The sequence below is a fragment of the Budorcas taxicolor genome, chromosome 16, assembly GCF_023091745.1.
Source record: "Budorcas taxicolor isolate Tak-1 chromosome 16, Takin1.1, whole genome shotgun sequence".
NCBI classification, from domain to species: Eukaryota; Metazoa; Chordata; class Mammalia; order Artiodactyla; family Bovidae; genus Budorcas; species Budorcas taxicolor.
Window position 1 is genome coordinate 30,460,951 of NC_068925.1, and position 144,179 is coordinate 30,605,129.

The 144,179-nt window shown below is 48.4% G+C and overlaps 1 protein-coding gene across 1 annotated transcript; it reads left to right on the forward strand.

Annotated features, from left to right (window-relative positions):
* The first annotated feature begins 64,884 nt into the window (after positions 1–64,884).
* Positions 64,885–121,605, forward strand: STUM (stum, mechanosensory transduction mediator homolog). Its single transcript, XM_052654222.1, has 4 exons — positions 64,885–65,083; positions 116,274–116,453; positions 120,446–120,454; positions 121,571–121,605. Exons 1-4 carry the CDS (start codon positions 64,885–64,887, stop codon positions 121,603–121,605), a joined length of 423 nt encoding a protein of 140 aa, XP_052510182.1.
* Positions 121,606–144,179: the final 22,574 nt, after the last annotated feature.

Consider the following 144,179-nt stretch of genomic DNA (forward strand, 5'->3'; position numbering starts at 1 on the left):
TTGCTAAGTTGTGTCTGATTCTTTGTGACCCCGTGGATTGCAACACACCAGGCTCCCCTGTCCTCCACTGTCTCCCAGAGTTTGCTCAAATTCATGTCCATTGAGTTGATGATGCTATCTAAGACACAACCTGATTATGTTCTATCCGATTGAGGGCCTAATTGTGGAGGACACCAGTCTGCTGATGTCACTGGAAGAATGTCAGAGAAGGGGACAAAGGCCAACGACAAGCCTTGGAGAGGGGAAGGGAGAATGAAAGAAGCAGACAGAGATAGCCCAGACAGGGAAACAGGAGACTGAGCACGAGGTGTGGAATCTAAGGAAGAGGCATGTCAGGGAGAAGGAGGTGAGTGACGCCCATGGAAACTGGCATTTACTTAACACTTTCTGAAGGAGATCAGCCCTGGGACTTCTTTGGAAGGAATGATGCTAAAGCTGAAACTCCAGTACTTTGGCCACCTCATGTGAAGAGTTGACTCATTGGAAAAGACTCTGACGCTGGAAGGGATTGGGGGCAGGAGGAGAAAGGGACGACAGAGGATGAGATGGTTGGATGGCATCACTGACTCGATGGACGTGAGTCTGTGTGAACTCCAGGAGTTGGTGATGGACAGGGAGGCCTGGTGTGCTGCGATTCATGGGGTCGCAGAGAGTCGGACACGACTGAGCGACTGAACTGAACTGAACTGAACAACCCATGTTTGTGCTGAATGAGGTCAAAGTGAAGCCTGAGAAATGGCCGCTAGACTGTATAATGAGGAAACACTTGTAACCAACACAAGACATTTTAATAAAGTGGTAGATTTAGAAGCCAGATTCCAGTGAGTTGAGGGATGAATGGATCACTTTAAAAACTCAGTGTATAATGCTACAACACAGATGAAACTTGAAAACATGCTAAGTGAAAAATGTCAGTCATAAAAGACTGTAAATTGTATGATTGCATGTCTCTGTGAATATACCACTGAATTGTATACTTCAAATAGGTGAATGTATTGCATGTGAATTATATGTCAGCAGAGATGCTATTTTAAAACATGCTATGCTCACATAACTGAATATCAAAAAACAGAGCAAGCCAATCAAAAAATGGGCAGAAGACCTAAATAGACATTTTTCCAAAGAAGACATGCAGATGGCCAGTAGGCACATGAAAAGATGCTCAACATCACCATTAGAGAAATCAAAACTACAGTGAGATATTTTCACACTGATCAGAATGGCCATCATCAAAATGTCTACAAATAATAAATACTGGAAAGGGTGTGGAGATAAGGGAACCCTCCTACACTATCGGTGCAGCCACTACGGAAAACAGTACAGAGATTCCTTAAAAAACTTAAAATAGAGAGTTACCATATGATCCAGCATTCCCACTTCTGGGTCTGTATCTGGAGAAGATTCTACTTAGAAAGATACATGTACCTCAGTGTTCATATCAGCACTATTTACAACAGCCAAGAAGTGGAAGCAACCCACGTGTGTGAGAGGGTAACGGGCAGGAGGCTAGGGGGTCTCCAAAGGAAGGAAATAGGCCGCAAGTGTCAGACATTTTTTCTCTCTCCCTTAAGTGGCGGGAGGAAACAAACTACAATCGTCAGATTTTTTTTCCCTTCTCCATACAAAATTAAAAGGAGGTTTCTCTATGGACATGTTTTTCTTAAGCTATGTTAATGAAACTATGTATTTGCTTTGGAATTTGTCTTTCTTCAAAATGGTTCCACCTAAGACTAACTTTTTTTCTTTTCTCAAACCTTGGGCTGATAATAGCTCAACAAACCAGTATTCATATCAATTGTTTTATGGCTGGGGGATGACACACCTCGTGCCATCCTATCTCAAAAATTCATATTGTGGGAGAGGGGCCTGGTGAAACTCCATCAGCCTTGAGGTGTCTCTCTTATCTGATTAAAAGCTTTCCAACTGACATAAAACAGCTTGCTAAAGACTAGCAGGGAGGCACTCTCCATCCCCCTTCTGATGTCTATGTCAGAAGTTTTCTCTGTTCCTTTTCATACTTTAATAAAATTCTGCTACACAAAAGCTCTTAGTGACCAAGCCTGGTCCCTGGTCCCGAAGCTAAGTCTTCTTTGGAGATCACGAATCCAACATTGTTCACCATAAGGTATCATGTTCATCAATAGATGAATGGATAAAGAAGGTGTGATATATATATATATATATTTACATATGCCAGAAAAAATGAAATAATGCCAAATGCAGCAACATGGATGGATCTAGAGATTATCATACTAAGTAAAGCAACAAAGGTCCGTCTAGTCAAGGCTATGGTTTTTCCTGTGGTCATGTATGGATGTGAGAGTCGGACTGTGAAGAAGGCTGAGCGCTGAAGAATTGATGCTTTTGAACTGTGGTGTTGGAGAAGACTCTTGAGAGTCCCTTGGACTGCAAGGAGATCCAACCAGTCCATTCTAGAGGAGATCAGTCCTGGGTGTTCTTTGGAAGGAATGATGCTAAAGCTGAAACTCCAGTACTTTGGCCACCTCATGTGAAGAGCTGACTCATTGGAAAAGACTCTGATGCTGGGAGGGATTGGGGGCAGGAGGAGAAGGGGATGACAGAGGATGAGACGGCTGGATGGCATCACTGACTTGATGGACGTCAGTCTGAGTGAACTCCGGGAGCTGGTGATGGACAGGGAGGCCTGGCGTGCTGCGATTCATGGGGTCGCAAAGAGTTGGACACGACTGAGCGACTGAACTGAACTGAACTGAAAGTAAGTCAGGCAGAAAAAAACAAATATATGATCTCACTTACATGTGGAATCTAAAATATGATACAGATGAACCTATTTACAAAACAGAAACAGACTTACAGAGATAGAAAATAGATTTATGGTTGCCAAAGGGGAAAGGTGAGTGATTAAGAATCAGGAGTTTCGGATTAGCAGATACAACAAGGATCTACTGTGTAGCACAGGCAACTATATTCAATATCTTGTAATAAACTATAATGGAAAAGAATATATATATATCGATCACTTTGTTGTACACCTGAAACTAACACATCGTAAATCAACTATCTTCAATAAAAAATAAATAAAAATTTATTATGAAATATTTTTGCCTACATACCCTGTATTTCATTTACTCTTAGGCACCATTATCAGAAGTATCTTTTTTTTAAATTGATCATGCTGTGTCACATGCAGGATCTTAGTTCCCTGGACAGGATCTTAGTTCCCTGACCTGGGATTGAACCCATGCCCCCTGAAGTAGAAGCATGGAGTCTTAACCACTGGACATCCAGGGAAGTCCCAGAAGCATTATTGTTTCACACACCACAGAGAAAGATAACAGCGTACCACGTAAACTATGACACAAGGATATTTTTCTTACCACGTTGATTGTGAGATGTACTTCAATTTCAGAGAGGTCAAATTTTTTAAGATGTGTGCTTTAGAACCCGTGAAATAAGGTACATAGTATACATGTGTGGTTGCAGAGGAGGCAGGCATATATAGGCAATGTATATAGGTATATATAGGCAGGCTGGATATAGGCAATGTACTAAACAAGCGTAATTGTCTGAGTACCTGGTACTCACCCTTGGTACAGTTGCAGCCTTTTCTAGCCCTTTCTTTTCTCTCCTCCTGTAGTGGTCACCATCTTGTCTTTTGTTTTTTTGTTTTATAATGTGGTACAATATACGTAACATAGAAGTTTCCATTCTAATCATTTTTAAATGTGCAATTCAGTGGCATTAAGAACATTCACGTTTTTGTGCAGCTCTTACCAGTATCCGTCTCCAGAACTTTTTCATACTCCCAAACTAAAGTTAAATAAGCTGAGTTAAACAATACCCCTCATTCTTCTCTTCCCCAGCCCTGGTAACCACTGTTTTACTTTCTTTCTCTATAAATTTGGCTACTCTAGATATTTGACCTAAGTAGATTCATACAATGTTTGTCCTTCGGTGACTGGTTTACTTTTACTCAGCAAAATGTCATCCAGGTTCAATCTTGTTGTATCCTGTGTCATAATTTTCTACTTTTTAGAGGCTGAATAATATTCTATTGCATGTTTACATCACGTTTTAGTATTCATCCATTGATGGATGTCTGGGTTGTTTTCATCTTTTGTAAATAATGCTGTTATGAACACTAGTACACAGATAATTGAGTCTCTGCTTTTTGTGTTTATATACCCAGAACTGAGAATTGCTGGATTAAATGTTATTCTATGTTTAATGTTTTGAGGAATTGCTGTATGGTTTTCTGCAGTGGCTGCACTATTTTACATTTTCACCAGCAACACACAAGGGTCCCAGTTTCTCCACAGCCAACATTTGTTTTTCTCTGTGTGCTTGTTTTAACAGCCATTCTAACAGGTATGACTTCCATCCTCATTTTGAGTGCGCAATTCTTTGGCTCTTCTTTATCATCATAGTTAATACACATACCTCTAAATAATACATTGCTCAATTTTGCAAGTTTTAAAACTTTACTCCATTCTGGAAGAGTCAGGCGGGGTAGGATGTGCAGGCCCCAGCAGCAGTGATTCCTGCCTTTTTGCAGGGAACTTGGAGGGGTGGCTTTTGGGGGCACAAAGCAGAAGGTGGCCCTCAGGATTCTCAGGTGGGGGCCTGAGAATCCTGTGCTTATCAGATCTGCAGCCTCACTCCCAGAGGCCTTTGCGTGATCTCCTGGAACTCAGAAAAGGCAGACCGTGAATGAAGACGCTCAGCTGCAGTGGGCTGAGAGATGGAGGGGAAGGGAAGTGGCGGCGTCCACAGTCGGAGTCTCTCACCACTGTGAAACACGACAGAGAAGCCTCTCCACCCACGCGTGCCATCTGCCGCATGGTCACCCTTCCGCCTCGTTCTATTGATAGGCTTGGGGAGAGTGTTCCACCTCAGCACAAAACAAGTTGAGTCCAGTAAAAATCTGGACTCAAAAAATCTGGAGCTCAGTGTACTCAGTCTTACCGTCAGGGGAGGAGTTAGGGCCAGGGCTTCTCGGCCCTTCCAGTGTGCCCCAGAGCCTAAGGGGTGGAGCTACAAGGGAAGGTCAAAGGCATCTTGAGACAGGTGCTCAGAGGGAAAACGGCCCATGCAGTACGGCTCAGTGGAAAGACAAGTTCTCATCCTGACTCTTCCACTTACCTGCTGTGTGACCTGTGGGAAGTTACTTACCTTTTCTGAGCCTTGCTTGTTTCAGCTGTAAAGAGATTTCTATTCTATTTGCAGATCAATTTGAGGACTAAAAAAGATAACGTATGTGAATTCACTAGTACAGTTCCTGCTGTATGTTGTTGTTTAGTCACTAAGTTGTATCCAACTCTTTGCCACCCACATGGACTATAGCTGGCCAGGCTCCTCTGTCCATGGGATTCTCCAGGCAAGAATACTGGAGTGGGTTGCCATTTCCTTCTTCAGGGGATCTTCCTATCCCAGGGATGGAACCCCCATCTCCAGCTTTGGTAGGTGGATTCTTTACCGCTGAGCCAGCAGGGAAGCCCTCCTGGTGTATCAGTTCTGTTCAGTTCAGTGGCTCACTTGTGTCCAACTCTTTGCAACCCCATGAATCGCAGCACGCCAGGCCTTCCTGTCCATCACCAACTCCCGGAGTTCACTCAGATTCACATCCATCGAGTTAGTGATGCCATCCAGCCATCTCATCCTCTGTCGTCCCCTTCTCCTCCTGCCCCCAATCCCTCCCAGCATCAGAGCCTTTTCCAATGAGTCAGCTCTTCACATGAGGTGGCCAAAATATTGGAGTTTCAGCTTCAGCATCATTCCTTCCAAAGAAATCCCAGGGCTGATCTTCAGAATGGACTGGTTGGATCTCCTTGCAGTCCAAGGGACTCTCAAGAGTCTTCAACACCACAGTTCAAAAGCATTAATTCTTTAGGAATCACTTAATAAAAAATAATTACATTCCTGTAATGGAATGCCACTCAGTAATAAAAAGGTATGAACTACTGATACAAGCAGCAACCATACTTCCTGGGAGACGCTCCCCCAGTCCATCCATGATTCACGGGCAAGCTGCAGGGCACCGAGGGGTGTCACTCCACCCTTTAGATCTGGCAGTTTCAAGCAGGTGTGGGAGACCTCTGGACCTCCTTGCAGCTGTGCTTCACTTTTTTGTTTATGTTTTGATATACATGTCGTGACCACGGCCACCCTGCTTTCATAGTGATGGTCACTGCAGCCACGATTCTAAGGCAAGAGGGCATCAGAGAGGGTGGGAGGCAGAAGGGACCTATCTGATTCAAGCTTATTTTTGCTCGAGAGAGAAGAGGCCCAAGAAGTGGGGAGCCACTCATGGTCCATGGCTGGCTCCTTCTGCTCCCTTCACCAAGCAGAAGCTGAGCCCCCAGTGCGGTGTGCGAGCATGGACCCTGGGTGTCTTCCTTGAAGACTTCTGTGTGAACCCTTCTTTCCCTGGCTGGCCACTGTTCTCCCTGCACTGATCCTTGCCAGGTGAGGACAGCTGGCCCCTTGTTGGGCTCAAGGGCTCGTGTAAAGTCCCTGGAGTGCTTTCAGAGTCATGTGTGTGTGTGTGTGTGTGTGTGTGTGTGTGTGTGTGTGTGTAGGGGTGCAGGACACAAGGAGGTTTGGAAGACTGTCATAACCATGTTCCTAATCCCCAGAGGTCACAGGTTCCCTGGCACAGAGCTTCTGCCGCAATCTCCAGGGCTGAGCATGCAGGCCTGAGGGTGGCCCACGGACTGATTTCGTCTGGTCCATGCAGCCATTGGTTTTTGTTCTAACTGCATTAGTTGCCAAATGGAAAAAAGGAGAGATTTTTAACAAAACTCCAGATTTGCAGCTTTTTTGATAAACTGGTAAATCTAGCATCATCACATCTGCCTTGTTGAAGGACAGTGGTTGTCTGGGGTTGAGTCACAACTGCTTCTCTAATAATAGTGATAATAATGCTGATGATGATCTTAATAATAACAACAATAACTAACACTTGGGGAGCTCTGCTGATGTGCCAGGCATACTTTGCATGCAATTCATTTATCACATCCCCCAGGACCAACTTTGCCTATTTAGGGTTTTGGCCTGATGCCTACAAGCTTCAGTTTGCAGCCCTGTTCCAGAGGAAGAGGAAGAGCTTGGAGGGAGGAGCCTGAGGCTCTGGGGCATCTTTCAGGCTGCCACCCTGGGCTAACAGGAGAGTGTATCTCCTTACCGCTGCACCAGCCCCTTTCTGGGTCCATTTTAATCTCATTTCTGCCACTTTGCAGCAGCCATCACACTTCATACTACCTCGTCCCACTGCCCACTGTTGCTTCCAAATGCCAGCAACCTTTTGATTTGGTTCTCAGGAGGGTGGAGGAGCACCTTGATCAGGGCCATGTCAACTTGTTAGATATCACAGCACCAGAAGACTCAGGGAGGTTGGGGAGGGCTTGCTGGGTGTTGGTTTATTACTTCAGGGAGCCTCAGAAGGTAAAGTCCTGATGAAATTTCATGTTGGAATGTAGCCTTGATTTCTGCAAAGCATCTGATGAAATGCCTCAAGTCCTTACAGCCAAGCTGAAGAAATGTGGGCAAGTTGATGGTGAACTAAGTGGACTAAAAAAAATTTTTTTTAATTGGAATATAGTTGATTTACAATGTTGTGTTAGTTTCAGGTAGGTATACAGCAAAGTGAATCATACATATATTGCAGGCAGATTCTTTTTCATCTGAGCCATCAAGGAAGTCTATGTATATTTATATGCAGGAGACTGCCAGTAACTATCTCTCTGATGGAGATCAAGTTCACCATTGTGCATTGTTATGGAGAAATGAAGTACGAAGGCCAAGTGTTTTCCCCAGTTAAAACAGGCGTGTGCCCTTCTCACGGGCAAACACTAGACTCTGTTGTCTCCTGGGTCAAAGGGAGATGGCAGAAGGATCACAAGGTCTCAGACCCTCGTGGACACCCAGGGATTCGGCTGAAGCCAAGATAATCCCTGGATGAGGAGAAGAAAAGGAGAAACAATTGTGATGAAGGAAAACAAACTGGAGTTAGAAGAGGAAGGGGACAGGGGAAGGTGATGTTGACTATAAAGATGCAAAATGTGAGAGTTGCGAGCTCAGTTTTATTTGGGGCAAAATGAAGACTGCAGCCCGGGAGACAGCACCTCCGATAGCTCTGAGAGACTGCTCCAAAGAGGCAGTGGGGGAAGGTCAAAATATAAGATTTTGGTGAAGGGGAGTTCAGTGCACTCAATCGCTCGACAGAAGATTTCCTGCTAGTCACGAGGAGCTGATGTCACCATGAAGGGATGCAGCGCTCTTCTAGATATGAAGAGATGCAAGGATCAGGATCATGAAATCAGTTCCTGAAAATATCTATCTGAAGACCTGTTCTACCAGTTTCCCTAAAGCACAGAGTGCCTCACTCTCCACCCTGAGCTCCTTATGAGAATGTTGGAGTTCAACAGCTGCAGCAGCACAAGAATCAATCTCTGCAGAAGCAGACAGCAAATGCCCTTGGCAAGCACCAATCTGTAGCTGACAGTGAGGGGGAGGAAATGGGGGAGGCATGGAGGGTCTCCCTAGCCTTGCCCTTTTATGGGGAGGAGGATGTCCAGGGGGCTGGCAGTGTTCCAGAAGTGACTGCTGGGGCTGCAGAGGAAGGAGTGGGTGATTGTGACAAGGGAAGCTGTGGGCACTGCCCCTCACACCCACTGGAATGTAGAACTTTAACACCAAACAATTCCCAAGCTCCCGAGCGTGGAGGTGGCTGCTGCCGGTGTACTGCCTGCAGTCTGGGAGCAGCTGTGGCTCTGGCTGAAGGGGCTGGAAGCCTGTTTGTCTCCTGAGAGCTTGGGAGAACTGTGTGCCTGTTTACTCTCATATATTAAGAGGGGCGAGTGGAATATTTTGCCTGGAGTGAGAAGTGGAATTTTTCTCTGGAGCTCCAGTCTCTGGGTTCTTGGTATGCAGCAGATGCTCAACAAGTGCTGAGAAAGGAAAAGAATGAAGCCTGAGTGGGAGTGAGTACTAACAGCTCAGAGGGACTTAGAAGCCTGTTCTGAAGGTGGCGAGGGCAGGAGGAGCCTCCCGTGGAGCCAGCCTCACCCCTCGAACAAATCACACAGCCCTCTTACAGTTATCCACATAATATGTGCACATGGTTAAAAAGATCAAGTGGTACACAAGGCTTATCATGAGAGCAATAGATCCCTGCCCTTTCCTGTCCCACTCCCCACTCCCCAGAGGCAGCACTATAGTAAAATGACCTCCCCTCAGAGATCATTTTTCAAAATATTTAGGAGTCCCTTGGACTGCAAGGAGATCCAAGCAGTCCGAAAGGAAATCAGTCCTGAATATTCATTGAAAGGACTCATGTTGAAGCTGAAACTCTAATACTCTGGCCACCTGATGCAAAGAACTGACTCATTTGAAAAGCCCTGATGCTGGGAAAGATTGAAGGCAGGAGGAGAAGGGGACGACAGAGAATGAGATGGTTGGATGGCATCACCGACTCAGTGGACATGAGTCTGAGTGAACTCCGGGAGTTGGTGATGGACAGGGAGGCCTGACGTGCTGCGGTCCATGGGATCGCAAAGAGTCGGACACGACTGAGAGACTGAACTGAACTGAATCATTACTATTTTTTAATTAATTTTTGGCTGTGCTAGGTCTTTGTTACTGTGCTCGGGCTTTCTCTAGTCGCGATGCGGGGGCTTCTTCGTGCGGTGGCTTCTCTTATTGCCCAGCGAGGGCTCTAGAGTGCGCGGGCTTCAGCAGTTGTAGCACGGAGTCTCAGTAGTGGTGACACAAGAGCTCAGTTGCCCCTCAGCATGTGGGGTCTTCTCAGACCAGGGATTGAACCTGTGTCCCCTGTATTGGCAGGTGGATTCCTAGCCACTGAACCACCAGGGAAGTCCAGCCCTCAGAGATATTTATGGCAGCATTAGAAATATCTAACTTCACAATTGAAAAGCATTGGAAATGACCTAACCGTCCATCAAAGGGTCAATGAATGCTATACCACAGCAGAAAAAACAATGAAGAACCTCTTTATGTACTAATTTATAATGATCTCAGGATATATGAAGCATAAAAAGAGATACAGGTGTGTTTGTATAGCATGCTACCAGTTATGCAAAAAAGGGAAAAAAGATACATATGTATCATCATTTTTACAGAATGCTTAGGAAAGACATGGTACATTTGAGTAGAGAGCTGAGAGAGTGAGGAATAAAGTGTGCATGTGTGTATGTATTATATACACAGAATCATTTGTTAGGTTATGAGTGAAACTGGTTATATTTTTTGCCTCCCAGGGAAGAGATCGCGTTGGCTAGGAAATGGGTGGGAGGCATTCATTCATCCTCTTTTATGTAATTTATATGACTTACTTATCAAAAACCATTTAAGGACCTCTTTGTGGTGGATAGAATTTAAGGTGATCCCAACGGTCCCAGCCTGCTGGAGTTCACATCTGCCTCCCATGGCAAGGTGATGGGAGATTACTCCCATGATTATGTTGTGTTATAAAAGACTCTTTCTTGGCAGTCTGGAGTCAGAGTCTCTCTTTATGGGTTTGATAGAGTCAGTGGCCATGTTGGAGAAGCCCTCATGGTAAGGAACTGTGGCCTCTAGGGACTTTAGGTGGCCTAGAAGCCTGAGGATGACTGCCAGCTAAGAGCCAAGAAAAAGCAGGGGTTTTCGGTCATACAGCCACAAGGAAATTAATCCTGCCATCAACCTGAATGAGTTTGGAAGATGATTCTCTCTTAGTCAAGTTTCAGATAAAACACAATCCCAGCTGATGCCTTGATTTCAGCTTAGTGAGACTCTATAGAAGATTCATGCCCAGACTCCTGACCCAGGGGAATTGTGAGATAACAAACATGTTTTAAACTGTTAAGTTTATGGTGATTTGTTATGCAACAATAGAAAACAAATATACTCTTTGAGCTGTTTCTTCTGGTATTTATCTTCTTATATCTAAGTAATGTGCTTATATTTCTTTCCTTGATCTACCAAATTTAGAATTTATCCACTGATGTTCTGATATGGCAAAGATTTCTTCTCTTCTCATGCCCTTCCTTCCCCTTCCCCTTGCAGGATAATGGCTTTGATACTTTCAGTTAATATCAGTCGTCAGTGTTTAATTATTGTACTATGTAAATATTGTTTATAGCAGATCAAGTAATATGCATTGATTATATTTCTTATCTTCCTTTGTTTATCCTGGGATTAAAAATGATCTCATTTAAAATTTTTACCTAGTGCTTTTTTCGATGGAATGGCCGCTCCAGGCGCTACAGCAAGAAGTGCCTTGGCTTGGCAACTGCTCCGTGGGTTGGTTGGAGGTGAGAAACTATGTTTAATGGATATTCATTCATCATGGCTTAGACAGATGGAATGCTTTCAGGCCATTCTTATTGGAAAAGGACAGTGAACCTTTAAAGTCAAAAGTACAGACAATAGTTTCAGGTGGCACTACAGTTTTGCTTCATTCCCAAAGATGATTTGATGAAGCAAGGTTGTTAACGAAATTTAAAAGTATGTTTTTAAAAAGCAGCACAGTAAAATGTACAACCCTAACTCAGGAAAGCCCTGTTTCCTGTCACTGGCCTATATGGCCACACTTGGCTATAGTTAGCCCCTGAATATAGCTGCATTCTGCTAGCCCGAATCCTGCCATGGGGAGCAACTGAGATCTGTCCTTGGGACGCAAGGAGAGTTTGTTGATGTTGCTCTGTCGCTCAGTCATGTCTGATTCTCTGCGACACCATAGTCTGCAGCATGCCAGGTTTCCCTGTCAACTGCAGCACAGTTGGCTTCCCCGTGCTTCACTGTCTCCTGGAGTTTGCTCAGACTCACGCCCATTGAGTTGATGATGCCATCCAACCATTTCATCCTCTATCGCCCCCTTCTCTTCCTGCCCTCAGCCTTTCCTCGCATCAGGATAGTTTAGCATACACAAATTAATCAATGTAATATGCCATGTTAACAAACTGAAGAATAAAAAACATATGAACGTCTCAAGAGATGTACAAAAAGCTTTGACAAAATTAACATCGATTTATAATAAAAATTCTCAACAACATGCATACAGAGGGAACATACCTCAGCATAATAAAGTCTGTATAAGACAAACGCACAGTGACTACCATACTCAAAGGTGAAGAGCTGAAGGCATTTTCTTGAAGATCAGAAACAAGATACAGATGCCTGCTCTCATCGCTTTTATTTAACATCATATTGAAAGTCCTAGTCACAGCAATCAGACAGGAGAAAGAAATAAAAGGAATCTAAACTGGAAGGGAAGATGTAGAACTAACTGTCGCTGTTTGCAGGTGGCATGATATTATATACAGAAAATCCTAGAGACACCACCAAAAAACTACTAGAACGCCTCAATTAACGTGGTAAAGTTGCAGGATACAGAATTAATGTCCATAAATCTGTTGTAGTTCAATACTCTAACAATGAACTATCAGAAAGAGAAATTTAGAAAAAAAATCCCACTTATAAAATATTATATTATTAAAATAACTTTATTTTTGTAATTATATTTTGAAATCAAGAAATATGATTCCTCCTGCTGTAGTCTTCTTTCTGAATATCACATTGTGTGTTCTGGGTCTTCTATGGTTTTATATGAGTTTTAACATTCATTTTTTAATATCTGTAAAAATTGCCAGTATGATTTTTGATGGAGATGGTATTGAATCACTTTGGGCAGTATGGACATTTTAATAGTATGAAGTTTTTCAATGGCTGAACACAGAATGTGTTTTCCTTTATTTCTGTCTCCTTACATTGCAGGGGAGATTGAAGCTGTAATTCCAGGGGAAAAAAATCTGGCCTTTGAGGTGACATAAATCTTACTCAAATTCCAGCTCTACCAACTACTATTTGTCACTGAGTATTTGTCAGAGCTTGGGCCAATTCTCCTCTTAGTCGCAATTCTTCTTTTTGTGAAACAAGGATAATAATAACTAAAAAGGATTTAGAGGAATAAATTGAGATAATACTTGCCAATGCATGCAAAGTAGTGTAGTGCTTGACATACAGCAGGCAGTAGATATTATTATCATAGTTCAACAGATGTTTTTAATGCCATTTAGCTCTTTAGAAATACCTGCTACTCAAAGTATGACCCACAGACAGCAGCGTCCACCGGGGGACTTGTCTACAAAGTCCCCAAACTACTGAATCAGAGGCTACGTTTTATGCTAAATGTTTCATATGCATATTGAACTTGGATAAGCACTGGTCTAAACCACCTTAGATTACAAGTGGGGTTCCTGCTTATATATTTATCTTTTCCCTTATAACAAAATATTCATTTACCTTCTTTCTCCCATTCTGGACATGTAAATGCTTAGGACAATATTATCGAGTAAAAATGTTCATTTTGATGAAGAAGCATTCACCATGGCTGTGAAGAAACTTGAATCTGTGGAATGAAATTGGATGGAAAATGTATAAATTGAGTGTAAATTAGCTGTCTGCCTCTATTAAAACATACCTGCTTTATTATCCACCCCCTAAAAAAAATTCGCCTACTTTTCTGTGCACCTTGCTCCTTCGGTTCTGGCAAATGCTTAACAGCATAATTTCTGACTGGTGAGACCTATCATTTAATGATTCGATCCCGTTTTTCCCCTGGTGGTCTCCCTCCTGGAGCAACTCTTCCTCCTGCTCCAAACCATAAGCTTGCTCTCCAGCCTGCGGCACAGCTGTCATCCAGGGCCTTGCATTCATTGCTCTTCTCAGTCCCAGCTCTGCTGTTTCCCTGGGCCCACACCTTCTCTCTTGATTTACAGCCTAGTTTTGGTGGAGTACATACTCCAGCAGCTTCTTATGACAGGGTACATGGGAGACCAATTTGGTTGAGTCTGTTTACATCTGAAAAATCTTTTTTTCCTGCCTTCCCACTCCCTGAGAGTGGCTGAACATAGAATCCAGGTTGAAAATAATCTTTTCACCCTGAGGATGCTAAAGGCATTGTTTCCTTATCTCCTGATTTCTAGTGCTGCTGAGGAATGGGTGCCATTCTGATTCCCGTATCTCTTATTATTGTGTCCTATTTCAGCTTTCACGTCCAAACTTTTTGGATCTTCTCTTTATCTTTGGTGTTCTGACATTTCAAAATTGGTTGTAGGTATTTTTTTCACTTGTAATGGTAAACTCTCAGTTGGCCCTTTCAGTATGGAAATTCATGCCCTTCTGTTCTAGGAGTATTTGTATAGATATTTTAAAATTACTTCCTCCCACTTATCTTCTTTATCACTTCTTTGATTTTTAAAAAGTCTCATTTGTCCAATTTTCTCTCTTTGTCTTTTAGTTTTCTTTTCTGGAAAGTTTCCCTTCATTGAATTTTAATTTCAACTACTATGTATATTTTTAATCTCCAAGAATTCTTTCCTGTTTTCTGATTATTTCCTTTCCCATAAGGGCAATGTCTGCTCTTGCTTTTCAGAATTTTCACTAGAATTCGTTTTGAAATTGCCCTCTGGTCCTTGCCTCATCTCTCAGATGCTCTGATACGTACTCTAGCCTGCTTTTGTTTTGACCTCTTTTTCATGTTGGAGTCTTTCCTCAACTCTTTCCTCCACTAATCCTTGATTATCTGTTCATATTTCCAAAAGGCTCTAAAGTGGATTGAAAGTTCTAAATGCTTGGGTGGAGCGTGAAGACCAGCGGGGCTTTTTACATTGGAAATTGTCAAATGTCAGTATTTAGAGATCTTTTTCTCTGGGGTAGTTCAGCTACTCAGGAGGAGAATCCTCTAATCGCTTGCCTGGGAGCAGGATGTGTGTAGCAGGACCTGAAAATGGACCCGGAAACCCACTGTGCAGTGTTTAGACTGCAGTTCTGAGCCTCTCTCCACCCCTCGCTTTGCCTGGTCTGTCCAGATTTGGAAATTTCCCTCTGCTTCACCAGAGAACAAGGCTTGGACATCTTGCTCGGGTAGGGGTGAACAAATCATGTGACCTGCCCAGTTGTACGGGGCAAAGGAGGGTATCTGGAGAGTCTTGCTCAGTGTAGACGCCCACACCAACCTCCTCTTCCCAACCCCACTCTTGCCCACAGCTTTCAGTGCCTGTTTTTTCCATGTGCTAAGCATCCCCAGTTTTCTTCTGGGCAAATGTGTTCACTTCTCATCTGGAACCTCCTTTGCAGGCATCTCAGCTTCTACCTCCCTCTGCTAATTTTCCTTCTCCATCTGCTTTCTGTCTTCTAAACTTTGTCAAAAATCTGTCTATAATTGTCTCCTCTCGAATCCTCTAAGTCTTTGGGTTTATACTTTCAAAAAATGCATTTGCTTTCATTTCAGTGGGGTTTTCAGAGAAAGACAGGATAAATATTTGTAGTCGTGTTTGGGAGGAAACACATTCCTTGTTCCTTGGCCTGGGTTCCAGGGCTTCTCTGTCAACTCCTGGTAGCTGAGCTCTTGGGGGGGTCAGGATAGCTGCTGGCCCAGGACCAGAGTTGCCTTCTGGATGGTATCCTGTCTTTGGAGTCTCACGTCAGAAAGTTAGAACCTGGAAGAAATAAAATACCACCTCTGCTCCCACCCTGGGGCCATTGTGACATTGTTTAGCAGAAGCTAGAAGCCTTTCTCTGTCAGGGCCACCTTTAGGTACCCTTTTGTCCCATGGCAATGACAAGGTTGCTCAGGAATATCCTAGCCTGGGCTTAGGGTGGCAGGTGGCCCCGGACAGGGGAAGATGGCCCCAGAGCAGGTGATATGAGGGATCCTGGCAGCAGGTGGTAGTGAGGCTGGAGAGGCAGGAAGCTGATGGCCCCCAAACACTCAGCTGTCACAGGGAGATGGGGTCCCAGACAGCAAGCACTTGGTATTGAGTCAGGCACATACGGTAGCAGGCAGGGCTAGCCATTTGGGCTGACAAACAGTTGTTCCTGAGGAGGTTCAACCTCTGGGAACCAGCTTTAGCTAGAGGACTGAGGTTAGAGTTGGGTGAAGTGGGATGCCTGTTCCCAGGGGATGGCTCAAGGCATGGATGCTGAGGCAGATTGTGTTAACAGAGGGGACAACTCTTGAGACTGAAGTTATAGAAAGGGGAGGGACAAGGGGACAAGGGATGAGGGTCCTGGAATCCGAGCTGAAATAACAGCAAGTCAGACAATCAGGTCTCCTTGGGACAGACCATTCCTGGAATCCAAGCTGAAATAACAGCAAGTCAGACAATCAGGTCTCCTTGGGACAGACCATTCCTGAGCACATGTCTGTCACCCTGGAGGTGACGTCAGGTGGGCACAAGGCCATGGGAGCCAGTAATTACAGAGGAGTCTCATTCACCAGCAGGACCTGGATGCAATAGAATTTGCTCCTCGCAGTGGACCATTCTCCAAGTAGGAGCAGACTTTGCCTCTCACTAGCTCTGCAGCAGAGCAAACAGGTGGGAGATGCACCTTCCTCTGCCTGTCACCCCCTTGAGCAAGCTCCATGGGGCCCCCCTGGGGTGGGCTTGAGCCCTGCCCCTCCCCACTGCACCCCTGGGGGTGGTCCCACCCAGGTCCTGCCACCTACCAGCTGCCCCAGTTACGGGGCTGAGCCCAGCTGAGTTCCACTATCTCACTCTGTCTCCCTCTCCCCATAGACCCTTTCCTGTTACCACATGAGTCCTGGCGACACCCATGACTGCAGGACCCCCAAGCCATAATTTATAATCCCTTTCAGCAGGTTTCACTGCCCTTAGGACCTCAGAGCAACAGAAAAGTAAAAGGATGATCCCCTTCAGTGACACTTGGATGATGGGAGGGAGACCTGGGTTTCAGCTTTCCTGAGCTCAGTGGCCCTGAGAGCCTGGCCCTGGCCCAGCCCACCACGTCTCCTACCCATGGTGGGGGGGGGGTGGCAAATCGCCTCTGAAGCCCCGCCATGGGCACAAGCTGGGGGAGGAAGCCTCAAAGGGAAAGACTGAGAGGAACGTCGTCACCAGGCCCTGCTGGGCGCTTCAGTACATCCTGCAATTCGAGAACCAGACCGGCTCTGTTATTTCCTTTGATTAAACTTCTGTTTTCCCTCAGCCCACTGGATCCATCTTTCACTTATTTAATTCCAACTGTAATAAAAAATCTATTGAACTGCACACGAACACAATATGAGGCTGGGAGGCAAACAGCAGGCCTGGGAGGGTGGTAATGAGCAGAGAGGAATCCACAGGGCTTTGTCATCTTTATATGCTCTGGTGCAGAGCATGTGAAGTCTGGTCACACTTGGACTCAGAATGCGGGGATGGGAGACGCACTCAGTACAAGCTGGGGGCTTGGGGCGGGGGCAGGGGAGAAACCTTCGAGGACCTTGCTGATAGCAAAGTGTTGTCCTTTTCTTCGGTCACAGCTCCCCTTCTTACAGCTTGGCTTTCGTCCAGGTCCTGGGCCTCCACCCAGCCTGCAGGCCACATACCAGTGCCCTGCGAAACAGGCCTCAGGCCCCTTAAAATATTGATCTCTTTAGACTGAAATTACATGCTCTTGAGAGTCCCTTGGACAGCAAGGAGATCAAACCAGTCAATCTTAAAGGAAATCACCCCTGAATATTCATTGGAAGGACTGATGCTGAAGCTGAAACTCCAATACTTTGGCCACCTGATGTGAAGAGCAGACTGATTGGAAAAGACTCTGATACTGGGAAAGATTAAGGGGAGGAAGAGAAGCGGGTGACAGAGGAAGAGATGGTTGGATGTCATCACTGACTCAATGCACATGAGTCTGAGCCAACTCCAGGAGATAATGAAGGACAGGGAAGGCTGGCGTGCTGCGGTCCACAGGGTTCCAGAGTCAGACACGACTGAGCCACTGAATGACGCTGACAACAGCACGTGCTCTGACCCACCTCCCAAGCCTCTAACCAAATTGTCCTTCCTCTTCCAGCTTCTGTCTTTGAGGCTCGTTTCTCTGTCTGGCCTTGCTCCACACCCATAGACCCACACTCACATCTGATGCTCCAGCTTTGACTTCCTGAGTGTTTGGTCCCTTCTGGGCCACCATAGACTCCTTCCCTGGACGATTCTTCCAAACTTCCTGGTTCACCAGAATCCCGCAGTTGGTTCAGGCATGCTTGACTGTTGCCCAACCTGGTTATGGGGGTCTCTGAAGGAGCGATGGCTGCCTTGGTCAACTCTTTGCCTTGGGGGCCACCCTTCTGTGTTGGCAGAGCCTGACACCCCGCCATCCCCCACCAAATGCAGCTTCCCAGGGGGCCTGGGTAAGAAGGACTGTTTTATTCCAGGGGCCTAGGAGATGCTGGAGATGCCCTCTCAGACCAGCAGTTCCCATAAGAGGACAGAATCCAAAGGAGAATTCCCAAATGATGAAAAGTGGTATGCACAGGAATGGACTCAGCATTGACCAAGCCCCAGTCCTCCTCTGGAGTAGGACCTGGAGGCCCCACGCAGGGCCAGGCATTAACCCTGGGGTCATGGGATCAGGGGAAGCTCCCGGGTTCCCATAGGGGCTCCTGAACCATCAGGGTGTTGGGGCCCAGGCAGAAGACATCAGTGCAGAAGCTATTTGCCAACATGTGTGAATGTATTTCAACATTTTACCATCAGGTACAGCTGTACCGGTGCATACCAGCTGGTTAGCAGTCCTGGTTGGTTCTGCTGAATGACAGCTGGGTAGAAAAACAGGCCTCAATTATAAGACTCCTTTGTGGAGGCAGATGCTTTGTCTGAAGGCTCCCTTGGAGCCACATTCCCTCAAGGCTTCCCCAGGGAACGGTTATGTGGCTGACCTCATTTTTCTGGTCTTGCCCCTGTTTGTCTTTTCTGAGAGGGGTGGGGGTGTGAAGGGAGAGGTGCAGCAGAGTCAAAAACTCAGGTTCTGGGGTCAGACTATCCTGGGTTTGACAGCTATTCATAAGCTGTGTGACCTTGGGAAAGTTGCTTAACCCCTCTGAGTCTAAAACATGAGACTTAGAACACCCTCTCCCTAGTGGGTCCATAAGGGTTCATCATGTTAAAAGCTGGTATACAGTCAGTGCTTGATTAATGGTAACTGCTATTCTTTAAATTTTTTTTTATTTATTTCTGGCTGCAGTCTTTGTTGCTGTGTGCAAGTTTCTCTAGCTGCGGCGAGCAGGGGCTGCTCTCTGCTGTAGCATGGTGGTTTCTCACTGTAGTGGCTTCTCCTGTTGTGGAGCACGGGCTTAGTTGCCCCAAGGCACGTGAGATCTTCCCATACCAGGGACTGAACTCATGTCCTCTGCATTGGCAGGCCAATTCTTAACCACTGAACCACCAGGCAAGTCCAGTAACTAACACTATTGTTATTAATAGGACTCTGATGGATCAAGCTGACAGTTTACCCCTTGCCCACCTGATCAGGCCTATATTCAGGCCCAGCAACTCCTGGGAGCTTGCTACATGACACGCACTGTGCTAGATCCTAGGCTTCAGAAATGAACACTACAGGTTACATACTAAGTGCTCTGCGGAGCTTAAAGAAATGAACGAGGTACTGGCCATTCACCCCTGCCTCCCCTCACACCAACCCCACTGCTATCTTGTGTTGGAATACCCCTCCCTATTATGGTTTATGATCCTTGTTCCCACATAGAAGCCGAGAGGAAGGAGGGCCCCCGTCACACAGGGCTGGTGCCTACACGAAAAGGCAAGGGGCTGTTGGCACAGAGGGGGCTTTGACCCTCCTCGAAGGTGATCCATCCTTGGGGAGGGGGCTCTTCACGGCTGAGGCAGGGGGTGGTACAGCAGGGTTCCTGAGCACAAGCCAAGGACAGGCCACTAGTATTTGGGTAAGGTGGGGGTTAGCCTGGGGGTGGGGGTGAGCAGGCTCTCTCTGCCCTGAGGACAAGAGGTCTATGGTTCTTTGGGGGACAGCCAGACATTCACCTCGTGGAACAGGCTCTGTCCATGGGATTCTCCAGGCAAGAATACTGGAGTGGGTTGCCATTTACTCCTTCAGGAGATCTTCCCAAGCTGGGGATCAAACCGGTGTTTTCTGTGTCTCCTGCATTGCAGGCAGATTCTTTACCCGCTGAGTCATGGGGGAAGCTGTTTCAAACGGACTCTTACATTAGAGTTGACTTTTCTTTTTTTATAGAGTTTTTCAAATGCAGGCACTTTCGTGGACCATCTCATCCGTCTTCCTACCTACCTACCTATCTAAGGTTCAAGGAGGGATCGTGACTCAGATCTGGTCACCCTGATGAAACTGACAGGGTACTATCTGCCACATCTGAAAGAATAAAAACTATAAGGCTGGCAGCACTGCACTTATAAACTCAACGTTGTTGTTGGTAATAGGGATGAGAAGGCTTCTCGTACCTTTGAAATGGAGATAATTACTTGATTTTCTAACACTGATAACTTGTAAAACAATATTTGTACCCATTGCCTGAGGCTGATGTCACAAGTCGACACATCATTTTAGAGACGCCCTCATCACGGCCTGCCTGCCCACCTGTGTCCTCGGTGTGGTGCACCTGCAGGAAGGCAAGCAAGATGGTGCACGTGCACACAGAGCCGGCCTGCTTCCCCCATGAGGGATGTAAATAGATGAGGCTGCATTTTCTACTTGTCAAGCACTAAAGCTTAATTGGACCAGAAATACTCTCTTGGTTCTTGATTCTCGGAGACAGATCTCAGCCTTCACTAAGCATCTGTGGTGCCCGGAAGGGACGAGTGAAGTTCTGTGGGCTGGAGGCTTTGAGAAGGAGATTTTTACCTCTGCGCCAATTATGTGCATGGTGTTTGGTTTTCTTTGTCTGAACCATCACGTCTGAACCTCTCGCCCTGGGGCTGATATTCTGTGTACATCTTAGTCCCCAGCACTGCTGCTGCTGTGTCCCAAAGGGAAGCCAGTGATTGAAGCCTGGTCCTGCAGGCATTAGAGTGAAGGTGGGGCTCAGAGCTGGGGAGGCCTCCAGAGGCAGGTGAGGGGAGACCTGAAGGGGTGATGACCTTGGATCTTGCAGGGAAGTGGAGGCAACAGTGGAGCCATGAGCACTGAGGCACGGGGTTATCTGTGGAGGACTCTCTGTGTATTGCAATGGTCAGGATGGACCCTGATCCTGCCGTCTGAGAGGGGAGACAGGTGGATAGCAAACTCATAGACTTGGTGGTGTCTGGAGGTGAAGTGGGCTTTGAAGAAAAATAAAAGAAGGTAATGGGAGAGAGAGGGAGTAGGAAGCTGGTTTGGAGGTGGCAGAAACAGTGGCAGGCCTGAAGGGGGCTGCCAGACTAGCAAGGTGTTTGGAGGATGGGGGAGGGGGCGGTTAGCAGGCTGTAGTCCTGGGAATAGGATATAGGCTGGAGAGTTATGGGCTTGACAGGCAGTGTGGGGTCCTTACTGACGTTACCCACAGGCCAGGGAGGGTAATGCCAGGTGTTTGGATGAGCCCTCTACTCTGTGAAGGAACTGTTACTTTATTTCACCCAAACCCTCCAAGTCAGCCCAGAGGTGTCCATCTGTGACAGCATCCAATGAGCCCACCACTATTTAATGGAGGAGTGAACTGAACCCAGAGAAGGGAAGTGACTCACTCAAGGTCACTGGCTCAGAGAGCTGCCTTTGCCTCGGGGGTGGGAGGAAAGATGCTGCTGGCCTGGCTCATCTTAAGAAGGTGAGGAGGGAGGGAAGTGGTTGTCCTGGGGCCTGGGGACAGTTCTGGATGGGGGTACAGCTTGGCATTGCTTGGGGTGAGCTTCCCCATTGGACAAGAGGACCTTCCCTGGTTACCTGCCCTCTGCCCTTTGCCTTCCTTAATTCTTGCCTTTTCCTCTTCTCTCTAAAGCCGCTTCCTACATTTCCCACCTGAGGGCCCATGGGTATGGTATGGTGGGTCCAACATGTGACTGGATTCCTTTGACCCCTCTGTGAGGAAACTCCCAGATTCTTGGACTTTCTGAGGGGAAGTTCTGCCAGGAAACACCAGCCCCACCCTGGGCCAAGGAGGAGCCTGTCCCTGGTGAGTCTGCAGCCCTGCGTGAATGGTACAGAGTTCCAGGGGTGTGAATATTCCTGGCAGGTAGAGGATCGGACTTTTTCTCTTTATTAACTCCCACGGGGGCCATCAAACAGAGGACCGACTCTGGTAGAAACTGCCAGCGCCTTGAAGGGCCGAAGAATTGATGCTTTTGAACTGTGGTGCTGGAGGAGACTTTTGAGTCCCTTAGACTGAAAGGAGATCCAGCTGGTCCATCCTAAAGGAGATCAGCCCTGGGTGTTCTTTGGAAGGACTGATGCTGAAGCTGAAACTCCAATACTTTGGCCACCTCATGCGAAGAGTTGACTCTGATGCTGGGAGGGATTGGGGACAGGAGGAGAAGGGGATGACAGAGGCTGAGATGGCTGGATGGCATCACCGACTTGACGGACATGAGTTTGGGTGAACTTCGAGAGTTGGTGATGGACAGGGAGGCCTGGCATGCTGCGGCTCATGGGGTCGCAAAGAGTTGGGCACGAGTGAGCGACTGAACTGAGCTGAACTGAACTGAAGGGCCTTATTAATGCTGCCACAGGCCAAAGGCAGGCGGTCACTGGTGTCGTAGCTGCCCACTGGGGTGATCCTTCAATCCACACGAAAGTCGCAAAGCCTCTCCTTTGAGACATTCATTAGCCTTCCACTAATGTAAGATAGAAGCTCACCCTGGAGTGAGCAGGGTTCAGGCGATATCTGGAGCCTGTCCCTCACCCACATGTGAGGGGCCCAGCGAATCATGACAAGGTCACAGTCCTTCCTTATCAAAACAGCCAGACTTAAAGGGCCTTTGGAGGTTTGTTTACGTCTTAGGCCTGTCATTGGAGAGTCCCATCACCGTGGGCCCAGTCGCGCCTCCGGCTTTATCCCCACTCCTCATTGTGGCCTCACCCCAGCACGCAGACAGTCCTTGTGTGCAGCAGCTCAGGGCTTTAATTAGCAGCTCTGGAACTAATCAACGCAATGGAGATGGCAAAGTTTCCCTAAGAATTATCCTTAGCGGGTTGTACCAGGGTATCTGAGGCGAGCGGTGCTATTGCGGTGACCTCTCTGTCCCCAAGAAGAGGACCTTGCTGGCCAGTGCAGGCAGCTGGGGTGTGAGTGGGGAAGAGAAACCAAGATGTGGTTCCTAAGTGGGCTTCCGTTCACACCTCAGCAGCCCTGGGGTTGTGAGTGACTGGGGGACGAAACAATGAATCAAGTCGTTGTTGAGGAGGGCAGTCAGCCCTACTCATAAATGACATGGGGAGGCGGAGGCCGATGGCAGAGCCTCACGCCACCTCTGCTCTGGGAGGACAGGATGAAGTCGGCCAGCTCACTCAACCCTTCTTTCTCTTTATCTCACCCCAGGACTGTGCTTTCAGGACCCCGGTCTCCCGGGGTGCAGGGAAGAGGGAGCAGGAGCCCAAGGTTCTGTCTCCACTGTAGACAGATGTGCAGCTCATGTTCTTTCCCACCGGCTCCTGCCCCAGCAACCGAGACTGGAAGAGGCTATGGGGCAGGAACAGGGCAGGGCCTCTAAATACATTATTAGTTAAAGGCATAGAAGTGGGAATGGGAAAAAGGAAAAGGCCAGGACAATGAAAGGACAGGGTGTGTGTGAGACCACATCCTCCTACCCCGACTCACTAGCACTCCAACACGCACATGCATGCAGCTGTGCACACACTGCGTTACACGAGTGTGCACACGTGCACGTACTCAGATACAGAGAGGGCAAAGGGAGGAGTGCGAAGAAAGACAGGAGGAAGATGGAAGGCAGTATGACGAGATAAACACTCGTTCCTCAACAGTCACTCAGGCTCTAAAAACAGCAAATGTGGCCCCTTTATCAGTGCTTTTGAAATATGACGGTAGGTAGCAAACATCAAAGAGTCTTCTAGGCTGGCCTGCTAAGAGCTGGGTAAAAGAGAGCTGCCCTGAAGCCATTTGCAGTCTCTCTGGGGGAGAACTGGCCATGGAGAGCTGAAGTAAGCCCTTTACATTCGAACAAGTTCCCATCTGAGCCCAACTTGTTTGTAAGTCCAACAAAGTTACCTTAGATACCCAACTAACACAATCTACTATATAGTATGGTACTGTAATAGGTTGATAATCATTTTCACACAAATAATACATACAAACAAACATAAAAAATGAAGAAAACATTTAAAATTTTACAGCACAGCACCTTGAGAAGTACAGTACAGTACCAGTTACATCACTGATGCCTTTATGCTTGCTTCCAGACATCCTAGGCTTGAAATAAAGATACTGTACTCTATACAATACTGTAAAGTACACAAAAGCACAGCCACTTCTAGAGGATGCATATATGTGACAATGTATGCCAGACACGTGAACTAACTTACTTGATTGGACATGCATCTTTGAAAGTTCTCAAAGTTCAGCACTCAACATACAATAAACTTCCTATATACGAATACAGATTAACACATACATTTTAAATAAATGCAGATACATTTACAAATGTAATAAAAAACCCTAGTTAAAACTAGGGTTGGGACAAGTCTGTAGGGGACGCTCTCACGCCCCACCATGCATCCTCAGTTACTTCAAACAGGAAGAGATGTACACTTATATGTCACACAGGAAGGTCTTGCCTACTTCACTTTCTAGCAGAAAGAAGACAATTTGTCTTCACTGGAGGACAGTCAAGCCAATCAAAGAGTGCAACAGTCCAACCGATGAGAATCCTCCATACTTCGGACTCCTGGCTCCTCCAATGGACTCTTTGGTTCTTACAATCTCTTCTAAACTCTTTCTGGTTTCTGTATAAAAGCAAGCTCCCCTTCCTTGTTCTCTGGATTTGTCTATGGTCCGCCATAGTTTGCACATCCAAGTTGCAGTTCCTCTGGCTGTTTGTGAATAAGCTCATTTTTCCTGGTGAAATAACTGGCTACTGTATTATTAAATGGGACAAAAGCAATGCAACAACATTATTCTAATATGTATTCAATGACGTGTGTGTGTGTGTGTGTGTGTGTGTGAGAGAGAGAGAGAGAGAGAGAGAGAGAGAGTAATAGAAGATTTCATGTGTTTAGTTCAGTACTTTAACCCTCAGCTTAGGGGTCATTAGTCTCCTTCGCAGGCTCCTGTCATGCCCTACCCTCTGGGCTTGATCTGTCTTGTCCTGGGTTGGGGTGTGTCCAGAGCTTGGATGCCAGTGCAGGGACCCTCTCCAAATTGGATCCGGGTTCTGGAACATGCCCCTGCTGTTCCTGAGCTCAGGGGTCTCTTGTAAGGTGAGTTAGTAGTTAATTTTCATTATTGATGAAATTGTCTGATGACCTTGTTGTGTGGCAGTCCCAGGGCAGAAGACTTTCTGTTTGTTTTTTTTTTTAAACTAATTTATCTTTTAATTGAAGGTTAATTGCTTTACAGAATTTTATTGTTTTCTGTCAAACCTCAACATGAATCAGCCATAGGTATACATATGTCCCCTCACTTTTGAATGGGAGGAAGCCTTTCTCCACTATCCCCAGTCCCTTGTTTAGTCCTTAAACACCCCTCCTGCTCCCTCCTCAGTCCTGAGACCCTGTGGCCAGTGGAGGACAGGTTTCTTCCCTAAGGATGTCTGAATGTTGCCTTATCTCCTGGAGGCGACCCCATGCCTGTTCACCTACACTAATTTGCAGTGACATTATCTTCAGTTTTGGGGGATATGCCTGCCTGCCTGGGCTCTTCTCTGTGCTCAGCAGCTGAGCTGGGCTTCTTTTCTCTGCCTGTGCTTTGACCACTGGGCCTAGTCCAGTCCTCTTGGGTGGTACCTGATCCAGGTTTTGTGAGTCCTTCCTTCCTGGAGAATTAGATGCCACCTTCCTCATGCCTGAGTCTGCAACTCGGGTCTGATGATGATGACGATGGCAGCTACCACTGTGCATACATCGATTCGTTTTCCATTCTCTCATGAAAAAATTTTAAAAGAGAGAGACTAGTAACAAACGGCTGTGTGTCCATCACCTAACTTCAACAGTCATCAACTCATGGACAATCTTGTTTTTATTCTATTGACTTTGGTTGCTTCCTCATTTGTTTACTGGCATATTTTAAAACAAATCCTAGGTGTCATGACATTTCAGTCATAATTAATTTTAGTCATTTTGAACTGACTTTATTTTTGTTCAGACACCAAGTTGTGTCTAACTCTTGTGACCCCACGGACTGCAGCATGCCTGGCTTCCCTGTCCTCCACTATCTCCCACAGTTTGTTCAAATTCATGTCCATTGAGTCAGTGATGCTATCTAAACATCTCATCCTCTGCTGCCCCCTTCTCCTCCTGCCTTCAATCTTTCCCAGCATCAGAATCTTTTCCAATGAGTTGTCTCTTTGCATCAGGTGGCCAAAGTATTGGAGCTTCAGCTTCAGCATCAGTCCTTCCAATGAATATTTGAGGTTGATTTCCTTTAAGATTGACTGGATTGACCTCCTTGCAGTCCAAGGGACTCTCAAGAGTCTTCTCCAGCATGACAATTTGAAAGCATCAGTTCTTCAGTGCTCAGCTTTCCTTATGGTCTAATTCTTATATCTGTACATGACTACAGAAAAAGCATAGCTTTGACTATATGGACCTTTGTCAACAAAGTGATGTCTTTGCTTTTTAATGTGCTGTCTAGGTTTGTCATAGCTTTCCTCCCATAGCATCTTTTAATTTCATGGCTGCAGTCACCATCCAGTTATTTCAGAGCTCAAGAAAATAAAAGCTGTCGCTGCTTCCACTTTTTCTCTTTGCATTTGCCATGAAGTGATGGGACCGGATACCATGATCTTAGTTTTTTGAAAGAGATCATTATATATATGAGACTTTATATATACATATAAAAATATATCCATCATGTCCTTATCACAGCTAGCATAGTTAATTACCTTTCTACAATTATCTTTAACCAGTTGGTTTGTCCAAATCAGGAGCCGCATGGTCTGCATATCCGTTCATTTAGTGGAGTCTCCTTAGATGCCTCCATTCCTCCGTCTGTAACAACCCCCCTTCCCTCCCTTCCGTGCTTTTGGTTTGCTAGAGAACCTGGGTGATTTGTCGAGTAGAATGCTCCTTATTCTAGACGGGGATGAATGCTTCCTTATGATGTCATTTAATTTGTTCTGCTATATTCTGTATTTTCTGTAAACTGTTATTTATTCTAGAAACTTGATTCCTTTCAGGCAATGGTGTATGAAGGACAGAGAACCATTAGGAACAGACAGCTTGGAGGAAAGGGATATTTTATCACTGACATTGTTTCAGATTGCTGGTGTCTGGCAGTAACAAAAAGCAGACTGACTTTTAGTTGGTTTTATTATTGGTTTAAAATTCTCTTCAAAGTAACATTGCACACAGCTGGACACTTGCCTCTCCCAACCTCTTCTTTGACAGGCCACTGGATTCCTTTTTTGAGGCAAGAATATTTCAAAGGTGATGCTCTACACTTAAAATTGCATGACTGCATTAAGGCATTGGGTCTGGTTTGTTTCTTTCTGTTACCAAGTGTGTTCAAGTGGTGCAACCTGATTGTTGTAGCAGCTCAGATTCATTATTTGTAAGGGTTGTGAAGTAGTGACTTTTCAGTTTCATCATCTCTTCTGATTTATTATCCAATTATTACCTTCTATAATGAAGGATTTCTCTCCTTTCAGTCAGTTATCTGAGTAAGGAGTTGGTGCCTTGAAAGTGAAAGTGTTAGTGGCTTAGTTGTGTCTGACTCCTTGTGATCCCATGGACAGTAACCCGCCAGACTCCTCTGTGCATGGAATTCTCCAGGTCAGAATACTGGAGTGGGTAGCTCTTCCCTTTTCCAGGGGATCTTCCCAACCCAGAGATCAAACCCAGGTCTCCTGCATTGCAGGCGGATTCTTTACTATCTGAGCCACTAGGGAAGCCCAAGAACACTGGAGTGAGTAGCCATGCCCTTCTCCAGGGGTCTTCCCAACCCAGGGATTGAACCCGGGTTTCCTGCATTGCAGGCAGACTCTACCACCTGAGTCACCAGGGAAGTTCTGTGATGGATTAGAGAGGCAACAAATTCTTTGTTGCTCTCCCCCTTGAGAGATGAAGTGTCCTCCCACTCCCCTTGAACTTGAGTTGATCCTGTGACTGCCTTAACCAATAGAATACAGGGGAAGTGACCCTCTGCCAGTTCTAGGCCTATGAGGACTGGCAGCTTTCATTTCCTCTTTGGCACATTCACCCTTGGGATTTAGGATTCAGTTGCCAAAACAAAAGCCCAAGCCAGCCATGTGGAGATCAAGAAATCCAAGCCCCTCATCCATCCCGCCAACATGCCAGACATATGAGTGTGGGACATCTTGGACCATTCAGCTCAGCAGCATTTGACTGTGGCAGCAGGAGAGTCTACCTCCCGCCCCTCCACACCCCCTGCCCAGGAAAAAAATACAGAAGAATCACTCAGTGAACTCACAGATTCATGAGAGATAGTCTAATCTTTGTTGATGTGTTAAACCATTAAGTTTTGGGAGGCTTTGTTGTACATTAGTAGATAACCTCCTTGGAGGGAAAGTTATGACCGACCTAGACAGCATATTAAAAAGCAGAGACATTTCTTTGCCTACAAAGGTCTGTATAATCAAGGCTATGGTTTTTCCAGTGGTCATGTACGGATGTGAGAGTTGGACAATAAAGAAAGCTGAACGCTGAAGAACTGATACTTTTGAACTGTGGTGTTGGAGAAGACTGTTGAGAGTCCCTTGGACTGCAAGGAGATCCAACCAGTCCATCCTAAAGGAGATCAGTCCTGAGTGTTCATTGGAAGGACTGATGCTGAAGCTGAAACTCCAATACTTTGACCACCTGATGCGAAGAGCTGACTCATTTGAAAAGACCCTGATGCTGGGAAAGATTGAAGGCGGGAGGAGAAGGGGACAACGGAGGATGAGAAGGTTAGATAGCATCACCAACTCAATGGACATGAGTTTGGGTAAACTCTAGGAGTTGGTGATGGACAGGGAGGCCTGGTGTGTTGCAGTCTATGGGGTCGCAAAGAGGCAGACACGACTGAGTGACTGAATTGACTGAACAGAGTAGGTAACTAAAATATCTTTTTCACACAGAGGAAGCATTCTAGCTATGCTACTTCACACCTTGATTTAACCACTTACTGAATGCTGTGCATGCATGCTCAGTTGTTCAGCCGTGTCTGACTCTCTGATCCCCGTGGACTGTAGCCCACCAGGCTCCTCTGTCCATGGGACTTCCCAGGCAAGAATACTGGAGCGGGTTGCCATTCCCTTCTCCAGGGGATCTTCCCAACCCAGAGATCAATCCCGCCTCTCCTATACTGGCAGGTGGGTTCTTTACCACTGAGCCACCTGGGAAGCCCAGTGAATGCTAGATATCACTATGTATCAGTAACATTGATTCTTATCTTTGTGATGACTCAGCTTGTGTATGGAGATCTGAGGTTCCACAAGGGTGAATGACTTGCCCAAGGCTGTTCAGCTATTGTATTAGTTTGCTAAGGCTGCCATGACAAAATACCCACCAGCCTGGGTGACTAACCAACCAGCAATTTATTTTCTCACAGTTCCAGAGGCTGGAAGGTGAGTCTGAGGTGTCAGCAGGCTTGCTTTCTCCTGAGCACTCTCCCCTTGCCTTGCAGACGGCTGCTTTTCCCCATGGTCTTTCCTGTGCGTGGGCACCTCCCTGGTGTCGGTGTGTGTCCAAACCTCCTCTTCTTACAAAGGCATCAGTCATATTGGATTCGGGCTTAAACTAATGACCTCATTTTAACTGAATCACCGCTTTAACGGCCCTGCCTCCAACATAGTTACTTTCTGGGGAACTGGAGGTTAGGAATTCAACAGGTGAATTTTGGGGGGACATTAAAATCTGTCCAAGAATTTGTGACCATCTTCAGTCTGCCATGTTGGGTTTAGACTTGTACATTTGCATAATACCTGCTTTTTGTAAGGCTACTGGAGATATTAGAGAATGAAATTGTAATCTCTCAAAGTAATATGATTGTGATGGAAAAGAAGTCAATAACAAATAAAGAATTGATTTGGAAAGCATGGGAAGAGAGAGTGAGAGACTCTCCCCTCACCATATGATAATAGTTCAAGAGAATGAATTTCAGGGAACACTTAGCTGGGAGGTTAGAAGGACAGTTCTTTTACTGAGAATATCTCTATGTTGTGATACTTGCCATTTTACTTAACACCTATTTACCTCTATCCTCTTAAAGCAAAAGAAAGCAAAAGATGTTAAGTGGGGCATATGTGTTCCCCAAAATATTAATGTCACTTGTCTCTGAGCAGTCAAACTATGGGTAAATTCGGTCTTTTTAAAAACTTTCCTGTACTTTTCCATGCTTTCTCTGAGTATTTCCTTCTTTCATAAGGGAATAAAATAAACATCACAGATGTGTTTTTTGACTGACAGGACCATTCCCTTTCCCATTCTTTTGTGCTGATGAAGTCTGCTAAGAGAACCACAGATAGCACCTGGCCCACAGCGTATCATAAAACCCCAGAGCAAAGAGTGGCTGTGGTGACGGGGAATCTGGTCAGGAAACCAGGGTCGTGACGGATGCTTTCATGGAGGGAGCTAGTTGCGCTTATCCAGCACAAAGCAGCCTTGGCCATCCGAGGGAGGGTGTCCAGGGCCCCTTGCTTTGTGGCAGCTCAGGGCAGCCCGCAGTCAGGGCATGGCATGTCCACTGAGCTGCCAGACGTTAACTGGCTTTAACCCCCACAGCCAGCTTCCCTTCACCACCCTCGGAGCTGCCTCAGTTTCCTCAAACTACCCTGACACCTGAATCTACTTCCTGTTTTCATAGGAATTCAAGATGCAGGGTTTTATTTGTGTTAGGGACCAAACGATGGGCTTTAGGACCTGAGTCATGTTTACCAGAAAAAGACAGGACATGCGCTCATCCTGCCCGGCCAATCATGTAATGCCAGCTACTCCTGTAACTGAGACAAAGAACTGCCTGTATATAAGCCGCCATACTCCTTTGTTCGGGGCTCTTGTCGGATTCCACTGTGCTGGAAGAGACTTGGGCCCTAGCGCGCTAGAAATAAACTCCCTTCTTGCCTTTGCATTACTGTGGTGGACTTGTTCTCTCGGTCGGTTCAGAGATACGGGCTCGGTGCGTAACATTTGGGGGCTCGTCCGGGATCTCCGTCCCACCGGGGAGGACAACTCTACTGGTAGAAGGGAGTAACCTCGTTAGGAGATAAGAGCTCTGAGCACCGGTGCTAACGTTGCAGAAGCCCAGATTAAGTCCGGGGCCCAGTATCGTACTGGGGAGGCATCTGGGTGTAAAGTGCAGAGGCAAGTTTGGCGTAAGGCTGAGGCCCGGTATCGTGCTGGGGAGGCAGCTGGCTCTGGTGGCTAGATTAAGTCTGGCATAAGGCCGAGGCCCGGTTTCATGCTGGGGAGGCGGCTGGCTCTGGTTACTGGATTAAGCCCAGCATAAGGCCGAGGCCCGGTATCGTGCCGGGGAAGCGGCTGGCTCTGTGAACACCCTGCAGGTAAGATTGAGTGCATTGTCGGTGGCCACCTTGCGTTTGTTATCTGTTTGTCTATTTGTGGTGTCTGCGTTGCTCTTTGTGTGCTCTGTTGGCTCCCAGTGTACTTTTCTGTGATCATGGGACAAACAACTTCTACTCCTTTATCTCTTATGATTAACCACTTCTCTGATTTCAAGTCTAGAGCACAGAATCTATCATTGCTGGTGAAGAAAAGCAAGTTAGTAACTTTTTGTTCTGCTGAGTGGCCTGCTTTTGATGTCGGCTGGCCACAAGAAGGCACCTTCAGCCTGCCTACTATTTGAGTGGTCAGAGAGAAGGTGCTCGCCCCCTACCCTTCAGGACACCCAGACCAAACTCCATACATTTTGGTCTGGCAGGACCTGGTGGAAAACCCCCCAGCCTGGCTAAAACCTTTTGTTTTTCAGCCCCTCACTTCCCTTCCCTCTTCCCCATCCTCAGCTTCATTACGTCTACAGGTACTAGTCGTTGAAGCATCCAAAGAGAAAGAAGACAAAAAAAGCGCAGCAACCGGGTGAAACCGGTATTCTAGGAATCCTCACTATACCCCAATTTACTTGACCAGGAGACCGAACTCTCCCCGCCCCCCATGCGGATCCACTTCTGCCCCCGCAGGTTCCTCAGGTCTCTAATGGAGGGATACAAAGGGACACCGAGCCTTCGGCCCCAGCCAGGGAAGGAGGCCCCGCCCAAGGGACTCGGGGAAAAACCAGGGGCATCACCAATATAGCGGAAGAAAACAAACCGGAAGCCCCCTCCTCCACAGTCCAGGCATTTCCAGTTCGGGCGGGGCCTGCCCGAGCAGACAGAGAACGGACAAACCAGTACTGGCCCTTTTCCACCAGTGATCTTTACAATTGGAAAACTCAGACCCCTTCATTCTCTGAAAAACCTCAGGGCCTCATTGACCTTTTAGAATCTATCCTTTTCACCCATAACCCCACCTGGGATGACTGTCAACAGTCGTTACAAGTGCTTTTTACTACAGAGGAACATGAACGGATCTTGTCAGAAGCACGAGAAAAAAAAATGTGCCGGGGTAGATGGGAGACCCACTACGCAGCCTAACCTGATTGATGAGGGATTTCCCCTGACGCGGCCCTGCTGGGACTTCGAGTGCGCTGAAGGTAGGGAGCGGCTCCGAGTGTACCGCCAGACTCTCATGGCCGGCCTCCGAGCGGCCGCCAGGAAGCCAACTAATTTGGCCAAAATAAATTCAGTGAGGCAAGAGCCAAATGAGAGCCCAGCAGCCTTCCTTGAAAGGATAATGGAAGCTTTTAGACAGTGTACCCCTATGGACGCACAGGCAGATGAGTCACGAGCGGCAGTTATGTTAGCATTTGTAAATCAAGCAGCCCCCGGTACTAAAAGAAAGTTACAAAAGATAGAGAGGTTAAGTGAACAATCCTTGCAAGATCTAGTGAGGGCAGCCGAGAGAGTTTTTAATCATAGAGAGACCCCAGAAGAGAGAGAGGACCACATTAAAAAAAGAAAGAGAATTTAGAGCTAAAGAAAACCATAAAAATCAAAAAGAGCTGGCCCAGATATTTTTTGCTGGGGTTAAAAACAAAAACAGGTTCCAAAAGGGAAAAAATTGGACTCAAAAACTAAAGAAAAAACGACAAGGCATAAGCTTGAGAAAAACCAATGTGCGTTTTGTAAAGAGTTTGGACATTGAAAAGATAAATGCCCCAAGAAAAATCTAAAAGAGGGGCCCAAGAACCCCAAGAATGAGACTCCCTCTCCAGACAGTCATATCCTCTATGCAGGTGAGGATAGCGACTAGGGGGGTCAAGGGCTCGAAGCCCCTCCCCGAGTCCTGGGTAACTATAAATGTGGAGGGGAAACCGGTTGGCTTCATGGTGGACACGGGAGCCCAATACTCAGTCTTAAACCAAAAAGATGGACCCATGTCTAAAAAAAGTAGCTGGGTGCAGGGAGCAACTGGGACTAAATGATATGGATGGACTACAAAACGGCATGTGAACTTGGGGGCCCACCAGGTAACCCATTCTTTTCTGGTGATACCTGAGTGTCCAGCGCCCTTGTTGGGAAGGGATTTACTGTCTAAAGTGAATGCCCAAATTCATTTTGACCACGGACAAGTGTCGGTTTTAGGTGGGACCGGGCATCCTCTTCAGGTCCTGTCTCTGCCATTAAAGATAAATACAGACTCTACTTGCCAGAGGCCCCAGCGACAATAAGCCCCGAAGTACGACCATGGGTTCAAAGATACCCTCAGGCCTGGGCTGAAACAGCAGGAATGGGACTGGCCAAACAGAGGCCCCCTATCATTGTGGAACTGAAAGCCAGTGCTTCCCCGGTGAGGGTACAGCAGTATCCCATGAGTCAAGAGGCTCGACAAAGAATTACTCCTCATATACAATGCCTCATAGACGCTGGGGTCCTGAAGAGGTGCCGGTCCCCATGGAACACTCCCCTGTTGCCTGTAAAAAAGCCTGGGGGAACTGATTTTAGACTGGTTCCAGATCTACGAGAAGTCAACAAACGGGTGAGTGATATTCATCCTACGGTTCCTAACCCTTATACGTTGCTAAGCAACTTGCCTCCAAACTACATTTGGTATACTGTTTTAGATTTAAAGGATGCCTTTTTCAGTTTGCCTCTTGCCCCCACAAGCCAAGAGATCTTTGCCTTCGAATGGCAGTAAGACGGTGGTCAGACCTCTGTGCAGCTGACATGGACTCGCTTACCACAGGGTTTTAAAAATTCGCCCACATTATTTAATGAGGCCCTGGACGAAGACCTCCGTGAGTATCGGGTTGAACACCCTACCATTGTTTTATTACAATATGTTGATGACTTTATGCTGGCAGCGGCTACAGAGAAAGAGTGCCAAGAGGCAACAGGTGACCTTCTCCAAACCTTGGGGACTTTAGGTTACAGGGCCAGTGCCAAAAAGGCCCAGATTGCCAAGCAAGAGGTAACATACCTCGGTTATAAGATAAAACAGGGCCAGAGGTGGCTAACACAGGCTATGAAAAAACCATCCTCCAGATCCCTGAGCCGGCTAACCCTAGACAAGTGAGAGAATTTCTGGGAACTGTGGGATATTGCCGGTTATGGATCTTGGGGTTTGCAGAAAAGGCCAGGCCCCTATATGAAGGGACCAAAGAAAACAAGGACTGGAAATGGACTGAGCCAATGAAAGAGGCCTTCCAAGAGCTCAGGCGAGCCTTGCTAGAAGCTCCTGCCCTTGCCCTCCCTGATCCATCTAAGCCTTTCCAATTATTCGTAGATGAAAAGCAGGGGATAGGAAAAGGGGTACTAACACAGAGATGGGGACCATGGAAGCGACCTGTAGCTTACCTTTCCAAGAGACTGGACCCAGTGGCAGCCGGATGGCCACCTTGCCTCTGTATCATCGCGGCCACCGCGCTCTTAGTCCACGATGCTGATAAACTGACTTATGGACAGAGACTCTTGGTCTACACTCCTCATGCCATAGAGAGAGTTTTAAAGCAACCCCCAGGTAAATGGATTTCTAATGCCCGCTTGATGCACTACCAGGCCTTGCTACTTGACGCCCCACGGATTCATTTCCAAACGCCCTGCACTCTAAATCCGGCCACTCTTTGGCCCAATCCGGAGGAAAATAGCCCCCTCCGTGATTGTGATGAGATACTGGCTGGGGTAACAGCAATACGAAAGGACTTAACCGATACTCCACTGGATAACAGTGAGCTAAAATGGTTCACAGATGGCAGCAGTTATGTAAAAGATGGACAGAGACGGGCGGGAGCCACAGTAGTAGATGACTCGACAGACGATATGGGCAGAGGCCCTTCCCCTGGATACCTCAGCACAAAAGGCAGAGTTAATTGCCCTGATTCAAGCATTAGAGAGAGCCAAAGGAAAAAGAATAACAATTTTCACTGACAGTCGCTATGCTTTTGGCATGGTACACATCCAGGGCCCGATATATCAAGAACGGGGGTTTTTGACAGCTGAAGAAAAATTAAAAATTTGCCTGAAATCCGTAGACTTTTAGAGGCTGTACAGATGCCTCGGGCTGTGTCAATAGTACACGTACCTGGACATCAGAAGGGTGACAGCCCCACAGCACGAGGGAATCGTGCCGCAGACCTGGCAGCTCGAAAAGTAGCTGATGAAGATTTCATCACCCCTGTGTTGGCGATCAGACTTCCACCTCCAGGTGAAGATGGATGGTACCGAGACTCAGATGGCTACTGATACTCCCTGCTCAGTTGGGACGGCAACTATGTGAGCATTTACACTTGTCTACTCATCTGGGAGAAAAGACTCTGATGCTCTTTCAAACTGCGCGCCTGCGATTTCCCCGGCACCAGGCAACTGTAAAGAACATAGTGCATGCTTGTAAGGCGTGTCAACAGATGAGGCCAGGAAAAAGACAACATGCAGGACTGAGGTATCGGGGAGAAGGACCAGGGCAACACTGGGAAATAGATTTCACCGAGGTGAGGCCAGGCAAGTATGGTTACCGGTACTTGTTAGTGTGGGTGGATACCTTCTCAGGGTGGATGGAGGCTTTTCCTACAAAGGGAGAGACCGCGATGATAGTGGCGAAAAAGATTTTAAAAGAAATAGTTCCCAGTGACCATTGGCTCTGATAATGGACCTGCTTTTGTGAGTCAAATAGTTCAGAGCCTTGCCCTAGCCCTGGGGACTAAATGGAAGTTACATTGTGAATACAGTCCACAGAGCTCAGGGCAAGTAAAAAAAAAGAATCGGACCCTAAAAGAAACTTTAACTAAATTGGCTATAGAGACTGGTGGGGACTGGGTGACCCTCCTTCCCTTCGCCCTCTTCCGTGCGCGTAATACTCCTTATCAACTTAATCTGACCCCATTTGAAATTCTGTATGGGAGACCTCCCCCTGTATGTCCAATATTTGAAGGGAAGAAACTACCGCCTCCCACGTTGGGACAATTCCAAGAGGCCTTGATGGCCTTAAGCAAGGTGCACTCTCGTGTCTGGAAACTGCTCCGGGAAATACATGTGGGTCAAAATAAGAGAACTATTCCCTCACGTGACATTGGCCCAGGAGATTGGGTATGGGTCAAAAGGCACAAAACCAAGGCACTAGAACCCAAATGGAAGGGTCCTTATGTTGTTCTTCTTACCACCCCAACTGCCCTAAAGGTCAACGGTATCGGACCTTGGGTGCATTGCAACCACGTATGCCCAGCTACTTCAGCAGAGCAGGAAGACGCTAAAAAAAAAATGGGAAGCGTCTCTGCACCCGTCCAACCCCCTGAGGCTGAAGCTCCGGCGTTGTCAACAGGACCAAGACAACTCGTCTGGACCATCTTATAGATGACCATGTTACTCTGCTCCGAAGCTGCCAGCATGAACCTGCACCAACCTGTCAGAATCACCTGGAAACTGCAAAATGGACTAACACGTGAGATGCTTAACTCCACCACTGCAATACATCCACCAAATACTTGGTGGCCAGACTTATACTTTGACCTTAAGCCGGTGGTGAATGTACCGTGGAAGAGGGGCAAGCTCTGAAATCATGCATTCTGGGCATGTCCAGGTGCGCCCAGCCATAACTGGAAGATCTGTGGGGGGATACAGGGGGGACTCTGTGCTGCCCTAGGAGAAGAGTGTTGTTTTTACGCTGATCACACAGAAATAGTTAAAAAATCTGTGGCCAAAGTAAGAGAGGGACTAGCCCAACATAAACGAGAACATGAGGCTCAACAAGGATGGTTTGAGTCTTGGTTTCAACAATCCCCTTGGTTGACCACCCTAATCTCCACCTTGCTGGGACCCCTGCTAGTACTTCTACTGATGCTTACCTTTGGCCCATGTATTATCAATAGACTTGTAGCCTTTGTAAAGGAACGCATAAATACAGTACAGCTGTTTGTGCTTCGGCAACAATATCAAACTGTGTCTCAGGACCAAGAGGAAGATTCTTCTATATGATCTGAGGACAGGGGGGAATGTTAAGGACCAAACGATGGGCTCTAGGACCTGAGTCATGTTTACCAGAAAAAGACAGGACATGCGCTCATCCTGCCCGGCCAATCATGTAATGCCAGCTACTCCTGTAACTGAGACAAAGAACTGCCTGTATATAAGCCGCCATACTCCTTTGTTCGGGGCTCTTGTCGGATTCCACTGTGCTGGAAGAGACTTGGGCCCTAGCGCGCTAGAAATAAACTCCCTTCTTGCCTTTGCATTACTGTGGTGGACTTGCTCTCTCGGTCGGTTCGGCGATACGGGCTCGGTGCATAACAATTTGCTTGACGTTTTCTCCCTCCCTTCTTTCTTTCCTTCCCTCTTTCCCCTGTTCCCACTTCCCTTTCTCCCTTTCTCCTTTTTTTCTAGTGGGGAAGGAGGGAAGGAGGGAAAGAGAATGGGCAAGCGGACAAAGCACGCACCCTTTCTCTGTAGGGAACTGGCCACCTAACCTTACGATCTCTCTGACCCGGTGCTCAGACATCCCTTAGGATCTTGTCGAGACAGCTTCCCTGTGTTTAATCCAGAGCAGGGCCTGGCTGGCCTGTCCAGCAGAAGGGGCCTCCGTGACTTTCCACGTGGGAGCCAAGAGGGGCCCCATGTGATGGCGAGGCAGCTTGTCCGGCTCAGGCCTGTGCAGCCAGAATAGGAAAGGAGCAAAGGCAGGGACGCTGTGGTGGGAGGCACCAGGCGCACAGGATTTCTTACTTTTGAACTTTGCAGCTGGACCTCACTCTGCCCCAAGGGGCTCCTAGAGCCCACCTGCTCACTGCCAGGAGCAATGGAGGAGCTGGGCTGGGAGGATGAGCAGAGCTGATGGAGGCGAGGCCCTGCCGGAGGGGAAAGCTGGCCATGAGATGCTCCTGCCAGCCGTGACAGTGATGCCTTGCTCCTGAGTGGTGCTGCCTGGCCGCCAAGGGCTCTCACATTGGGCTGCCTGCCCAGAAGCAAATCTAGAAAGTTCTGTTTCAATGACAACATGAGTGCACTCACCAGGAGTCCACAACTCATGATGTCTTTGATGTAAACATTTTCTAAGAAACTTGGGAGCCTCTCGGGCTGTGCAGAAAGCACGTGTCACACACCTGCTGGCTCGGGCCTCTCGGGAGCCACATCCTGGGTTGTGAGGCGAGGTCATGGCAACACAGGTGTGCTGGGGGCACCATGGTTCAGGTCGTGAGGCAGAGTTGCAGGAGCACAGGTGTGCTGGGGGCACTGTGGTCCATGGACTCTGAGGAATGAGAGCAAGCAGGGAAGGTGCTGGAGGAGTGGAGCTGGGCAAAGCCATCCAGCTCTTTTTAAAGGGAAAAAGATGGATTTTAACATCTACATTGAATACGATGTCAAGCCACAAGAAAATGCTACCAAATATTGCTAAGTTAGTTGATTTTTTTTTAAGTACTTAGTGGGTAAAAATCAGTCCTCTCTAAGTACCACTAATTAATAAAAATAAGCTTTCAAAGACTTCTGTGTAAATATATTAAAGCCAGATTATAGCATCTTCTTTTTCCAAAACTGATACCAAAACCAAAGATTTTATCAGGAATGAAAATCATGGGCCCAGTTCACTCATGAATACAGATATGAGAACACTAAACAAAATATTGACAAATAAAATACCAGTAGGGCATTAAAAAATGCCACATTTAGTTGGGTATAATCCCAGATGTTAGGGATGTCTTTTTTACTAGAACATGGCATATACAATTTATCATATTAACAGATTAAAAGAGAAAAACCATCTAATCATCTCAAGAGGTGCAATAGATTTAGTTTTGATGAATTTGAGCACTTTCATGTTAAAAACTGTTTCTAAAGTAAAGACAATTTTTTTCCTGGAAATAAATATCCATGAAAACTAAACAGATGAAATCCTAATATAGGAAATATAAGAAGCACTTCCTTTTAAATTGAAGTACTGCTGATTCATAACGTATTAATTTTGGCTGTATAGCAAAGTCACTGAGTTCACTTCTTAACATCTCTCAGAGCTGCCCTTCCCAGCTTCGCCCCCTTGCACCTCCTACTCAGGGCCGTATCATCTTTTACCTGGATTGTTGCATGATCCCTTACCAGACTTCCCGGCCTCTAGTTTCTGCCTTTACACTCTCTCCCCTGCATTGCCATCTGAACTTTAAAAAATTTTATTTTATTTTATTTACTTACTTGGCTCCATTAGGTCTTAGTTGCAGTCCGTGGGGTCCTGCTGCATCATCTCAGCTCTTTTGTTGTGGTACATGGACTCTCCAGTTGTGGTATGCAGGCTGAGTTGCTTTGAGGCACGTGGAATCTTTCCAGACCAGGGATCCAACTCTCATCCTCTGCCTAACAAGGTGGATTCTTAACCATTGGACTATGAGAGAAGTCCCACCATCTGAATTTTTTAAAAATGTGCATCTGGTTAAGGACCATCTGCATCTATGGAGTGGGGATGCATTTTCCCTAAAAGGGACAGGGAAACATGCTGGGAAAACACTACAGTTCACAGCAGAAGCAAAGAGTCCTGTATAAAATGGAATATTACTCAACCATAAAAAAGAATGAAATAATGCTACTTGCAGTAACATGAGTGGACCTAGAGATTATCACATTAAGTGAAGTGAGTTAGACAGAGAAAGACAAAAATCATACGATATCATTTACATGTGGAATTTTTAAAAATGGTACTGAAAAATGGTATACTTACAGAACAGAAATAGATTCACAGAGAAGACAAACTTATGGTTGCTAAAGGGAAAATGGGGCAGGGAGGGATAAATTAGGAGTTCGGGACTAGCAGATACACACTATATAGTAGATAAACCACAAGGACCTACTGTAAAGCACAGGGAATTATACTCACTATCTTGTGCTAGCCTATAATGAGAAAAACAGACATACAGAGATCGTCAATAGGGAGCTCTCAGAGACTGGAGACTCACGTGAAGGTAGGAAAGTCAAGGAGAAGCTTCCTGTCTTGCTTGAGAAGTTCAGAGAATGACCTATGGTTTTATAGCCCTTTCTTTTCTACCTCCCTCTTTGCTATTTCCATCGGCTTCCCTGATGGCTCATCACATAAAGAATTTGCCTGCAATGCAGGAGATACAGGAGATGTGGGTTTGATCCCTGGGTCAGGAAGGTCCCCCTGGAGAAGGAGATGGAAACCCACTCCAGTATTCTTGCCTGGAAAATCCCAAGGACAGAGGAGCCTGGTGGGCTACAGCCCAAAGGGTCTGAAAGAGTCGAACATGACTAAGCTTGCAGGCACGTCTTTGCTGTTTGTTTCTGAGACATTCAGTTCTAGCTCACCTTTCTGCTGGGTGAAGGGAAAGTGAGAAAAATGGTGGGGGGAAGAAAAGAATTGAGTTAATTAAGATTAGTTAACTAGGATAGCCATCATTAGAGGGGCTTTAGAAGAGTTGCTGTAGTGGCTATCTCTGGATGTGGAAAGCTGGAGGGTTCCAGTCCCAGCTTTGCTGTGGACTCTGTGGCCATCAGATGCAAAGAGGCCACTTGTTGGAAAAGACCCTGATGCTGGGAAAGATTGAAGGCAAAAGGAGGAGTTGGCAGAGGATAAGCTGGTTAGATAGCATCACTGACTCAATGGACATGAATTTGACCAAACTCTGGGAGATGGCGGAGAGAGGAGCCTGGCATGCTGCAGTCCATGGGGTCGCAAAGAGTCAGACAAGACTTAGCAACTGAACAACTACAACTGTGGTCTTACGAGGGTGCTCATCTACTCCTATGTCCCCTCAGATACTTGGCCCTTCCTTGCATCATCAGTGAGTCCATGAGAAATGAGCATAGATGGCTGTTACAGTTTTCCTGTGAGGATGTTTTTGAAGCTTTACTTTCAAAAGCAAAGCACTTGGAAAAAAAAATTTGACTGTTATTTTTTTAGTAAAAATATCATAACATGCCTGGGTCTGGGACTCAGAACAGAGAGTGACTTGCAGTTGCTCACAGGGATCTTTTCCAGGTAAGGACAATGACCTAAAATCCAGTCGTGGTGACAGTTGCACAATTGTTACTCAAAGCCACTGAATACAGTGTAAATAATACTTCTACAGAGCAGTTAAAAGTGATGACAAAACTCTGGAAACATCTACCCTAAATAACCTGGTTGCCTTACAGATGAGGCAGTTTGTGGCAGGCGTTCTGGGCAGGCAGTGCGAGCAGACTGTGAAAGAGCTGGTCAGTTATCCCGGGAAGGAAGGGGGCATGAATTGCTCGGGGGCATGAAGCATGTGGCTACATGGGACCAAAGAGGTGAAAATCAGGAAGAGGGCCTTTAGGAGGTTTTGATGGGATATGGGATCCAAATGCAGACAAGAATGCCAGGCTCATCATGTGAGGGGCTGGAGACAGAAAAAGGAGGACGGTGCAGGTCACACACAGCCCATGGAGAATCAGGAACGGCAGGGCTGGGGGACACATGTGTGGGTTAGATAGTCCCTCCTCCTCAGCACCTGGTGACCCAGCTGGAACAGATAGGCCCCAGGTGGCCACGGGGAGGTCACACAGTCACTGGCCATTTGGAGTGCCTGCAAGGCTGGGCTTCAAAACAGGACGGACCGACACAGCATGCCTATGTGCTGAGTTGCTTCAGTCGTGTCCAACTCTGCAACCCCATGGACTGTAGCCCACCAGGCTCCTCTGCCTATGGGAATCTCCAGGCTAGAATACTGGAGTGGGTTGCCATGCCCTCCTCCAGAGGATCATCCCAACCCAGGGATCGAACCCACATCTGTTATGTCTCCTTCATTGGCAGGCGGGTTCTTTACCACTAGCAGCACCTGGGAAGCCCAACCAATGTAACATTTTAAAGCAATTACCTTCCAACTTAAAAAAAAAACAACTGGGGAGGATGCAGTTTTGTCACTTACTCACTAGCTGCTGCTGCTGCTAAGTCGCTTCAACTTAGCAGTCCAACTCTGTGCGACCCCATAGACGGCAGCCCACCAGGCTCTGCCGTCCCTGGGATTCTCCAGGCAAGAACACTGGAGTGGGTTGCCACCCCCTTCTCCAATGCATGAAAGTGAAAAGTGAAAGTGAAGTCGCTCAGTCGTGTCTGACTCTTAGCGACCCCATGGACTGCAGCCTACCAGGCTCCTCCGTCCATGGGGTTTTCCAGGCAAGAGTACTGGAGTGGGTCGCCATTGCCTTCTCTGTACTCACTAGCTAGTAAGTGGCAAATCAAGATTTGGATTCTAGAGGTATGGTTCTCGCCCTTGGCCTTCAACCTCAATCCTGTGTTGTCTGTCTTACTAGACAGGAGACCAAAGCTCAGAGTGGCTGATTGAGCTGCCCAAGGTCACACAGTAGAAAGTGGTAGCACTGAGATCGAAACCCAAGTCCTCCAGTCCCATTGCTGAGGTTGATCCCACTAGTCCCATCTTTCCTGTGCCAAGGCGGACACGAGGACTTGGCTCTTCCTGCTTTCCTCCTGGCAGGACGCTGGCTGCCTGAGGGGGACCATGGCGCTGAGGGGGAGGGTCATTCTTCCAGCTGCAGTCAGGGAGCTGGGGAGGGGGTGAAGAAACCCTTGTCAACATGGCTCTCTAGAAAGAGCAGACTTAAATCCCCTTTAAATATCCCTTTTGGCGTGCTAGTCATTCCTCCAGCAGGAAACGGCTTGACAGGTGCCTGTTCAGCATCTGAAAAGACTGCCAGCCGCCTGACCAAGGAGAGCGCCTAGGCTAGCTCAACCAGGGAAAAGCCTTCAATTTCCCTCCTGCAGGCTGTCCTTTCTCTTATTTACTTGAAGAATTCTCATTCCCTTATTTAGCGTGACGACACACACTGACTACATTCTAGAGTCAGTGTTCAGCCATGGCTCGATGTTCAGACTCAGCCTGGAACTGGCGAGGGTTCCCAGCCAAGCGTATCAGTGTTGGGCACAGCACTCCCCTCTCCTGGGTGATCTGGGGAGACAAATGGGGCAGTGTGTGAGGAAGGCCTCGGACGAGCCCACAGGGATCCAGAGAGCGGTGTTGTTATCGCCCCCGCTTCATATGAGGGTCACAATTTGTCCCTTGCTCATCCTCATGTCCCTGGCACCTGACGCAGAACACCTGGAACCTCTATGAGTGAAGCAGAGTGGCCAGTGGGAGAGGCTGGTTCAGGGAGATGCCCCCACCTCGTTCATACTCCAGAGCAGCTCAGTGGCTGTCTCCTGGGCTACATACGCTGCTCAGCTGGCACCAAAGCAGAGAAAATTCATCCCTGCTCTCTGCATTCTAAAATCCTATGTTGGGAGATAAAACTCAAAATGCAGGCCATTCAGTCCTTTACAGGGAAGTTTCCATGGTGACGGCAGTCCTTGCTGAGTCGGGGCAGCCTGCCTCCCTGGAGCAGGCCTGAGTCCCACCTGTGATAACAAGGGCCCCCCGTCCTCTCTCCACTAGGGCAGGTGTTCACATGTTTCCAAGGCTCTTTTCTCCTACTCCACACACTGAACAGCAGTTAAGACCGTGAACTTCCCTCCAGAGTCGAGAGCCTGGGAAAGGGTGGCACTAACCTGGAGAGAGAGGCTTGCCTCCATACACCCTAGACTCCTGGGCTCTTGCTCCAGCGCCACCTTCAACACCATGTGACCCGGGTGGAGCCAGGGGTCGTTCAGCCTTTTCTTCTGTGATGTGATCGCAGGGAGATGTGTCAACATAATTTTCACACGTTTCTCACTCTAGCCAACCCCTCTGGGACACACGTGAGCTCTGTGGATAAGAACTGGCCCTTTGGGGTCTGAATGGTCTCATCTGGACCCTGAAAGTGTCAGATGCAATGTTAGTAAATCGCAATTACACTGTATTTCCATGTCTGCCAGCTCTCTCTCTACCTCCCTTCCTCCCCACCCTCCTCTCTCCTCTTTACTCTCCCCACTTCCCCATGCCCAACCTTCCTTCCCATCTCCCTTTCCTATCCTACTGGCTCCAGGTGGCCCAGACCTTCCAGTTCTGCCCACTGACCTCCCAGTCTCTCAGGAGTGAGATCCTGGGAGTCTCTTCGTCTTTCTCCTGGGTGTTTGGCCCTAGTCCGTCCTCAAATGAAGAAGAGGGTAAGGGAGGACAGTGAACAGACCAGGCTGGTACCTGGCTATGGTGCCCACCAAATTATACAGAAATCTCTCAAGGTGCCCGCCCCTTAATCCCAACTCAATTACGCCTCTTTCTCTTGACTTTCCCCACCATCTCCTGTCACAACGTGCCCCGCCTGCAGGCTCTCTTGCTGGCCATTAATTCTGCAGGGGCCAGCTAAGCACCCCTCTCTCAGGGATGTTTGTCCTGTGAGTCTGGTTGCTTGCAGTTCCTGCCTTATGTGGTCTAAGAAGATTAGATGCAATGTTGCTTATTGGGTGCCAGCTCAGGGCTAGGGAACGGAGCCTGGCACTCAGTGGACAGGAGTTCTCACTATTTGGCATCCTCTTTACAGGTGGGTTTAAAGCTTTGGTGGAAGAGCACGTCTCAGGCCACCCTGCCCCCCTGCCCCCCCACCTCCCACCCACCAAGGGCCAGGAAGCCCCCCTTGAAGACCGCTTTGGGGATGGAGGCTGAAAGAGAAGCGAAGGGCCATGGGGCTGGGGGACAGGGGCAAAGGCGGGGACAGGGGGCAAAGGCAGACACAGCCAGGATGCCCGAGATGGACTTGAGCTGCTCTATCTCACCATGGCTCTGTGTGACCTCTGAGCACTGTATCTTCTTCCTCTGTAGAAAAAGCAGATAATACCTACTTCACAATGTTGTCTAGACAGAGACTTAACAAGATGACAGTGAGAAAGCACCAGGCATAAAACCAATGTCTGAAGCCCAGCTTTTAAACTTCTTCTTCGAGGGGAAGATTTCAGAGAAGACATGAGCCAGGGGACACCCTCAGGTGCTAGCAGTTTCTCCAGCCCCAGGGGCTCCCCCAGCCCACGTGGAGACCCCACACAAGAGACAGTGGCAAAGCAAAGGCCAGTGGCCCTGGTGAGGACCAGGGTGGCCCCCAACTTGGAAACTCACGGCCTCCCTCTCACGTCATGACTGCTCAGCTGTCTCTTGTTCAGGTCTTGTCCACTCTGTAATGATTGACGGCTCCAGCCTCTCCCACTATTATATTCCATTTCGCAGCTGAGCAAAAACTGAGGCACAGAGAAACTAAGTAACTGCAACTAGTAATTGGCAGAGCTGGGATTCAACCAAGGCTGTCTGATTTCAGCACTGACGATCTTAACTGCTATGATATTTTGCCTCTGCTTAAAAAAAAAAAAGGCTAAAAAGAAATTCCCTTTTCCTGGCTTCATCCTCTAGTCACCTTTCCTTCTCTGACTTACCTGCTGGTTCTCTCAGCAGAAGCTGGCTGAACTTCCCTTACTCCAAGCTTTGCAGTTTGGGGATAACCCATGACCTCTGGAGAAGTATATGGCAACCCACTCCAGTATTCTTGCCTGGAGAATCCCAGGGACGGCGGAGCCTGGTGGGCTGCTGTCTACAGGGTCGCACAGATTCGGACACGACTGAAGCGACTTAGCAGCAGCAGCATGACCTCTGGAGAAGTATACGGCAACCCACTCCAGTATTCTTGTCTGGATAATCCCATGGACAGAGGAGCCTTGCAGGCTACAGTCTGGGGTCGCAAAGAATCAGACACGATCGAATAACTGACAACCAGCAACCAAGGTGACTTTCCTGAATTAACTCCCTTGAAAGATATTCAAAGTCTTTTAAAGTCTGCAAACTGCAAAACCCAATGGTTTTGCTCAGCTTTCATCCTTCCCAAGGAAGTGGCATCTTCTTTGCCTCACCCAGCATTGTATAAAAGATCTTGTTGGACTCTGAGAACATGCCCACATGCTTTCTGGAATATTCTTGCTGCTATCCTCTCCCATGCATCCCGCACTCTCTTCAGCATGGTGTTTTCTCTGGAGGACTATATCCTAAGAAGCCCTGCTTGCTCTGGCCCGCAGAGACCCCCCAGCTGACCAGCAAGGACAGTATAATTTGTGGTTCCCAGTGCCGGAGTGGAAAACTGCTGCTTTTCCTGTTTCCATGACATCAGAGTCATCACAGACTAAACTCCTTCTCCTCTTCATCCCCCCCCTCCTCCTCCTCTTTCTTCTTTAGCATCCTGGGATATATTTACTCAGAACAGGGTGGTTTCTTTCTATTCTCATCTCCTCCTTGAGCTTTCCCTTTTGTTTGTCAGTTTCAAAATAATGAATTAGTTTATTAGCATCCTCAGTGGATAGCCAATGAGTTTCTCTTTTTAAAAAGATATCACTACAGACTTGAAGACTTAAATATATTTTACCTGTTTCAGTCTCTCAAGGTCACTATCCTGACTGACACACACTGTTGTGTCTCTGGCCAGGGACAGCCTTTCAGCCTGGCTTCCAAGTCCTTCAGCCCTGGCTCTTGTGGTCTTTGTTGCTCAAGGCTGCATCATTTTCAGGGGCCTCTTCTGCCAGTGATGGTGGGAGGCGCCTAATTGAGTTTTCAAAAGAGTTCCTTACAGCATTCTTTTCCCCGGGGGGCAGGGAGAAGGGATTGAAAGGTGGGAAGAAAATCTCTTTTGTGATTGAAATTTACTCAGGAGATTCAAGCTGAGTTCCTTTGGGTTGGAGGAGGGGCCAGAGCTGATGTTAGGAGGGGTTGGTACAGAAGCAGGTGAGCAAGGCCTGCTCCCCTTGGAGTCTGGGCACTGTCAACCTCTGCAGGGGAGGCTCATGGTTGCAAGAGGCTGTTGACAGTGAGCTGTGGACCTAGGCTTCTCCATGAGCATCCTTGTTCCCAGGCTTTGCTGGGCAGAGATGAAGCTGGCCATGGACCATGCCAGCCTGGCAGTGGGCATCTCAGATGCCCTCAACGGAAGGCTAGAGTTCTTGCTGGTTTCCTGCAAGTTCTGTTCTCTAATTTTTTTTTTCCCTCCTTTGGGAAAGGGAGGCAAAAGGGGCTCAGAGCTACATTGAATGCAGCTTAAAAGTCATGAAGGCAGTCATCTATGTCCAGGTCTCCAGCTCTGAGACACACTCTTTGACTTAGGACATTTTGTTTCTGAGAAATGGAACATTTCCTGCCATATCAGAAAACAAAGGATGTCACATGCGTTCATGCTAAGTTGCTTTAGTCATGACTGATTCTTTGTGACCCTAAGGGTGCATCAAAATTGCAGCCACCACAGAAGGTGAGCTGGTGAGCCCTGGGGGGAACTCAGGAAGGAAAGAAGCCCTGTTATCTAGCAGCCATCACACTGCAGCCATTCCCCACGGCAAGCCCCGAGGAAGCTCAGAATGTGAAAATCATAGGATACTGGCTCCAAATAGCAGAGGTGCACATCAAAGGGATGATTTCAGTGAGTCCAGACTCTTGCATCTTCCATATCTGTTAGGACTTGTGATGCTGCAACAAACCCAATAAGTAGTTTGAATTTGGCATTTATTTCTCTTGCATGTGAAAGAAAGTGCATGGGAGGCTTCACGGAAGGTTCTCCAGGACTGGCCCAGCTGCCTCACAGTTGTCAGTGGCCCAGACCCCTTTTAACTTTCCATTCTACCATTCTCAGCAGCTGTTTTCATCCTGAAGTTTGACTGATGGTAAAAAAATGGCTGCTAGGATTCCAGCCATCAGGTACATGTTCTAGGCAGGTCCTAAGTGAGACAGAATTCCCTCTGAGAATCTGTATAAACTTCCATTTATATCTCATTATTCATCACTAGTGACAAGGGAGTGTTTTAGCTGGACATGTTGCACGCCATGACAAGGTGATAGTCTAATCATAGGACGTTACAGATGGATATTGGGCAGGAACTAGTAATCTTTGCCCCTCAATATTCTTTCTTTTTGTTCAGCTATTCTATCGACCCTTTGTTCTCAGCTTAGGTAGAGCTTCTTTAGGAGTCAGCCTTCTTCTTCTTCCCTAACCCCAACTCGCCTGTTATCACACCACGTTGCATCTGCTGGTTCACCTGTCAGTCTTTCCCCAAACAGCTCTGGGAAGGCAGTGACTATGGATGCTCAAATAAGGCTTATGGAGTGAATGCATGGAGGTTGAGGAAGCGTTCATTCTAGAACATTTTACACTGATTTCCCCTATTCAGAATGCTGTTATAGTCCCCTATTGATCTTGCTGTTTTTTATACTTCTAAGTCATTACCACACCGTGTACCCAAATTGCTTTTTTGGAAAGAGAAGGCATTTCTTCCCAAACCACTGGGGATGGCACATGATTTGCACCTTCACAGCTTTGGAAAGAAACTGGCGTATCCAAAACAACATTCAAGCCTGGCTGGCTGGCGGTTTGGAGGGTAATAAAATGAAAAGCAATTTATAAGTGGCAAAGAATTTGAGCCGAAACATAATTCCATTTTGCGCAGAAAGCCAAGCTGTTCTGCATAATTTGTCATCCAGCCAGGTCTCTCTGACTTGCTCAAACCAAAGGCTCCTACTTCCTCCCCTCCTCTGACCGGTTCCTTCTAATTTAATTCCAAGTGGCAGGACTCCCAGTATTCCCAGTGAAGACGCTTGTTATCTCGTAGCTGAGCCAGCTGGTCTCTGTTCTTTGTAAATGTCTGACCTGGGATGAAGAATCTTGGCTATTTTATCTCAGAAACTTACTCCCAGAAAAAGCCTATTGGTGGTTTTCAGTTACCTCTCACTGCATAACTGCTCCGAAAAGTAGTGGCTGAAAGGAATGATTTATTATCTCTCATGGTTCCATGGGTTGGCTAAGCTCATTTAGGCAGTGCTGCTCCACGCGTACTGTTTAGGTCACTCATGTGGTGGCACTTAGCTGGACGCCCACCGATGGCTGGAACATCCAAAGTGGTGTCCTGTCTTCCAGAACTTCTATCCTCATGGCCTTGCGTCATTCAATAACCTAGCTTGTGCTTCTGTCAGCGTGGCAGCTGGCTTCTAAGAAGGAACTTTGTAAGAAGGCAAGCCCCAATTTGCAAGCACTAATCAAACTTTATGTGGCTAATATCTCAACTGGTCAAAGCAAGTCACATGGCCAATCTGAGAGTCAGTGAGGCAAGATATACAGGGCACGGATACTGGGAGACGTGGTTCCTTGGGCCGCCAATGCACCAGTCTATACAGAAGTCTCTGAGGAGACTGGTGTAGGAGAGGAACAGGCTGGCCTGAGTGAGCTATGTTCCTGTTAATAAAGGTTACATAACTTATTCTTTAAGCTCCAGATGCAGGGGCACTGGGGGAGTGATACAGGAAGACCAACTGGAGTTTTAATAGGAGCTACCCAACAGGGAGATGCCTGCTTTGTGAGACAGTGAGCTTCCCATCATGGGAGGTGTCCAAAGAGAGTCTGGTGGGGATGTATAGTGAATTCTTTCCTGAGTTGGGAGCTGGACTAAGTAATCATATGCTTCCTTTCAACTCTGAATCTATTTAAAACCGTCTTTGGCAGGTCAGGAAGAACATTTGTCCCATAGATAACAAGTTCAGGTGTCAGGCCACCTGTGAGGCAGGTGAGGGGACAGGGATCATAATCTTCCACATGAAAAATATCTTTTTTTTAAATTGAAGTATAGTTGATTTACAATGTTGTGTTAATTTCTGTTGTATGGCAAAGTGATTCACTTATACATGTGTGCGTATGTGTACATTCTTTTTTCATATTATTTTCCATCATGGTTTATCCCAGGAGACTGGATATAGTTCCCTGAAGGCTCTTGTGTTTATCCATTCTAAATGTAATAGCTTGTATCTGCTTACCTCAAACTCCCAGTTCATCCTTCTCCCTCCCTCCTCCCCCTTGGCAATCACAAGTCTGTTCTCTATGTTTGTGAGTCTGTTTCTGTTTTGTAGATATGTTCATTTCTGCCATATTTTAGATTCTACATGTAAGCGATATCATATGGTATTTGTCTTTCTCTTCTTGACTTACTTCACTTACTATGATAATCTCTAGTTGCATCCATGTTGCTGCAAATCACATTATGTTGCTCTTTTTTAGGTTGAGCAGTATCCCGTTGTATATGTATACTCCCTCTTCTTTTCCATCCATTTGCTGATGGACACATGTTCTGGCTGTTGTGAATAGTGGTGTTATGAACATAGGGTGCATATATATTTTTTGAATTATGGTTTTGTCCAGGTATATGCCCAGAAGTCGGATTGCTGGCTCATATGGTAATTCTATTTTTAGTTTTCTGAGGAACCTCTAGAGTACTTTCCACAGTGGCTGTACCAACTTACATTCCCACCAGGTGGAAAATACCTAAGTGGCTGTTTATTTAGGGACTCAGTCTTTATAGACTGGGAATGTTCTTTGTGTTTACTGATTGACAGCTGTCCTGGGGATGAGAGGGTGGAACTTCCTGTCCTGGTCAGCCCAGCAGAAGACAAAGAGGAAGTCCTGACTGGGTCCTGGGCAGGAGGGTCTAAACAACCTTCCAAGAAGCACTTCAGCTGAAGTTGGGGAGGGGACAGGACTGTGCATGGCCTCTACCCACTCACCTCCCTTCACTCACTCAGGGTTGCTCCACTTTTGTGTCCTTGCAGACTGAGTTTTCTAGTATGATTTTGTGTATGTGTGTGAAGAATGGATTCTAAGGTTAAGAAAGTAAAAGCTTAAAAATCATGCAGATAAATTTCATCCATAAGAAATATGAAGTCAGGTCAAGGGCAGTGTTGCCTGTGGGGACACTGGATGGGGTGGTGTCATATACAGCGTCCGGCGTGGGAAGCAGGCTGCACAGGTCTTTGCCATGGAGGGAGGGAGGGAGGCGGCTGAGGTGAGCAGGGTCCAGTGTCAGCTCCAGAACCAAGGCTGAGGGTACAGTCTCAGTGACTTACCTAGGGGTTAGAACCAGGGGGACTTACCCAGGGGTGGCCTTGTGTCTACCTAAAGGTGGTGTGAGGTCTCAGGTGACAGAACCCCAGGCCAGCAATGCTAGGATGACCGCTCCCTGGGAGCACGGACACGGAGGGAGGCCACTGGCCTGGGACCAGGTCTGACTTGGAGAATCTGTAGCTCCCCCTGAGCCCCCAGCACCTCCCTCCCTGGGTGAGCCTGGCAGTGCAGGCACTTTACTTCAGAGCATTGGGCTTTCCCTCAGGGCAAGAGGTATTGGGGGTGTGATTCTGGGGGCCAGTCTCCTCATAGCAGATTCAGGCAAGGGTCCCTAGGAGGGCAGGCCCCACAGACACGGTCCCTTTCCATCTCAAGCCAAAAACAGAGTGGGGCCAGGAAGGTGATCAGAGTTGAATATTTTAGCCCAAGCAGGCACTTCGTGGAGTGTTACAGTTGGAGGCTGTCTTCAGCTCCAAGACCTTTCCCTCCATGATATTAATTTTCTGTCAACCATCACAGATCACACAAGTTTGGCAAGATGAACAACACACACTATTCTGTCACAATGTTCATGGCTCAGGAGTCTGCATGTGGCCCAACTGGGTCCTTTGCTCAGGGGCCCATTGGGCTGCAACCCAGGTGTTGGCTGGCCTCATTCTCCTGCAGAGGATCAACTGGGGAAGAACCCACTTCCAAGTTCACTTGAGCTGTTGGCAAGGTTTATTTCCTTGCAGTGATATGATCGAGGCTTCCTGCTTTTTGCTGACTTTGCAGCCTGCAGGCTCTAGAAGGTCAGCTCCTGCCACAGTGGCCTTGTCAACTTGGTCACTGACTTCACCCCCCAGGCTGCAGGGAGAGCTTCTCACGTCGGGCAGGGCCCAGTCCCCCTTTAAGGGTTTCCACCTGATTAAGTCAAGTTCACCCAGGACAATCTTCCTTTTATTCAAAATCGACTGATTTGAGACCTTAGTTCCATCTACAAAATCCCTTCACCTTTGCTTATACCTTGAGCTAGAATAACTCACAGTTCTCATCCAGGCTCAAACAGCAGGGGTCGGGAATCATGGCGGCCACCCTGGAGTGTGTCCCATATACCCTCTTTTGGAAACCCCAGGCTCCATGACTTAGCTTGCTGGGACCCATACTTTTCCCACCCCCAACTCTACCCACCCCCCTACCACCACCATGCCCAACTCCAGACCTGCTCTTCTCAGCTGGTAATCAATGACTCAGTCCTCATTTTAGTCCAGCACAACTTCTCTCCCTGCTGCCCGACCAGGCATCAGTGATCAGATCAAAGATGAAAGTCCCCCAAAGATGACTCAAGACCTTTTCTTTGTTCAGGCATCTGGACAAAGATCCCTAAGAAGTGGCCTGTGATGGACATTTTAGGGACCTATGATTGGTGAGTGATAAAAATGGTGTCTTGAGATGCCAGGAAGGTCACACTTAATTACTCTGCTTAGATCACCACTTACTTTGCTATTTTATAGGGCCATCTCTTATAGGGTTCTAGGGTCATGTCTCCTTTCTCCCACCTCTCGAGAGGACAATGGGCATGATAAATCACCTGGACTTGTGAGCTTGTATTTTGGAAACAGGATGACTAGCACTAACTGGTATCTGTCCCTTCTAGAAAGTGTCAGTAATGATGACAGTAATAAATAGAATTCATTGAACACTTGCTATGTGCTGGCGTTGTGCTAAGCCTTCTCTCTGCAGCCCTCGGGGCAACCTTATGAGGTGAATACTATTATTGGCTCCGTTTGACAGCTGTGGAAACAGAGTCTCTGAGAGTCTGTCTCTTGCTGTGAGTTGCACAGTTGGTAGGTGACAGAGGTAGGGTTGTCCTTCCCTGGAATGTCCAACTCCAGAGCCCATACGACAGTGCCTCTTGAAGACCCTAGCATGTCCCTTCCTTGTGTCTGGTGTGTGTGTGCACACCTCCAAGGTGTGTGTGTGAGCCTCCCCTGGGGCTCTCCAAGGCTCCCCCGGGACCCTGGGAGAGTGGGGGTGGGGAATACGGCCCAGGCCTGAGGGCCTCCTGGGGGTGCTCTTTGTAGCATGATAGCCCCTACAGCCGTCTGAAGCCTCAGAGGCTCTGCCATAAGTGCTGGGTGGTTTAGGGAGAAACGAAGCAACCTATTCCCAGGAACTAAGTGCAGAGGGGGACCAGCCTGTGGTGACTGCCAGAACAACGGAGCTTCTCGTCCCCATGTGTCATTACAGGAAGCGTGAGACCAGGCCACTGTGCAAAGCAGCCTGGGCCCAGGGCGGGGCCCCTCGAAAGGGAAAAGCGGGAAGTGGGGAGCGGGAGCCAGCCAGCTGGGCTGCTGGTGAGGGGCTGCTGGGCTCGTCCTCCCAGGTTTAGGGCTGAGGGAATTCAGTTGACGGGCATGGAAGCAGCTCGGCAGAAGACACAGGGTCTCCGCCTGGTATCGCGTGTGCGTGGTTTGAGGGTGTCTGGGGCTGATAGTGCCTGCCTGCTAGGTTGGCTGGACTTTGGGGTTGTATTCCTCTGTTTGCTAGTCTGTTACTCTCTTAGTTGTGAGTAGAAGGGCACACGATTCACCCTTTGCCCTGGCTCAGCTCACCTTTTAGGTGAAAGGCAAGATCTCTCCAGCTCTGTCTCACCTTTCCTCTCCCAAATCCTCCTCTCTCTTCTTCCCTTTTTCTCTTTTGATTCCTCCTGGTTTCTCATCCTTTAGCGAGTCATCAGTTCTAAGACTCCCACTGCTTCCGAAAAGACATCAGTGAATTGGGGGATGTCTGGGACAGCTGAATAATAAAAACTGCATGTGGATATATGAGTTGATCAGCGCCTGAATGAGTAGGTGATTCAATTCACATTGACTGAACACCCAGGATGCACCAGCCTCTGTGTATGGGTGTGGGAGGGTATTGCAAGAAAGAGGAGTTGTGGGTGGGGTGGGGGAGGTGAAGGATACAGAAGTCTAAGCTTGATGGTAAGGAACCTCACAGGAGGTGGGGAGAAAGGTCAGCATCCCTGCCTGGACCAAGTGCTCTTGCGCCAACCCCACTTGGGCCCTGGAAAGAAAGGAGAGGCAGATGGATTTTCAGTTTCCAAGGCGTCTCCACCACCTGGCATCCTAGCACCCCTCCCCCATCTTTGGTCTCCACGGTCACGCGCACTGCTGCCTACCATATCCTTCTGATTCTGCAAAAAATAGCCAAAATCAAGTGTAGAGTTTCCAGACTAGTTCGAGGACTGACACTCCTCAAAAAGACCCCCTCTCTCCCACTTTACCCAAGTGGAGGGAGAAAAACCCCAGGAAACTAAAGGAGGGGAAATTACCCAGACTCACAGGAGGAGAATGGATGCGTAGTAAGATGGGAGCTCTGGAAGATTCTTGTCCATCTTGGAGACCCCCTTTTTCTGTGACCTTCAGGATCTTGACCTCCAGCCCAAGGTCAGAGGTCTGGTCTGGCCCTCATACCCTCAGCCTTGGGGACAGGGTGGAGGGGCGCAGCAGCGAGGCAGGTCATCTGTGGTTGGGGCCTGGCTGGACAGACCACAGGAGAGGAGATGCAAGGTGTTTTGAGGTAACTCCATTTTTTTCTGTCCGTCAACTTGATTCATTGCTCAGGTCTTCAGCTATAATTACAGAGAAACGCAAACCTAATCCCCACCAGGTTTCCTCAGGAGAGCTGATATATAGATTGATTACAACTTCACAGATTTATTAGGAGCTGAGTGAAGCCAGCCTGTTACGCTGGGAGACAGGAAAGAATAACAGCCTAAAATCCAGGGGAGGGAAGATGGGTTAGGCTGGGAAGAGACAGACAGGCAGAGAAGAGAAGCTGAGGAGAAGGAGAGACCTGGGCTGGGAGAGGAAGAAGCAGGTGAAACTTAATGACTATGGGGAGAAAGCTTTCAGGACCAATCTAGTCCAGCTCATTGTTCAACTTTTCCGAGTCACAGTGTCCTCATCTGCCATATGGGTACAATTAATACCTCCCTCACAACGTGGCTGTGAGGGTAAAATGAGATCGTGTATGTGAAATTGGGGCGTATGGGGCCTGCTGCATAGAAGGGGGTGCCGCAGGGAGTGGGGTGGAAGGAAGAGGGAGGAAACAGGAAAGAAGAAGGATGGAGAACAGAGAAAAGGTTACAAGAAAGAGAGAACTGGGAGAAATGGATTCCAGGGTTACTCACATGACTGCCACGGAAGAGATGGCTACATGCCCCCAGCATCCATGCACTCCTTCTCCAATAAAAATAAACTTCTAACTTTTGACCAGAATAGAATTTCCCAGCTTCCCTTGTAGTTAGGTGAGGCCATGAGAAAAAATGGGGCCAATGGATTAAGTGGAAGTGATCGATGCTGGCCTAGGTGATGCATTTGAAAGGAGCAGGGATGCTCATCCCCATTCCTCTTCCCCCGGCTGGGGCACCGCCCACAACCCTGTGGACCAGGAAAACATCCTGCTGTGGCAGAGCATCAAGATGGAAGGATCCTGGGTCCCTGACTCTGTGGACACCACATGAGCATAACCAGTCTTGATGACTCTGGGGAACTGAGCTACTTTACTGACATAGAAATTTATAAAAGAGGGAAGTAAACTACTATCTTGGTTAAGCCACTGGGTGTTGCATCTTTTAAACATTCAGCTCAATCCTATTCTAACTCAGTGCTGTCCAAACTTTCTGGGATGAGGAAAGTGTTCTCTAGCCACATCATCCAGGTGGTCATTGAGCACCTGAAATGAGACCAGTGCAGCTGAGAAACTGAAGTTTAAGTTTTGCTGAATTTTAACTAGCTTTATGTAGCCACAGGTAGCTACAGCTCCTATCTGAGCAGGATGTTAGCTGTTTCGTGTCTGAGGTGGGCTCCAGGTTGCTCAGTCCTCTCTGGAGAAACCCTTTTCCCTTTACAACTACTTCCCCATGTACAGAAGAGGTCTCTGGGGTAGGGTTCTCTCTTACTCTTGTGGTTCAGAATTTGGTCCATTTTTCAGCGTGCAGGAGTCTAGGAGTGCTTGGTTATTAAGAGGGTGTAGATCTGCCTGCTTTTAGATCAGGAAGGCCTTGGCTAGCTCTTCTGGTCTCTCTCTTAATAGCATTCTACGTTTTTCTTAGTAACCTGGCCTGCAGTACAGCCTGACCAACTTTAGAAAACTGTAAAAGTGTTTGCACAAGAAATAAGACTTGCCAAGGTAAAGCTCTGGCTACAAGTGTCTGCTGAGGACTCTTAAAGAGATACAGCAGTCTCCTTAGGACTTCCTTGGTGGCCCAGCAGTTGAAACTCCACGCTTCCAATGTAGAGAGTGTCGGTTTGATCGGTGGGGGAACTAAGATCCCACATGCTGTGTGGTGTGGCCAAATTTTTTTTTTGTTTTAAAGAGAGATAGCAATCTGTCCCCTCCCCAAGTCTTGCTTGAGTTCATCTTGACATGTTTTTTTTTTTTTCAGATCATCAAGACTCTAAATTCAATTATGACAACAATTCTTCCCTTGATCCTTAAAGACTGTGTAGGGCAAGGAGCAAGATTGTTTAACAGTAGTTCTGAGTTCCAGGTCCTTCTTTCCCCACTTGGAGATGCTGTACCCAAGCTAACCTTCCCACTTGGGGGATAAGTAGCTTCTCCCATGCTTTACCCTTCCCTATGAGAGGGTGACTTCCTAAGAGCACTAGGTTTCCAAATTTTGTAAACAGTCTCCAAATCTAGACAGCCTGGTCTGGTTATCCCTCCATGGTCAAAGTTGCTACAGCTACCCTATTAAATAAAAAGAATACCCATGGTGGGGTGGACCCCTCCATTAGAACAAGAACTCTCACTGGATTCCAGCAGAGAACACTGCTTCCATGCCTCCACTTCTCTGTTTGACCTTGGCATAATAAACATTCCTTTTCTCTCACTGTGGCAATTGGCTCAGATGGTAAAGCGTCTGTCTACAATGCGGGAGACTTGGGTTCAATCCCGTGGTTGGGAAGATCCCGTGGAGAAGGAAATGGCAATCTACTCCAGTACTATTGCCTGGAAAATCCCATGGACAGAGGAGCCTGGTAGGCTACAGTCCATGGGGTCGCAAAGAGTCGGACACGACTGCGCGACTTCACTTTCACTTTCTCTCATTATGTTCCTTTGCAAACATTATACCATTATGGCTTCAGGGGACGAGTAGGGAGGCCAAATGTCACTTTAGGAAGGAGGATGAGAAGTTCCATCCACAGAGGAAGCAGGGAAGTGATCCACCTGATCCCAAGACTTGAGATAATACTGCTGTTCCATGCCTGGTCTTTTAGAGTGAGAAAGGTGGGCATGAAAATTCCTATTCAATAAATGGGTAAATGGAGGCACAGAGAAATGACCTGCTCTGATTGAGAGCACACAGTTGGGTAGAAGTGCAGTTATGAGTAGAAGCCAGGCTGGGCTCTGTCTTTAAGAACACACTTCACTGGAGTGTATTGCTCCTGGGAAAAGCAACAAGAAGTGTCAGTGGAAGTCAGTATGTGGATGGAAGTTCAAACACATGACTCATGTAGATCAAGATCAGTGATTTAGAAGGCTCATCACCAAGAATTCCACTAACCATCTTTGTGGTAGACTGAGGTCACTACAGCTATGTTTGTCTAATATGCATCCCCAGACATTTGTTCAGTTACAGCAGCACCTCTTTTAGGGGGAGGGGCTTCTACCCACTCTTTAAGGCTTGCTGGGGGCTGTCAATCACAGAATCCTACCTCTCACAAGCCTGGTCAAATTTAACACAGTATCCTGGCAACAGTGACTAATCCAAGAGGTGGGCCAATCAGAACCCCTTCTCTGCAGGAAAGAAAGAAGTGTCTTTCTGCTTGGCTTGATTGGAAAGATGTGAATCTAAAGCGTTCAGAGGCCATCTTCCTCACCACATGGGAAGCACCAGCCTACAGAACGAAGCCACCACACACAGAAGGAAGCAGAGAAATGGAGGGGGTGGGAAATTGAATAGATGACTCACTGTTATCGTTTGAGCCCTTCTCTGGACTTCCAAGACTTGCAATCCCATTGTATCAGTTGGGGTTCAACCAGAGAAGTAGAACCAGCTGAATCATAGACGATTGATAGACAGATTAAGGATGTAAATATGGATTTATTATAAGGAATTGGCTTGCACAGCCATAGGGACTCGCTAAGCAAATCTGGTAGATGCAGGTTCAACCCCTGGGTTGGGAAGATCCCCTCGAGGAAGAAATGGCAACCCACTCCAGTATTTTTGCCTGGGAAATCCCATGGGCAGAGGAGACTGGCAGGCTACAGTCCATACAGTTGCAAATAGTGGGACATGACTGAGCACACACAAGCAAATCTAAAGTCCAGGCAGACAAGGAGAGAAGATCACAAGCAAGAGCTGAACCTTGATGTTCACAGGTTTCAGTCACAGAGGAAGCTCTAGAAGGAAGGGAGAGCAACTGGGGCCCTAACAGTCACTGTGAGTCTCTCCCTCAGACAAGGCCTTAAAGCACTTGTAAGTGATGAAGTCAGGCCCACCCAGGACACTCTCTCATAGATTAACTTAAGGTTGACTGACTAGGGACTTTAATCACATATGCAAAATTCCTTTATCTCAACACCTAGATTCACATTTGATGAAATACCTCAGAGAAGGTGTGTGTATGGTATAAAGTGGCCACTGACTGCTTCTGTCCTTCATTTCTTGAGAGACTTCATCACCGTTAGTCCACTCTAAATGGAAACAAATTAGAAAGGGTATTCTGGAAGCTGAAATTCAGCTTTGCCAAATTCATATATCAAAAAGCCATCATACCCATAAACTCCTTGTCTTCCCTGTAAGCTAAATTTGAGTTAGGATTTTCTATTTTTGTTATTTAGTGGCTAAGGCATGTCTGACTCTTTGTGACCCCATGGGCTGTTGCCTGCCAGGCTCCTGAGTCAATGGGATTTCCCAGGCAAGAATACTGGAATGAGTTGCCCTTTCCTTCCCAACCCAGGGATTGAACCCTTGTCAGCCTGGCAGGCAGATTCTTTACTGTTGAGCCAGCAGGGTATCTTCCCAACCCAGGGATTGAACCCTTGTCAGCCTGGCAGGCAGATTCTTTACTGTTGAGCCAGCAGGGTATTCCTGGGATTCAAAGGCTCCTGACTCAGTGGCCATTTATTGTGTAGCTTGCACACATTTTCTCCCTTAATCCTGACACATACACCAATGAGATAAGTATTATTTACAATTGTGGAGACTGAGGCTCAGAGGTTAAGAAATCATTCAGACACAGAGCTCCAAATAAGGTCTGTCTTTCTACTGCCAAAGCTACAACATAATCTTTGCCAAAAGGAGCCATCCTGGTTGATATATGAATCCCTTGTACAGTTTGGAAGCTGACTTAAGCAAAAAAAAAAAAAGTTTTTGGCTAAAAAGAGGTCCAAAGCTGAAGTACTTTATTCAGCTGATGACAGAACAAGGCCAAACAACAGATTTTATCTTTATGACCCAATGCCTGGCCCAGATATATTTGGCTGATGCAATCAACTGATTTTTTGTTGTTGTTATATTTGTGTCTGATTTTGGGGAGAGAGGATTTTTTAAGGTTTTAACCTTTTTGGAGACCTCTTCCTGCATGAAATAACTTAGATCTTAAACTCTGCTTCAAATACAAGTTGTGGTCACAATGTCAAACAGAAAAATCCCTTGCAAGTGAGATTAAGGAAAAAGAGAAAGCACAAATATCAGGACTGAAAGAGGAGACATCATCACAGATTTCACAGACATTAAAAAGACAATAAATGAATATTATGAATAATTTTATCCTAGCAAATTCAACAGTTTAAATGAAATGGACAAATTCCTTAAAAACAGACACAGTGGGTGAGATGTTAGAGTTGGGGTTCCAGGGAGCTGAACCTCCTAATTGCCAAACCCCATAGGTAATTTTGAGGCCTTCCTTGGTCCTTCCATGGCATTTGACATTGCTGACCACTCCTCCTTAAAAATCTTCCTTTTTGGCTTCCATGAAACATTCCTAGTGTTTCTTCTTTAAAAATCTTCCCCTCCCTCCTTCCTTACTGCTTAATTTCAGTAACTTCTGATGGCTCTCCTAGGCCCTCCAGTCTTCTTATTCCACGTCTGTTTTACACCACAGGGCTTTAACTATTATTCGTACACTGATGGCTCCCAAAGCTGCAGCCCAAATTGCTTTACTGAGCTTCACACTGACTAACAGTCAAGACAGCTGGTTATTTTATCAGCAAGTGCCCACTACCCGTTGGCTGCCCTCAGTCCCTCAAGCTCAACTTTTCCTTTTGGTCTGTTAATGAAAACTGCTGCTGCTGCTAAGTCGCTTCAGTCGTGTCCGACTCTGTGCGACCCCAGAGACGGCAGCCCACCAGGCTCCCCCATCCCTGGGATTCTCCAGGCAAGAACACTGGAGTGGGTTAATGAAAACTATTCCTGCCCTATTCCCCATAGGGGAAAGGTCAGGAAGAGGTTCCCCTCTCATGAGACCTAATGTTACATTGTCAACTGAAAAAAAAAAAAAAAAGAACCTCAACCAACCAACTAACAACAACAAAAAACAAAACAAAAAACTGCACAACCTGAAAGTTGAGAGTTATGTTGTATTAGGGGACTTTACTGAGAACTAAAGCCTGGGAAATACCCTCTCAGATAACTCTGAAGAGCTGTTCCAAAGAGGTAAGGGAGGAGCAAGGATGTATAGGATTTTTTGCTAAATAAACAAATGTAGTTGAACATCAAAAGATTATGGCAAATCACACACCAAAAAGCCATCTAGAGTTAATAATTTTAGTGCTTATCTATGTATGGAAGATGCAAGAATCTGGGTTCATTGAAATTACTCCCTTGTTATGCATCTTATCTATCCAGGGCCAGTATTTTGTTTTTTCTTGATCCTGAATCCTCAGGGCACATCATCAGGTGGCTGCCAGTAGCTGACCACTTGATGGAGATCAGCATTTGTTGTTGACTGAAATGGCAGGCAACATTTTTTTTTTTTTTGTCCACAACCCCCTGGAATCCATCCTCCACACGGTTGACTGAGCGGTCCTTCCACCAAACCATATCTCATTAGTTGCTGTTGTTGTTTAGTCGCTAATTCATGTCTGACTCTTTGGTCTGCAACACGCCAGGCTTTCCTATCCTTCACTATCTCCTGGAGTTTGTGCAAACGCATCTCCATTGAGTCAGTGATGCTATTTAACCATCACCCTCTGGTGCTCCCTTCTCCTTCTACCCTCAGTCTTTCCCAGCATCAGAGTTTTTTTCCAGTGAGTCAGCTCTTTGCATCAGGTGGCCAAAGTACTGGAGCTTCAGCTTCAGCAACAGTCCTTCTAATGAATATTCAGGGTTGATTTCCTTTAGGATTGACTGGCTTGATCTCCTTGCTGTCCAAGGGACTCTCAAGAGTCTTCTCCAGCACCACAGTTCTAAAGCATCAATTCTTTAGCACTCAGCCTTCTTTACCATCCAACTCTCACATCCATACATGACTATGGGAAAAACCATAGCTTTGACTATACAGAACTTCGTCAGCATATCTCTTTAGGGTGGCTTTAAAATCAGGGCTCAAATTCTTGACGTTACTCCATTGAGAGGTGGGATGTCCTCCATTTGAATCCAAGCAGGTTTGTGACAGCTTCAACTAATACAGCCCATAGAACTGATGCTGTGTGATTTCTGATGTTAGAGCAGAAGGTCCACGCAGCTTCCTCTAGTCCTGCCATGCCCTTTCTGGGGAAGTTTCCTCTCAGGAACCAGGCTCCACATTGTGAAAAGTCCAAGTCATATAGAAGGGCCCTGTGTAGGGGCTCTAGAGAACAGTCCCAGCGGAGCCAGCTATCATGTCATCCCAGTCAAGATATCAGAGTTGAGGATCCTTTTGGAAGTGGATCCTCTAGCCATGGCTATTCCAGCTGTCACTGTTTGAGTGCTCTCAGCTCCAGACATATTTTAAAGCAAGGAAGAGCTGTCTCAGCTCTGTTCTGTCCAATCTGACCCAAAGAATCTGTCATCATAACAAAAGAGCTGGGTCTGGGGGTAGTTTGTTACATAGTAACTGTAACACTCAGGGCATGCCACATGCCTGCTTAGAATGTTGCACTGATTCCATCCAATCCAAATTGTTCCTGGATCATTACTTAGTTCTTGCCCATCCCCCCCCCACCATCTCCAGCCCCTGCCCGCAGGAGTCCTAGTCCTGCCATACTTCTATTTCTGGAACGTTCCTGCAAGTCTAGGTTTCCATGCCTTTGTACATGCTGTTGCTCTATCTATATATCTTTCTGACATCCAGATATTAAGCACATCATCTAGAAAATTGGAAGATGTAAATCCATTTCCCTCCCTGAAATCCTTTCAGTGACCCCAAAACCATTCAAGTATTCCGTGAAAAAGTGTTCAGAGAATGCTTACTTAACCTCTCTGGGTACCAACGGCCCCACTGGTAAAATGGGGTAATGAATAACACAAGACAGAGTGTGCTGCTGCTGCTGCTGCTGCTAAGTCGCTTCAGTCGTGTCCGACTCTGTGCGACCCCATAGATGGCAGCCCACCAGGCTCCCCCATCCCTGGGATTCTCCAGGCAAGAACACTGGAGTGGGTTGCCATTTCCTTCTCCAATAAGATAGAGTGTAGTAAGGCTTAAATGAGTTAAAATGTGTAAAGTGCTTGGTGCCTGGTAGAGGGCTTGGATAAATGTGTTTGTTTAAAATAAAATAAATGTCCTGCAAGCAATTAACTGTAGTCATTTCACGAGTCTCATCCGCTATCACCTTCTTTGGGAGACTTTCTGACGCCTCCCCTCTCTCGCTGGTTTCACAGATGGGTCCATGTTTTCTCAGCACTTTCTGCTTACCGCGGCTACAGCATTCATCACCATCTATAATTCTGTCCTTGTAGCTGTTAGTATCTGTCAGTTCATCTATTAGACCCTTGAAGTCAGGGGCTGGGTTTTACCTCTCTCCAGAATCCAAGTCATATTAGACCTCTGATAAATGCATATTAAACTGAATATCGATTTGAATCACAGCAACTCAAGCCCATAAAGGGCTTGATGAGTTCTTTTGAGTCATACGGGTAGTTAGTGGTCAGACAAGAGACAAGTATTTCAGTTTTGTTTACTTATGATTGCCAGGCCTAACTAGTTACTACTATGTGCTCACTAGTATCACCACTATCCCCTGCTGACCATCTGCTTTTAAAATTATTCTATTCAGGGACTTTCCCGGTGGTGGTTCAGTGGTAACACGCTTCCTTCCCAGTGCAGGGGGCCCGAGTTCCCTCCCTGGTCAGAGAACTACAGTCCACATTCCACAACTGAAGATCAGCTCCCAGCCTTCCCCGCCCACCCCCCAACCCCCTCTCACCCTCCACCCTGCCCCACTGCAACTAAGACCTGTCCCAGCCAAATAAATATTTTTTAAAAATAAAATAAAATAATTTAATTCAGATACCCCCACAATAATACACTTTTTTTAGTATCCTTCCCCAGAATCTCTGGGCTGTTTGGGGATTATTCTATCACCATTTTTCCTGGAGAAAGAGGGTTGCTGGGAAGGAAGTGGATTTGCATCCTTCCAATTATTCAGACGATTTGCTGAATATCAGGATAATTCTGACGCATTGAATCCCTCCCTAACGTAAGTGGTGATTGCTTTCATCCCTTCAATTTTTCCAGGTGTGGAGGTGAAGGCGGCGATATTCAGAAAATCTGATTAAATATGGGGCCTCCTGTTAACCGCCTGCACACGGCTGGGCAATTCCTGCTTTACCAACTGCTGCATTGCCAACACCAGAGGACGCTGTGTCTTCGCTGGCTTCTTTACCACCAGGCCAGCTCACAAAAAGCCCAGGTTTTCCCCAGAACTGCTCGGGGACAGTTCCCAACATCCCCCCTTCCGAGCAACAGGCTCATTTCTTTTAGTTTTCGCGTCTCTCTCTCTCTCTCTCTCTCTCTCTCTCTCTCTCTCTCTCTCTCTCTCTCTCTCTCTCTCTGTGTGTGTGTGTGTGCTTGTGTGTAAGGAAGGGGTCCACTTTAGCCTCATGGAGACCTGTTTGAATAGCTGGGTCTCCTGCTTTCAGCTTGATCGATCCTAAAGTCGCTTTTCCAGTGACTTGAAATCCATTCAAATCAGAATGAATTTAAAGCACCGGAGGCAGCAGGCGCGGCGCGTTCCTTGCCTCCATCTCCCTGCCGTTAACACGCAACCTCCCGATTAGAAGATTCAGTCTCGAAGCCTTTCCCCTCCGGGCCAGCCTAACGCACGCGGCCAATTCACGGTGTCCTCGGCGGAGGTCCCCGCCCCGTTCACCTGTCTGGAGCGAGAGAGGTGTCCGTGCCTGCCGGTATCTGGACAGCCAGCTGCCTCCGCGGTCCTCTTCTACTTGCTTCCCTCCGCCCAGGTTTGTAAGTGGTGGTTGGGGGCGGGGGGACGTGGGGGAGTGGAAGGGAGGGCGGGGAAGGGGCCTCGCGGGGAGGGGCGTCGGAGCGCTGTCACCGGGTGTCACGCCGCCCTCCCCGCCCCTCCGCCGGGGGTGTGGGAGCGCAGCCGAGCGCGGCAGAGGGCCGGGCGCGTGGGGACGCGGGCGTGCGGGGTTCCGGGCGAGCCGCGCCGCACCCGGAGCGCGCTGGCCGCCTGAGCTCGGCGCGGCTCCCAGTGCCCTGAAGCCGCCCGCCACCCGCCCCCTGTGCATTGGGCGGCAGCCCCGGCCGCGGCAGCCGGGCTCCCGGGGAGGGGAGCGCGCCCGGCCATGGAGCCTTCGCACAAGGACGCCGAGACGGCGGCGGCGGCGGCGGCTGTGGCGGCGGCGGAGCGAGGGGCGTCCTCGTCCAGCGGAGTGGTGGTGCAAGTCCGCGAGAAGAAGGGCCCCCTGCGCGCCGCCATCCCCTACATGCCCTTCCCGGTGGCCGTCATCTGCCTCTTCCTCAACACTTTCGTGCCGGGACTGGGTAAGACGCGACGGCCGCGACCCCTTGCGCCCCGGGCCCCGGGAGCTGAGGGCGGCAGGGGAGGGGTCAGGGAGGGACCCTCGGGCCGCGCCCACGGGCTGCAAGTGCCGCGCCGGCGCTCCTAGCGCCCTCTGGCAGGTGGCAGAAGCGCGTGGAGGGGCGCCCGGAGGGAGGCGCGGGGCTCCCTGACACTGCTTTCACCTCCTCCGACCTGGGAGCCAGGTGATCCGGCCTCGAGGAGCCGGAAACTTTGACGGGAAGGTTGGAGTCTGCCGGCAAGCCGCCCAGGCGGCTCTCTCGACCCCGGCTAATCCTGCCTCTTCTCTCCGCCCTGCGCGCCCTCCTACGAGCTCCATCCTCCGAGGGGCGCGGGGCCCCAGCAAGACCAGCGTTGGGGCCGCCGGTGGGGATAACCAAGTCCCTGGGCATTGGAGAAGTCGGTCGAGCTGGGGAAAAAAGGGAGATGAGTTGGGACAGAAGACACCCCGCAGCCCCGCCTGCTTTCGCGCGGTGAGGGGCGTGTGGGGGCGAGAGCTCTTCAGCCAGAGTCTCCACCGCCTTCCGGCGTGCTTGCGATTCCACCAGCACCCCTGCAGGACGCCGAGGGGAAGAGGGACGATTTTATTAGTTTAGATGCCTGTGGGTTTGAACCGCACTTGGCCAGAGCTGACCCCATAACTTCCCCCATCGCTTCCGTTCCTGAGAACGTGGAGTGCCCGCGGGTGTAATTCTGTGTTGGACTTTGGCGGCCTGGACGGTCCTGATGGCACCTGTGTCCCCAATTTTAAAACGGAGGCCCATCACAGAGATAGGAGTGCCCAGTGGGGGCATAAAGGGAGGAAATGCGAAGTTTTCTTGACCCTTCTTCTCCTAACCCCACACCCAAATATGTCTGCATCCCCTCCCGGATCACTCCCAACTTGCCAACTTGGCACCGGCTGTTCTTCTGAGTTAACAGCAACTCACCCCCCAATTCCGCGTGAGACTGGAGAGGCAGGCACCTCTGTGCCCAGGAAAAAAGCTTGCCGCTGTAAGGCTCCAAGTTCCCAAGAACAGAGGTCAGCTAGAAGTGGCTTTCTGTTTTGCTTTGGCCTTTCTCACGGCCCGGCTCTTAAGCAGCTTTGCAGGGGCTTCTTGGGTGCTGATAGGGAAGACCACACCCACCCACGCAGGTCGGGTCCGCTTTCCCCTTCCTGCTCATCTTTCTGCCCCCTAGGGGGAGGTGGGGGGGGGGATGCTGCTGGAGAAGTATTTGTGTCTGAGCAGAAAGCTAGGTGGCCTTCAGTTGGGCATCCCCTTGTCATGCCTTCAGCAGCCTGGTTGCTGTCTTCAGGCCGGCTCTCTGTGCACGTGTAGACCCTGTGAAAAGGCAAGCCGAGGCTAATTTAGCTGTGTCAGACATTCCCACCTGCTGGAGTGAAAAACGCACTGCCTGTCCATCTCTCTGGGGATGTGAAGATCACCAGCAGGGATGTGTCTTGATTCTCCTTTTGGTGAAGTAAATGCCATCTTACGGTCTTTGAGGAAAGACGCACATTGGTGCCAGGTGGGCAGAGCTACCCCGAGTCTCTGCTGGGTCAGGCCACAGCCCCTGTTCATCTGGGCACCTCCTAGGTCTGCTTCACTAGGTCCCTTTCCCACCCTTAGGCCCACTGCCACACCCCCTGCCCTCCTGCCAACTCCTCCCATCTTCCCCCCACTTTTTCTGTCTTTACATAGGTGGCTGGGTGATAAAGAATCTACCTACCAATGCAGGAGGCACAGTAGATGAGGTTCCATCCCTGGGTTGGAAAGATCCCCTGGAGGAGGAGATGGCCACCCACTCCAGTATTCTTGACTAGAGAATCCCATGGACAGAGGACCCTGGCCAGCTACAGTCCAGAGGGTCACAAAGAGTGACATGACTGAGCATGCATGCCCGTGCCCTTTATAACATTTTGTTGCTGTTATTGTTAGAGCAGAATCCTATGGGATTTTTGTAAGAAACCTTTCTAAGAAGCCAGAATAAAAGAAAGAGAGAGAAAAAAGCAAACTACAAAAGTAATAAAACAGGCTGAGGTGAGCCGTGGGTACACAGACTTCAGAATTTTCAGTGACTGAAAATCCAGGCATTTTATTGTTTTGTGTTGGCTGTCATTGTACAACTGACTAGGTGCATGGGCCCCTGCCTCCACCCCCTCTCCCCTGACACACACACACTGAAGGGAGTTCTTGATCCTTGCTGGTATTTCTCATCTGTCAGTCAGGGATGCCTGTCCCTCTGGGATGCTGGGAGGATAAAATGAGATTACATAAAGCTCAGGGTCTGGCCATTAGAGTGTTCTGGAGACCGTGGGTCCATCTTGCTCTTTGACCCTCTGCAGAGCTGAGCACTGGTCCCATCTCTGGTGTATGGGGTGGGGGGTTGCCCTCTGGGACCTTTCTTCTGAGTATTTATTGACCTCTCTGCTTCCCTTGACCTGCAGTGGAATCCTGGACAACAAAACAGCGCAGGCAAAATCTCCAGGCTTTTTTTTTTTTTTTGCAAACCCCACCCCCCTGCCCCCCCGCCCCCGCAACTGACCCTGTTGGGGTTTGAATGGCCCCAGCGCTTAGAAAATTCTCCCTTAGCCCAGATCCACTTCTCCATGTCCTCCCGCTTATCTGATGCTCCTGTGAAAACTGAATATTCATGTCTGGTCCTGCCCTTTGAGGAAATGAAGCTTCTTTTAATCTGTTCACTCTTTTATTCGACAAACACAGAGCACCCACTGCGTGCCCAGCACTGGGGATGTGATGATGAATAAATCAGTCAAGGTGTCATAGATTGTTGAGGAAAATTGATGCAAACATTGTTTAAATTTGTTATTGCTATAATGGCAGCAGGAACAGTATTTGAGCAGTAATTGATTCTTCCAGGGCTGGGATGGGAGTTCAGAGGATGCCTCCCAGAAGGAGTAGTATTAGGTTAGACCCTGCTAAGAGTTTCCATCGTGGGGCTCCAAGCACTTGCCATCCTCACATCATTCCTGCTCTCTGGAAACTGGTAGCAGCACGGGCCCAAAGAGCTCCTCTTTTTTCTGGAAACTTCCTTACCTGCAAGTGTTCTCCTTATTTGCAAATGGGATGGGAGTGCCAGTGTTGGGCTGAATGAAGGCACCATTTTTCTCTGATAGCATTTCAGGTTCATCCAGTCTGCAGGACCCCCCATGGAGAAGCCCAGTCCTTACAATTCCCTGGTATTGCCTTGGTCCAAGCAGAAGGGCTGTTGGGGTAACATACCATCAGAGAGATGTTTCCTCTCTTGGGGAGTCAGTGGGAAGGGGAAGTGATTTATGGTCATTCTGGATCCTCATTGGAATGATACAAAATGAATTTGAAAAATGGATGATGGTAGTTTCCTGTTCAGTGAAACTCTACTAACAAAGACCATGGCCAATACGTTCATAGTCCAACAGGTATGGCGTTTATAAGTATACACAATTGCTCATACATGTAGTGGAGGTTCACTGTTATGCCCCAAAGTGGCCAAAGAGTTTGTCTGTTCGTTATGAGAAAAACTATACTTTCATATTTGAAAATTGTTTCTATCTTGATTGACTTGGTGAAATGAAAATGTTGGTAACTCTGTGGCAGGGAAAGTGGGACAGAGGAGAACTTTCACTGACTATTAACTATTCCATCAGATTAATGTTGGCTATTAATCTAGTGTTGAATATTCATAAATAATTAATCCCCCCCCCCAATATACTGCCTGCTCTTTGCACTCAGCTAAGATCTCCTTTCCCTAGTTAGCACATCCAGTCTGGCTCAGCTTCTCTCTCCTTTAAGTCTGAGCCTCTAGTTGATGATGAATCATGCCCTACCTTGTGGCATCTTTTGCATTGTTACCTTTTTATTACTGTTACAAGAGTTTATTCTTTGTCTATCCAAGTAGATTGTAAGTTCCTTAGAGCAAAAACCATTTAAAGTCTCTCCTTGATATAGTATACTATTTATAGAATGCACACTGACCAACCAGAATTATATTCCTTGAACAGGCATTAGAGATCATCTGGTCCAAGCCCTTTGTTTTATATAGAAGTGAGGCAGTCCCAAGGGTGAAAGAACCAATGAAGTTTACATCCTAAGTCAGTCTTTTTAAGGAAATCATTTGAGGATGTATCTCAGCAAAACAAGAAAGTAAACCAAAAAAGAAGGTATGAGATCCAGGGAATAGTGTATCCAGTTGAAAGCAGCCATGAAAAGCAACCTAGGATAAAATTGTTCAGCAAGCCTGGAGAGCAGTCAGTCTTCATTACTGTAGGAGGGTAGAAGGCTCCAGGAATGAGGTGAGGAAGATGGGAGAAAGGGACATTCCACGGAGTAGAGAGTATTACTGGTATACTGTAAGAGATTAAAGTGGTGATACAAAGCAGAAAGCAAGAAAAACAGAAGGCAATTAGTAACTGCAGTAAAGACAAAAAGCTGTGTAAAAGTATCAAGATCTCCAAATGAAGCAACTACCCAATTATATCAGGAGGTCAGTAGACTTCAAAAAGAATAGAGGATTCCAAACACTAAATGAAAAAGAATTTGAGGATATTAGGGATATGATGTAGAAGGCAGATGTTTCTTCTATCAACAATTTAAAAAAAGAAAAAATAACAACTTTGGGAAAAAACAAAAAACACGGTATTAAAGGTATAGCTTAAATAGGAAGCAAATCAAACTGTGACCTGGTTTTAGGCAAGTGGTGGAATATAAGAAAGACTCTTTTAAGTGCATAGAGTCGGTCTGTGAACAGTGGTGCACAATATGGGTCTCTTTGATTCTGTAGTGAAGAGTATTTGCTTAGTCATAATGATATAAATGCATCTCAGTGGTTTTTAACTTTTAAAACCAACCACAGGCAAAGCACTGAGGACTACTTAATAATAGCTATAAAGGTGGATGTAAGATTTTTTTCCTTGGCAATATAAAATTAAAAAAACAGCTTATAGAAATTGACAGGTAAATTGTGATAGAATAAATTGTTATTTCCATTTATCCACTGAAAGATAAGCTATGACTTTATGGATAAGCTATGATCAACCTAGACAGCATATTAAAAAGCAGAGGCATTACTTTACCAACAACATATTAAAAAGCAGAGACATTACTTTACCAACAAAGGTCCGTCCAGTCAAAGCTATGGTTTTTCCAGTAGTCAGGTATGGATGTGAGAGTTGGACTATAAAGAAAGCTGAGCGCTGAAGAATTGATGCTTTTGAACTGTGGTGTTGGAGAAGACTCTTGAGAGTCCCCTGGACTGCAAGGAGATCCAACCAGTCAATCCTAAAGGAAATCAGTCCTAAATATTCATTGGAAGGACTGATGCTAAAACTGAAACTCCAATACTTGGGCCACCTGATGCGAAGAACTGACTTATTGGAAAAGACCTTGATATTGGGAAAGATTGAAGGTGGGAGGAGAAGGGGATGGCAGAGGATGAGGTGGTTGGATGGCATCACCGACTCGATGGACATGAATTTGAGTAGGCTCTGGCAATTGGTGATGGAGAGGGAAGCCTGCCTGCAGTCCATGGCGTCGCAAAGAATCGGACAAAACTGAGTGACTGAACTGAAAGATGATGTCACATACCCACTTAATGCCATGATTCCTGTGGGAGGAGACTGTTTCCTTCCCTGCCCAACGTTATCAGGCTTGGCCATGTGACTCACTTTGGCCGAGTGAGTGAGTGGGAGTGGCATATGTTGGGCCTGAGCAGACAGTTTCAGAGGCATTGTGAGGTTCTGCCACTGTTCTTTTCTTTCTCTCGTGAGAGTGGCAGGTCTCAGATGTGCTCTTCTACCTGGTTCTCAGAATAAAGAGGACAACGGAAGCAGGGCATGACATGTCACATGAGTGAGAAATAAAACTGAGATTTTTCTGCTGTTGTGTTAGTGTTGTTATTTCCCAGCACAACCTACCACAACTGACTAACGTGTAGAGGGTAGGGTAGAGGTGTGAATACACTCCTCGTGTGAAGTAAGTGATCAAGACATGCTGTCTGAAGTTGATAGACCAAGAAATAAAGGCTACCAAGGAAATCAGCAGATGCACTGAGACAGTAATGTATCAGGACAGTGGGGTCATGTTGAGATAAGAGTGGAAAAGAATGAGGAATGATAAAAGTAAGCTAGCTCTTACGCATCATAACAAAAGTCAATAAATGACATCTGTAGTTGATAAGACAGAAAATGCAATATAAGCATACTCTGGAGATTAGGAAAACACCAGAAGAGTAGCCACTCTTTCTGATATCATCGGTTTTCTTTTGTTGAATGACTCATTCTTAGCATACATACATGCTGACAGTGTCTCTCATCTTTTGCAAATGGGCTCTCTTGGTCCTACCCTCACCTCTGCCCGTTGCCCACCTCTCTGTTCCCCTTTAGATTTGTTGTCATCAATCCCCCTTCAGCCCACTCTAAGCATGTTTTTACCTCCATCACTTGCCCAAACTGTGCTTATCAGGATCACCAGTCTCCTCCAAATTTGCTGAATCCAGTGGTCAGTTCTGTCTTCATCTTGCCAGATTTTGCAGTTGCATTGGACACAATTGCTCACTCCCTCCTTGAAAACACTGTCTTTACTCGGCTTCTGGAACACGACACTCCCTAGTTTTCTTTATACCTTGTGAATCTCTCTCCGTTTCCTTTGCTCATCTCATCAGTTTTTAAACTTGGGAGTTCCCCAGGCACTCGATCTTCTTGATCTTGATTTTCTCTTTGATCTTGCTCTCTTTTCCACCCCCACTCACCCCTGTGATGTTCTCGCTCAGTCTCCTGGCTGTAAATTAAATCCTCGTGATGATGACTCCCAGATCCAGATCTCCAGCTCAGACTCTCCCTGACCTCCAGACTCTTATATCCAACTGACTTCTCAACATCTCTCCTTGGAAACCAAGGGGCATCATAGACTTAACTTACCCAAAACCAGCCTTCTGATTTTCTTTCCCAAATCTACTTCTCCCTCATCTTTCCCCGTCTCAGCAATGGCATCCTTCCAGTAGCTCAGGCCAGAGTCTGGAATTCATCCTTGACTCCTCTTTTTCTCACACCCCACGCCCAGTCTGTCAGGAAATACTTGGCTCTGCTTTCAAAATATAGTCAGTATCCGATCACTTCTGCCTACCTTGTGTCTGCCCTGCTGGTCCAATCCTCCGTCTTCTCCAGAATGCAATGGCCTCTTAATGGGCTGCTTGCCTTTACTGACCTTGTTCATAGTCTGTCCTCAGTATGGCAGTAAGAGTGATCCTTTTGAAAACCCAAGTGAGTCAGATCCTGTCACTTGGAAACCCTTCAGTGGCTCTCATATCATTCGAGTAAAAGCTCATGTCCTTATGACCCACCAGACCCTAGACCAGAGATTTTCAAAAGAAATACAACATGAGACACAAGTATAATCTAAAATTTTCTAGTGCCTATGTTATAAAAAAGGAAAAGGTGAAATTAACTTTATTAGTATACTGTACTTAACTGAGTGTATCCAAAATTTTATCCTTCAATGCATACCAATATAAAAATTATTGACAAGATATTTTATGCTTCTTTTTCTGTGTAGTAGGTTCTCAAAAATCTGTTGTGAATTTTATACTGGCATTGAATCTCAGTTTGGACTAACCTCAGTCAAGTGCCCACTAGCCACAGTGGCCATCATATTGGATAACATAGCACCACTGTGGTGTGGGGCACAGCATCTCTCCCACTGTCTTTCTGATTTCATCTCCTCTCCTTCTTGCTTACTGTACTCCAGCCCACTGGCCTCTTCATTGTTTCCTGACTATGTTGGAAGCATCTTCTCGCTTCAAGGCTTTCGCATTTGCTGGAGTACTTGTTCTACAGACATCTATGTGGATTCCTGTTCATATCCTTTACCTTTGCTCAAATGTCACCAGCTCACTGAGGCCTGTATTGGTTTGTTAGGGCTGCCATAACACATACCATGGACCAGGTGGCTTCAAGAAGAGAAGTTGTCAAAGATCAAGGTGTTAGGAGCACTGGTTTCTCCTGAATTCTCTCTCCTTGGCTTGTAGGTGACCACTTTTTCTGTGTGTCTTCACAGGGTCTTCCTTTTGTGTGTCTTTGTGTCCACATCTCTCCTCTTACAAGGATACCAGTCATATTGAGTTAGAGCCCATCCTAAAAACCTTGATTTCAGTTATTTACCTCTTTAAAGACCTTGTCTCCAAATACAGTCACGTGTGGAGGCACTGGGAGGTAGGACTTCGGAGGGGACACTGTTCAGCCCATAACACCTTCCAGATAATCTTAAGATTATGGCTTTTTCCATCCTCCCCAGACTTCCTTTCTTTGCGAGTTTGTGTTCCTTAAGAGCACTGTCTCTATGAAACATACGGTATACAGGGACCTCATCTCCTTTGACTCTGCATCTCAGCTGGAGCACAGACCTGCCAACAGCAGGAGGGGCATGCTGTAGAAGGCAGCGAGTCAGTTCTCCTCTGCTCGGCATGCTCCTGGGTCTGACACCAACTTCCTCAGGATCACCTGCTGGCTGACCGTGTCTGCTCCCTACAGCACCTCCGATTCTTGCAATATCTCAGAAGAAATGTGGATGCGGTTCATGTTATTGAGCCTGACCTGGTCACTCCTCAAAGTGTCACTGCCCAGGCTGTGACCCGACTCATGAAAGGATACATTCCACAGGAGACTCGCTGAACAGGCGTCACTTGACACAGTGGCTTTTATAGATTGGCTTGTAAGTGGTCCTGCAATGCACAGGTCGAGGGGGAGGGTAAATACAGCGGGTGACCTAGAGGGCACTGGACTAAGTCACATCTCTAGTGCATCAGAGTCACAAAGCCCCAGGAGGTTAGGAGGCCCCAGAGCTTGATCCGGTTCTTCCATATGTGTGTAGTTCTGCGCCCCTTCCTCTCTGAGCCTGTTTCCCCATCTGTGAAATGGAAATAACCCCTGCTGTACCATCTCATAAGGCTATTGTGTTCTGTTTAACCACGAAGCACTCCATGGTCAGAAAGGGGGTTATCACTACCAGTTAACATGAACAAAATTTCCTTTGTTTCCAAGATCAGTCCTGGAGTTTTCCTCTCCATGTCATTGGGCGGGCAGCAGAGCCCTAAGCAGGGAGGCTTTTTCAGCCTCTGGTCCCACGTAGCTGAGAGCCAAGACCTGGGACCTCCTGCTGGGCCCTGCCTGGACCTCACACACTCGACACACTGGAGGCGGGGGAGGAACAGTGCCTGGCCTCTAGGGCTTGGTTTACCATTTATGAGAAGGTTCTGCCATTATAACCCCCAAGCCCTGGGCCTCTGTGAGGGACATGTCTCTGAGGACAACTTTACTGTTTGCTAAGAAGCTGTGGGAGCATCAGGTCGGTGTGTGAGTGTGCATGCAAGTGTGCACACACACACAGGCACACACACAAATGCCCTTTAAGTTTTACCTGTCATTATCTTACTATAAAAGTTAGGCAGTTCTTAGGTTTGTGTTTGAACTTCCCAGCTCATGAGTCCAAGGAAACCATTCATTCATCTTGGAGGCCATATTGGTGGTTTGTAGCTTTGAAACCCGATCACCTGGGCAAAAGGTGGGCTTGGCCTTGGGAGAGTGTATGTTTATTGAAGTATAGCAGATTCATGATATTATATTAGTTTCAGGTGTACAAAATAGTGATTCAGTGTATCTGTAGATCATACTCCATTTAAAATCATTACAGAGTGTTGGCTGTATTCCCTGTGCTGTGCAATACATCCTTGTAGCTTACTTTATACATAGCAGTTTGTATCTCTTAATCCCCTGCCCCTGTCTTGCCCCTCCCCCTTTCCCTCTCCCCACTAATAACCACTAGTTTGTCCCCTCTGTTTCTGTTTTGTTATGTTCATTCATTTCTTTTTGTAGATTTCACATATAAGTGATAATCATACAGTATTTGTCTTTGACATTTTACTAAGTGTAATAACCTTCAGGTCAGTCCACACTGTTTGAAAATGACAGAATTTCATTTTTTAAATTAATTTTATTGAAGTATAATTGATTTACAATGTTGTGTTAATTTCTGATGTACACCAAAATGGTTCAAATGTATATATATATATATATATATATATATATTATTTTTTCACATTCTTTTCCATTATGGTTTATCAGAAGATATTGAATATAGTTCTCTGTGCTATACAGTAGGACCTTGCTGTTTATCCATCTTATATTTAATAGTTTTTAACTGCTAATTCCAAACTCCCAAGCCTCTGCACACCCCCCAGGAAACCATGAGTCAGTTCTCTGTCTGGTGGATATGTTTGATAGATATGTTCATTTGTGTTGTATTTTAGAGTCCACGTATTAGTGATACCGTATGGTATTTGCTGTTCTCTTCCTTACCTACTTCGCTTAGTATGATCATCTCTGGGCCCATCCATGTTGCTGCAAATGGCATATTTCATTCTTTTCTTATGGCCGAGTAATATTCCATCATATCTATATACCACATCTTCATCCATTCATCTGTTGATGGATACTTATATGCGTTTATTTTATGAAAGGTCTTAAGTTCATTGACTAAGTCATTTTTCTTGAAAATAATAAAATGACCTGAGACCAGGGCTGTCCTAGAACCTGAAATGTGTAGGGGCCATGGCCAAGCCTTCTGTAGGCTTTGATCTTCACTGACTGAGAAGTTTAACCCTGAAGCCAAGACCGATTTGGTGTTTGCAGAGAAGAGCCTGTCACTTGTCCTGAAACTTCAATAAAGAAAATGGTCCACCTTTCCCAGGGTCAGGAAGTTTTAGGGTCATCTGATCACTTCATTTTACAGAGAACAGGCCTCCTCCAGGACCTGAGGCTCTTACCCACAATCTCACATCACTTTCCCAGCCCCAGACCTTCCTGCCCACCTGGTGCCTGGAACGTGTGTGTGTGTGTGTGTGTGTGTGTGTGTGTGTGTGTGTGCACACGCGCACGGGCACGCGCTCACGTGCTTGCTCAGTTGTGTGCAACTCTTTGCAACCCCATGGACTATAACCTGCCAGACTCCTTTGTCTATTGCCATTTCCTTCTCCAGGAGATCTCAACCCAGGGATCAAACACACATCTCCAGAGTCTCCTGCATTGGCAGACAAATTCTTCACTGCTGTACCACCTGGGAAGCCCTATACTAGAGGGTTAATTACTTATTTGTCAAATTAAACGAGCGTGCAGGTATTATAAAGATTTGATGAGGGCTGCAGAGGACAGCACGTGACTCATCAGTGACCACATCCAGTCCCATCACCCAGAGTCCCTTCTTCTCACTGCCCCAGCCTTCCCCCTCATAAGCTTTACTGAGATCTAGCTACCTACCATAAGTATCACTTTCAGCATGCGCAGCTCGGTGGTATTTAGCAAACCCAGAGCTTCTTGCTCCTCTCCCTGCCCTGCCTTCCAGTCTCAGCATTTAGCCACTTTCTGTTCAGAACCTCGGGAGCTTCCTGTGACAGGAACACCTTCAGGCAGGTGCTTCTGAGGAAGGGAGATTGCTGGGGCACCTTTTGGTCACGACTGCCTCCAAGTTCTGCTAGTCAGGGATCTGCGTCTCAGAAGGCGAGGCCCAGATGGGCGAGACGTGAGCCACCTGGAGGCTTCCGGAACAAACATTGTTTGGGAGGTTGTCATGTTTTATTTTCTGTTTTGTTTTAAAAAGAAACATCTCAGCAAGAAGGAAAACTTTCTCAGTGAAAACACAAAAACATGGCACTGGTGGCATGAGTTGAAACGTGGGCCATTTCTGAGGTGGAAATGTCCCCTCTCCCTGGGGACGCAAGGGCTCTGGCCCTGGTCGTGGATATTGCGTGGGCCTAAGAGTCACCCTCCGGCCAGGCGGCAGAAAGACATGCCCATAGCACCTCAGATGGACGTGGGTCTTCCTGGGCTACAGCTCAGTGCACCTATGGTTTTAATGGAATTTCCATGTTAGCAGATTAAGCCCATCTCTGCCCATAGCTCAGCTCTGCCAATTTCTTTCTGCTTCTCTGAAACCTGCAACAGCTCTCTATTGTCCAGGGACTAAGCTCACATTCCACATTGGACCCACCAGGATTCAACAAACTTTGCTTCTTCTTTCCCTCCCTTTAATTTAGTCGAACTGAAGCACATCGTTTTATGGTGCCCCTCTGGACCCCTGCCTGGAGCATCCTCCTGCACCACCAGGTCTGAATCCTGCCCACCTACCAGGCCCATCTCCAAGGCTCTGCTCTTCCAAGCCCTTCTTGACCATTCCCATGTGGGGTGCTCCTCCTTCCTGGGACTGTCAGGCCATTTAGGACATTTCTCTTGTTTTCCTTAAATTCTGTTCTTCTGTTGTCTTAATCTTTGTACTGGAATCATCTCCTTGAAGGGTGGGGCCATGCTATATCACCTTCCACCTCCCACAGCACCTGGCAGGGTCCAGTAGGCACTTGTCGGAGGGGAGATGTTTGTGTGGCTGACTTCTGGTTGTGAAGGTGGGGTCAAGAGCACATCCTTACTCCCTTAACCTAGTAAGTGTGTCCCTTACCCGAGGGACACAGGCGTTCATGTCAGTTCTTAGCTTTCCTGACTCAGAAGGAAGGGATTCTGTTCCCAGGTCTGAGACAGGACTAGAGGAGGGCTGTGCCACAGCTAATGTGTCTCTTGAGGGTCCTTGGTGTTTCAGCTACTCAGGAGAGGGATGTGGGGCAGAGGCAGGATGTTGGCCACCCCATCCCTGGGCCAGAGGGCTTGCTCTGTGGCGGATTCATTGAAGACAGCCACCATGGGACTGGGAAGAGCCGGGTCAACAGCTAACAACGGCTAAGTGTAGGTGGGGATGGACGGGGTGGGGGGGCAGTGGAGGCAATCAATCTTAGTAAACCATTTTAATAAAGATTTGTTTGGGCAATAGCCATCAGATTAAATCTAGGGGGATATTTTGATGAGAAGCAGGATATCCGCATGATCTTAAAGTGTTTCTCCACAGAATGCGTCTTAATTGCAAGGGGAAGAATCATACAGTGGAGAAACCAGACAGCCTCTTGGCTGGGTGAACAAAATAACATTACCTAGACCTTGAAAACCTGCTAGAAGAAAGAAGCCAGTCACCAAGAACCATACACTATGTGATTCCATTTGTGTGATACGTCCAGAATAGGCCAGTCCGTAGAGACAGGAAATAGTTGTGGAGGAGGAGTGATGTGGTTGGGAGGTCAGGGGGAATAATTGGTAATGAGTATAGGTTTCTTTTGGGAGTGATAGAAACAGTCTAAAATCGATCAGTGGAGATGGTGGCACCACCTGAATATGCTGAAAGCCGTTGCGTGATTAAATGGGTGAATGGCACGGTGTGTGACTTATATCTCAATGCTGCTGCTAAGTCGCTTCAGTCGTGTCCAACTCTGTGCGACCCCATAGACGGCAGCCCACCAGGCTCCCCCATCCCTGGGATTTTCCAGGCAGGAACACTGGAGTGGGTTGCCATTTCCTTCTCCAGTGCATGAAAGTGAAAAGTGAAAGTGAAGTCGCTTAGTCGTGTCCGACTCTTTGCGACCCCATGGACTGCAGCCCACCAGGCTCCTCCATCCATGGGATTTTCCAGGCAAGAGTACTGGAGTGGGGTGCCATCGCCTTTTCCGATAAAGCTGCTTAAAAAATTAGCATCATCAAGGATGGACAGACAGACATTGCATGCCTCTGGACGTGATATCCTGAGAAGGATGCAGTATTACTTTTGTGGTATTCTAATCAGGGGTGTGTAATCTGAATCTATTCATGAGGAAATATAAGATAAGCCCCAAGTTGAGGGACATTCTACAAAATACCTGTCATGTGGTATCATCACAATATCATCATTGTGAAAGATTAAAGGATACAAAAAAGCATGATCACTAAATATAAAGTATAATCTTAAGGGTACTGGATTCTGTACTGGAGGGAAAAAGAATACCAATAAGTACATTAGTGGGACAATTGACAAAATTGGAATATGGACTGTAGATTAGGAAAAAACATTGTATCCATATTGTGTTTCCTAAACTTGGTCACAGTGCTGTGAAAATGTAAGAGAATTTTCTTTGGAAACATATTGAAGTATTAAGGAATAAAAAACTGTGATGTATGCAGCCTGTTTACAAATGGTTCAGAATAAAAGATAATAATATGTAAAGATAAAGAGAGAGAAGGACAAAACAAATATAGTCCAGTGTCAAAAAACTGGCAATCTGGGTAAAGGGTAGACAGGATTTTTCTGCATTATTCTTGAAACTTTTCTGTTAGGTTTGAAAGTATTTTAAAATAAGAAGTTAAAAATTATACAGTTAAAAGTCCAACATTCTGAACTCATATGGTTTAGGTATAGCCACTGCACCTAAATCCAAGTGGCTATACCCAGTGTAAGTGCTTTCCTATCACTTGAGGTCTACCAGCTCTACCTGTCAGGGACCACCTGGGGCCATGGGAAAAAAAGTCGTGGTACAAGGTGGCATTGGGTTGCAGGGCCCAGACACCCAAGAGGGATTTTCTCAGGAATGCCAAACAGTAAAACCCCAAGGTGGTGCAGAAGTTTACTGTAGCCATTTGGAAGTGTGAGCCATTTCTCTGCTCCATCAGCACATCTATCAGGAAATACAGGTTTGATTATAAAGAAGTAAGTTTCTAGGGGGAGCTGGGGCCAGTGGACAGTGCACATAACTGGTCTGCCCTGCAGTGGCTGGTTGAGACTGACCCGACTGCCTTCCCAGCCTTCCCTGGGGGCCCGTCAGGCATCTGAATGCTTCAGCCAGAGCTGGAGTAGGTCCCAATGCTGCAGAGCTATTTTGGAGAAGTCTTTCTGGTATTAGTAATTCCTCTTTTTGACATCTCAGTGTGAAGTTCAAGAACCACTTGTGACCTCAAAGAAACCAGCCTCAAGCCAACAGTCAACAATGGCACCATGCTGGGAGAGCATGGGAGAGCCGCCCTTCGCCCTTCGGCCTGGGCTGCTCTGAGAGGTCATATGGATTGAACGTAGAAGTGGAATCTTTCCAGGGATCACACTGTGGCCTGACTCAACGGAGGAGAAACATAAACATAACCATCTTAGGTCCTATAGCTAGGGTTCTGTGGTTCGAGGCAGAAAGGGGGACAAGTGGCTGATATGCCAAAATCCCCAGGTTGGGCATGGCCAGGTTTCCAAGGTCTGGGGCCTCAGGGCCTGTGGCTGGACTCTGAGTCCATTTGGAGGAGAGGTGTCTAATCCTGGAGCTTGGGAATTGATTTGGGGTAAAGGGAAGCAAAGAAAAGCCATGACCTTGGCAAGATCCCTGATTGCTTGGGCCCACACTTGGATGGGATGGCTGTGTGTTTTATTTTCCCTGCCAGCTTCTCCTCTGAGCTTAATGCAGAACCTCCCACAAGGTACCATCAGTGTTCCTGCGTGGGTTCCCCTGAGGACTAAGAGCTGGTCTGCCCCGTGCCAGGATGTAAGGTAGACTCATGCACTCCTTAAAGGTAGACCCAGGAAGGGAGGAGTGAGCAGTTACATCTCCCCAGTGCTGTTTGTGTCCCATCATTTCATATTCTGCATGGGGTCCCTCACCCACCACCCCTCGGCGTCAGGGCATTGGCACTACCACCAACCATGGGGGAGATGCACGTGGTTCTTACTGTAAGTCTGGAGATGGTGAACACAGACTGGAGGGAGAGGATAGGGTTGATGGGTAGAATTAAAATCGAGAATTTATTTACTCTTTTGGACTACCTGGCCTACCCATCACTCAAACTTTGGGTTTTTTAATCTATCACATGATGACATAGTCAAAGCTATGGTTTTTCCAATAGTCATGTATAGATGTAAGAGTTGGACTGTAAAGAAGGCTGAGTGCTGAAGAATTGATGCTTTCAAACTGTGGTGTTGGAGAAGACTCTTGAGAGTCCCTTGGACTGCAAGGACATCCAACCAGTCAATCCTAAAGAAAGTCAACCCTGAATATTCATTGGAAGGACCAATGCTGAAGCTGAAGCTCCAATATTTGGCCACCTGATGTAAAAAACCGACTCACTGGAAAAGACCCTGATGCTGGGAAATATTGAAGGCAAAAAGAGAAGGGGGTGCAGAGAATGAGATGGTTAGATAGCATTGCCGACTCAACGGACATGAATTTGAGCAAACTCTGAGAGATAGTGGAAGACAGAGGAGCCTGGCGTGCTGCAGTCCATGGGGTCACAGAGTCAGACATGACTTAGTGATTGAACACCAAGAAATCACATGGGTGATTTCACATGGGTTAGTCTTGTCTCCTCAACTCCTCCTCTCTTATGTTCCCTGGAGTGTGGCCCAGCCCACAGCATGGAGCAGGATCCCAGCCACACCTGCTGACTGATAATGAGCTGAGAAGGAGCATGGCCCCTGCCAGGCTGTGATCCCAAATCCTGGCTTCTGGTTCCAGATCTGTGTAACAGCACCCTTGGCCCAGTGGGGTTTCCCCACCACCATCACCATCCATGGGCCCCACTTTGTACTCATCCAGAGGAAAGTGATCATTGTTCTTGCCTTCTTGTTTGTGCTGAGATGGTTAATGAAATAAGATCACGCACCCACGACCATGTCCCTGTCAGTCAGGAAGTGAATGGGGGCTCTGTTCCAGCAGCCTGTCTGGCTCATCTCCCTCCTGCCGCCTGGCTCATCTCCTGCTTTCATGCTCGGAGGGCCTGAGTGAGGCTTGCCCTTGCCGAGGTGGGCAGGAGAGGAGGCCACCCCCACCTCTTCCCCCACCCACCATCCATTCTCCACCCATCCCTGGCCTGGAGGCTGACCTCCATGTGACCTCACCTGCTCCAGGTGTGTCAGCCAATGGGAGGCACTGGCAGGGGTCAGAGGAAAGGAAGAGAGAGGTTGGGTGTTGGCCTTTCCAGCTCCTTCTGGCTTGGCTGTGACCGCAGCTTCAGTCCAGCACTCCCTCTTCCTGCACCCAGCCCTCTGCAGACTCAGACAACACCCCCCTTCCTGCTCCTTCTGTTGCAAAACATCAGCATTTCACTCTCCCTGGTGGTCCTCCTGGTCCTGCCCAGACTTCTGTCAATAGTTACTGACCCCGACTGGCACAGAGACCCCCCCCACGTGGGCTGTGGGAACCCGAACCACCAGCTTGGCACCACTACCGCCTCTGTCCACACCCAGCTCCCCCCACAGCCCAGTTTTGCTAAGAAGTTGGTTTCTAACACAGTCTTCCTCCTGGAAGCTCTGGAACAGCCAGTACACGAAGCCAGAAAAGTGTGGGCGTCCAGCTTCCAAATGGCTCTCGTGCTCGTGAGATGCCACATTCCTGAGAGTGCCGGGGGAGGGGGTGGGCTAGGGAGGAGGGTGACACGGTGCTGAGCGGCACCCCCCACCCCCACCCCGGGGCCAGGAGTCTTCCTTCTATGTTTTCCTTTATGGGTTTTCATCAACAGACACCAGCCCCAGCTCCTCCCTGGACAGTCGCGGGCCCTGGCTCAGAGGTCTCTGGGCGGCCCCTCCTTCCCCAGCAGCGGAAGCCATGGTTCTACCTTCCCCTCACCCCCACCTCCCACCCCTCCCCGCCCTCGGTCCCCTTCGCAGACTGATCGCTGGAAGCATCATCTCTGCCTCAGGAGCCACCGCCCTCCTTCATCCTGGAGCCTGCTGGCCACTCAGCCTGCTCTCGCCCTCTGCCTCTTTTCCTGATGTGAGTCTGAATACCGTCCGCCTTTTAAGAACTAGCTCCCCATTTGCAAGCAACTTTTTGCTATTTCTCTGTGTTTATGATCACTTTGGAAGTTGCAGCATCAGGCCAGGCTGTTGTAACAGCAATTTTACCTTACTGTCCTGAGTCCTGGGAAAGTCGTTCAGTCGGGTCCGACTCTTTGCAACGCCATGGATGGTAGCCCGCCAAGTTCCTCTGTCCGGGGAATTCTCTAGGCCAGGATACTGGAGTGGGTAGTGATTCCCTTCTCCACCTTACACTTCATGGAGAGCAAATCACCACCTGAACCCAGTGTGTGTTCTGCTCTGGAGGACCCATCATTTTGCTTTTGCGCCCACCCCTCACCTCACAATTTCCTTTGTCTATCCCTGCTCCCCTCCACCACACTTTGGAGGATGAGACCAGCTAAAGAAAGAAGTTGTCAGGTACATGGTTTGATTGCTCTTCCTCCACTCTCAAAAAGAACCTCCACTGTATGAGCTGTTAAAACCCTCAACGATTCCTTGTTATGTGAAGTCATCAAAATACGCCTATTGCGTTTTAAGTCTTTACAAAAGACACCAAAAATTAGTGCATCATCTACTTAAAAGGATCCCCTTTGATAGCCATACCAATTACATTTTTAAAAAGAAAAAAGGTTTTGGTTGGATACCTCTGAGTCTGTTTTTTTTTTTTTTTCCTCCTCCTCTATGATTTGTGTGCAGACTTTTGAGAAGCAGGTTTTATAATAGAGATTCAGCCAGGCTAAATCACAGTGGCAGAAGCTTATGCAACTGTTAAAAACCTATGAGTTAAAAATGGAATAGTCTTGCAGAGTGGGGAAGGTAATAATATCAGTGATGTGAAAATAGAAAGTAAGAAATTAGTATTTCAGCAATTCAGATCTGTTATCCATATTTTTCTGCACCAGAAGATCTTGGTGTTATTTTCTAGAATATATCCAAGATGCAACCTCTTATTAGAAAAATCAAACTTTGCTCTCACAGATCCAGCCCTCTGTCCCCAGTTAATCCAAGATCAGGAGCACTTTTTACAGACATTCGGCCATCATGTCACAAAACACATTTGGTATTTGTTAGAATCTATGTGTTCACTAATGCTCATAAAGGAACAGATTTTAGATTTTTATGAGTGGGTTTTGTTAATTTGCTATTTTAAAAATACTTGTGAGACCTTTACAGTTGCCATGGCGATATAATTTCCATAAACATGATTTTTGTGGAGATTTTTGCACATTGAAGGCTGAGGTTGATATGGCTGGGGGAAAGTAGGAGGTGAATTTGGCAGCCACCCGTTGGCTGCTCCCTCAAATGCTACAAATCTGATTCCAAGAATCCATGTGATGGCAGAGACCTGGGTCTCTAAACAATACAATTGACTTGAGAGGCTTCTGGGAAGTGGACGTGATTAGCGGAAAAGGAGGCCAGTCTGCTCTCCAGATGAAACCAGTGCAGGGCTGGACTGTGGGCATGGTCTCCACTAGTTAATGGTCCTGTCCGGGTCGCACTGACCTGCAGTCTCTCTAAATGTGAATTTCATAAAACCTTTAAGAACTAGACACACGGGAGCTGCCCAAGGAATGGTGAAGAGCCTGAGGGCTCTTTTATTCCTTTTAATCAGATTTGTTAAAAATAAAAAATCTCATTTAATGCACAATACTGTTAAAATGCTGAAGTCTGTAATGGAAAATAATAGGAAACCAAAACAAAGCAATATTCCTGTTAAACAAAAGAAGAACATATTGAACCAGAAATAGTTTTATAGTCATCTTGAACACTAGCAGCTAAGGAAAAGCAGATTTAATTAGAAGAAGAGGTAGAGGGTCCCAGTGGCACCCAACTTTTTACCAGTAATGCTAGATATTTGTTCAGCTCACAAATGGAGGGGCTTCTCAGTGAAACTTCATCTCCCAGAAAATGAAATATACAAAGCCATGGAGGGAGAAGCAGAATGAATAAGAGAGGATTTTCTAGAAACTAAAAATATTTTGGAAGAGAAATGACCAGTAAGAGGAGTTAAAAGTGGAAGTGTGTCAGTGTGAGATGAATTCCACTGAGGGCTCTCTAGTGAACAGGCTGGGCACTCGGTGCCAGGAGCTGCCTAATCGAGCACCTGGACACAGCCGAGGGGTTTGAATCATACAGAATTATGAATCATAAGGAATTATGAATTACTAGAAAGCCATTGTGTTGACTGTTATTATTTATGTAGCGCCGGAAATACGAACAGGGCCACCCAGGGGACGTGCCAGACTCCCTGTCTGGCAGTGTGCTGATCTCCATTCCTTGAAAGTCGAACTGTGATACCCGGAGGGGGCTGTGTCTGCTCATCCAGTGTGTGCACATGTGAGCCTGCACGGTGGTGCCCCCAGTGTGCAGAGAACAAGGGCACGTTCCGGTTTGCACAGGTTGGAAAGGTGCAGAGCCCCAGCTACACCACTCATAGTCTCCCCCGCACCCAGTGGACCGTCTGTGCACAGACTGGAGACAGCAACTGCTGCTGGCTTGTTGTTACGGGTGTTTATTGAGAAAGAATGTGAAGGAGAGGTGTGGGGCGCCCTTAGATGCTTCCATGCACTGGAGAAGGAAATGGCAACCCACTCCAGTGTCCTTGCCTGAGGAATCCCGGGGATGGTGGAGCCTGGTGGGCTGCCATTTGTGGGGTCGCACAGAGTCGAACTCGACTGAAGCGACTTGGCAGCAGCAGCAGAGTAAGTGAGGCTTGGGGCAAGGCTCCTTCTGGGGGTGACCTGGGCTGGGTCCACCTGTGGATGCCAGGCGGAGAGCTGGCACCTTTGTGGCTGGGACTTTCCTGTCGGATGCCTGGGATGTATCTGGCCGTCAACCGTGGGTGGAGTGACTTGTTTAGGACCAGGGGACTCTCCTGCAGTGATGCCTTCCAGGACTGCCCAGAGGGCTTCCCAGGCATTCTTACTTGCCCTGAAATAGTCCAGAGGAATTTGGCATAGAGAGCTGCTGGAAAGTGGCTCACTGCCCCGTCCAGAGTAGGAATCAGAATCAGGATGGTGCCCGGAGCACTGTTCCAGCCTCTTCCCTTTGCACATATTTAATTTAGAGGTGTTTTTTTTTTTTTTTTCCTTTTCTTTTAACAATGCATCAGTAGCAGGCAGCATGGGGGTGGGGGGGCTGGTGGACGGCTTGGAGAGGGTAGGAGCCTGCTGAGCCAGGAACACCGCAGCCAAGGGACTGGAGCCTTTCTGCCTGTGACCCCCTCTAGCGGCTGCTGCCCTGCCATGGGGCGGAGGCCCAGGTGCACACTGCAATGGGGAGCTTTGCCCTGGGGCATTGCCATCTGAGATGCTCAGGGTGCAGGAAGGCCAGGCTGGCCCTTACTCTCCCTACCAGGAATGGGAAGATTTCACTCTCAGGGTGCGAAAAATAAATTAGAAACAGAACCACCTGCTACACTGCCCAGAAATGAGGGTGTGGGAGGGAGAGGCCCCCCTTTGGGTTTGGGAACAAGAAGGGCATTTGATGATGGGGAGTTGGGAATCCCCAAGTTTTTGTATGTGTTTTCCCAAATCCTAGTGATCCTTTTCGGGGTATTGCTTCTTTATTTTGCTGAGGGCCAAGATTCCACTCTACCATGTGATAGCTGTGTGACATTGAGCAAGTTACTTAACAGCTTGTGCCTTAGTTTCTTCATCTGCAAAATGGGGATAATAATGGTACCTACTTTGGAGAAGATGAAATGAGCTATTACACATAAAGTCTTAGAACTGTGCTTGGAACACAGTGAGGATTACATTTTTCCCCAAGCTATAAAAGGGTTAATGTCTTTTGCCTCTCCTTTTCTCCTATGTCCCAGCCTTTGGTAACTACCGTTCTACTCTCTGTTACTAGGAATTTGGCTTTTAGTTTTTTTATGATTCTGTGAGTGAGACCATATGATATTTGCCTTCCTGTGTCTGGCTTATTTCACTCAGCATAGTGCCTTCGTGTTCCATCCATGTTGTAAAAAATGGCAGGATTTCCTTCTTTTTTAAAGGCTCAATAACATTCATATATATATGTGAATATATATATGACATTTTCTCATCTATTCCCTCACTGACAGACATTTAGGCTCTTTTCATATCTTGACTATAATACTGTTATGAATATGAGAATGCAGCTATCTCTTTGAGATAATGATTTTATTTCCTTCAGATAAAAACACTGAAGTGGAATTGCTGGATCATATGGTAGTTCTATTTTTAATTTTTTGAGGAACCTTCATACTGTTATCCCTAGTGACTGCAGCAATTTATATTCCCAAGAGTGATCAAGGATTCCCTTTTCTTCACACCCTCTCCAACACTTGTTATCTCTCGTCTTCATGATAACAGCCATTCTGACAGGTGTGAGGTGATATCTCATTGATTTGCATTTTCCTGATAATTAGGGATGTTCAGCACTTTTTGCTGTACCTGCTGGCCATTTGTTTGTCTTCTTTGGAGAAATCTCTATTCAGGGTTTTTTTTTGCCTATTTTTATTTTTTTAATTTTTAATTTAATTTTATTTTTTGCCTATTTTTAAATTGCTTAACAAAATAAATATTATCGTCCTTGGAATTTGTACTGGGTTGAAGCCAGTCCTCCCATTCCAGCCCTGAGAGGACCGATGCTGTGTGAGCCAGCAGGGCCTCTAGACTGTGCGCCTATTGAACACAGGACCAGTCTTCACTCAGCTCTGCCCTCTGGGGCTGGTATGATGGCCGGCTCCCAGCAGGTCCTCAGTAATTTAATATCAGGACAGCCAGCTGGCGACATGGCTGGTGTATGGTCTTATACGGTGGTTCTTCAACCTCAGGGTGTATCAGAAACCCTGGAAAGCTTGTTAGCTGTCACATCCCAACTCTTATCCCCAGAGAGTTTGTGTTAGTATTAGTAGGAGTCGGGTGGGGCTGAAGAAGTTGCATTTTTAAAACAGAACCCCATTTGATAAACTCCTGGGCAGCCTCAATCTGTGGTGTTCCCGGAGCCAGGCCTGGGGGAGAAGAAGGGAACCAGGGGCGACCACTACCAGCAGGGCCTGCCTGCGGGACCTCCCTGCCTTCGGGGCTGGGAGGGGATGGTGGTGTCCCTCTCTGGAGCCCTTGCTCTGCGCTGGCTGGTGGACACACCACGGAAGACTGGAGCCTTCCAGGGAGAGAGGTTGAGGTTGAACTCTGTCTAAAGCCTGTTTAACTTGAAACCACTCTGCAGGAAATGGTGAGGTCAGGGGTTTCTAGAAATCCTAAAAGGAGCCCCCAGAATGTAGGTGGGTATGTGGGTCCCGCAAGGCATCTCTGCATGTCAGGGCCCCGTTTGTCCCTCACCCTGTGCTGATCGCTCCAAGGAGGCCTTCCTTCACCAGCCGCCAGCTCGGAGTCTGCAGGCAGCTTTGGCCAGGGTGGTGCCCTCCTTTCTGCCCAGGGCCACCACTTCTGAGCACTGAAAGCGGCTCCCTGTTTGGGTCATTGGAGCAGTTCAAGGGGTTATCCTTGAGGCTCAAAATGAAGCCTTTGGAAAACAGCTGCTAGCTGAACCTAAGCGGCCCCGAGAAGGGACACCCTGGAGTCAAGCGAGGAGGAATGTGCTTTTACGGGGCTGTGTGTTTAAAGATACCTCTGGGGTTTGTTTCTTAGCAACAGGGCTCATCCAGAGCATGCTGGCAGTGTCGGAACATCCAACGATGCCCACAAGCACCGTAGAAAACACAATAAAAATCTGTAGAGTACTTGAGAAAAGTCTGAGCATAGCACCTCCAGTGGGTAGAGAAACTCGGAGCCTGGAACAGATGCAGGAGCCCTTGGTTTGGATTGGAGAGCTCCGAGGGAGAAAAGTTCCTACCCAGGGACACCAAGCCACCTTCCACCAGGCCACTTCCTTCCGGGCAGTGGAACAAACATCACCTGGAGGCCTCTCCTCTCCTCACACCTCCCTCCTTCCCCGCCACCTGGAGACCCAGCGTCCAGTCAAATGGCCTTCTACAGCGTGTAATTGGAGAGTGGCAGATTTGCGCCTGGAGGGGATATTAGATCCAGATCCAAGGGTTCTGAAGCCATTGGACCTTTAGCAGTCTGGTAAAACCTTCGATTCCTTCTCAAAATAATTGTAATACACTTTTAGTACACAGACATAGAAAGAAAACAGTGATATTAAAAAATGGTTATCAAAATATTAAAAACAAATCTGTGTAGAGAAACAGCATGCTTCTGTATTAATACACTAAATAAAAAGATCCAGCAGTGAGTCTAATAAGGGCTATAACTTTGAAACAGTAATACCTGTCAGTGATAGTATGACAAATATGCTTCTCAGCCTCAGTGTGGTATGGAACTATCTGTGATTTCGATTGGTGATGAAGACCAGGTTCTGCTAATATTATTGTAGCTGTCACCTACGTTTATAATGAAAGGAAATGCTAAAATTAAGTTAAAGGTTAGTGAAAATAAAGAAGTAAGTTTTTCCAGTCCTAGTTCATGGATCCCCAGAGGGTTTGTAGCCCCCAGTTCACCCCTGAGAACCTCTTCCCTTTCTAATCTACTTTGTACCTCTGTGTGCAAGCAGCAAGACACTGTCGAACAAACATAGTCAATAAGTAAGTGTAGATGTCATGGCGGTGTTAGGGCTGCTGTGAGACCTGTGACCTGTGTCATCAAGGAGGCTGGCGCCCTCAGTTTCCTCTACCGAGGGGCATTTGCAACACAGGTGTCCCGGGTCAAGGTCACTGAGATGTAATTTGACTTTGGAAAGAGGAGAGCTTTTGACTATGAGATTCTTGAGGGACAGTTATGGGGCTTTTTTCAGTTTTCTCTAATATTTACTATATGCATTTAACAGTTTTGAATATGTGTGTATGAAGTGCCAAAAATTTAGTCACTCAAATAAATCCTGGGTCTGCAGTGCTGGTCTCATGAAGCTGGGTTTCAGTTCTCCAGGGGATCTTCTTCTTCAGTGAATCCTCCTGACCTGTGTCTTTTGCATTGGCAGGCGGGTCCTTTACCAGCTGAGCCATTGGGAAGGCCCCCGGGTTTCAGTGGAAACCAGGAAAACCAAGGTGAGGAGGTTGACAGTGCTGTGCGGCCGGGTGCCACCAGGAGATGGAGAACAGAGCCAGTCAGGAGGCCCCAGGAGCAGACCCTGGCCCACGGCAGAGCCCCCGACACCTTGGGGTCAGACGGGGAGATGCTCTCTCTTGGGCTGCGCCCAGTGCACAGGCCTGCAGGCGGGTTAGGTGGTCAGGGAAACCTCTCCGTGTTCCCAGAGTCCCTGAGTCAGCCACTGGGCAGAGTTCCTGGGGCCCAGGCACTCTCTGTCAGCCACAGGGAAAACCCACATGTAGATGACCCCACCAACCTCTGAGCAAATGTGCAAAAGCACCCCTCCCCACCCCAGTGGTTCTGCCCCATCGCTGAGCAGGAAGGTCGTGGGCCCCATGGTGCTGGCTCTGCCAGAACAGCTTTATTCAGTTTCAAAGGGCCAGGGCCACCAAAGTGACACCTAAAAGGGTTCTTGGGGAACATGCCGTCCAAGCATCTCAATTTACAGACTCAGACAGCAAGGCTTAGAGGTGAGAGGGGCTCTCTCAGGCTGTGGGGCAGTGGCAGGAGGCAGGGAGAGAGCCCAAGGCCCCTGACTACGAGCCCTGAGCAGTGTGGTGTGACCACATCGTCCTTCTCTTGCCCCACAGGGATGCAGGATGGAGGTCATGCCTGAGTCCTGAGCCTTTTGCAGGTTATAAAGTTCAGCTTGTTGTTCTAATACAACTATCTGAGAATCAGTTCAGCACCCGCAACAGTGTTATGTGGACAGTTCTGATAAGGTGATCTGGATTGCCACCTTGGTTACTTATTACATACTGAGGTTCTCCCAAGTGGTGCTTCAGCCCTCCATTCCTGACTCCGCTCTTCCGAACCTCATGCAGGTCAGTTAGGTTCTTTGTGCCTCAGTTCAAACAACTTGATGTTACTAGTATCTACTTCATAGGTTTCGTGTCATACGTGGCGTAATACACATAGAGCTCTTGGAACACTTGGTGGTGGGTTACTATCTTTCAATCAGAAATGTCAAAAAGCCAATTCAACTGGCTTAAGAAGAAGAGAAAATGTATTGCCTCGTGGAACTGTGGAATCCTGTGGTACAGTGGATTTCAGGCCTTTTTGGATCCAGGTGCTCAGAGATGTTCTCAGGCCTCATTTTCTCTTCCCCGCTCTTGGCCCTAATTCCATTCCTCTGTGTTTGATTTTTAGGTGGGTTCTTTCTACACAGTAGCTCCCAGGTATTCCACATTGATGTCTTTTACACTAGCAAGTCCAGTCAAAAGAGGGTTTTTTCTCCTCCCAGTTGGTCCAGTAATCTCCTGGAACTGAATCTCATGGGCCTGGTTTGAGTCATGCGCCCGTCTCTGTGGCCCAGGGAGTAGATGGTCCTGGATGGTCCAGGTCTGTATCGCGCTTCTGCCTCCTGGGGGAAGGTTAGTCCCATCCTAACTTCAAGGCTTGAGTGTGGGAGAGAGGAAGATCCCAGAGGAAGCTAGGGGCACTGTTTCCAGAAGAGGAACTGATATGAAGTAGGTAAAAATTACAGATGAGCAGACAGGTGAGGGATGTGGCGACCTCACAGAAACAGGGGTGCGAGGGTGGGGACGCTACCATTTGCAACACTCAGAATGGAGAGAGCTGAGTGGAGGAAGGGGCCACAGCGGCTGCAACCGACTTGCCGGCCAAGCCAAAGGACAAAGTATTAGAAATTGCCCCTGAGGTAAACCCGAGGCAAGGATGAGGGGTTTCCTTGGGGAGATACTCATGTTGATTAGTAGATTTGGGTCCATAAGTCCAGTCCTGTCTACCAGTCTGTGCCCTGTGTGACAGGAAGCACCTTTCTGGAGGAGCTATGGGGCAGGCAGCCAGTGGGGTGTGCTTCAGAAATCTGTTATGGAGTCTGAAGACTAAACATCCCCAGGGCTGCACCTGAGCTGGGGCTGTGAGAGGACTCCTGAAGCCCAGAGCGGGTAGGAGTCAGGCTCTGACAGTGAATGAATCAGAGAAATGGAAGGGGGCACCAGGCTGGGTATCAGGGGACTCTGGGGCTGCAGACCTCATCACCCTCCAGGGGAAGCCCTGCCGGGCACTCACAGGAGACAAGCTCACAGAACAGGTATGGACTGTCACCCCCCATCCCATGTTATGAGCAGGGTGGAGAGTGTGCCAGGCCTGGCACAGGTGAAGGTGAGCACTGTGACTACCCCATTGCACACAGGATCGGGAGATGCAGGAAGGGGAGCAGGAAGTTAGCAAGCACCCCGGCTGGGAGCTGAGGGTTCTCAGAGAGACAGATTGGCCTGGCCTGGGTCTCTCACAGGCCACTCTCCAACCCCTACCCCTGCAGAGCCCCCAGGGGGGTAGCATGAGAAAGAGGCAGGATAGAAGAGAGCCAGGCCCCTGAACTCAGCAGCCAGGCGTGGCTGGCCCTTGGGTAGCAAAGTAGGGGATAGCTAAGAGGCAACAGGGAAGTTTGGGGCAGCGGCCTTGGGCTAGCCTCCACCTATACCACCCCTGCTGGGGAGAATGGAATGGGGATTCCTGGGAGTCCATCAGATACAAGGTTTCCCAAAGTGCTAGTTCCGAAGGAATAAAGCAACCAGCTGTTTCTACAGAACTGTGTGCCTTACTCACTCACCCGTTTTCCAGCCCCCTTTTAGGTGACTGGGACCTACAGTGGCTAATTTGAACTTCCAGAATATCAGAGGCAACTACATTGTGACCACAGATTTGGCCTTTCACATCTGCAGAGCCTTCTTGCCCTAATAGGCAATGTCTGGTGGTGAGCTCTCCCCAGAGCCCGCCTGGGAGCTGGCCTGGGGCCGAGTCCCGCCCCCCAGCTCCTGGGCTGCCCACTCCATCATTCTTCTGCTTGTATAGACTGGGAAAGAGAACCTCCTGCTGAGGATGCAAAGCCCCAGATAAGATTCCCTCCACATAATGACTTCTGCCCCCAGAAATCCATGAGTTTCGGAAGCAACTCTGTCTGACCCCGTGCTTCTCTCCTTGGCTCGGTAGTCAGACGGGGATCACCAGAAAAGAACACAACTCCTCTCCCAGCTGCCCCTGGCAGGTAGATTGATGGTCTCTTCTTGCCCCAGGTCTCAGAAGCACCTCATTAAAGGGAGTGACATACCGGCTCCTGGAGCCTCTGAGTAGGGTGACTGCAGGGGAGGAGTTAGAGGGACTGGGCTGTACTAGGGGGCAGAGGGGAGGCTGTGTGTTCTGGGCTCCCCAAGCTGTGAGGGCCCCTATCTGGGGGCCCTCATTTTGGCATTCACATGCTGCTTCCCTGTGGGTTGGGCCTCTTTAATCAGCATGACATTCAAATCAGAGGAGAAAAAGGGTTCTTCCCATATGCCCAAAGCCGTGATGAAGTTAAATCATGGTGAGATTACAGAGGATCAAAGCTCCCAAGTGGTTGCTCTGTGGGGTGTGAACGTGCCTGGTAAAGACTCAATTCTCACTAAGGCTGCCAGCGACTGCTGAGTTAGTAGACATCCAGAGGGCACTTTTCTTGTTCTGGTAAAATATCCATAACATAAGATTGACCATATTAACTATTTTTACATGTACAACCCTGCGGCGGTAAGCATACTTATGATGCCATGCAACCTTCACCGCTCTCCATCTCTAGGACTTTATCATCTGAAGGCGAAAGGCAGTCTCCATTCAACAGTTCCTCCCCATTCCCACTCCCTCCCCCCCTGGTAACCTCTGTTCTACTCTCTGTCTCTGTGTGAAGTCATACCATATTTGTTCTTTTGCGACTGGGCATCCCTGGTGGCTCAGACGGTAAAGAATCTGCCTGTAATGCAGAAGACCCAGGTTTGATCCCTGGGTCAGAAAGGTCCCCTGGAGAAGGAAATGGCTACCCACTCCAGTGTTCTTGCCTGGAGAATCCCATGGACAGAGGAGCCTGGCGGGTTGTAGTCCACAGGGGTCACCAAGAGTTGGACACCACTGAGCAACTAACACTTATCCAACTTAGCATGATGTCGTCAAGGTTTATCCATGTCATATCACGTGTCAGCATTTCCTTTTAAGACTGAATAACATTCCACTGTAAATATTCCACATTTTGTGCCTCCATTCATCAGTGATGGACACTTGGGCAGGACATTTTTGTAATGCAGTGGTTGTTCTGTGGGACTCTCTAGACATCTGGCTATGACATTGCTCCCCAGTGGTCTATGGGGTTGATTTGGAGCATCTGGCTGCCTGGGAGGAGGTATGCCCAGAAATGAAGAGGAGAAAGGCCCACTGCTCCCAGGTAAAGGCCTAGTGTGATGGGCAGGGAGGTTGACCCCGAGCATCCTTTCCACCAAGATGACTCATTCGAGCCAGTTTTGTGACTCCAATCCCTCTTATGGGTGACTGGTTCAGAAATTGACAGGTGACTCAATGATTATTAATCAGGGAAATGCTTCCTCATGCCTGAAACAGGGCTACAGGAAGAGGCTCTCTTTATTCTTGCAGACATTATCATGTCTGTATTGAGATTCCTGGAACTGCTACAGCTGTCTGGGTATGGCCTCGAGTTGAAGTGTGGCCATGCAGAGATGGGCAGAGCCTTGGGGACACAACTGAACTGCTTTGGACTTCTTATCAGTTGCAATGATGTCACTCAGGCTAGTTTGAGTTGGCTTTGTGTCACATTCAGCCCAAAGCAAATCAAGAGGTACCATCTCTGGTATGAGATGTTCCTCAACTAGACTTTCCAAGTGGTTATCTTTGGAAACAAAGCATACAGGGGAAATTTACAAGCCTCAAGAATGACATGAGCCTGTCATTAACTGTTCAGTTCAGTCGCTCAGTCATGTCCGACTCTTTGCGACCCCATGAATCACAGCACGCCAGGCTTCCCTGTCCATCACCGACTCCCGGAGTTCACTCAGACTCATGTCCATCGAGTTGGTGATGCCATCCAGCCATCTTATCGTCTGTCGTCCCCTTCTCCTCCTGCCCCCAATCCCTCCCAGCATCAGAGTCTTTTCCAATGAGTCAGCTCTTCGCATGAGGTGGCCAAAGTATCGGAGTTTCAGCTTCAGCTTCAGCCCTTCCAGTGAACACCTGGACTGATCTCCTTTAGGATGGACTGGTTGGATCTCCTTGCAGTCCAAGGAACTCTCAAGAGTCTTCTCCAACACCACAGTTCAAAAGCATAAATTCTTCAGCACTCAGCTTTCTTCACAGTCCAACTCTCACATCCATACATGACCACTGGAAAAACCATAGCCTTGACTAGATGGACCTTTGTTGGCAGTAATGTCTCTGCTTTTGAATATGCTATCTAGGTTGATCATAACTTGCCTTCCAAGGAGTAAGCGTCTTTTAGTTTCATGCCATTGACTGTAGACATAGATGTACTGCAACAAGTAACCACTTGTGGTTGGTACCTCAGCCAGTTGCACTGTCCACCCACTGTGATATCCACAGGACTGTGGCTGGTGTGCCTGCCGTTCCGTCAGCCTGGGTTCAATCCCTGGGTCAGGAAGATCCCCTGGAGAAGGGGATGGTTACTCACTCCAGTATTCTTACCTGGAGATTTCCATGGACAGAGGATCCTGGTGGGCTTCTCCCCATTTGCACCTGCTTCTTCCAACCCTGTGGAGGTGGGCTGGATCACTGCAATAGGTAATGTCCTGGGTCTTGGAGTGCAGGATAAACCTGACTCTGTGCTGATCTCACCTCTAGAGATGAGATTGGTGATGCTGAAGTTGGCAACTGCCCTTCAACATCCAAATGTCCAGGTGCCTGTCTCCGCTGATGAAGCACAGGAAAGGGACATAAGGGAACAGGACTGCATTTTTAACCAACACTTTGTGCTCTGCTTTGGGACACCATTGCCTTTGAGGGGGTGGCTGGGAAATGAAATAAGTTCTCTGTTTATGGGTGATTCTCTTGTCCTGCATGTCATTGGTCTCTGTGAGGTGGCTGCTGCTCAGAACAAGCTCATCCCCAGGGATGTGCTCTTAAGGTCAGCAGCACATTAATTTTTTTTTTTTAATTTCAAATCACTCCCAGAAAGCACACTCAAAGAGCATGAAATTCATTTCTGGAAAGAGGCAATTTGCAGCCCAGTGAAGAAGTGAATAAAGCGGGTGATGGAGCCGAGTACTCTGACTTCTATCAGGGTGAACCGTGGCCAGGACCCATGCGTCTGAATCCTGATGTGGATTCTGGGGGTCTGCTGCTGTAGAGATTGCACCCTGACAGTGTGGGTGCAGGAGTCACAGCCTTGCAGGGGAGGAAACATGTACTTTGGGGCTACTGTCTATGTGGCATGGTTGTTCACATATGAACACAAATGTTCCTGGCATTTCATTGTGGTCCCCTAAACCCTTTAGGGACATTTTCCTTGATGTGTGCTTGGGTCTGTTTGTGTTCACTTTGGGGGTGTGGGGTGCTCTGGGACACAAAGTCCTTAGGCTGCTCATGTAGCTCCTCCTCAACAGGGCTTTGCTCTCTTGTTGTCAGGCTGTCCCCCGAGGGCTTCTGTCCTGTTCTCTTTCCCTGTCCTGTTCTCAGACCCTGATGGGTCTGCAGGAAGAATGGGAAGATACTTCGTGAACTGCACAGCCCCCCAAGAAGCTGGGTCGTTTCCGTTTCAGAAGGCAAAGTGATTAAGTATTCTGGGGACTGGATCCTGCAGGTGCCAAAGGCAAGAACATCAATAATAATAACCACCCCGAGAGTGGAAGGGTGCTCAGAGAGGGGAAGTGCTGGCTGAGGTCCTGCAGTGAGTGCTAAGTGCCCAAGAAGGGCTGGAAGGCCACAATGTGACTCTGCTCTCCTTTACCACTCGGCCTTTCCTAAGGAGTTTGGAGCACATGTAGGCAGCTGCTTTGTCTTCCCAGGGCCTCAGCCTGTCTCTTATCCATAGGGGGTGTGAAAAGCAGATCTGTCTCCTCGGCTTGTGCAACTATCATCTTCTCAGCTAAGGCAGTCCTGGGAGGGCTCTGCTTTAATGTGAGCTGTGTACAGACTGCAGAAGCAGGTCAGGGTGTGGGATGGGAGCCCAGTGGAAATGGACTTACCTGTAAGCTAACCACCCAGGCTTGCCCTCAAGCAGCTCATGGTGCATTCAAGGTCAACCACGTGACCCCTGAGAAAAGACAGGAGGGCAGCAGAAACAGCAGAAATCCACACACACACCTTGCCCAGTTCTTTAGACACATGTCTTTGGGCCTTAGTTGATGCCTCTGTGGAGATCTATTTATGTAATAAACTCTTACTAAAGGCCTGCCACGTGCCAGGCATTGTACCAGTGCCTGGAAAATAAAGGGGAGAAAAATGCAAGCTCTATTTCTAGTGAACTGATACTTACAGCACTTTCATAGCACTTACTGGAGCACCAAAGAACTGATGCTTTCAAACTGTGGTGCTGGAGAAGATTCTTGAGAGCCCCTTGGACAGCAAGGAGATCCAACCCGTCAATCCTAAAAGAAATCAACCCTGAATATTCATTGGAAGGACTGATGCTGAAGCTGAAATGCCAGTACTTGGGCCACCTGATGCAAAGAACTGACTCATTGGAAAAGACCCTGATGCTGGGAAAGATTGAAGGCAGGAGAAGGGGGCGACAGAGGATGAGATGGTTGGATGGCATTGCTGACTCAATGGACATGAGTTTGAGGAAACTCTGGAAAATAATAAAGGACAAGAAAGACTGGTGTGTTGCAGTCCATGGTGTCACAAAGAGTCACACATGACTAAGTGACTGAACAACAACGAGTGGGTGCCCTGCACGGTTCCAAGCACCAAACGCTTCCTGTAAAGTTGATGACAACACAGGAGAGGTAGAGATTATTGCTCTCATTTTCAGATGAAGAAACTGAGGCCCAGAGAGGTTAAGAGATTGTCCAGGGTCACACTGGTGGTAAGGGGCAGAGCCATGGCTCAGACCCAAGGAGGCTGGCTTCAGAGTCAGCTTTCTTACCTTTTGGCTACACCCTTCAAAATGCTCCTGGCTTGTGCAGGGGGAGATTATACCTTTCTAGGACCACTCTCCACCCAGGAATTGTCTTCCATTCAGATTCATCAGATACTTGAGTACCTTCTATGAGCTGATTATGCTTTTAGGCAATGTAGAGACCTCAAAGGTGGACCAGACAAGGCTGGGGCCCCTGAAGGCCTTTCACTGTGGTGAGAGAGCTACATGCAAGTAGTACATAGTGGCAATCAGAGGCCCATGGGGGCCCGGGGGGAGCATGGGCTGGCACCCCTGTGCTCCGAGCTGGAGTGCTCGGGGAGATTGTATAGCAAGAGGGAGTGTAAGCAGAGAAGATGGTGGGGGAGGACCGACAGCCAGCTAGTGGGCGGGTGAAGAATAGGAAATCAGCAAAATCTGATGCGAAGAGGTGGCCGGTGGGTAGGAAGCGCAGCATGTGGGGAGGAGCCTGTGCTGCAGGGCTTGCCACCCATTAGTGAGTTCCCTCCCTAGCCTGGCCTGGCCCCCTCTGGCCACAGTGGCTTGGGGAGAGCCTTCTCTGGACTGATCACAGCCAGTCTCCTGGCTGGTAACATAGATATAACCTCCACAGCTGCTGAGGTTTCTCTGAGATTCCACTGAAATCTCACTTCCATTTTCAACCCCCTAGCTCCCGCCTTTCCCTCCCTCCCTACTCACATGTCTGCCCCACTGAGCATCACAGCTTCTGCGTCCCTTCCCCGTGGCCCCCTTGGCTGAGTCAGCCTACAGCCACCATAGAAGTTCCCAACTTTCTCTTGGAAGCTCTGGTCCCAGGGGTGCTGCTGCAACCCCACTTATACCAAGGCTGCAGCTGGGATGACTATGTGACCCCCTGCACTGTAGGGGTCAGGTCCAAGCCTCCCAGACCTACAGGAAGGCCTTCATCAGGCCAGCTGGTATAAATTATTGGCCCTTGCCTGAAATAAGTAGATTTATCAAATCCATTGTGCTCTTTGCCCGTTTAAGAAACTAGCAAGTGGTACAAAGTGCAGCCCCAGAGGTGGTCTCTCTAGAGAATGATCCATGGGGAGCCAGACCAATTCTGTCTGGCTCCTGTCTTCAGGAAAGGCTTTCTCAGGTCCTAGGAGAGGGTCTACAGCCAAAACCCGAGTCCATCCCCTTCCTCCTGTTCTCTTGATGGAGCGGAGGGTCTCCAGTCCTCCAGCCTCTCACTCCTCTTTCCTGGTAGCTACTGGGTTTCTGAAAACAGGACCAGTTGGTGTTTAGCTAGATTTTGCTGTATAAGAAACCTCCCCTGATGTAGTGGCTTAAAACAGCAGCCTGTGGGTTGTGATGTGGGCTGGGTTCAGGAGGGCTGGATGGCTGGAGCCTCCTCCATGTGGTCACATCCCCCAGCAGATGGGCTGGGCCTGTTCATGTGGTGCCTGGACAGGGCTGTACGAGAGCAAGTGCAGGCGCCTGTGGTTCTTGCTCTCGGCTCTCAACTGGTATGATGCCTCTTCTAGTACATGTATCGGCCCGTGAAAGTCACAAGGCCAGTCTGGATTCAAAGGGTGGGGAAACAGGTTCTTTTCATGGGAGGAGTTGCAAAGCACATTGCAAAAGACATGGGTTCAGAGAGAATTGGGGCCCTTCCACTGCTGAGGTTTCTCTGAGATTCCACTGAAATCTCATTTCCATTTTCAACCCCCTGGCTCCTGCCTTCTGCAATTGACTACAGTCGGGTGTGTGTGTGTTAGTTGCTCCCAGTTGTGTCTGATTCTTTGCGACTCCATGGACTATAGCCCACCGGGCTCCTCTGTCCAAGGAATTCTCCAGGCAAGAGTGCTGGAATGAGTTGCTATTCCTTTTGCCAGGTGATCTTCCCAACCCAGGGATCACACCTAGGTCACCTGCATTGCAGACAGATTCTTTACTATCTGAGCCACCAAGGTGGCCTGACTAGAGTTGGGTCCTGTCTGTTAAATGAGGATAAAGATGTGGATTGTTGTGGGAATTGGGTGAAGTAATATAGTAAAATGTTCATCTCTAATGCATGCTTGATACATTATAGATCCGTCATCAGAGCCATAGTAACGAGTGTTGGAGGGCTGGGAAGGGGTCTGTCATTAGACAGCAAGCACACGTCTGGCCGAAAGGAAAGTAGAGGCAGTTCTCTCTTCTTCCTCCTCCATGCTTATTAGCCTGTCCCTGTCCACCTGGAGTGGTCCTCAGGGAGCCCCTCCTCCCTGGTCCCTTCCTCTGTCCTTCCCCACGGCCCTGTGGTCACCATAGTCCTCCTCTCTGTCTCTGAGTCAGCCTGTCATCCCTCAGTGGGAAGTGGGGCAAGAGACATTAGTTCTGTGTCCGTGAGGCACAGAAGTCGGATGGCCCTGCTTCAGGGCCAATGAGCCTTTCTCGTCCTAGGCTACTGCCTCCAGTTGTGTGGGTCAAAGGTGATACTGCACGTGGCTGGCAGCTCTGTGATTTGATAATAACATGCTCTGTTGGCCCCCACAGAGCACAGTTTAAGATGAAGGAATGTAGACCTCCACCCCTTTCTGGAAGCGTGTCAAAGAATTTGGAGCTACCTTTTGAAATCACACCTTGATTTCAAAAAAGATGGCCCAATCTGTCCTTTCTCTGCTGGATTTTGTAACACATTTCTCCTCTGTTAGTGAACATCATGGACAATTTACCAGCCCCATAACCAAATTAAGATTTTTCACTCAGGAATCCACACCCCAATGCAATCTGGGCATTATAAAGAAAGCTGACCCTGCTTCTGGCTCCAGGGGTGAGCCCAGTTGCTTAAGACAGCAAGTACCTTCCATCTTCTGCCAAATCGTTGGTTCAAAGGCGGGCATGTGACAGTCCACTCTGGGTAAATCTCAGGACTCTAGATTGGAATACTAGGACGGAACTGTTCTGTCATCTCTGGACAAGTGGTATGTGGATGTGAAAACTGGAACTGCTATGATCATTTTGTCACCATGAGAGAAGTTGGTCTTGCAATAAAGTTGATGCCATGAAAGACAGAGAGGTGGAAGACATTGGGTCCGTGTTGAATCGCCGAGTCATGGAATCAAACTAATCCCGAATTCTTATTAATAATAATACAGTGAACAGTGGTTAAGGACTTAGTGTGTTCCAGGCACTTTAAATGCATAATTTCTATTAAGCATTACAAAGAGCCTGGATAAGGTATTATTATAACTCCTACCTTACAGATGAAGATATAGGTCAACAAATTTTTGATGAGGAGACAGGCCTCTGGAGACAGAGTAATTTGTCCACGTCCCCACAGCCAGTAAATGATAATCAGGAATCATGCTCAGCAGCCTGACCCTCGAGCCCACTTTTTCTAACCACTGCCCACACTGCCTTTCTGAACTTTTCCAATTATGTGAGCCAATGACTCCCTTTGTCATTTGAGCCTATTGAGTTGCTTACTTCCAAAATGAAGAACCACAGCGGACACCCTCTCTCTGCAGGCGTGGCATGCTCCCATGACATGAGGGCTGCAACGTCAGCCCTGCGTGGAGAGAGCCGACATGAATCCAGCCCCAGGAGCTCCAGTGGGAAGCTGTCCCTGGCATGAAGCACACACTGGGGCCACTCCGCAAGGCCCGGCTCCAGGAAGGAGCAGGTGTGTCTGACTGCCAGGCCTATGGGGAGGCCCCAGCCAGACAGGGAGCACCTGAGCACCAACCCCAAACAGGCCTCCTGCTGCCCTCCCTCCTCCTCCCTGGCGCTCTGGGAGGCTGGGGCACCAGCTCAGTCCAGCCACCCCCTTTTCCACTGTTACTGCTGTGTGACTGCTGAAGCCGCCGTGGCTTCTCCAGATCTCTTGTGACTGGAGTCCTTTCCTGGCTTCCAAATAGGAACCCTCAGCTTCCTCCTCCTCGCACCTCCAACAGGTGAGCCCGACCCTCCCATCTAAGAGCCCAGCTTTGCCAGCTTCACTGGGAAAGATGTTCCAGGACTGGGGGCTGCATTCCAGAGATGTTCCTGGATGTTCAGGGGCTTTTGTCGCAGCCCAGGTGTGGTCACACAGCATCATTTCTTTTCTGTGTTAGGTGTCTGCATGCCATCTGTCCTCTGGTTTGATTGACTGCAACGTGACTTTCTCTGTCACCAATCATGTTACTAAAGGGAATATGTGAGGTCTGACTGCTTGCTGCTCAAAAGCCAATAAACAGGCCAGGTTGGTGGAAAGGAAAGTTCGCTTTACTTCAGATGCCGGCAACTGAGTAGCAGGTGGAGGATGGTGGACATCTGTCCAAAGGCTGATTCTCCCTGCACACTGCCTTCCCGCCACCAGCCACAGCAACCAGCGGGGTAAGAACTTTTCTAGACAGACGTGGGAGGGGAGACTACATGCAGAAACAATACAGTCATCTCTGACCATCATCTTCAAGCTGATCATCAGTGGTCTGACCAGTGTCATCTTGAGTATTTTAGATACAGTTAATCTTCAGTTCCAGGGTCCATCTGTTCCCATTTCTCTGAGGCCAGTTCTCGGAACTGTGGCAGCTTATGTCACGAGTACAGGCTGGTCATCATGCAGTTACCTTCTCCTCCTGGTGTTTTAGTGTCTGTAAGACCGCTCACAGCATATGGCTCAGAATATTAGCTCTAGCCCTTGAGAACTGAAGGCCCTTGACTGTGCTTAGTGACTACATTATTATTATTTAGTCTCCTTTGACTGTTTTCTTTGTTCCGTATTTCTCACTTCTCTGGTTACACTTATTCTTTGACTTAGGTGTTCCTCAGGCAAAAGGCAGGTCGATGACATGGAGGGGTTGCAAGGACCACAGGGTCCTGCTCCGTTTCAGTAAGATGCTGTTTGGTGGGCCACAGAGTCAGATCTTAACAGGTGCCTGAAACTTTTTCTAACTGAAAAAAGGACTTGTTTTTCTTTATTTATTTTGGCTGTGCTGGATTTTCATTGCTGTGTGGGGGCTCTTCTCTAGTTGCAGCAACCAGAGGCTACTCTTCATTGAGGTGCTCCGACTTCTCATTGCAGTGACTTGTCTTGTTTCAGAGCACAGACTCTAGGCATGCGGGCTTCAATAGCTACAGCATATGGGCTCAGGAGTTGTGGAATCTTCCAGTACCAGGAATCCAACCTGGGTCCCCTGCATTGGCAGGCGGCTTCTTATTCACTGAGCCACCAGGGAAGTCCCAAGAGAATTTGTTTTTGAAAACAGAAAAAGTTACCTCAGATTCTTCCATGGGCTTTCTTGGTGGCTGAGATGGTAAAGAATCCACCTGCAATGCAGGAGACCTGCGTTTGATCTCTGGATTGGAAAGATCCCCTGGAGGAGGGCATGGCATCCCACTCCAGTAGTCTTGCCTGGAAAATCCCCATGGACAGAGGAGCCTAGTGGGCTATAGTCCATGGGGTCTCAAAGAGTCGGACACAATTGAGCAACTAAGCACAATTCTGCCACAGCAAATCAATTCTCATCTGCTTAATACACTCCAATCCTTGTCCACAGATGTAAATATTTTTAAATAGTCCACTGTACAGTATACATACTATTTTTGTAGTTTCACTTAAAACACTTGTCTGGCTTGCTGCAGAGTCATCATAATTGTAATTTTACTGGCCGCATAGTACCGTGACATATGGATGCATACAGAGCCTCCGTCTCCATGAGGCTGACATAGTGAACTCAGAAGTTATAATTAATCATGTTTTAAGGTGGAATGAAGAGCAGTACCACTGGCTACAAGCCACTAGGAGAGCAGGATTCATTGAGATTTTCAGCTTCACTTATGTTCAAGAGTAACTCTTTGTTCGTCAGGATTCTGCTCTGGCATCACCTCCTGGGGAAGATTCTCTGGGTCTCCCTGCTTGGGGTGAAGGATCTCCCCTTGCTCCCAGGAGGGCTCGTTGTGTTCCGTGTACTTTACATGCTCGAATTCGGTCCTCACATCCCTATGAGGCAGGCTACTCTCATTACCCTAGCTTCACAGATGGGGAAGCTGAAGCCTAAAGAGGTTCAGTCACTTGTGAGGATCTCATGGCTTCTGCGGGGCGGGGCAGGTGAGGGTGGTGGTGCAGCCATTCTGGCTCCAGAGTCCCTTTTATAACGTGGGGTCCCCCCTGCCTCTGCCCTATGCCCCAGGACTGACCTCACAGACTGTGTTCGTGACTTCTGTCTCTCACCACCTTGTGAGATTCTTCAGGGCTGGGACACTCCTGTTTGTTTGGTGCACGTGGTTTTTGCCCAGTTCTTGGCACCCAGCAGGTGCTTCATAGATGCTGCCTGAATACATGGAGGAAATGAGTGGATGAAATGAATCGGTATGCTTTTAAGGAAGGGGCGACTTTGCCCCCAGGAATGCGTGCCTCCAGGCCTGGGTGTTCTGATGGGGGGTGTTCTCCCACCACCTGTGGTGCACAGGTCAGGGGTCCCCAAGGCCTCTGCTGCCGAGGGCTTCAAGCAGGGTGCCAGGCTGAGGTGCCCTCCCTCCTGCCCTGTCTGGGGGGCCACCGTTCGGGGCACCTGGGTCAGCTCTCCCAGCATCCCAGTGATGAGCGCCCTCGGGTGCTGGCACACCTGGCCTCACGCTCACTTGGGTGCCACAGGCCCTGGGCAGCCTCGTCCTCTCACTGGACTCAATGAGGAGAGAGTGACTCCAATTCAACAATCTCAATGCAAGCAGACGGCAGCCGCTACAAAGATGTTACTTGTCATTTGGGTGATCGAATGAGGGTCAGCTGCGAGCCCAGAGGCCTTGCCCATGTGGGTGAGACGCCCACTGGGTTCAGGGGCAGATGCTGGGCTCTAGTTCCCAAGTCTGTTGCTGCAGCAATGTCCCCAGAGCAGCGCCTCGGGCTTCACCTCATTGCAGGTTCTCACTACAGTGATCTCAGAAGGGCTCCTCGGCAGCTGTGACCTTGGGCAGAGCCCCTCTCTGTTTTTAATCTCAGTGTCTACCCATCCATGGAAATTGCATCTTGTCAGGTTGCAGATTCTGCAGAGATGGAAGCTGTGTTGTCTCCTCTACCAAATGTCACTGCTGCTGCCCTTGCCCATCTGTCCACCTGACTGACCACCCTGAACACCGGACCTGCTGGAAGGCAGGAGGGACAAAGCTCGGTCCCCTGGGGCCTCCGTGCCAGCCTGGGCTCCTTGCCCTGGTCAGTACACAGCCGCCCTCCTGGTCCCATCCCCACTTCCTCAGTTTATCCGCTGCCATTTAAGTCTGAATCTGTTGTGACAAGGCTCAAAACTGAGGAGCTGAGAAATTGCACATGGTTATATTTCTGCTTAGGCTGAAGATCTTAGGGAAAGCCTGGGGTCCCCGAGAGTCCAAGGGGTCCAGTTCAGTCCTGCAGCTTGTCTAGGGATGGGAGTGTGTCTTGGAGCACGTCAAGGATCTGGCAGGGGAAGCTGAGGGCAGAGGAGATTTGCTAACAAGCACAGGGAGGCTGATGCAGTGCCCAGTGCCATTAAAATTAATTATCAGTTGCAGTCAACCTGCCCCCTCACCCCCATCAGCCTGATGTAAGAGGGACAGAGGAGGGAGCTGGTCTTGTTCTCTCTGTCCTCAAAGGAAGGACAACAGATTTATGAGGAGTAGCCATGGGGGCTCCCTGTTCTCCTTCCTTTAAACCATGGAGCCGTTTCCATTGAAAAATCTAAGGCCCCGTAGTGACTGTAGTCTTGAACCAGGACTGTTACCTGCGGAGGTCTCACTTGTAAACCCCCTTATCCACCCGAAGGCTTCTTCCTGGCTGCCTTTCCCCGAGCTCCTCAATCCTTGAATCCCTCAGTGACTCCTCAGTTTGCCTGAGGCCCAGGGGGAAATACAGAGTGGGTATCCTAGTCATTTCTGACTAGGGAGAGGGTGTGGAGAGGGGCACTGGGTGTGGGGTAGCAGCTGGGGCTAAGGGCAAAGTGATCCCAGGTACCTTACACCTTATCTTTACTGGGGGGACAGAAAGCTCACCTGTCCACCCTTCATTATTTTCCTTCCTTGAAATTGATGCTCGGAAAGGTATAAGTTGTAATAAATGCACTTTCCCATCTCTAATTGGTCAGAGATGGATAGAATGTCTGCTCAGAGCTGCTGACAACAGGAGCAAACCCCCTGTTACTGCACTGAAATGATGAGCTTCCCACTTACAAGCCACCTTCTAATGAACTGCTGCCACCTCATTAGGGCTGTTTGTGCTGTCTGGAATGGTGAGAACAGTTCACAAAGCCTTTTGCCACAAGTCCAGGATCGATGGGGCAAAGACACTGGCAGATTTTTTGTTAATGTATTTTTATTTCTGTTGTATTGAGATAAAATTGACATACAGTATTGTATCATGATTTGACTTACACACATCATGAAGCGAACATCCATCCTCTCATAAAGAAACAAAATTGAAGAAATAGAAAAAAATTTCCTTTGTGATGAGAACTCAGGATTTATTCTCTCAACAACTTTCATATATAACATGTTGTTGTTTAGTCGCTAAGTTGTGTCCAATTCTGCAATCCCATGGATTGTAGCCCACCAGGCTCCTCTGTCCATGGGATTTTCCAGGCAAGAATACTGGAGTGGGTTGCCATTTCCTTCTCTAGGGGATCTTCCTGACCTGGAGATGAAACCTGCTTCTCCTGCATCTCCTGCATTGGCAGGTGGATTTTTTACCACTGAGCCACATGGGAAGCCCCATATATAACATAGAGCAGGGTTAATTATATTTATCACATCGTACATTGTGTCCCTAATACTTACCTTATAACTGACTGGAATTTGGTACTTTTGACTACCTTCATCCAGTTCCACCTTCTCCCACCGTGTCTCTGGTAACCACAAATCCCATCTCTTTTTCTGTGAATGTGTGTATTTTTGAAGTATAATTGACCTATAACACTATGTTAGTTCCTGTTACACAACATAGTGATTTGATATTTCTTACATTTCAAAATGATCATGGTAAGTCTAGTTACCGTCTGTTGCCATATAAAGATATTGTATAATTATTGATTGTATTACCTACAATGTACCTTTCCTACCAATGACTCACTTGTTTTGCAACTGGAAGTTTGTACCTCTTAATCTCCTGCGCCTATTTCTCTCCTCCCCCTCTGCAACCACCAGTTTGTTCTCTGTATTTTTGACTCTCTCTGTTTTGTTATGTTTGTTCATTTGCTTTGTTTTTTTTAGATTCTACATATAAGTGAAATCACTCAGTATTTGGCTTTCTCTGACTGACTTTACTTAGCATTAATACCCTCTAGGTTTATTCATATTATTGCAAATGGCAAGATTTCATTCCCTTTTTATAGCTGAGTAGTATTCAATTTATCCATTCCTTATCCATTCATCTATTGGTGGACACCTAGGTTGCTTCTTTACCTTGGCTATTGTAAATAATTCTGCAATGAACATAGACTATATCTTTTCTAATTAGTGTTTTCATTTTCTTCAGATAAATACTCATAAGTGGAAATGCTAGATCATATGGTAGTTCTATTTTTAATTTTTTGAGGATCTTCCATACTGTCTTTCACAGTGGCTGCACCAATTTGCATTCTCACAAAGAGTTCATGAGCGTTTCCTTTTCTCCATATCCTCACCAGCACTTTTTTTTTTTGATGATAGCCATTCTGACAGGTGTGAGGTGATATCTCATTGTGGTTTTGATTTGCATTTCCCTGATGGTTAGTGATGTTGAGCATCTTTCTGTGTGCCTGTTGGCCATCTGTATATCTTCTTTGGAATTCAATCTGTCCAGGAATTTCCCAGATAAGAATACTAAAGTGGGTTGCCATTTCCTGACCCAGGGATCAAACCCACATCTCCTGCATTGGCAGGTGGATTCTTTATCACTGAGCCACCAGGGAAACCCTACTTTGAAACTATTTTGATTCTGTCTTCCTAGGGCTTTTGTCCAGTTTCCAGTTGAAATGATTGCATAATGATGAAAACTTGATGACCAGACTGGCTGAATTAGAATCTCAGTGACCCAGGAAGATGTACTTTTTAGTACAATTTCCATTGCTTCTTATGCCACCCCCCACCAGGTTTGAGAAATGGAATCTTATAGAACTGAGTCTGACCCTGAACGTGATTTCCCATTTATCTCATTCTGGCTCTGAGTTGGACACAGTTAGCAGTGGGATGTGTTCTGTAAGGTGTGGCTTGTCCTTTCATTAGGCTATGAAGTCCAGACCAAGGCTTCCCTTACATTTCCTTCTTGAGACTCACACTCAAAGTTTCGCCAAGAGCTGTGCTCAACCAACTCTCCCTGGAGGAGTGATGGAGGGCATCCAGGTGTTAGTCTCAGCCACTGACGAGCAGCACATCTTAATGACCACAGATCCAGCTGCAGGTGATGCCTGGAATCCAACTGGACTTCCTGGTCTCCATCCCAGGGGAGCACATTTTCTCTGGAGCAGCTGCTTCAGAGGAAAGCTCTACCCTTCTCCCCGTTGTGACCCTCCCCATCCCCCCCTCACCTGCCTTAAGCTCAGAACCTTCCACTACTCCCTTGTGAGTCAAGAGAAAACCTGAGCCTGAAGGGACTCGGGAAGGATGATTTCAGCCCGCAGACTCCGTCCTGATGGGAGACTGCCAGCTCACTTTGCCCTGCTTCTCCTCCTCCTGTCCCCACCACTTCCCCAGGACCCTTTGGGACATCCAGGATGGAAGTGAAAGAGCCCTTCCCCTCCCACTGCCCTCTCCTGGAGCCTCAGCCCTAGCTCCCTGGGGAAGCCAGTGACCTCAGCAGAGCCCTGGCGGCCAGAGTGGGCTGTGAGTGCAAAGCCCTCTGGCGTCTTTGCTGTAAGCCTCTGTCGGGTGGGGGCAGGGTCCTCCTCCGGCTTCCCCCGCCCATCTCTCTCCCTTGGGGTCATGTAGGACAGAGAATGCATCTGTCTGCACCTAGGTCCCAGGTGTCTTTCAGCACACTGATTATGGCAGTTGACAGTTCAGTTCATTACCATCATTTTCTTTTGTGCCAGTTAGTGTTTGGCTGGACCTTGTTGCTGTTTAATCAATCATGTCTAACTCTTTGTGACCTCATGGACTATAGCCAGCCAGGCTCCCCTGTTCTATGGGATTCTGCAGGCAAGAATACTAGAGCAGGTTGTCATTTCCTTCTCCTGGGAATCTTCCCAACCCATGGATCGAACCTGCATCACCTACATTACACGTGGGTTCTTTACCATTGAGTCACCAGGGAAGCCCTGATTGGACCTTGGCCCCCACCAGAAACATTGTGGTCAGGCCCCTGCCTCTCCTGTGGAGGACAGCTTCCCTGACTCAGCTCTAAGTCTTGTGGGGGATGCTATGGGACAGAGTAAAAGGCAAGAACTGTGGGCTAATTTCCTACAAGGTTGTGTGGTTTTCTGGTTCTCTATCTGGGAGACCAATCTCTCCACCTATCAGAAGGATTCTCAAGCCTGATTATGTGTTAGAATCAGTTGGGGGAATGTTTCTTTTCTGTTTTCAAATGAGCAGTCCTTGGACCCATCCCTGTGCCTCTGGTGGCCTGGAGGTACTCTGCAGGTACCCTGCAACCTGCATTTGTATAAACCTCAGCTCAGTTCAGTTCAGTCGCTCAGTTGTGTCCGAACCTTTGTGACCCCATGGACTGCAGCACGCCAGGCTTCCCTGTCCATCACCAAGTCCCAGAGCTTGCTCAAACTCATGACCATAGAGTCAGTGATGCCATCTAACCATCTCATCCTCTGTTGCCCCCTTCTCCTCTTGCCTTCAGTCTTTCCTAGCATCAAGGTCTTCTCCAGTGAGTCAGTTCTTCACATCATGTGGGCAAAGTATTGGAGTTTCAGCTTCAGCATCAGTCCTTCCAATGAATTGTCAGGACTGATTTCCTTTAGGATGGACTGGTTGGATCTCTTTGCAGTCCAAGGGACTCTCAAGAGTCTTCTCCCACACCACAGTTCAAAAGCATCAATTCTTCAGCACTCAGCTTTCTTTATAGTCCAGCTCTCACATCCATACATGACCACTGGAAAAACTATAGCTTTGACTAGATGGACCTTTGTTGACAAAGTAATGTCTCTGCTTGTTAATATGCTGTCCAGGTTGGTCATAGCTTTTCTTCTCAGGAGTGAGAGTCTTAATTTCATGGCTGCAGTCAACATCTGCAGTGGTTTTGGAGCCCCCAAATAAAATCTGTCACTGTTTCCATTGTTTCCCCATCTATTTGCCATGAAGTGATGGGACTGGATGCCATGATCTTAGTTTTCTGAATGTTGAGTTTTAAGCCAACTTTTTCACTTCCTCTTTCACTTTCATCAAGAGGCTCTTTAGTTTTCCTTCGCTTTCTGCCATAAGGGTGGTGTCATCTGCGTATCTGAGGTTATTGATATTTCTCCTGGCAATCTTGATTCCAGCTTGTGCTTCACCCAGCCCAGCATTTCGCATGATGTACTCTGCATTGAAGTTAAATAAGCGGGGTGACAATATACAGCCTTGACATACTCCTTTCCCAATTTGGAAATAAATTTCCTAGTTTGGAAGTAAATAAACCTCAGTTGGAGAATTCTAATGTGTGAACCAGTTTGGAAAATCTGCAGTAGATCCCCCTACCCCTCACCTTCTCGAGAACCTTGCTACCCGCTTCTCTGGTCTGGTTATATCCTCATCCTCTCCCTCCCCGCTGGCTTCCCCTCAGCAGCCAGACAAGCTTGAGTTTCTCCCAAGCAGAGAGGGGTCCTCTCCCATGTGCTCGAATCCTCACCTCTTTCTCTCCCTGAAACTCGGATATCCTGCTCCCTGCTCTCAGCCCCTCAGCTTCTCAGACTCTTCCTGAGGCCACTGGTGACTTAATTCAACCTGGGGCCTGCCTGTCCCCACTCCATCTCTGCAGTGGGTGACCCTGTCCACCAGCTCCTCTTCCCTGAGACTCCTCTGTGTCTGGGACACACGCTCTCACCTCTCTCTGATCAACCCCCGTCTGTCCACTTTGTGGCCTTGATGTCCCCTGGATCTTTCCTTGAGTACCACCCCCTCCTGGGTGACCTTATTCACTTTGACGACTTCCACTACCTGCAGGCGACCCTCCTGAGCCTGTCTCCAGCTCGGCTCTGCTCAGCCCATGGGTACTGCCCTCACTGGCTTCCCCACCTGGTTTGTGGCTCCGCATTCACCACATAGTGTGGGAAACCAGATACCCAGAGCCAACTGTGCCCCCTTCTCCCTTCTCCAAAATGAACAGGCCCCTCAATCCCCAGGACACCCCCCCAACCGGGGGTCCTTCTTTCCCCTGCATCTACTACCATGCTTCCCTGCCTACCTCATCTCGTCTCACCTCCTAGACTCTGCCTTATCCCTTCTGCCCCATCCTCCCCTTGGGGGTCACAACCCTGACCTGTGATTCCCCACTGAAACCAGCCTTCCCAGGGGCTGCCTGGTTGCCTGGAAGAGGAAGCCAGGCCCCATAGCAAGGCCCTCAGGGCCACCCCCACCCCCAGTCTGACAGCTGCCCACCTCCAGCCCCGTTTTTCATCCTTGCCCTGCACGTGGCACCCTCAGAGTTCCCTGCCACCCTCTGGGCTTCTGGACAGACATTGTAGGTTGTCTTTGGGGTGTTCTTCCCCTCCTCCTCTTGACTATTTCCCATTGGCTTTCTATACCTTTCCCCTCATCACGTTTGCTTCTGTGAAGTCTTTCCTGATAAACCAAACTTGATTCGTCACTGTTCTTTCTGGAACCCAGTATCCCCACCAGAGTGTGACCTCCCTGCAAGGGACCCAGCCAAGTCTCCAGCACCAGCCTGCACTCTCTGTTCCAGGGGCTGGCACTGGCTCAGGGTTGGTGCTCATGGAATAACTGGTTGGACTGGTAGGACTAACTGCTTGCTGTTGGGAGTGGGGGCTCTTTCTTTAGCAAGTAAGACTCGTTTAAAATAATACTTCTTCACATGCAACTGGAGAAGGAAATGGCAACCCACTCCAGTGTTCTTGCCTGGAGAATCCCAGGGACGGCAGAGCTGCTGTCTGTGGGGTCGCACAGAGTCGGAGACGACTGAATTGACTTAGCAGCAGCAGCAGCAGTGCTAAAATAATTGTTTAAATTTCCTGATGAGTAGATTAAAACGATGTTTGTGTGTTATAAATCCATTCACTGAACGCTTACCTTCTATAGCATGTGCAGGCATGTGTGCCAAATCACTTCAGTTGTGTCCAACTTTGCAACACTGTGGACTGTAACCCACCAGGCTCCTCTGTCCATGGGATTCTCCAGGCAGGAATATTGGAGTGGGCTGTCATGCCCTCCTCTGGGGGATCTTCCCAAACCAGGGATCCAACCCACATCTCTTGTCTCCTACATTGGCAGGTGGATTCTTTACCACTAGGGCCACCTGGGAAGCCCTTCTGTGGCAAATATTACCTTATATGGCAAAAGGGATGACATCACCGACTCAATGGACGTGAGTCTGAGCAAACTCCAGGAGATGGTGAAGGACAGGGCAGCCTGGTGCTCTGGCAGTCCATGGGGGTCACAAAGTGCTGGACATGACTGAGTGACTGAACAAAAACAACAAATGGCTAAAGGGACCTATCACCATTGTTTCCTAGTAAATGAAATTATTTATCCAAATTAATAACTAATTTGTAATTTATCCAGATTGATGCAACTGCAGGTAATATATGTACATATTGTACGGGTTGGTATGTGACTAATGTGCTTTTATTTTTATACATGTCTTAGTTAAAGTCCCTCCCACACCACACCCATGTTGTCTTTTAAATAAAATGTGGGTTAGCCCAGCTTCCCCAGCAGATAAGCCTTCCTCTTTGCTGATGTTTCCTGTCCCCAGAGCAGCAGGCTGGCTAGGCCTCCCTGTCTCCATGGAAAGCAACTAGATGCATGAAGAGGCTCACTGGCCTCTAATCAGTTTGGTAATTCTGGTGATATGCTGTTTTGGGGCAGAGGATGGTTTAGATGGCCTTTTAACTAAGAATCTCTGAGTTCAGGGGTTTCCTTATGCTCAAATTTTTCATATCAGCTACATGTTAGGCTGAGCAATACGAAACTGCTGTTATTCTCTGACCTACCAAGATGGCGATTTCTTATGGTTCAGTCGAGTAAGAACTTGTTCCCATTTCCTAGGCAGGATGACCATGGTGAGGCCACAGCTACAAAGAGACAGGGGGTCACAGAACCTCAGCCAGATCCCACTGAGTCAGGACACTGTTGGCCAGAGTCAGGGCACCGTCTGCTTCCGTGAAGGACATTGGCCCAGGCAGGGGTGGGGGAATGTGGAGAGGTTCAAGAATATTTTGAAAATCATTAAGGATGAGGTTTCCTTCCTTTTTCCCTCCAATTCTTTTTATTGTAGTAAACTACACAGAATCCGTTCTTAAGTGCACAATTCATGGGCATTAAGCAAATTCAAATTGCTGTGCACCCATCACCACCATCTGTCTCCAGAACTCTTTCATCTTACAATACTGAGACTCTGTGCACATTAAACAATAGCTCCTCATAACCTCCTCCCCCCAGACCTTGGCAACCAGCATCCTATTTCCTATTCCTATGATTCTGACTACTCTAGGTAGCTCATATAAGTGAAATAATACATTTTTTTTTTGTAACTGGCTTATTTCACCGAACGTAATGTCATCAGGGCTCATCTGTGTTGTAGCACATGTCAGAATTTCCTCCCTTTTTTAAGGATGTATACTATCCCATGATATGTATAGATCATATTTTGCTTGTCCATTCATCCATCTGTTGACGCTTGGGTTCCCTCCATGTTTCAGCTATTGTGAATAATACTGAAATGAACATAGGCATACTAATATCTCTTTGAGACCTTACTTTCAATTCTTTTGGGTATATACCCAGAAGTAGAATTCCTGGGTTCTATGGGAAGTCTATTTTTAATTTTATTGAGGAAGGGCCATACTGTTTTCCTTAATTTTTAATGTAAGGCTGGAACACCCTAGACTGAAAAGAGCTCAGGTTTCCGCTCTGGACAAATCTGGGTTTAAATCTGGGCTCTACTCTGTAGACAAGCCATTTAGCCTCTTTGATCTTTGGTCTCCCCATCTGTAAAGTGGAGATAATAATAACCATCATGAACTGTCATAAGAATTAGAGGCAGTGTGAGTAGGAGAGTGTGGTAGCGTGTTGTAATGCACTATGGGGATGCAGTAAATGGCACCTGTGTTAATGTTACTTAGTATTTCCCCCACGTGCTCCTGTTCACCTTCTACCATCTTTCCGCTTTGGCTGTGTGTTTTAAATGGTGTCATCTAGTGTTTATCTCATGTCTCACAGCATGACACATAAGCAGAGGCAATGGATGGTGACATATACATTCTAATGGTCCCTATGTCCTCTTTCCTTCCATGTCTACCACTAAGTCCTGAATTCATGTCCCCATCATTTTTCAGTTCTCTTTTCTCCAAGTTTGTCTTTCTCATCAGACAGTGGTGGGGTCAATGCCTACCCATGCGTGAGACCTTGGACGAGACACTTAATCCTCCTTTTAAAATTAATTTGTGTATTTATTTTTGGCTGTGCTGGGTCTTTGCTGCTGTCCCGGCTCTTTCGCCAGTTATGGTGAGTGGGAGCTGCTCCTGAGTTGCGGTGCTCAGGCTTCTCATTGCGGTGGCTTCCCTTGTTGTGGAGCACTCAGGCTCCAGAGCTCAGGCTCCGGAGCTCAGGCTCAGTAGAGTGGCACCCAGGCTTTGTTGCTCGGAGGCATGTGGGATCTTCCCACACCAGGAAGCAAACCCGTGTCTTCTGCATTGGATGGAGGATTCTTAACCACTGGACCACCAGGAAAGTCTGAGATACTTAATTCTTGACTCTGAGTGTACATGCGTGCTTTAAAATGTAGGTTTTGTTAGTATTAATAGTGAGGTGTGGTGAGGCCAACAGATCAGGAAATGGCAGCCATTGAAAAGATAGTTTGTTACTCACAGTTCCTAAGAGGAGAGGGCATGCCACACTTTGGAGGTGCACATGTGGGAGGACCAGGGACTATTAGGAGGCAGAGGAAGTTAGGGGGAGACATGGGCAGGAGACTTTGCTGTGATTTCCATGTGAAGGAATGTCCAGACAGGTCAAGCAGGCTTAGGATGGGCTACTGTTCCCCAGGATGTAGGGACTGCCTGAGCTGTCTGGTGCCTGGCTCTGAGTGATTAGGGCAGAAGAGGGTGAGAGTCTATAAAAGAGCAGTCTGGGTGTGCATTCTCGATTGTTTGTCTTGCATAAGAAAGTCATTTGCTATCCCTAGGAACTGGCTAGCCCTGGGAGGGGGATCTCTACAGAGTCAGCAAGTCTCCAGATACCAAAGCATCGGAAACACCAGGTTAATGCAGTATGTAAGATAGTATGATAGACAAAATGATGCCCACCCCCAGAGATATCCATATCCTGATCCCAGAACCTGCAAAGATGCTACCTTACATAAAAAGGAAGGACCTTTCAGATGTGACTAATTTAAGGATCTTAAAAATATGGGGCTTACCCTGGATTATCCAGTGGGCCCAGGATAATCAGAAGGGTCCCTACAAGAGGGAGACAGGAGGATCATAGTCAGAGGGAGAAGATGTAAGGATGGAAGCTGAGGTCTGAGAGGAGAGAAGATGTATAGCTCCTGGCTTTGATGACAAAGGAAGGGGCCATGAGCCAAGGAATGCAGGCAACCTTGAGAAATTGGAAAAGGCAAGGAAACCATTTACCCCCAGAGCCTCCAGAAACGAGCCAGCCCCGAGGATCCATTTCAGACTTCTAACCTCCAGCATTGTGTTTCTTTAAGTCACTACATTTGCAGTAACTTGTTACAGCAGCCACAGAGAACTTACACAGATAGGAGGCATGCCAACTAACTTGCAGGGTTGTTACGGAGCTCAGAGTCCATGTAGAAAAGAGCCTGGTTTGAGAAAAGTGTCAATAAAAATGTAGTGATCTTATTAATACCTTCAGGGCTCTGGGAAGTTTGGGATGAAGTAAGGACCACAGACACACTCACCACGTTGCTTTGTGCCTGTGGCTGCTCAGAAAATCTCTGACTCTCTGTCCCTCCTCTTACAGGTCTGGGGTGTCTGGGAGAGCCCCTTGAAGGAAGGGCTCTGGGAGATGCACCCTGGCCTGAGCTTACTCCCCTCTGCAGGCACCGTGGTCAGTGTGTGTGCTGGGGGTCATTTCCTGAATTTACCCTCTGGGTGGCTTCCCCGTCCCCTCAACGACTCCAGCTCCTACCTCTGAACTCTTAGGCCCTAAGGAGCTTTGCCGCACGAGGTTGGTGTCCTTTCTACCTGCTGCCTGTTCTCCTTTCAAGTGGCTGCATTGTGGCTCCTTATCGGCAGGCATGGATTGTTAGGTGACATCTGTGTTCCCCTGAGGCCTCAGGACTGTGCTGGGTCCTTGGCTGCCCAGGGCCATGCCTCCTCCAGGCTGGTACATTGGCATCTCTAGTGTGGGTGCCAGTGGTCTGAGCAGCCAAGTGCTGGATCTGAGTTGTTCCTCTCGGAGCTCCTGGAGGGCGAGCCGCTGGACCCCAGCTCATGATGGGCACACGTGCTGCTGTGTCTCCCAGTGCCCTCCAAAGGCTGTCCCCTCTGGCCTCTCACAGGGACGTTCGTCTCGGCCTTCACCGTGCTGTGTGGCGCCCGCACGGACCTCCCGGACAGGCACGTGTGCTGTGTCTTCTGGCTGAACATCGCCGCGGCCCTCATCCAGATCCTCACAGCCATCGTCATGGTGGGCTGGATCATGAGCATCTTCTGGGGCATGGACATGGTCATCCTCGCCAGTGAGTAGCTGTGGGGCTGGGGCTGGGCCGGGATGCGGGGAGCAGGGCTGGAGGAGGGGTGGGGGCCAGGATGGGCTGGACGTTTGTTTGTGATCCTGTTGGGGGTCAGGTGGGGGCTTTGCAGGGAGAGCTGCATGGCTGGGCCTGCTCCTCCCCCAAGGGCTCACTGGTGTCCGTGGCTGCCTGGTCTAGAGGACTCTCCCCGCACGCCCAGCCCTGGGGCCTGCAGGGTATCACGAGAGCACCAGGCAGAGACCTGAGCCAGGGGGCATGAATAAGGAAGGGAGGGAGCGCCTGTTCAGCTCAGACATACCAGACATCACCTTTGTCAAGGAAACAGCCCGGCTGACAACACCAGGGTAGCAAGGGTGTGGCCCATGTGAGCTCAGTCCCTCGTGCCTCCACCATGCCATTTCCAGAAAGAAGGAAGAGGCCACCGGGCATCCTTGTGCTCAGGAGACCCTGTAACTGCTTTTTATTTAACAGCCAGAACTGCATAATTTCAACTTCTTTTAAAGTAAGTTCTTTGTTCCTTGGTACTAAAGCCTTCCTCTTCCTGATTTGTATTCAGCGGACCTTCACCAGTCACTTAACACAAACTTGATCCCGACACAAAACTGCCGAAGAAGACTTGATTAACATTTTAAAAATAACCCAGCGAGATCTTCAGACAGACACCTATTTTAAGCAGCCGCGCTCGTCACCCCGTGCCCCGTGCAGGTCCCTGTAACGTCACACGTTCTGTCCACCTCATTAGGCTGAAGCTCCTCACTCACATGGAGCACGTCCTCACAGGCCTTTTGCCCTTCTCCCCACACCCCACTCTCCTCCTGTGCCCCACACCTGACAAGACCATTTGCAGGTGGAGTGCCTGTGCCAGAGGTGAGCTGTGTCAGGGAAGAACAGTGGGGGCAAGAGGGGAAGCCCAAGGGTCAGGGGGCTCTAGAATGATCTAGAATGATTCCTAGTTGACTCAGTCTGAGTTCATAATCCTGTGAGCATCCAAGACCCAAGGTTTACTCAGATACTAGGGCCCAGCAAGGTTAGGGTCAGTGACCAATCAAACCACCAGGCCAGAGAAAAGGCAGGTCCCTGAGCCTGAGCGAGCCCAGCAGGGCCAGTGGATTGGTTAGACAGGCTGGTGGAAGCAGCTGCTTTCCCTGCTGGGGTGCTGGACCGCCAGGGCATCTCAGGATTAGAGCCGGGAGGCAGGGGTGGCCAGACAACAGGGAGGGGAACACTGGGCAGGAGAAACACCGGGGGAGCTGAGGAACAGTCGGAAGACGCCCAGCCCCTCCTGGGACAGCTGCTCCCAGGGCAGGGGCTGCCCATCAGCACGGGGGTCGGTGAGCCTGCAGAGCAGGCAGAGGCCGAGGCAGGCACATCCAGCTCCCTCGGGGAGCCCCGCCCCGGGAAAGGTCCACGGACCACTTCCATTAGTGGGGAGTGGGGCAGAGCATCGCTGATAAGACAGACGTGCTGCCAGTCATCCTGTGAGTCTGGAGAAGCCAAGTCTGACCATTTCCCAGAGGGAGTTTGGTGCTTCTCTGAGAGGCCTGTTCCCAGCTGGAACCTGGAAGGGGCCCTCTGCTCTCAGAGGCTTCCTCAGTGGCTGATGGAAAGCCTGGGAAGGCTGCCCCGTCTCTGCCCAGTATGAGCCCCGGACTGAGTCACCTCCTCATCACACAGGTGTTGGGCCAGGCACTGGGGCATGTTAGTGAGGAGACTTTCTGTTACAGCGGCACAAAGCTGTGTCACAATAAATGTGTTGATGCTTAACCTGATGCCTAGAGCTTTCTGGCATTCTCTTTTCGGGTCACGCTTGATACCAGACCCCACAGGGTCTGGATCTTAGAGATAGCTTCAAGAACTCCCCTTTATCACCTCCTAGAGGAGGACACAGACACCCGAGAAGGGCAGATGGGAACCTATTGCTTCCTCACCTTCCACCACCCTAGCTGCTGACTCTGCGTCAACCCCTCTCTCTGGCTGGTGTGGGGGCCATAGCTGGGCTGCAGGCTACTCAAGTGCTGGAACCCACCGCCCCTCCCTTCCTAACCCCCTTCCTCCCAGCCCATGCCTTCACGGTGGGTCACCCCCTTGGTTTCAGGAATGCTGTCTTTGTGTCAGACTTTTCAGAACACTGTTTGGGGAATGGACTTGAGGGCTGCCCCAGAAAACCCACCACACCTCACTGCTACCCACCTATGCCACCTAGGCACCAGACTCGCTCACCCATTTCAGCAACGGGTGCCTTTGCCCCTCTTTCCAGAAAGTAAACCTACTTGCAAAGGATCAATAATTGCCGCTGTTGAGATGGTGCTGTGGGCTGAGATCACCCCAAGCAACAGTGGAGTGTGCGTGTCTCAGGAATCATCACAATGAACTCTCCTAGCACAGTGTCTGCCCTAGTGGATAGTTGGATAAGGGGCTGTTGTTTCTCATGTCACTCCAGCCTCTTTGAAGGAGACTTTCCAAATGTAACAACACAGGGTAATTTTTTTTACCTAGCATTATGTGAGTGTCACCAAGAAACGTACCATGGGGAAGGACAGATTGGGAGTTTGGAATGGACATGTACATACTACTAGATTTAAAATAGATTACCAACAAGGACCTACTATAAAGAATTTATTAATTAATTAAAACAATAACAACAAAAGAAACATACCATCAAGGAAAACCTCCTAAGGGGGAAATCAGAGAACTCTAAATCAAACTAGCAGTTAATATCAGGAACTTGCAAGGCTGCTGCTCTATTTATATTAATAAAAATAATCAGTTAGTTAACAATAGCCTGTATTGGTGTGGGTCAGTAAATACTTGGTAATTGTACAGGAGCCTTTTTCAGCTGCCATACCCTTGGCAGACATTGCTAATCTATCTTGACACTTTCTGCTGAATAGTCTTACCCGTTTTCAACACAGGGCTTCAGGCAATCACTACTAATGAATCCAAGATGTCTGCAAGATAAAAGTCTGTTTGCCATTCCCTGCCTGAGTCTTTCCCAAAGCATTAGGTTTTATATATGTGACTCCTGTCCACATAAAAGGTGAACCCCATGGGTTAAACAGAGGCCAGGATGGGTCACTTCAACATCTTTAGGTTGTCACAGTCAAACTTGTCCTATAGCTGTCCCTCCTTGGAGCCATCCAGAATTCATCTTGAGGCAAAGATGGGTTGGGGGCAGAAGAAGAGTAAGGGGCAGAAGGTGAGCAGAAGAGCAACCTTGGCTGAGATTCGGAGGGAAGAGGAGAGAGCTTCTTGGCGGGGTCTCACGGAGAGTGACCCCCCAGGGAGGGGAGGATGCTTTGCACTCCTGAACCGAAGCCCGCACACCCTCTGGGGCTGCCCACTGGCCACAGTGGCTGGTCACTGTGAATGCAAACTGCAGACCTCCTCCATCTCCCAATCCCCACCATGCAGCCTCTCCCATTTTATATTTCAGGCAGTCCCTCTGTTACCGACCAGGGTTCTTGGCCTCCTTAATCAGTAGAAACTGATAAGAAGCCAGATTAGAAATCAGGCAAGGTTTTCTTGGGGGCCCCTGTTGCAATAGAGGGTAGTGAGAACAAATAACAGGTTCCCTTGGTCGCTCCCGGAGCAGAAAGGTGAACTGATTCCTTATATGGGATGAAGGTAGGGGCAGGTCCAGGGGTCTGGCTGGAGGGGTGCCTTAGGTGGTGCTGTGTGCAGGGGACTGCTTTTGCTCCAGGCTCTTCAGAAGTGACAGTTGGATCTTCTGGTCTTTTTGTATCTTCTTGTCCATAATTTGCCCCTACTGCTCATGCACATGCATGCAGTTATTTTTGGTCCCTCATAGTTTCTTTGTATTTTATTGCTCAAAGAGAGTTTGTCCAGGTGCAAGCGCTGCAGCAAAGGGTCCTGGGTGCCAGGCCCCAGCTTGTCTCACGTCTGGCTGCTTTTTTTAGACTGTTTTCTCTTTTTCTCCTCTTCCTCACGCTGCCTCGTATGCCTGTGTTTCTCCAAAGTTTCCCAAGGTGAGTCTGTTGGGAAATGCACAGGTCTCATCCCTGGGCTGCCTGGACCCTCCCCTTCACTGCCCTTCCCCCACCTCACACTGCCACCCTCCCGGGCCCCTGCCTATCCCCCACTTCCTGCACACAAACACCCCCTCTCCCAGTTGGCCAACAAGCTTCTATTTTTAGTTTTTCATTTTGGAAAATGTTCAAACATAGACACAAATAGAAGGCCTAGTATAGCGAGTCTCTGAACGCCTATACCAGCTCCAGCCACCATCTGCTCACGGCCGCTCTGTTTTCTTCTATTACTGCCTGCGTCTGCCTCCACCCCCAACACCTTAACTTGATAAGTAACCTGGTAAATAAAGGGGAAAAAAAAACAAACACAAGTCCACTGATGCTCCTCTGCGGGCTGAGTTACCAGCTAATAGGGGTAAATACTCAGCAAACCCAGATGACAATTTCACCCTTAAATATCCTAGTAGATGTCTTAAAAAAACAAAAAAGGAACCACAGTACCTTTTCATGCTCAAATAAACTAGCATCAGTTCCTTAATATCAACAGTGATCAAGTTTTTCTCATGTCCTCATAGTCACCACCAAGGCTTTAAAGGTGCGAAGCCAGCGGTCACCTGGGCCTGTGTCACTGATGTCCAGCTGATGGAGCACACCGGCTTGGCTCCTCCCTTCTGTATGCTGTCTTCCTTTTCTCTTCCTTCCTCCTCTTCATCCACAGTACCAGATGCCCATCACTTGGGGAAGTCTCCCTGGCACCTTCTCCCAAGGCGCCGCATTAGGAAATGGCAGCAGGCCAGTCTTCCGGGGCCACGTTTGAGCAGTGGCTTCAGGGGTGTGGATTCAGGAGCACATTGATAACCTTTCAACCCCCAGCAGGTCTGTAACAGAAATCCTCCTCTCATGTCTCCCCGACTAAACCCCGAAATCCACTCTCTCCATTCATCCCCTTGTTCCCCGTTAAGAAGCCAGCGCCCTTGGGAAAAGCTGGACCACTGTAGCAGTCATTCACACGTCTGTGTGAATAAGTTCTAGCATATTCGAGTCTGGGGGCACCGCCTGGAGAAATGGTGAGGGAAGTAGGTGTCTGACCGTCTCTCCTCTGCTTCTCCCTCACAGGCTACAAGGAGCAGGGCATCCCACAGCAGCTGTGAGCCCGGGCGAGCCGCTGAGAAGCCCGGTACCCAGGAGGGCCACGTCAGGCAGCGGCCGGCCCGGGGTCTTCACGTGTTCTCTTCTGCCGCTTCCCGGGTTTGGAGTGGAAAGAAGGGGATTTGAGAATACTATTTATTTTGAAAACGCACCTGCTTTCCTCAGCAGGCTCTGAGAGCTGCCAGCTCCTCCTGCTGCTCCAGAGAGTCCTGTAGCGCAGATGCCCAGAGGGCATCTGGGTTGGGTGGGGAGTGGGGTGGAGGCGGGGATGCTGACGCAAGAAGCTGGAGTGCCCCAGGCTCGGGCCGCCTCGCCTCGTCCGCTGCCCACCGTGAGGGCGTGCGGGGCGGCCAGGCCAGGCAGCAGTGACCCTGTCCAGGCGAGCAGGGCTCGTCAAGGGGCAGGACTGCGGTGGACACCTCCTCCGGGCCCCTGTGGGAGTGGTCTCCTGGGGGGAACACCCGGGCGTGAGTAAGGATAGACAGATTCCTGCCCGGTGTGGGAAAGCCTGCTGTGCCCTCCGCTGTCGGCGGAACGGGTCCCTACAGGTGTCTGCTGGCTCCATGGCCGACCTCATCTCCTTGCCCCTGAAGTCTCCAGGTCTGGGCGGATCTGACCTTTGTTTCCCTGGGAAGGAAGGCAGTGGCTCCATTCCTGGGGCAAAACTGCTGGAATTGCCAGATGTTCATGTCAAGTTCACCAACCCAGGTCCACATGGGCAGCCTCCCCCATTACACTCAACACTGGGGCCCGTACTCCTTTCCCTGAAATCCTGAGGGCCGGCAGGTCTCTGACTTCACACGTTTTAGATCTGAGGAAGGGAAGAAGAAGCGTTTGCCATCCATTTCGTGACAGCCCGGCGGAGTCTGGATGTGCTCACACCATGAAACACGGGACCATTTCTGCAGAGGAGCATGTGAATAATCAGACTTACTAGGATCAATAAAACTGTAAATAGCTTCACCTCAGTACAGGTCAGATTTTGCCACTTAATATGTAAGGGGAGAAAACTCACCATTTGAAAGCTTTAAGGGGTTTTAGAATTGCAAAAAAATAATAATAATTGCAGGTGGTGGTGGACCCCTCTCTGAAAATCCTTCTTCTGCAAAAATCCTGCAAACAGAGGCATTCGGGCGACCTTGCTGGTGTTACATGGGGATTCCTCCTGTCACAAAGGGACGACCGGGGCCTTTGCGACACCCAAGTGATTGTTATAGAGTCACAACCACCAGAAGATGTCTGATTCAAGATCAATCAGCAGTTAAGAGACAGGAGATCTAAATGACAGTGACAAGGTAGACATTCACACGTCTGCTTTCTTTTCATTTTCATTCTAGCGTAGGGGTTGTTAAAATGTGGGACTGGCCCCAAGCCAAGTTTCTGGCCTCCCTGGACTGTGTGCCATTGGGTGTGTTTCTCTCCAAGGGGCTTTTCCAATCTATCAGGGACTCGGTCAGAATTTGGCCAGGGATGGAAGAGCAGCCTGTGGCACTAGTGGTAAAGAATCCACCTGCCAGTGCAGGAGACAGAGATGCAGTTTCAATCCCTGAGTTGGGAGGATCCCCTGGAGGAGGACACAGCAACCTACTCCAGTATTCTTGCCAGGAGAATCCCATGGACAGAGAAGCCTGGGGGCTATGGTCCATAGGGTCACAGAGATTCGGACATGGCTGAAGCAAAGCAGCACAGAAGAGTGGCCTTTTCTGGTCGTTTTCCCCTTAATGGATGGAAAGGCTTGGGCAACCGGCAGCTGGGTAGGCCCCTCGCTCCACCATGTGCCCCTTTGGGGGCCACTGCGTGCTTAGTCTCTGTTCCTATACTCTCCACCCGGGGCAGTGGCCCACCCACCCCATCCACCGAACTTTCTAGTTACAGTCTGCTGGGAGGTGGGTCTCGGGCTCCCTGTGGCCTGGACAGCAAACTGGCATCCTTGAAGAAATGGAATTCCCTCAGCCACTTGCTGCCCCCCACCTCCACCCCGGGCCCTGAATCAGAGGTGGGTTCTCCACTCCTTGGCCTGATCCTACCTGCCTCCCACCACCCTATCCATCCCTTAGTTCTGATGAGCTGCCTGGGGCCAGGTTACGTGTTCCGGACACCTGGCAATGTCTGTCTCTTACCCTTCCTTTCTTCCTGGCCCCAACCCAAGCCTTTGCAGCTTATTTCACATTTAGAATCCTCTGTGTTGTCAAGGCGTGGGCTCAGATTTGGCTTTATCCAGAAAGTCAGAACCTTCTGCTATGCGAAGACAGCATCCCCCGGGCCAAGAGGAGAGCAGGCTGGCGGCTGTTTGCTCTCGAGGAAGTGGCGTCGAAGCGCGGAGCCTCCCCTGGAGTTGGATAAAAACAGCTCGAGCAGAGGGAAGGAAGGCCAGCCCACAGCCCAGCACCCCCAGATGGCTCCCCCGAGTTCGCAGTGACAGGTGTCGGGGGGGGGGGCAGCACCCATAGGGAGAGATGGGTCTTATTTTCCTGGCATGGCTGGGGGTGGCTGCTGAGGGGGGTAGAGAAGAGCTAGCAATCTATGTCTCATGTTTAGTGACACAATTCAGACACGAGGGGAGTTTTCTTGAGTGACAGGTGTCACCACGAGTCCCAGTGTGGGCTGGCTTCATGCAGGGGTGTGTGTGCCTGGAAGGACATCTCCCATCCTACGCTCCCTTCCCCAGATCCTTCCCTCACCTGTGGCTGCTTCTCCCAACTTGAGAACACACCAGCCTCGGGAGGCAGGTCCTTTCCAGGTAGACCCCCGCCCATCTTCTGAACAATGAGTCTGTGAGGACTGCCCAGCGGGCGGATCAGCTCAAAATAGCTTCCAAGTGAGACCACAGTCTCAGGATAGTCATTGTCATTAGATAAGGAACAGTGGTCAGTGTACTCCAAGTCCTCTGAGCTGGCCGCTCAGGTGGTTAGCTTGTCCAGTCGCCAAGTCGTGTTTGACTCTTTGCAACCTTGTGGACTGCAACACGCCAGGCTTCCCTGTCCTTCACCATCTCCCGGAGTTTGTTCAAAGTCATGTCCACTGACTGTTAGATGGCCGGAGTTAATCTGTGAAGCATTGGCCAGCTGAAAAGCAGGAACCTTGTACGAGCAAGTGCTTGGTTGACACCCAACACCTTGGTTGGGGCTTGTCTCAAGGGTGATAGTCCAAAAACCCCAGGGTGTGTTTCAGGTCCAGCCATCGATCAGTCAGAATTCCGTAGGACATGCCGAGGCCATGGATGCTCGGGACAGGGATCACAGGCACACACACAACCTCACAGTGAATGAGAAACTTGGATCAGAGTGGCAATTCCCTCAGGCTAGAGCAGGATCCTACAGCCAGCATGAGCCACCTGGCGGCCAGGGAGTGTCCTGTGGACAGTGGAGACAGTCCCCCTGGATCTTAAGATCTGAGTCCCAGACAAGAATTCAGGAAGGGTGGGTCCCTGTGGGAGCCACAGGGACAGATGGCTCCTGGCTCCAGTCCGGCACCCCTCCTGCCTTCTGTGGTGCTGGGGCAACAGGCAGGAGCCAGCCCGCTGTGGCCTCAAGGCAGGAGCCACCCCGCTGTGGCCTCAAAGCCAGCCTCTGGCTGCACGTGAGGGGAGGTGAGGAAGGGTCACAGAGCCCTCCCGCTGCTGCCCTGGACCCACGTGTCCACCCGCTTGACAAAGACAGCCTCCAGACGCTGGGCCTTTGCCAGGTACTGTGTGGTACATTTTGATCTCCTGTGACCCTTACCGAGTGGTGGGGGAGGTGGGTTGGCGGGGGGGAGTGAAATATCAGTGTGCTGGGTTTTCAAATGTCTGAACTGAGGCACCAAGAGAGGAGGCCACGGGTCCCCCATCACATGCTCATGGCATGGAGCTGACTTCAGTGGCCAAGAGGGAGTCCTCGGCCAGGGGGTGGGTGGTGCCTGGCCCACCACCCTGCTGTCACTACCCCAGGCGGCCCTCAGACCCACGCTCCTCATTGAAGGCAGCCCCAAAGGGCGCCCCGCATGGCAGTGTAAGAGAATGGTGGACCCGATGGGAGGGGCTGCCTCCTAACATGCAGGAGTTTTCTCCCTATTCAGCTTGCCTGAGTCCCTGGGCCTGAGCTGGGGCGGATCCCCTTCTGGGAGGAGAGCAGGCGGTGGTGGGCTGCGGGCCCACCTCGGGATTTAATACACCAGCTGTTTTTATCGCGTTAGTGACATTGGCAAAGAAAGCCTCTTGCGCTGTGTAAAGCGCTTGGGGATGTAGAATTTAGATGTAAATTCTCCAGTTGGTGTCTGCAGGAGCTGTTCACTGTTGTTATTCCTCCCTGTTGCTGGTTGGTTTAGAGGATTTTCAACAGGCAGGCTGGAGGTGGCTGAGCCCTTTTTTGCTATGTTTTTTAAAATTTATTTATTTTTAATTGAAGGATAATTGCTTTACAATATTGTGTTGGTTTCTGCCAAACATCAACATGAATAATCAGCCATAGGAATACCTATGTCCCCTCCCTCTTGAACCTTCTCCCACAGCCCTCCTCATCCCAAGGTGGCAGAGCGCTTTTAAAGGACCAGTGCCCATTCCCCAGAGACCATGACCTCGTCTCTGGGATGAGCACTTTGAAGCAGTTGCTGACCATTTGCCGACACATGCTCCTCCATGGAACCCAGCCTTTGCCTCCACGGGCTCCCTGTGCCAGCTTCCTGTAGTCCTGTGAGTGGGGGCCCCCATTTTGCTTTTGTGCATCAGCAAGCCCTCAGTGGGTACCAGATGGGCCAAGTAGGTCCTGAGCATGGCTTTGGAGAAGCTGATCAAAGGTGCTGTCTTCCTGGCAAGCAGCATCCCAGGTGGGACGGCAAGGTGAGTGGAGGTCGGAGAAGGGAGATGCTCTCCAGGGCCTAGGGCTGAGCCCCCACAGAGCTCAGTGTGTGCTAGAGGAGATGGGAAGCCAGGCTGTCAGCAGAAGGGAGGCTGAGGTCAGCCTGAGTAGGTAGTGATGCTTGGGGGCCTGTATTTTTCATCACTTTTGTTCCCTTCAGATTCTTAGAACTTCAGAAAGTTCTTGAACTCAGAGCATGGAGGATTATGCTCAGATTCTCATAGATCCACCCCAAACCCCATGTGGAGAGAGGATGAGCCCCTCTGGTGATGGGTGGGGAAAACGCCAAACCAAGGTGACCCCAAATGCCCCACAAGCCTGGAGAGGGTGAGTTCCACCCTCAGCACTGTCTCTCCTACTGCCTTGTGCCTCAGTTTAACCATCTGTAGCTTGGGTACAAGAAGGGGTTGGGCAACTGTTGTTCTTCCCATTTCTCTCAGAGCAAAGGGCTTGGAGGCTGAGCCTTGCTAGGTGAGGGACAAGGAGAGGCAGCAGGAGGCCCCATGGACTCTTCCTAGTAAAGCCAAAATACTACCTGCCCTCCCCGTCCAATTCCATGCTCCCTTCCCAAGCCTGTCCAGGGCAGGGAAGAGGGAGGTTGACGACAGGGTCCCAGTCTTGTGTCCTGATTTCTGGTATAAGTTGTCTCTTACCTTGGATCTAGCTGTGAAATCTCCATTCCCCACCCCTCTTCATCCCTTCCTGGATTTGTCGAAATGCCAACCACCCAGGCTGGTCCAGACTCCACGGTCTGCCTCCGCACCTGCACTTTCACCCTGGAGTGAGCAGAAGCACAGACACACGCACACCCCCACCTGTGCACACACTCACACCCACACACAGCACACACATGCACCCACAGCTCCCTTCAGGCTGGGAGGAGGCAGGCCAGGGTCTGTCTGGAGACTCAGGGTTGGGAATTAATGTCTCCAGAGGAGCCCGCTGCCCCATCTGGGAGCTGTCTCCCTCCAGCATGGGCTCTGGCCGATGGCACATTTGTCCTCATCACCCCCGTCCCATGCCCAGATACCCACTCTATTTCTTCTCTCTCCAGGGCCCCTGGTCTTGGATCTCTTCCTCCCAGGGTCCACGGGCTCAGTATCCCCACCCTACCAAACCCAGCTGTGCCCATCCCCACACTCAGTTTGGCCTCCTGTGGGAGGGGTGGGGGGCTCTGCTCAGAGAGGAGACAATGGTCTCTTTCCCAGCTCTTGTACAACCCTCTCTTTAAGGTCCTTTTCTGTTCCCAACTCCCCCTCTGCCATCAGCCCAGGTACAGAAACCAGTAAGAAGAGAAGGGGGACAGAGGTCACATCTGCCTCCACTTTCTGGGTTAGCACTTTACCCCTGTTCCAAGCAGGGAGAGGGTGTTGGTGGTTGTAAGTGGCCTGGACACCCTGTGGGAGCATGTGGCCGCCCCCCTACACAGGCTAAACCTCATATTGCTGTACATGGTACCATTTAAAAAAAAAAAAAACATAGAAAAAAGACTGGTTCTGTGTGTCTCGGCAGAATTCATGTATGAATAAGTGTTGTATTTGATTTATAATTTCTGATACCATGACTGGCTTTGTTTGGGTTTCTCTTCTTTATGTTAGATGAATCACCGTACATTTCTATTGTTCTCCAGCAAGACCCACTCTCTGATCTCCCAGGGCTTTCTTGTCTCACTTCTGCCCAAACCACTGGGAGCCCACCCCGCCACCACAGACTTCCCCTGGGATCCAGTGCTCCTATATTTTCCAGCCCACTGCAACGACTGCAGCCTTCCTCCCTTCTGAGAGAGGAAGAAAGCTTTAATGTCACAGACCTAGGGAAGTTTCCAGACTTACCTTGGCCCAAACCTTGCAGCCTGGGGCCCAGCCTTGCCTGCAACTTAGCTCCCCCATATCCTCATAACCCAGCCCACCTCCCCAACGCCCACCTTGGCGGACCTGCCTGACTTGGCTGAGTCTCCACAGCGCCCTCTAGGCACTCACTGAGGAGGGTTCCAATTTCTCCAGCCTTCTCCCGGCTTTAAATGCGTCCTTCAAGCACCATTACTGTACATGTATTGAAAAATACCATGTATGAGAATAAAAACTTGTGTACATATCTCCATGTACATATTTATATATTCCTATTATAAATATAGAAAGCATGGCATCTCTTTGACATTCCAAGTTTGTGGCTTTTTTTTTTTTTTAATCCCAAAACTATGGCTTTGGAAACCTTTTCTTCCTTTCCTTCTTTTCTATGTAATAAACATTCATGTGACCTTTCTGATGGCTTCTCACCTGCCTGTGTCCTCTCGACTCATAACTGGACAGATCTCTGGCCCTTGAGCGCCTCCCTCCCATTCCCTCGGCACTGTTTGCAGCTGGCGTCCTTCCTGCTGTGAAGGTTGCCCTTCTCCAAGATAGGTCTTGTGTTCCTTCAGACTTCTTCCTCAACCCCTTCCCCTGGGAGGCTTGGGCAAGTTAGTTCTCAAAGGCCCACATGTTTGGTAATCTGATCCCTTTGAACCGCAAGTTGGTGAGTTAAATTGAGCGTGATCCCAGACAGGGCTCACCAAGAATAGGGGCACAGATGAAACTCATTTCCTTCTCTTGATTGGAGACCAGTTGATGAGGGACATGTGTGTGGCATACTCATTTGTACCAGTCTCCTATGTAAATAAGAAGCAGAGTAGGGGTGGTTAGGAGAACTTAAAACTCGCTGTTGAGCTGCAGCAAGGGACTAGTTGAACTGATGTTACTTACCTTGGAGGGAATTTCAGGGCATGGCCGTTGGCCCTGCCTATGTTCTCTGTAATAATTGGATGAAGACCTGCAGAGCTTATCAAATTTGTGGATGAAGGGAACTAAATCTATTAGACAAATCAGAATTCAAAAAGCTCTTGGCAGGCAGAGGCCATATAACAAGATGAAATCTAATAACGTTAAATGAGGAAGTCGTGCTTGGAGTTAAGAAGGCTCCAGACTCTCGCTGGTGCCCAGGGAGGCATACGACAGGAGGCTCGACATTCAGGAGCACTGAGTGTGGATGATGGAACAGACCGTCTGATTTCACATGCCTTAGGAGCAGCAGGCGGGGGTCCGGAGGCAGCCTGCGTCTGTAGTGCTGCATTCAGCCCCGGGGGCACAGGAGGCGGGTCCCCAGGTCTCACCCCAGTACTCACACCCAAGGGCAAGGCCTTGCTTCTCACTGTTTCCTCACATCACTCCAGGACCCCACGGGTTGCCAATCTGGTCCCGGTCCTCCGGCTGGGGCTATTCTTGTGTGTCTACTGAGAGATGCTGCCATCTCAGGGCCTTGGTGATGCTGTTGCCCCAAAGAGTGAATCTGCCACAAAGTACAACCTTGCAGGGAGACATCAGGCTCAACCTCAGGGACCCTTCAAGGCCCCAGAAATAGCATCTAAGTCTGAGGGTTGCCTTTTGTTTGTTGTTGTTTAGTTGCTAAGTCATGTCCTTGCAACCCCTTGGACGGTAGCCCACCAGGCTCCTCTGTGCATGGGATTTCTCAGGCAAGAATACAGGAGCAGGTTATTATTTCCTTCTCCAGGGGAATCTTCTTGACCCAAGGATCGAACCCATATTTTCTGCATTGGCAGGCAGATTCTTTACCACTGAGCCATCTGGAAGGTCCAAGGGTTGACTTTGCTGCTGCTGCTGCTAAGTCGCTTCAGTCATGTCCGACTGACTCTGTGCGACCCCATAGATGGGGGCCCACCAGGCTCCCCCGTCCCTGGGATTCTCCAGGCAAGAGCACTGGAGTGGGTTGCCATTTCCTTCTCCAGTGCATGAAAGTGAAAAGTGAAAGTGAAGTCGCTCAGTCATGTCTGACTCTTCGCGACCCCATGGACTGCAGCCTACCAGGCTCCTCCGTCCATGGGATTTTCCAGGCAAGAGTACTGGAGTGGGATGCCATTGCCTTCTCCAGGGGTTGACTTTAGTCACTGCTAAAACCAGGATGCAAAGCCTGAGGCAACATAATGACCCGAGATACATCACGGTCACCCAGACCCCGCCCAGGGAGCACTTCTTGACCATGTACATCTTCCGGTACATGCTGTGCTCAACTTATGCCAGGAATGCTCTTGGCCAGAGACTTCTTCCTGCAGAGGGTTCCGGCTTCAGACGGGCTGACGGGAAGGTGCAGTGGAGATGAAGCTAGCAGCACCCTCCAGCCCTGCTGCATCACAGGAAAGAACCCTCAGGGGCACCGAGATCTCCTCTCCCATCCCCGCCCCCATCTGCTCATGTTCAGGAGGGGTGACCTGGTTGAAGCCTCCAGCGCTTCTCCTGGAGGGTGAGGAAAGGGGTCCCTACAGAGATAGTCCTCCTCACACCCAGAAGGAAGGGGCTGTGACAAACACGAAGGCAACCGCTCCCCAGAAATCTCCGCATTCCCAGACCACAGGCTCTGAGACAGGTTTGTGGTTGCTGTGGTCAGTCCCAGCAGGGGATGTGGGAAGATGCTCTGGGGATGGGAGGTAGGGTGGGGTGGGAGGTCCGTGGCTGGGTTTGTAGACTGGGTTTCAGATCTATTCCGAAGATGCATGGCCTACAGAGCTCGAAGGGAGCAGAAACCTAGGGCAGAGTGTCCTGGGAGCAAGGACTTGGCTAAGATTTATTATTACCAGTAAGAGGGACTCCACTTATATCAATTTATGGGAAAGAAGAGTGGAGTGGAGGGAGGGAGGGTAGAGAGCAGCAGGCCTGGGCAGCTCCTTGAGCAGGAAGGTGTGTCCTAAATACACAGCTCCTCTTTCAGTCCCCAGCTGGCCAGTGGCCTGGGGTGCTGGAGGATGGCTGCCAGCTGGGTCACTGAGACCTTCTCACACAGCAGCATAAACTGGAAATTACTGAAATGGTCACTTGGCTGGTAGGAAGAGGAGAAGTGGGACCTTCCCTCCAAAAAAGAAGACAGAGCAATGTCTGGCCATGTGAGTGTGGTACTCTTTCAAAGTAGCCCCTTGTCCTGGGCTCAGGACACCTTGGGCACTTCTGGTGTCCACCCACTTCCTGGCTCCTCCAGGGCACAGCTGTGCAGACGCTCCTGTGGCCTTGCGGCCCTGAGTGTCCTTGTGGAAAGCCTGGAAACCTGAATGGGCCCTGGAGTAGTGCCCCCTCCAGCCACAAGTCTGAGTCCAGGCCCCCTGATGGGTTCTGGCTGGCTCTGTGGAGGGTAATGGGGGTGGAGGCTGTGCTCAGAGCAGGAGCCGGCAGCTGTCTCTCCAGTCAGCCTGGTGGATATTTATACTTTCATCAAAAATAGCTACATTAAAAAAAAAAAAAAAGACTCTAGAAAGCAAAGAAACTTTTAAAACTGGGAATGTTGTCAGTGGAGGAAATAAGCACTTTCCAAACACTTAGAAGCTGTCTCCATCTTCTGAGGTTCCAGGCCAGGAGGGGAACCCAGCAGTCAGGGGAAAGAGCATTCACCTCTGCCGTTGGTTTCAAGTTTCTGGGGAAACGACACACGTCCAGAATCTTTTTGAAGGAGCTGAGGTGGTGACATATAGATTTTATTGCAAAGAGATCAGTGCTGTGGCTTTAGGCATGGCGGTGCCCCTTGAGTCTGCAGCCTGCTCCCTCTCCCTGAGCGGAGGGCAGCCCTCCTCCCCTCTGCGTTCAAGTCCTCCCTGGCTCTCAGGGCCCAGCTCAGGAACCACATCCATTGTGGTGAGGATGCAAGACTGGGATCTTGTTTGCTCTGCTGTCTACCCGCCCTTCCCAGGGGTCCTCCCCCGCTTGGCCCATGGGATTCTCGGAAAGACGTTCACTCACAAAATCCACCCCACCCCAGACAGGCCTGTCCTGAGGGTTAGGGACAGGCTATGGTGGACTAATCCACAGAGATGCGGGTCCTTCTTGCCCGGGGCCCTCGGCAGTGAAAGTGCGGAGTTCTAACCACTGGACCGCCGGGGAATCCCCCTGAGATCTTCCTAACTAGGGTACAGGAAAGCTTTTTCCCCTCTTTGGTCTTGAGGCAGTGGTTTGTCAACATGGAGTCAGGAGGATGAAGCAAGATGTCAGCAACAAGGGGAATAGCAGAGATGAGAGAGGGAGGGAGGGTGTCACCTCCATCACCCCCAGGCAGCAGCAGCCCTGCCCACAGGACAGCTTAAGTGCGTGAGCCATCTGTGAGGTTATCACAGATGAGAAGGAGCGTGAGCTCCTCCTCCTTTCCCTCCCCAACTCCTTGCATTTTTTTCCTTTCTTCCTTTCCATAAACTGGTTCAAGTTGAGGTTCTTTAACAAGAAAAAAAACCCTAAGTAAATATTTGTTCCCAAAGCCTGGTGTGACTCATCCTGTCCTCAATGATCTTCCCACCCAGGAAGAGCCACCATCTACTGAGCTTCTATAGCGTGTCACACACAGACAAAATCCTTACGTACGTCACACGTTCACACACACACACGTGAGCCCACACCAGGCCTGAGCACACGTGTGGTTGCTTCCTACTTGTGACAAGTGATGCGTCTAGCTCTTACCTGTTTCAGGTTTTCATCTCTTCCAGCCCTGTCCTCCCAGATTCCCACTCCCTCTGCCCCCGCCTGTCTCAACAGTGACGGATAACAGTCTTTATATGAAAAAAATGTAGGTGTAAATATGCACATGATTTTAATGAAAACTTTCACTTCAATGAAAAGTTCCGGGGAATTCCCTGGTGGTCCAATGGTTAGGGCTTGGTGCTTTTACTACCAGGATTCAGGTTCAAGCCCTGGTCAGGGAACTAAGATCCTATAAAAATCGAGGTGCTGCCAAATCAATCAACCAATCAATAAACAAATAAAAATGAAAAGTTCCAGAAAAGGTTAACATATGTGCAAAAAAACCCTTTTCTCTTCCCACCTAGGAAAGATTGTAAGTGTGGACCCTCCAGGTGGGTGCAGGGCCTCTGAGCATGTGATGAGGCACCAAAAGCATGCTGGGAGTTGCTATCTGGTTAGCAAGAGGCCAGTTAAGGAATAAGAAACTAAGGCTGAAGGCTCAGGGCTTAGGTCTAAGTTCCTCCTTATTAGCCCTTGTGAAACCGGAACACAGTGGTTAGTTTTCCAAAGTCCCTGGGAATTCTCTGCGGTTGTAGAACCTCAGCCTATGTCCTGCCATCCAGCCCCACGAAATTCTCCACAAAGCAAAGCCAGTGGCCCAGGTCACTTCACAGAGTGAACTAGGCTTCTCAGACATGACACTTTCCCCCAAATAGCACCAGCTCCAATAATATTTTTATTTCTCACATGCCATCTCTGGCCCTGTTCCAGGGAAATTTCATTGCATGGGGAAGGTGGAATTAGAAGCAGCAAGCTGCTAACTGGCATGAAGCACACCTGCATATTGGCCCCCTCTTCCCACCTCCCACCTTCTACCTAAAAGGGAAATATTCAGTGCCAAAGATCCTTTCAGAACCCAGTACAGAAGCAAAGTTTGTGTCCATTGGCTTCCTGCCCATCTGAAGTGCTGGATACTAGCCATGAAAATAAGAACAAACCAACAGGCCTAGGGGCTCAAAGAATTTCATTTGGACAGGAAAGAATCAAGACAGAAAGACAGCGACCATATGGAAGAAGGTCAACAGCCAAGCATCAGGAAGCGGTGGTGGCCTGACAAGGATTTCCAAAATGGCTCTCAACTTCAGAGAAAGCATTACCTACAGGCTCTGTTCTCTCTTTGTCGTGAGACCCAAGAGGCATTGTTTGCTGTGGCCATACGGCAGCCCTGAGTCGTGAGGCCCCAGGTCACTTGGAGGCGAATCTGGGAACTTCTAAGGGAGTCACACTTTGCACAGGTGGGGAGCGCTGCGTGTGCCAAGGACCACAAAAGAATATCATTGGCCTCGCCTGCTGCCATGGCCGTGCAGTCTCAGCCTGGGAACTGGTCTGGCCTGCCCCAAGGAGGAAGCCTGCCCTGAGCACCGAGTTGGAATGATCTAATTCTCTACTGACAGTAGTGTGGTTTGAGTGGTGAAAGTCAAGACCATCCCATTCAGTCTTCCCTGGTGGCACAGTGGATAAGAACCTGCCTGCCAATGCAAGGGACACAGGTTCAATCCCTGGTCTGGGAAGATTCCACATGCCTCAGAGCAGCTAAGCCCATGAGCCACAACTACTTAGCCTGAGTTCTGCAGTTACTGAAGCTCACTCGCCTAGAGCCTGTGGTCCACAACAAGAGAAGACAACCCAGTGAAAAGCCTGCACACTGCAACGAAGAATATCCCCTGCTCACTACAGCTAGAGAGAGCCTGAGCAAAGTAATGAAGGCCAAGCACAACCAAAAAAATCAAATGAATAAAAAATTTTAAAAAGACCATCCTATTTAAAATTCACCTCCCCAGATTGCTTTCCAGATTCACTTCCTGTCAGTCACTCTATCATCTCATCCTCCCCTGGATCCAGGCAGCCCTATTGGTTTTGCAGGATTTGATGCAGAAATTTTGAGCCTTTAAATGTATCTTTTTCAGTATAAGGCAGGTAACATAAAAGCATATTTGTTAGTTGAAAACTATGAATATCAAGTGGCTCTTCATAAAATCTTAGAGTTGGGAGGGACTTTGGTGGTCATGGTGCCCAATCCCCTACATTTTCTAAGAATTCCCGCCTCCCGTCTGCCAGATGATTGGTCAAGGGACTTCTATGTAAATTCCTCTAATGACAAGGGACCCACTAGCTTGTTCCTCTGTGGGATGGAAAGAGTTGGTTGAGTCATAACCTACTTCCCTGTAACGTCTCCCCATCAGTCCCAGTGGTCCCTCCAGAACTAAAGAATGGGGATGAGATGGGATGCAGGAGGTCCTCTCCCTCTTCGACGAGACAGGTAGCCCCTCGGTCATCTGAGGGTGTCTCTCTTGTGCTATCTCCCCTTCTCTTCTCTTCTGCAGAGTATATGCCTTTGGTCCTTTCAACCATCACCCATATGACCTGGATTTCTGGACATGCCCATGTTTTGAACAAGAAATCCTAGTTCCTCAAAAAATGTGTTGGGGCTTCCCTGGTGGCTCAGTGGTAAAGAATTTGCCCGCCAATGCAGAAGATGGGAGTTTGACCCCTGACCCAAGAAGATCCCACATGCCTTGGAGCAACAAAGCCCGTGGGCCACAGCTTCCGAGCCTGTGCTCTAGAGCCCAGGAGCCGCAGCTACTGAGCCCACGTGCCATAACTACTGAAGCTTGCGTGTCCTGGAAACGGGGCTCCGCAACAAGAGAAGTCACTGCAGTGAGAATTCTCCACACTGAAACTAGAGAGCAGCTCCCGCTCGCCACAACTAGAGAAAAGCGCAAGCAGCAACGAAGACCCTGCACAGCTCGCCCAAAACAAACAAATAAAATTTTTTTTTAATGTGTTTTGATTGCTGTGGAGCGTGTGTGTGTGTGTGTGTGTGTCAGTGTCTCACCAACGCGGTTGCAAGTCCCAGTGCCCCACCACCCAGTGCCTGGGGATTAGAAAAGAGCCGGGGAACCCACAACTCTGTCCTTACAGCTCACTGCCCAACACAGATTTAGCTATACCCACGAAATAAGGAGTCCCTAGCACCCACCTTGGCCTCACTTCCTGAGTGATCGTAACCCCAGTTCAAAGTAGGTGCAGGTCTAAGACCCCACACACCTCCCCCAACACCCGCAGCTCGGAGGAGCCTGAGCCTGCAGATGCTAGAACTTTCAGACCTGCCACTTCCGGGACCTTCACTTTGTTCTCTTCTGAGTGAACTGGTCAAGAGAAGGAGCCTCTTCCACAGCCACCGTCGCCTGCCAGGGGCGGGTGAGAAAAGAGCGACAGTGGAGGAGAGAGATGATGATCGGGAGGCCCTCAGCTATTTCACCAGAGAAGGGGCTCTAGTCAATCTAGTGCAGGGGCAGCCAGACACTGGGTCGGGGGAAGAGAGGAAGAAGCTTAAAACAAAGAAGGGGCCCCAGAGGGAGAATTCATGGCCAGGGATTTTGCGGAGGAAATAGGGTAGGAGGGAAGGAGGGAATGTCCAGGATCCTATTCCTTTCTTTTTTAAACTGAGAAGCAAGTCAAAATGTTCCTTTCTAATAATCTGAAAGAGAAGACAGGTTGAAGTGTGAATGAGGTGACAAACCTGGGACTGAACTCCCTGAAATCAGATTGTTTCAACTCCATAGCAGAGAAATGTCAGTGCCTCCTTACTGGCTCCAAGATAGTTCTGATGTTGAGGGGGGAAACGGATGTATTCAGGCATTCATCACAGACAAATATGCCCAATTCTCAACTACAGAATTGTGTAGTATTTTAACAATTTAAATGCAATTCATTTAAATAAATAAAAGAAGAAGCCATATACAAAACAAACAAAACCCCCCAATGTTCTTCTCTCCTTTCTCTGATTGGGGTAACGCAGTGGGAAAGAGCAGGACCCCTGAGCTACTAACTCGCTGGGTAAGCCGATGCCTGTCTGTGATGTCTCTGAGTATTGGTGTATCTTTCAGGCGTACCAACCAGAGAAGCAGAACCAGTGGGACACACAGGTAGCAAGGAATTGGTTCAGGCAATTGTGGCAAATCCTATCATTTCGGGGCAGGCCACCAGGAAGGGCAGGCTGGAACTCTTGGGCATGAGCGGAAGTTGCCACAGGTGATGTTTCTTTTCCTGGAAGTCTCAGCTCTGCTCCTCTGGCCTGTCAACTGATTGAAACTGGCCCTCCCAGGTTATCCCTGGGGGAGCACATGGCAGCCCATTCCAGTATTCTTGTCTGGAGAATCCCCAGGGACAGAGGAGACTGGCGGGCCACAGTCCGTGGGGTGACAGAATCAAATACGACTGAGGCAACGTAGCACACACCCAGGTCATCGAGGATAGTCTTCCCTTACTTTAAAGTTCACTGATGATGGACTTTAAACACAGATATAAAATACCTTCACAGAAACATGAGGTAGCCTCACAGAATTTGGTTTCTGTAATTAGTAACTGTGTTTAAGGATAAATGAAATAACATGTGCACGATGCCTAGAACAGAGCTGATATAGAGCAGGCACAAAAAAGAGACGTAGAAGGGTTAGTCCAAGACACTAACAGTGACGCTGGGAGTGCGGTCGCTCAGTCGTGTCCGACTCTTTGCGACCCCATGAACCGCAGCACGCCAGGCCTCCCTGTCCATCACCAACTCCCGGAGTCCACCCAAACCCACGTCCATTGAGTCGGTGATGCCCTCCAGCCATCTCATCCTCTGTCGTCCCCTTCTCCTCCTGCCCTTAATCTTTCCCAGCATCAGGATCTTTTCAAATGAGTCAATAAGGGACATCAATTAATTTTTCATTCAGTTTTTTTGAGAAATAATTTCCATAATTCACCCTTTATAGCAAATAATTCTATATACAAGCCTATGTACAGTTTGTCAAACACATACAGCTGAACAGTTTTTACATTTCCAGGAAGTCATATCATCAGAGTCATGGGCACCTGCTAAGTCACTTGTCATGTCCGACTCTTTGTGACCCCAAGGGCTGGGATCGCCAGGCTCCTCTATCCATGGGGATTCTCCAGGCAAGAACACTGGAGTGGGTTGCCATGCCCTCTTTCAGGGGGTCTTCCCAAACCAGGGATTGAACCCACATCTTTTACGTCTCCTGCATTGGCAGATGCGTTCTTTACCACTAGGGCCACCTGGAAAGTTCATATATAATTACAACTAGAATCATGGTTGCTTTCACGTAGCATAATGCATTTCTTTTTAAGTATTGAATCTGTTACAATATTGTTGTGGTTTTTTTTTTTAATATTTTGGCTTTTTCATCCTGAGGCATGTAGGATCGTAGCTCCCCAACCAGAGATCAAATCCACACCCCCTGCTGCTACTGCTGCTGCTAAGTCGCTTCAGTTGTGTCCGACTCTGTGTGACCCCATAGACGGCAGCCCACCAGGATCCCCCGTCCCTGGGATTCTCCAGGCAAGAATACTGGAGTGGGTTTCCAGTGCATGCAAGTGAACAGTCGAAGTGAAGTCGCTCAGTCATCACACCCCCTGCACTGGAGAGCAAAGCCTTAGCCACTAGACCGCCAGGGAAGTCCCAGCAAAATGCATTTGCGCTTTATCCGTGTCATTGCCTTCACCAGTACTCTGCTCCTGGTCACTGCTGAGCAGTATACCACTGTAAGGATAACCACATTTTTCACGTATTCACAGACTGAAGGAGATCCGCAGAGTTTCCAGGATAAGGAATAAAGCTGTTATACACATTTGAGAATGTTTTTATGAGGGCATAAAATATTCGTTCCTTTGTGGGTAAATACCCAGGATTGTGGAATAGTTGGGCTGCGCAATAAGCATATGCTTCATTCATATGAAGTTGTCACGCTGTTTTCTAGAGTTACCATGTTATTCTCTTCAGCATTGAGTCAGAGTCCCCCTTGCTCTGTATCCTCACCAGTACTTGCTATCAGAGGTGGTTTTTTTTTAAGCCTATCATTCTGATAGGTGAGTAGTAGCAGCTCCCTGTAGTTTTAATTTGCATTTTCCTTACGACTAATAATGTTGAGTATCTTTTCTGTGCTTATTCCCTGTCTTATTTTGTGAGATGTCTGTTCAGATGTTTTGCCCATTTGGTGGAAGGTTGTTTTCTTCCTGGTGAGTTTCAAGAGTTTCTGACATCTATCAGTGGATGAATGGACAAAGGAAACATGGAATATACATGCAATGCAATAGTATTCAGTCTGAAAAACTAGGAAATCCTGTCATGTGCTATAACTTGAGTACATTTCGCTAAGTGAAATAAGCCAGCCACAGACTGACAAATATTGTGTGATTCCACTTACACATGGTATCTAAAGTAGTCGGACTCACAGAAGCAGAGCATAGAACGGTGTCTACAAAGGGCTGCGTGGAGAAGAACTGGGGAATTGTTTAATGAATATAGAGGTTCAGTCATACAAGATGAAAAAATTCTAGTTTGTTGTACAACAATGTGCATAGAGTTAATGACAGTATAATGTAACATTTAAAAATTTGTTGAGAGGGTAGATTTCATGTTATGTGGCTTTTTTACCACAATTTAAAAAATACGTTTGGATATAGTGGTTGCATCCTTTGTCAGATATGTGTTTTGCAAATATTTTTTCTCAATTTGTGGCTTGTTTTTTCATTTTCTTAACAAAGTTTTTAAAAGAGCAGAAGCTTTCAATTTTAATGAAGTCCAATTTATTGTATTTTTCTTTTATGGTGACATTTCCAAGAAAATCTCTGCCTAACCTTAAATCACCAAGATGTTATCCCATATTTTCTTCTGGAAGTTTTATAATTTTAGGTTTTACTTGAGTTCAGTTTACATGAATTAATTTTTGTATGTGATGCAAAATTTAAGTGAAAGTTCAGTTTATTTTGTATATGGATGTCCAGTTGTTCCAGCACCTTTTGTTGAAAACACTGTCCCTTCTTCATGGAGTTACTTTTGCATTTTTTGTTGAAAAAGAATTCATAACACATGTATGATCTCTTTCTGAACTTTCTCATGTCCTATTACTTCACGTCTATTCCTTTTTGTCGATTTTTAATTGATGTATAGTTGATTTACAATGTTGTGTTAATTTCTGCTGTACAGCAAAATGCTTCAGATATATATATCTGCAGGAGACATCAAAGATGCAGGAGACATCAATGCAGGAGACATCAGAGGTGCAGGTTCTATCCCTAAGTCGGGAAGATCCCCTGGAGGAGGGCCTGGCAACCCACTCCAGTATTCTTGCCTGGAGTATCCCATGGACAGAGGAGGCTGGTGGGCTGCAGTCCACAGGGATGCAAAGAGTCAGACACGACTGATGTGAGTGTGTATATATATGCACACTCTTTTTAAAATCCTTTTCCATTCTGGTTTACCAGAGGATGTTAAATCTAGTTCCCTGTGCTGTACAGTAGGACCTTGTTGTTAATCTATTTTAAACATGATAGTTTTTGTCTACTAATCCCCAATTCCCAGTTCATTCCCCTCCCACTCACCCCCATCCCCCTGGCAATCACAAGTCTGTTCTATATGTCTGTCTGTTTCTGTTTCATAGATAGGTTCATTTGCATCATATTTAACAGCTGCATTGGAAAGGGTTCATTTAGCCTGGCCCCACAATGACATGGAAGGCATTTGCAATCTTTGGCTGTCCTGGATTGAATTTTCCAGTGCCAATGTCATCGGACATATGGGCTACGGTATCTGTAAATAAGTACCTGGACAGTTTTGCTCAGTCAGTGGATGCGTACTTTAAAAAGTTGAGACTATTTACTGCCAAATCGTCCTCTATAAAAGTAGTGTTGCTTTTTATGAGCTCATTTATGAACTAATATATTATTCATTGCTGATCCTTATAATTAATATTAGCGTTTCACGAGCATTTACAAATAAATTTTTTTCTTTATAAACAGATTTTGCCAAGGATTGAGAGCTCCATAAACAGCAAGTTCCTGTCCCCTGCCTAGCCTAAGATCCTGGCAAGGGCACTGTCAGGGAGCCTGGGGGCCCTTGGTCTTGCCTGGCCATTGGGTACATGCTTTGTGGCGGGCCTTCTAAGTTTCCTTTTTCCATTGAGGCAAGATTTCTCATGCTGCCTCTACATGCCAGGCTCTGGGCTGGAGCTGAGGACCCCAGGATGACGAGGACTCAGACTCTCCCACAGGTGAACAAATGCAACAGTGTGTGAGAAGCACCCAAGGAGCAGGGCTCGGGGGCTCGGAAGGGAGGGTTGCAGACACTTTGGTTTCAGAGGTAGTGACTAAAAACAAAACACGTTGCTGTTAATTCGCTAAGTCCTGTCCAATTCTTTACGACCCCAAAATACATACACACGTACATATTTCTGATTAAAGCAAATTATGTCCGCTGGGAAATTTTTGATTAAACTGAAAACTGTAAAGAAGGAAATACAAAACACTCATGATCCCATCACTCAAAAAAAAAGCACTGTGAATAATCTGAGGTTTCCCTTTTAACTCTAAAGCTCGGGCCAAATAGCACATACAATTCTGAATGCTGCTTTCATCACTTACCGTGATATTGTGAACATCCTCCCTGCTCCAGCCTCCCTGGGGAAGCCCACAGTCTATTCCCATGACTCCAGAAGCCCGTTCCCCACCCAGGCCTGCTCTTGAACTCCAGCCCCACATGCCTAGGTGCCGGCAGACGGCTCCACCTGGATATGTCGCCCAGGCACCTCTACCTCAAGTCATACAAACTAAACTAGCCGTCTCCCCTCCTCGCCCACCCCCAATCCTGCTTTTCCTCCTGCCTTCCCCTGCCCCAGGCTACCAGCTGGCTACCCTTGGGCACCCAGGCCCAGCCCTCCCACAGCCACGGGTAGATGGACACCCACACTACGCCTCTCCCATTTCTTCAGTCCATGGTCTCTGCCTCTTTTCAGGGCCCTCTGGCTTATCCTAACCTCCTAATGAGTCCCCTCACCTCATCTGTCCCCTCCACTCACCCCCAAGGCACAGGCAGCCAGAGCTATCTACTGCTATCAATGTGATCTCATCACGCCCTGGCATAAAGGCCTCGGTGGGAGAGAGTCCACACACAGCACCAGAGGTGTGCCTGGGCCCTGCCCTTCTCCCCGTCCCATCCCCACGTGTTCCCCCCGCCCCCACCCCGGGCTCCATACAGAGCCTCTGCTCCTGCCGCCTGGAGTGACAGCTGACCCGTGTCCTCGTGTGGCCTTCTTGCCCCTCTCCTGGAGCAGGTACCCTCCCCTGTGAGCCTGTAGAGCCCCGTGTGTACCCCTGCATGGCCCTCTCACACTGCATTGCACGTGCCTGCTTACCTGCCCACCTCCATGCCTCACTTCACACCTGGCTCTGGTATTTTCTTGCAGTATAATCTTGGTCAAATTATCTAACTTCTCTTAAGCCTCAGTTTTCTAATTTAGACAACACGGGCAATAATACTAACAGTACCTCCCTCAGCTGGGTGTTGCAAGGATTACGTGAGGTAATATATATACCATGCTCACCATCATCCCCCACAACTGGCCCCAGCAAACCCTCTGTACGGCCACTGGTGATTCCTTCAACACTACCACAGCCACTGTGTCCATATTAGTTAAAGACGTAACTAGGCTGGAAGAATAATGAAAACAGTGAGAGACTTTATTTTCTTGGGCTCCAAAATCACTTCAGATGGTGACTGCAGCCATGAAATTAAAAGATGTCTGCTCCTTGGAAGAAAAGCTATGATCAACCTAGACAGCATATTAAAAAGCAGAGACAATACTTTGCCAACAAAGGTCCATATAGTCAAAGCTATTGTTTTTCCAGCAGTCATGTATGGATGTGAGAGTTGGACTGTGAAGAAAGCTGAGCACCGAGGAATTGATGCTTTTGAACTGTGGTGTTGGAGAAGACTCTTGAGAATCCTTTGGACTGCAAGGAGATCCAACCAGTCCATCCTAAAGGAGATCAGTCCTGGGTGTTCATTGGAAGGACTGATGTTGAAGCTGAAACTCCAATACTTTGGCCACCTAATCGGAAGAACTGACTCACTGGAAAAGATCCTGATGCTGGGAAAGATTGAGGGCAGGAGGAGAAGGGGGCAACAGAGGATGAGATGGTTGGATGGCATCACCGACTCAATGGACATGAGTTTGGGTAAACTCCAGGAATTGCTGATGGACAGGGAGGCCTGGTGTGCTGCGATTCATGGGGTCGCAAAGACTCGGACACAACCGAGTGACTGAACTGACTGACTGACCCATCTTCCATCATCTTCCATTTTTTCCTGTACATTGTAATGCACATATCTGTCCAGAAGGGGGCACCCTCCTCTGACTGCTCTCTACTTCAGCAGCCTCTGTAGGCTGCTGTCTTTATTTCACTCCAGCACGTGTTCTCTAAAGCATGACTAAACTTGGGCATTTTCTCCCATTGAAGTAAAACAGGGCTGCTGTCAACAGCAAATTGTCTCAGTAAGATACTGCCTGTCCATGAGTTGCAGAAACTATTTTTAAAATAACCCAAATACATGTTGCCACATTGAAACCACAGAAATTAGCATTGCATGGCCCATCCCTACCCTTCGAACTGCTTTATTCATTCACAAGTTTGGAAGGTTCGGGACTAGAAGGTGGAGTTGTAAATAGCCCTAGATATTAGATAGCACAGGAGCTCTGCTATCTATTTTATGTATGTGTGTTCCCAAGCCCCACACCCCCTCTCACCCCCACCCCACCCCATTTATATGCTGAAGCCCTAACCCCCAGTGTGACTGTATTTGGAAATGGGGCCTGTGAGGGCCTGATAAAGGTTATGTGAGGTCATAATGGTGGGGACCTCATCAGATAGGGTTGGTGCCCTTAGAAGAGGAGGAAGAGACCCAAGAGCTGGCTCCTCCCCACCTGCTGCTCGGGTGAGGACATAGAGAGAAGACAGCTGTCTGCAAGCCAGGGAGAGAGCTCACCCCAGAACCTAGTCCCCGCCAGACCTTCATCCAGGACTTCCAGAACTTGGATAAATCCCTGTTGTTGAAGCCGCCCAGTGTATGGCTTTGGGTTACGTTTTGAGACAGGCACCTGCCCAGGGAAGCCCTTCCCTTTCTTAGGTTATTATTGTTGTTAGTATTATATCAAACTAGTTATTTTCTCATTAGAAAAAGATAACCTTAAGCCCTCACCTTTTGCTAAAGAGTGAAAGCCCTCTTCTCACTCAGGACTTTCCACTTCCTCCCTGACTTCTCTGCTGAATTTGTCATCTTAGGCCTCTGTGTGTCACACTGAAGCCAGGAGCGGGCCAACGCCATCACAGTAAAGACAGAAAAATGACGCATGAACA

Excerpts from the sequence above, each read along its gene's own strand:
- STUM (XM_052654222.1), top strand. The coding sequence starts at position 64,885 with ATGGAGCCTTCGCACAAGGACGCCGAGACGGCGGCGGCGGCGGCGGCT. Across the intron at positions 65,084-116,273 it reads CACTTTCGTGCCGGGACTGG|GGACGTTCGTCTCGGCCTTC; the intron begins GTAAGACGCGAC and ends GGCCTCTCACAG.